This window comes from Thamnophis elegans, chromosome Z, assembly GCF_009769535.1.
Source record: "Thamnophis elegans isolate rThaEle1 chromosome Z, rThaEle1.pri, whole genome shotgun sequence".
NCBI classification, from domain to species: Eukaryota; Metazoa; Chordata; class Lepidosauria; order Squamata; family Colubridae; genus Thamnophis; species Thamnophis elegans.
The window spans coordinates 116,896,071-117,004,756 of NC_045558.1; the positions used below are offsets into that span (position 1 = coordinate 116,896,071).

Here is a 108,686-nt window from a genome sequence, read left to right on the forward strand (position 1 = left end):
CCAACCCACCCCTAGTCCAGTTAATTCACACTCCTGGACTCTTTTACTTCACAATTCCAAAATTATTTATATTATGAAAATCCACAGCACCCCAAAATACTTTAAAGAATTACAACAGAAGCCTCAGCCTTCACAAAACCCATGTTTTTTTTTAATGTATTGTTCTGCTTCTGGCCCTTCTGAAAAAAATGGAATTTGCCCAGTCTAGCTAAGCCCAACCCTTAATGGCAATTCATTCCCTCCCTAACCCAACCCCCTGAGGTAACAAAATCCCTTCCCCAATATAATTATTCAAGTACAATTAATTCATATTGACCCACTCCTGCCTCCACTGCATTCACTGCTCCTAAATCTTATCTCTCATTTCATTTCTCCAGCCGCAACGTGTAGCATCCAGCTGAACCAATGTGCTTGGATGAATAGAATTGTCATTTGCTGGCTAAATCTATAAAGGATAACTAAACGGATCTCAGATGTTAGCCTAACTTGATTGAGGTTTGAGGCTTATTGGATTTATATGCCGCCCTTCTCCCAAGGACTCAGGGCGGCGTACAACATAAAAGAAAACACATATTACAAAAATTAAAAGGGACATTAAATAAAGTATCCAAAAAAAAACCAATTGACATTTACAATAAAAATTTAAAAATTAAATTAAAATTAACAACCAAATTAATCCTATATTTTATTCTATTCAGGCCAGGCTGGCTTGCTGGAAAAGCCAACTTTATAGGGCGCGTCAGAAGGACTGGAGGTCAGAGATTATGCGAAGCTCCGGGGGCAGCTCATTCCAGAGGGAAGGCGCTCCCACAGAGAAAGCTCTCCCCCTGGGGGTCGCTAGCCGACACTATCTGGCTGACGGCACTCTGAAGAGGCCAACTCTGTGGGACCGCACTGGACGGTGGGAAGCTACTGGTGGCAATAGGTGGTCTCACGGGTACCATAATATAAACTGAACACAACAACAGACAGAAGAATGTACAACGGTATCAGGAAGCCTGACAGGGATACCCCACTTAGCGTTGGCAGGAGGACGGAGAAAAACCAGGTTAATAGAACTGGGTAACCACCTCCTTAGAAATCCTCTACCATTTGCCACAACCATTTCTTTGCCACTACGGATGCTCTGAAAGAATTCCCTGACTCCTGCTTGATGGTTGCCACCTATCAATGTCTGGCAGATTTGGCAGTCCTAGCACTATCAAATGATGGCTTATGTTGGCTTTGCTCACAAAACATGCCGAGAAGGAAGCCACAAGCGGCAGTGGGAGGGTGGAGGTGTAGTTTAAACCCCACATGCCAGCTTTTTAATTTTTTCAAACTCAGATTTTTGATGGACGGGACCGTCCGGATTCTCAATGGTTGTGCCTTAGCTTTCTTTGATCTGGAAGGCCATGATTTGAAGGTAGGCACCAGGCAACCCTATGGTGAGTGAAGAACATAGTGAGCTGTTTTTTTTAAGGGGGTGCAAATTGGGACACATGCTTCCTCACTAGCAGAGGTTACTTGCTCAGGGCATCATACAAACAGGGCTACGACTAAGCTGTGTGAAAGACCCCAATAGTCAAATGCAGAGATGGGGAATTATGGCCCCTTTATGACTTGTGCACTTCAACTCTCAGTATTCATGAGCTGAGAGCTGGCTCAGGAATTCTGGGACTTGGAAGTCCACAAGTCATAAAAGTGCCATAGTTTCCCATCCATGGTCTAACCCAATGAAGGATACCAGAGCTACATATGCCATCTTTCATTCCTGGAAGCTCAAACAAAAAGATGTTGTGACAGCAACAGGGAAAACTGATGACCAATAAGTCACTGAATAAACAAAAGAACTGGGATTGCTGAATTATTATTCTTTTTTTGCCTCTCTCACTTCACTTGATACACCACAATTTCAGTACCCAAACTCTTGCTCAAATAATTCAACAATATATTATTTGGCCCACCCCCCCTCTAGTTCAATATAGGTTGGAAAGATTCATTTGGAAGGCAAATGCTGTACAGAAGTATAAAGACACATTTTGATTATCCGTTGATCGACTGGAAGATAAAAGAAAAGTGAATGTAAATGCTTTTGGGAAAAGCTCAAAGCAGGGGTGGGAATATGTGGCCTCTTCATCAGAGATTGCTGAAGTAAAATTTCCCAGCAATGCCCATGGTGGCTGAGGCAGTTGGGATTGTTAATTCAGCAGCATCTTGAGCAGTGTTTCTCAACTGAGGCAACTTGAAGATGTGCGGACTTCAATTCCCAGAATTCTGGTTGGGGAATTCTGGAAGTTGAAGTCCACATGTCTTTTAAGTTTTGAGAAACATTGATCTGGAGTCCCACAGTTGTCCCATAGTTTGGCAAACTATGACATGGATGACTGAGAAATCTCCATAGACATTTAACCATCGATCTGGAGGGTTCACAAGTTTCTATTCCAGATCTGAGAATGATAAATATTTCCTGCACACCAATAAATATCAATGTGAAATCAATAATCCAAGATGGCTATCAATATGTGGGCATACTTTGGGGGCTTATATGCAGATGCTCCATCTTTTGCACATAGATCTGCAGTCACAATGTTTTATCATTACACACATGAAAATAAAGAAGTAATGTAGCCAAAAAGCAAATAACCCCACAATAGTCACATGCACCCAAATGTCTCAACCGTTATCACAGCTATAATGAGATACAAATTACTAGGACATGGCAGAAGAGCGTATGATTGGCTGGATTTCCTGGAGATTTCTTTTTTATTTGGCTGAGTCTAAAGACTAAAGAAACCCAAAGGGTGATTCAATTCAACAGGTTCCCTCAACTTGGCCCCCTCCAAATGGATTAAGAATGGAACTTCCAGAATTCCCAGCCAGCATATTATCTGGGAAACTTCCGGAGGTCACAAGATTGGGGAAGGCTGAGGTAAAATATAGAAACGGAGAAGAAGCGAGCAATGGGGGGAAAAAATCTTGTAGAATAAATAGATGAGAAGCCCTTTGTATTCTCTCTTCTCCATTTCATGACTCAGATCTCCAAGGCAAGTGAAAAGTCATTTTCTATGAGGACAGAATGAAGCAGTAAAGGGAAGGGAATCTTCCAGTCATTTCGTCTGAATCTTCCTATGTCTTCTTTGTTCCACCTGGAGACACGTTGCTTTTATAAAGCATTTTCTTCTCACCTTCTGTTTATTTGGACTGGGGACAGACCCATTTAGATTAGAACATGTTTCTATTTAGCGTCCCTCAGAACATTTCTACAGAAAAACAGAGATCTGGCAGAACGAAGGGATGGCTTCCAAATTCTCATTTTCCAGCACTACAGTTCCTGTGTAAAAAGCCAGCTGCAAAAGTCCTATACATATCAATAGTTGCAGAAGACTTGTAAATGTTTCCTCTACTTTGATTGTGACCAGATCAGTGATCTGTTGTTTTTGTTGTTGTTGTTTTAAAAAAAGATTTACTAGCAGAAGTGTAATTTATTCAAAGTTTAGTAAGGAGAGAACTTGGGTTTTCTCTCAGGATATTGCCAAAATTCAGTTTCTGTTCGAGGAAAGGAAAACATAAAAGTATCAAAACTTGTTTGCGCGGATCCCTTTAGAAAAAACATCTAATCTGAGGATGCTGGACAAATGCACTGCTATGGTTGCTGGCAGAAGAAATCTGGGATTAATCTTCCAAAAATCAGTATAAACATCCAGCAGTTACTCACAAGCTGCTGGCAGTGAGAACAAATCAGTGGCATCCTTCAACCTTGTCCCCCGTCATTGTTTCAAAACTATAGAATCTTAATATCTTCGGACCTCTAAGTCCAAGAGGCTGATTGATTGGAAAAAGCAAGCAAGAAGTACACACTCGTCAAAACAAAAAAGTGTGCACCTTTTTTGAAAAAAAGGCACCAAATATGAGCAACAGCATTTGTTTTAAAAATCACTGGTCTGAAAAGGAATCCTAAAACGTTTTCTTTCTTGGTTTTAGAAATGGTGGGGGGGGGGGAACCTGCCCCTCCTCCACTTGTTCTTTTAATGAAAAGGTCCTCCTTGCGGAGGAGGCTGAGGATTAAGACATCTTCCAGAAGGTCAGTGAGGCAGTCAAGACCCCCGCAGCAAAGACAGCAATGGTTTGCCAAGTAGGGGTGCCGAAAAAGGAGAGGAGGCCTTCCTGGAAGGGACAAACAACAAAGGGAGGGAGAAGACAAAGACATCTTGTGGTGAAACGAAGACACGTTACAGCAATACAGGTAATCCTCGTCTTATGACCTGCGACTTATGACGGACCCTCAAAAACGTACTGACCAACCTGGTTTTGAAGTTCTGACCGCCACAAGTCATGTGACTGCATTTCAGGCCCTCAGGCAACCGGCTCACTTTGATGGCCATTTGAAGTGTCCTACAGGTAATGTGACTGCAAGGCTGAAAATTCTCATTTATTTCCACTTTTGGAAATAACCACGGCATTCACTTAATGACTGCGCAAATTTAAAAAAGAGTGAAAATTGGGTTGGCTTCTTTAGGGTCAGGCTCCATTACATTCATAAGTTGAGGATTTCCCATGCAAGCATCAAGATAACAGTGTCATGTTTACAGTTGTCCCATGAAAGTCCACATCCCTGCATTTCTATCTTTGCAGCAATTTTGTGAAGAAGACTGGGCTGAGACAGAGCACCCCCAAAACATCCAGCAATAGGGTCTTGATCTGTCCAACACACACACAAACACACACACACACAAACACACCGGTCAGAATCAACATTTTGGGATGGAGTAAACTCAAGAAATGTTGAGGAATTGTTAAGCTGGGAGAAAACACATAAAGAGGCAGTAAGGAGCTTTAAGAACACCACACTTCACATCTTCCCTCTTTTTTTTTGTTAAATATAAAAAGGAATTTAATTACTTGACAGCCTCTGTTCCCTAGTGAACTACTAACATCAATGTGACCGGTTCTCACCACATGCTAAACCACCATGTGATTTGTCTGGCTTTGGCTTAGTCTGTAAGGTAAATGTAAACGTATGTGCTAGTCGTTTCTGACTCTAAGGGGTGGTGCTCATCTCCGTTTCAAAGCCGAAGAGCCAGTGCTGTCCGAAGACGTCTCCGTGGTCATATGGCCAGCATGACTAAATACTGAAGACGCATGGAACACTGTTACTTTCCCACCAAAGGTGGTCCCTATTTTTCTACTTGCATTTTTACATGCTTTTGAACTAGTAGGTTGGCAGAAGCTGGGACAAGTAATGGGAGCTCTCTCCGTTATGTGGCGCTAGGGATTTGAACTGCCAAACTTTCAGTGTCTTAGCCACTGAGCCACCGTGTTCCTTGGCTCAGTCTGTAGGAATTCAATAACTTTTAAATCCATAGTATATGGCTTAGTGTACTGTACATGCTCAGAACTGTCGATTACTAAAACATACAGTTAAATAAATCTGAGCTCAGTGGGCCAAGCAAAAATAATTGTCAATATATGCTTGCCCTCAGAATTAACAATACTGCACAAAACTTTAGTTTGTGGGCCCTAGAGTTTTGGTATTAAAAAAAACTGAAATCTGCTTGCCTCTTTGATAAAGGTTTTCTAATCTTAAGGAAGTCAATGTAAAGTTTCTTTAAACTCTAAGTGACTTTAAATGACATTTACACTGTAAATGAGAGCCAGCTTGGTATAGTGGTTAAAGTTCCACCTTAGGTATGAAAGTTGGCTGGGTGACTTTGGGCCAGCCACCAGGAAACTGAGTTCTAGTCCTGTTTTAGGCATGAAAGCTGACGATATGAATTTGTGCAATCACTTTCTCTCAGCCCAACCCATCTCAAAGGTTGTTGTGGGGAAAACAGGAGGAGGAAGGAGTATTATGTATATTTGCTGCCTTGAGTTACTTATAAAGTAATAAAGCTGAGATAAAAAAAATCTAATAAGTAAACTCACCCATCCTCCCTGCGCTTGGATCCAGGACAGGACATGTTCCTGGATATATTCCATAGTCCAGCTGATGACAGTCCTTAGGAGCTCTGGTAATTTACTGCACACTACCTGTTGAAAAAAGACAAAACGGAGAAAGAAAGAAAAAAATAGTTATTAAAAACAGTCAAAAGGGGGGAGAAGTCCATGAAAAATGAAGCTAAAAATCAACAGTAACTGGCAAGGGTGTCTGAAAAAGGGGAAGACTAGAAATGACATGATGGAACGTGATGGCTCAGTGGCTAAGACACTCAGCTTGTCAATCAGAATAGTCGGCAGTTCAGTGGTTCGAATCACTAGTGCCGCATAACGTAGTGAGCTCCCGTTACTTGTCCCAGCTTCTGCCAACCTAGCAGTTCAAAAGCATGTAAAAAATGCAGGTAGAAAAATAGGGACCACCTTTGGTTTGAAGGTGACAGCGTTCTGTGCGCCTTCGGCGTTTAGTCATGCTGGCCATATGACCATAGAGACTTGTTTTTGGGCAGTCTCTTGTTTTAATCCTTTTTAATGTTTTTCATTTCTGTAAGCTGCCTGGAGTCCTCCGGGATTGGGCGGCCTATAAATTCAATAAATGAAATGAGCACTGGCTCTTTGGCTTAGAAACGGAGATGAACACTGCCACAGAAGTGGGTTGCTCCTGGTTCGGCTTGGTTTGGCTGAACCGGTAGTGGTGATTCGGCCTGGGTTACAACCTGGGCTGGCCACAGCCCCGAAGTGGTTCCCTGGTCTCCTGCCGTTGCCAGGATGTTTCTGCGCATGTGCAGAACAAATTACAGTCAACTGCGCATGCATTAGCAAAGTGCGGCAGCTGCAGGGGTGAGTGAATAGCAATAGTAGCAATAGCAGTTAGACTTATATACCGCTTCATAGGGCTTTCAGCCCTCTCTAAGCGGTTTACAGAGTCAGCATATTGCCCCCACTGTCTGGGTCCTCATTTCACCCACCTCGGAAGGATGGAAGGCTGAGTCAACCTTGAGCTGGTGAGATTAGAACCACTGAACTGCATATAACAGTCAGCTGAAGTGGCCTGCAGTACTGCACCCTAACCACTGCGCCACCTCGGCTTCTAAGCAAGCAGCGTGCAAGCAAAGCACGCACGAAGCGAACTGGTACCAACTGGTACAGGAACCTAACCCTGCACCGCCCCCTAGAGTTGTGAATGACTAGCATAAATGTGCGAGGGGAACATTTACCTTTAGAAATGACATACTTACTTTTAGGACCAACTTGCATGCAAAATAAAACAATGCCACCACACGGCCCCAGTTAAAAGCACCGTCCGAGAACATCTCTGCAGCCACTCGAAAGAAAACTTCCTTGGGGGGGTACATCTGAACTTGTTCTATCATCCTGGAGGGTGCAGCAAAAAAAAACAACAACAAAAAACACCAGTCTAAATTAGTGACAGTCAACATTGGGATAAGCTCAGTGAACCTAATACAATGCAGTTTTTTTCCAAGCAGAGTTAAATTTTGGCCTCCTGTAAAGCTAAGCTCTTTGAAGTCATTTGTAAGAAATTCACTAGACCTGGAAGCAGAAAGTGAAAGAGTTGTCAAGCTGACAAGAAATAGGCAGCTTTTATTTATTTATTTATTTATTTATTTGTATCCCGCCTTCATTATTTTCACAAATAACTCAAGGCAGCGAAAATATCCAATACACCTTCCTCCTCTTATTTGCCCCACAACAACAACAACCTTGTGAAATGGGTTGGGCTGAGAGAGTGACTGGCCCAAAGTCACCCAGCTGGCTTTCATGGCTAAAGCAGAATTTGAACTCATTGTCTTATGCTTTCTAACTTGTTGCTTTAATCACTAGACCAGTAATAGCTAAGGTGACCAGACGTCCCGCTTTTGGCGGGACAGTCCCGATTTTTAATAATTTGTCATGCGTCCTGCGGCATTTTTAAAAAGTCCCGATTTTTTGAAAGAATGCACGACAAGCTAGGGAACGGCGGGAGAACGGGAAGGGTGAGGCTTCATTGCTCAGGGGAACTGAACCAGCAATTCATAGACAATCAAACCAGAGGGCTTAGCTGTTTCCCAGGTGTGCTGCTTTGGGAGGAGGGGATTACTGGTTGGAAGTCTGCGAGGTGGGATCACCGCGCAAGCGGCCGGAGGAGGAAAGAACGGAACCTTGCACCAGTAGGGGAGGGGCTTCTGCTGCTCCTCTCGCCGAAGGCGGCCCAGCGCCAAAGATCAGAGAGAGAGAGAGACAGAGAGAGAGAGGGGGCGGGGAACGTAGGAGCCGGAACAGAGGCGAGGAGGGGGGAAAGAGTGGCTTCCTGCTGATCCAATCGCGCAATCTGCTCTCCACCCCGAGAAGGCACGAGCCTCTCACCTGCTTTTGCCATTCCGCGTCCTTCGCAGGCAACTCAGTGTCGGGAAGACCTCCAGCCCTTTTCTCACTCTCATCTCTTGCGCATGTGCAAACAAAATACCCTCCTGGGCCAGGATCAAGACGGAGGACGCAACAACTCTCCTCCCACTGTCGCCACTGCGCAATGAAGGGAGTAAATGGGAACGCAGCTCAGGGGAGCCATGCTGCACAGGAGACTCCTCAGTGCCAAATTCAAGTCAGCGCGAGCCGCGGTCCCCTTCGGGTTGGCTCAGGAAGGAGGGGAATGGGGAGCAGCAGCAGCAGCTGGTTGGGTGCAGGGAGGGAAGAGCTTCGGTTCTCCTGCACTGCATAGGGCTCTCCTTGCGCAGGGCTCTGGAGCTCTTCCCTCTCTGCATCCAGAGACAGCTGCTCCAGCTCTTTTCTGAGCCAACATGAAGGGGACCGACCAGAGTCTGGCGCTGAGGAGTCTCCTGCACAGCGCAGCCAGCTACTCATTTCTCAGTGGCGGCAGCTGAAGAAGTCGCTGTTCCCGCTGTCGTGATCCCAGCCCAGGAGGGTATTTTGCTTGCAGGCGCAAGAAAGAGATGAAAGAGACAGGGGGAGAATGAAGGAGAGATAGAGAAATGAAAGAGAGCTGGAAGGAGAGAATGGGAAAGAGGGAAAATAGAGAAAAATAAATTAGAGGGATAAGGGGGAGAAGGAGAAAGAAATGAAAGAGAGCTGAAGGGAGAGAATGAGAGAGAGGGAAAAGAGAGGGAAACAAATCAGGGGGAAAGAAAGGAAGAGGAAAGAAAGAAAGCTTTTCTCAGACCTATGACGAAAGCAATGGCAAGCTAGATCTCTTGCCAAGAAAACTGCAGTTTGCCAGAAGGCACAAATTGGAAGCAAGTCTGATTTTTTTAAAGAAAATAACAGAGGGCCAAAAAATGCATCTGAAAATAAGATTATTTATAATTTTGGATAACGTATTATATTGTCAAACTCAAAAGAAATCAAAATATATATCCTATTGCTGTTAGTACTATCTTGCCAGCTTCTATCAACTTAAGAGTTCACTATGAAAAGATTACAGAGAAGCAATTTCCTACAATTAATAACTTTATTTTGGATTTGCTATCATATTCCATGAGAAAGGAAGAAAGAGGGAAAGGGAAGGAAAGAAAGATAGAAAGGAAGAAGAGAAAGGGAGAGAAAAAATAGAGAAAAACAGAAATGAGAGGGATGGGGAGAGAAGAGAGAGACCCTATTCCCACAGAAAACACCGAGCTATGAAATCTCAGTGAACTGAACCAGCAATTCGTAGACAATCAAACCAGGGGGCTTAGCTGTTTCCCAGGTGTGGGGAACGTATCAAAGACATGACTGAGGGCCTTAAAGAAATAATGAAGCCCACAGATTATTATCATGGGTGGGAGTGGGCTGCCTGGAAAGAGGAAGGGAAGGAAAAGCGAAAGCGAAAAAGTGAGGCATTTTCAGCCCTGAATCCCCAGAAGGAAAAAGAGGCATTTGAGCAAAAGGATTTTTGCTTCTTCAGAAACTTCACTTTTTCTTCTGAATCTCAAATTTGAGGTTTTGAAGGTCAGGCAAGAGGGGAGCTTCTGTTCCTTCTGGGGGAGCCCCTGAATTTGGGGAGGAGACCCCCCATAATCCCCCATTGCTCAATCGGGGCCTGGAGGGGGAGGGGAACTGAGGGATGGTATTGGGGGCTCAGAGTTGCTTCTCTGGAACTGGCTCCCCTTTGTGAAAGGGGCTGGAAACCCTCCCTTTGAAGGGATCCATGGACCATATAGACCAAATTTTTAATCAATAAACCCCCTCCCCCCCGCCGATCAAAGGTGTCCCTCTTTACCAATGTTAAAATCTGGTCACCTTAGTAATGGCAAACATTTTTCTGCTCGGGTACCAAAAGGGTGCGCTCACTCAATAATAGCATGCACAGGTGAGCCCACACCTATAATGCAATGCCCTCCCCCGTGCATGTGCACGCACACACACACACACACACCGTGCTCCCCTGCGCTCCCCCCCCCCCAGTGCATGTGCCCAGGCCTCACTGAAGCCTCCGGACTTCCGGTGGGCCTGTTCGGCCGTTTTTCGCCCTCCCCAGGCTTCAGGAAAGGCTCTGGAGCCTGTGGATGGTGAAAAACAGGCCCAACAGGCCTACCTGAAGTTTGGAAATGAACTTCTGGTTTGCCCATTGGACCATTTTTCGCCCGCCCCAGGCTTCAGGAACGCCTCCTAAAGCCTAGGAAGGGTGAAAATGGCCTCTCCCGGCCTCTGGAAGCCCAGAAAATCAGCTGTCCAGCACATACATGTGCACTGGAGCTGACACAGGGCAATGCCTCACGTGCCCTCAGATATGGCTCCGTGTGCCATTTGGGGCACATGTGCCATAGGTTCACCATCATGGCACTAGACCAAACTCCCCCCCCCCCCCCGCCAATCTCGCTTTTGCTACCCAGACACCTTCCTAAAGTGCTGGGACTGCAATTCCCTTCCGATAAAAGGTCTGTATGCGAAGAATCAGGTAATTATAAATTGCATTATCCAATTAAGTCAAATTTCCTGTAAGGAGCTCCCAGGCTTGCTTAGCATCAAACTGGCAATATGAAGTGGATGCATAGTATTCCTAGTCCTGGTACCCCTCCCTTGCAATACTCAATCCAGAGCAATTCACATGGCTTTTGTTTTGGCTTGGGTGCTGCTATCAAAAATTATTAACACAATTATTTAAAAAATTGTCCATGCGCATCTGTACTCTGTACAGGATTTGTTAGACCACAATGTTCTGTAATAATTTACATGGCATTTGAACAACTTATATAGCCAATTATATAGCTTTAATTTAATTTTTACTGTGCAATGCTCTGCAAACTGCAGTACTTAAATATAAATAAAACTAATTGATTGATTTAATCAGTTCAAGATTACACAGAGGTGACAAACGGATTAACAGCAGACAGAAAAGCAATAACTATGTGAATGCAAAGCTTACTTTTATTAGGCAGAAGACTAATAGCAGATATATATCTGGACTCTGGGGATTTTATACAACAGGTATTCCTTGACTTATGACTTAACAACTGTTCGAAGCTATACTGCCCTCCAAAAGGTACTTATGACCTGGATTTCAAAGTTCCAATGTCAGAACACCCACCCACCAATCATGTGATTATATTTTGGGTGCTTCGTAACCGTGGCACGACAAAACTGCGCTCGTCAAAATAGCGGTGATAAAATCGCGTCGGTAAAGCCGAGACATCATCACTGCGCGTCATCACCGCCGCGACAACAGCGCGGCGACAGAAGGGCGCTTTAAAACAGCACGGCGGCAGAAAGCGGATTTAAATTAAGGTAAGGGTTAGGATTAGGTTTAGGGGTTTGTTTTAGGGTTAGGTTTAGGGTTAGGTTTAGGATGCTGAGTGCAGGGAATGCGCGGATTCTCCCTCCACGATTATGTCACTGCGGTAGGGTCACGTTTTTCCTTAGCGCTTCGAACGGCGCGAATTAGTCTTCGCGCTTATGTCTCCGCGGATAAGGGCTTCGCGGATTTGTGGTGGAACCCTTCATAACTGGCCCATATTTATGACCATTTGCAGCTTCCTATGGTCTTGTGATCATGAATTACCATGTGCGCGCACGCACATGTGCATTTTGCAAGAGAGAGAGGGAGAAAGAGAGAATAACTTTATTGTCACTTTGAATGTATAGTAATCGGCATACATTAAAATGAAATGTTGTTGCATACAGCTCTCAAAGGGTCACCACCTCCAATATTTTATTTCCAGTTTCTGGCAAAATCTGCCCATTATGGACAATGTATGTAATAATAATAAAACAAAATGGAACAATTGGGCTACAACTACTACAAAATATATCATAAAATAGGGTCGACCTGAACTTATGACCGTCGTGACGTATGATGGAATTCCGGGCTCCACTGCATTGTAAGTAAAAGTCTCCCTATAGTTCTTTCCGCCCCCCCAACCAACGTTGCTTAGAAGTGTCCATGAATAATGGGACTGCAAATAACAATTTAGATCTTCTAAGGAAGAAATAATGGCTGAAGTGGTGGCACAACAAACACTGAAGCCTGATCATGTTACCTCTGCAGCTCCGTGTTTCCATCCAGCTCATCTCCAATCCGGCGCAGGCAGTCACTTAGCGATTTGGTATTGGAATTACAAGCCTGAGCCTCTGGATCTTCCAGCTCTGCCATGGTCACCTCAATGCGTTCTGAATCTCCACAGCATTGTACTCGATCCCTGATAAAGCTGAAACAGAATCCCAGTAAAATAAAATTAATCCTACGAGAATTTTCAGCCCGAAATCTCAACCAGCTTTGTCATTGCAGGTCTTGGCAGAAGAATCAACAGCTCAAAGTCTTGGCTTTATTGCTAGTCCCTCCAAGAGGGGGGATTATATGCCTCTAGAGCAGCAGTCACCAACTGGTGGTCGGTGAGAAAATTTTGGTGGTCTGCAGAAAAATTATTTGCATTTTTTATATTGCACTAAATCAGGGGTCCTCAAACTACGGGCCCTGGGAGGGATACGTGCAATGAACTTTTGTGTTGCCGCAGAGTCTCCCCCTTCAGTGTCTTTTTGTGTGGGTCGGAGGGGGAGGGCAGAAATTCCGACTTGGGTTCTGCTTCAGCCTCCTGGTGGTGGGCTTTGGGCGAATGCTGGAGAGAAGCACTACTGGTGGTGAAGAGCCAGAGGGCCTTGTTCCAATGGGACTGCATCATGGCCTGGAACTGGCTGACCACCTCAGCCACTGAGCCTCCAGGCACTGATACCTGGCCTTGCACTCCCACAGGTCTTCCCTCTGTTTGGAAAGCCTATGCTCATAGTAAGGTGCTTCTGCTGAGCCTCCTTCTTGGTCAGACCCAATTTGAACTGAGCCAGCTGTTTTGCCAAATCTTTCTCATGCTTAGCTCCAACAACTGCTTCCTGTTGAGGCTCTAAGGAGCCTGGGCGGGGAGGCGAGGAGTGGCAAGTAGAGGCTGGTGAGGCGCCCCTCGACATGAGTCACATCGAGTTGGCCACGCCCACCCAGTCACATGACCACCTAGCCACGGCCACCCATCTGGACATTAGGCAGATCACATTAATGGTCCGCAGGATTTAAAATTATGAATTTAGTGGTTCCTGAGGTCTGAAAGGTTAGTGACTCCTGCTCTAGAGTAGTACTTCTCAACCTTAGCTTTTCAACCATAGCAACTTCAACTTCCACACCTCTTTAACCTCATCAAGGTTGAGAAACCCTAGTCTAGATAATTGCTGAAGATACAGAATTCACCTTTTGAGAAGAATGGTTCCTGTCTGAAGGATTTGATCTGAACTTGTACCTGAAAGAGAGAAAAACACATGAGTTATGAGGAGAAGAAAGGCCTCTAGTATCAAAATAGTCAAGTTAATTAAGGTCTGAACTCCTACACATCATTGAACTACATGTAGTCCTAGATTTACAATTATTTTTGTTTAATGACTATTCAAAATTAGAATGGAACGGAAAAAAGTGACTCGTGACCAGTTCTTACACTTATGGCCATTGCAGCCTCCTCACAGTCACACAACCAAACTTCAGGTGCTTGGTAATCGGCGTATATATAAGATGGTTTCAGGACCCTGTGATTGTCATTTGCTAGCTTCCTAGGCAGCTTCGCAAAGTCAACGGGGGAAGTCACATTCATTTAACGACTGCACAATTCACTTAACAACTATAATAATTCATTGAACAACCACGACAAAAAGGTCATAAAATGAAACAAAACTCACTTAACAACTGCCTCACTTAATAATGGAAATTCTGGGCTCAACTGCCTGTACTGGAATCTCACTCCAAGGATATAAAGAATTTCTATTCTCTAAGGTAAAGATAAATGTTCCCCATGCACATGTGCTAGTCATTCCCGACTCTAGGGGTGATGCTCATCTGTTTCAAAGCCGAAGAGCCAGCGCTGTCTGAATATGTCTCCATAGTCATGTGGCCGACATGACTAAATGCCCGAAGGTGCACAGAACGCTGTTCCCTTCCCAACAAAGGTGGTTCCTATTTTTCAACTTGCATTTTTACATGCTTTCGAACTGCTAGGTTGGCAGAAGCTGGGATAAGTAACGGGAGCTCACTCTGTTATGTGGCACTAGGGATTCGAACCACCAAACTGCCAACTTTTCTGATCAACAAGCTCAGCGTCTTAGCCACTGAGCCACCACATCTCCTTCCATTGTCTATGACTCATCTAATCCCTATTATGCTCTGTCATCACATCTTGCTCAGTGAATGGTAGAAATCAATTGAGTGGCACAATAACACTATGGGCACGTGCCGTTATTATAACATAGTTTATATGTTTTGTTATGACAGGCCTAATAAATGGCAACAGCTAATCTTAGGGAGGGCAGTGGAAAAATACAAAAAGACTTAGGCTAGAATAGAAGGCCAGAACAAGTAGATTAAAAATAAGTACAGGTAGTTCTTGACTTACAAACACATTTGAGCCCAAAACGTATTTTGCTAACGTTGTTATGACACAGCTATGAAATGAATCAGTATGGTTCAATGGTTAAGTTAGTAACACAATTATTAAATGATTCTGGCTTCCCCATTGATTTTGCTTCTCAGGAGGTTGCAAAAGATGATCACATGATCCTGGGACACTGCAATCGTCAAAAATACGAGCCAGTTGCCAAGGATCTAAATTACGATCATATGACCACGGGGATGCTGCAATGGCCGCAAGTATGAAAAATAGTCATAAGTCACTTTTTCTCTGCCCATTGAATGGTTACTAAATGAACTGTACTAAGCCATGGTCTTCCTGTAGCGGGAAATGTTAAGACTACGGAACTGGATAAGGAAAACGAGAGAAGTATGTACAGGATAAGGTAAATCTGGTTCAGGAAGGGCATAGGTAAGAGATACTTAGATGTATTAATGAACCACAAGATCAACTTATTCCAATAGTGTAATGCAGCTGAAAAGGAGGCCAATAACCTCTTGAAAAGCATCAAGAGGTGCATAGAGTCCAGCTCACAGGAAGTAATTGTCCTTTTCTGCTCTGCCTTGGTCAGGCTTCAGAGTATTGTGCTGAGTCCTGCGCTTGATCAACAGAAATAAGCCTAGAGAACTACCAGGACGATGAAAGATCTGGAAAACAAATTAACCCTATAAGGAATGGTTAAAAGAACTAGACATGTTTAGGTTGGAGAAGAAAAGATTGGGAAGGGGCATGCTAGCCATCCTTAAATATCCGAAGGATTGTCATACCCTTCCAAAATGACCAAAGGGTTGTTGTAGAGCAGAGGTGTCACACTCGATTTCATTGAGAGCCACATCAGGATTGAGTTTGACCTTGGGGAGGCTGGGGGCGTGGCCAACTCACTCATGTTGGAGGTGCGTGTGGTGGCCCGAGCGCTCTGCCAGCAGAAACAGGAGCGTGGCCTGCCCGAGCTCCATTTTCACTGGCTGAGGCACCGCAGGCCTCTAGGGAGGCCCCATGGGCCAGATCTAAGTACCCTGTGGGCTGTATCCGGCCCACGGGCCTTGAGTTTGACAGCCTGTTGTAGAGGGTTAGGGTTAGGACGATTCTCCCTTGCTCCAGAGGGTAAAGCAAAGCTAATGGGATGAATCTTCCAAGGATGTAGATACAGATTAGACATTAGGAAGAACCTGAAAGTCAGAGTTTCTGGACAATGGAATGGGTTTTGCATTGTCTAGAGTGGTTTCTTCACCTTCTCTGGAGGTTTTCATCTACTGGAGACAGGGTGGTGAATCTCACAGTGTCCAAGGGGATGGAACGGATGACTGATGAATCGAAACTAAGAGAATGATGAACAGAAACTAAAAAGCAAACTTACAGAACAGCATGTGAACCTTTGTACATACTCTTACTCATGTCAACATGGTTGACTCATCTTTTAACCAAGAAACCCCTTTACCACTGCACGAAATTTACCCGTTGCAAATGTCAATAAAAATGATAAAGAAAATCAAGTTCTTCCTTCATCAGTTCTAGAAAATACAACCAATTTCCTTTTTCATTTCTCTGACATGCCACCCATTTCCTTTCAAGACAGTCTTATCATGACTAATTATTTACCAAGCAGCATATTTATGTAATTGCTCCAAGTATCAGTTCATTATTTTTGGACTCTCTTTAGAACTAATAAAGGGACCAAGGATCTAAAATCATCCAGGCAGAGATAATTTATCTCTAACGTCAACATTCTTCTACCTGGCTCACACAGATGTCAGAGGGACCTGAAGACGGCAAAGCTGCCTTACAGCCATAACTTAAAAATTGTTTGACTTGGAGCTTCTTAGAGCTTTATGTAGGTAGTTCTTGACTTATGACCCTAAGTTATCCTGGAATTATGGTTGCAAATCATGCTGTTTGTTGGGTCATCTGGTTACCATGTCCAATTTTACAACCTTTTTTTGCAGCAGTCATTAAGTGAATTGCCATGATTGTTAAGTGAGTCTGTCATCCCCAATGGGTGGAAAATTGAAAGTAAATGCTGGTTTCTGTCAAAAAGAATGGTATTAAATCGTAGTCATGTAACCACAGGACACTGCAAACAGATGTAGATGAGGGCCAGTTACGGAGCACTCAAAATGTGATCACATGACCATGCGTGGGAGGGGGGGGGGAGATGGCCATCGGAACTTTCAACCAGGGTTGTAAGTAGCCTTGGGGAGGTCCATCACAATTTGGAACAGTCACTAAGCGGACAATTGTAAGTTGAGGCCTACCTGTACCTATATTTGTTATTAATTTGTATGACAAAATACCTTTGGTTTACCTGATGTTAGAGCAATGTGAAAATGAAACTTGTTTTTAAAATATGCTCGGCATGGCTAAAGTAGATATATAGGTTAGCAGTGATGCCAGGTTCACAAAAAGTTCAGTACTTACTTAGCCATTTCCCCCTTAACATATGTCTGTATTCTCGAATCTTTGCACATACATGTTCCTACCTCCCATGTTTTCTATTCTGTCAACACTTCCCCATGATCAGCAAAGAATGTGATCTAGAAAGAATCTTTGCCTGACAGAGTAATACATCCTTGTCTCCCATTCACTTCCTCCAAAATGCGCCAATTAAAAATGGGTTTTACACCAGAGTAAAACTGCATTTTTCTGAAATTTCAAAACCATCTCTAGTGCCTGGACCCACATAAAACATGCTGCAGGTTATGTCTCCCTGTTTTTTTTCACATTTATACCTTGTGCCTTTTTCAACCCTCCTGATCTAAATTTAGATTGTAAGTTGCTAACAAGCAGGGACTTGTCCTTTACGTAATGATCACTAACTTGATTTTGATAAAGTAATGAGACAGATTTACAGAAGGCACTTCTAGCGATAATTATCATCCAGAGAGCCAAACAGAACTATTTCTGGAGGCAATATTTCACTGAACAATAATCTAGAAGTGTTTCTCAATTTAATCACAACTTTTAAGATGTGTGGACTTCAACTCCCAGAATTCCCTAAGCAACATCCCCTCTGGCTCCTAAATAGCTTTTAGATTTCTGTTGTGGCCAAAAAAAATATGATTCGGAAAAACTATTATTTAATCTGATTAAGCATGGTCTTTTTAAGTTTAAAGAATTAACTAGGTACTTAATACACATTAGCACCAATATCTGTAGCAGATACGAGCCAAGGTGTAGCTTAGCTTATACGAGCCAAGGTGGCGCAGTGGTTAAATGCAGCACTGCAGGCTACTGCTAGATCAGCAGGTCAGCGGTTCAAATCTCACCGGCTCAGGGTTGACTCAGCCTTCCATCCTTCCGAGGTGGGTAAAATGAGGACCCAGATTGTTGGGGGCAATATGCTGACCCTCTGTAAACCGCTTAGAGAGGCCTGAAAGGCCTATGAAGCGGTATATAAGTCTACTGCTATTGCTATTATTGTAGCAAGGACCATTCATTTATTTACATGGCTGTCCATCTCTCAACAGATTCTGGGCATCTAACACAATTAAAAGTCAAAAGAAACAAATCCATAACAAAACAAACAAAATCCAATACAGGTTATAACAAAAAATAAATAAATAACATAAAGGGCCACAGCAAGAACTATAACATGGCTAGAGAAAAACAAACCCAATTCATATATCTATTTTGATGAAGAAATGAATTTTATTGTCAAAAAATACAGTAGCAAATTATTAGATACATTTCTAAAATTTAGTACTTCAGATAAACTTCAATATTGTTAAAAAATTATTTTGCTAGTTTTGATTTCTGCCCACCAAAAGATATCTGGACCAGTGTCCCTCTTGGCTGACTGCCAACAGCAGAGAGGTGACACGAGGCTGGATCCAGGCGGTTGTTACCGCCTCTCTTCGGGAGGGACACCTCCCCACCGCGCTTAAGGCGGCAGTGGTGAGGCCCCTCCTGAAGAAACCGTCCTTGGATCCAGCAGTTCTTAATAACTATCGTCCAGTCTCCAACCTTCCCTTTGTGGGGAAGGTTGTTGAGAAGGTGGTGGCCTTACAGCTTCAGCGTACCTTGGAGGAAGCTAACTATCTTGACCCCTTCCAGTCTGGCTTCAGGCCCGGTTACAGCACTGAAACCGCTTTGGTCGCATTGACCGATGATCTCTGGAGAGCCAGAGATGGAGGCTATGCGTCCATCCTGGTTCTCCTTGACCTCTCAGCGGCTTTCAATACCATCGACCATGGTATCCTTCTGCGACGACTGCGGGAGGTGGGGGTGGGCGGCACTGTTTTACAGTGGTTCTCCTCCTACCTCTCGGACAGGTCGCAGTCGGTGTTGGTGGGGAGGGAGAGATCGTCCCCGAGGCCCCTAACCTATGGGGTGCCGCAGGGCTCGGTTCTGTCCCCCCTGCTATTTAACATATACATGAAACCGCTGGGCGAGATCATTCGGAGGCACGGGATTAAGTACCACCAATATGCGGACGATACGCAGTTGTATCTGTCCGCCCCGTGCCAACTCAATGAAGCGGTGGACGTGATGAACCGGGGCCTTGAGGCTGTTAAAGACTGGATGAGAGCTAACAAACTGGTGCTCAACCCGGAAAAGACCGAGTGGCTGTTGTGTTTTCCTCCCAAAAATTCGGCTAACATTCCATCAATCAGGCTGGGGGGGCAAAATCTATACCCCTCAGACAGGGTCCGCAACTTGGGAGTCCTCCTGGATTCACAGCTGAGTTTTGACCACCATTTGTCGGCTGTGACCAGGGGGGCATTTGCCCAGGTTCGCCTGGTGCGCCAGTTGCGGCCCTACCTGAACCGGGAGGCTCTCACAACAGTCACTCGAGCCCTTGTGATCTCTAGGCTGGAATACTGCAATGTGCTCTACATGGGGCTGCCCTTGAAGAGCATCCGGCGACTTCAGCTAGTTCAGAACGCGGCCGCGCGAGTGATCATGGGCGCACCGCGGTTCGCCCATATAACACCGATCCTCCGTGAGCTGCGCTGGCTACCTGTTGATCGTCGGGTGCACTTCAAGGTCTTACTTACCACCTATAAAGCGCTCCATGGTAGTGGATCTGGCTATTTGAGAGACCGCCTCCTGCCAATTACCTCCCTGCGTCCCATCAGATCGCACAGAGTAGGCCTCCTCCGAATTCCATCCGCCAGTCAGTGCCGACTGGCGACTACGCGGAGGAGAGCCTTCTCAGTTGCAGCTCCGACACTATGGAACAACCTCCCCGTGGAGATCTGTACCCTCACCACAGTCCAGGCCTTCCGCACAGCCCTCAAGATCTGGCTATCCCGTCAGGCCTGGGGATAGGATTATTCTCACCCCGCCCGAATGTTGAGTGAATGTTGTGTTTTTATGGTTAATTTCTTTTATTCACGTTTCTTTTTCTTTTAAGTCTTGTCTTGCACTCCCTTCCCCCCATTGTTGTAAGCCGCCCTGAGTCCCCTCAGGGAAAAGGGCGGCATATAAATGTTCAATAAAATCTAAATCTAAAAAAATCTGTTTACCTAAAAATTGTGAATATTTTTTCTCTTTGTTTTCTCAAATTTGGAAATATAGGCAGAAAAAAAGAAATATAGTTCAAGTACTAAATTATACGATCTAAATTAACAGGACAACTACCAAAGTAACAAACCATGTAAACAGGCAATCAAGATGGATAACTGTTTTTCTTTAAAAAAATGAGGATCTTAATTAAATCACATTTTAAAATGTTATTGAGATCTTATTTAATTCGAACACATCAATATCAATATTCATTTGAACTTTGAATTATATTTTATCAGCATATTGGTTAATGCCAATCAATTGATTGGCCTTGTTTGACAAGATACACTATTTTTTATCTGTCTTTGTAAAACTGAGAAGACAAAGATGGAGGGAGGAGAAATGGAAAAGACTTGGACAGGAGGAAGAAGGGGTGGTGGGCGTACAGTTTCTTAAAATAAATTTCTGAGTTCTGTTGGAGAAAATGTAGGAATTAAATCCTACTGAGACATCACACCATAGAGTCACTTGAGAATAATTTTTGAATCTCCAGATAAGACAACCAGGTGTATCAAATGCCAAAGTAATTCCATTTTTTAGAAATTGAATCAAAAAGTACCAGAGTATTAAAAAATGTATTTCTATATCAAAGTACAAGAAAGTAATGATTCTTAAACTCGTGATTTAAATCAAATCTATCATCCTTTAAATATATTAAGTCATCACTCTAAAGGATCGATGTGAAAAGCAAAACTGAATGTGAATGTTTTATAACTTATGGTTATGAGATGGACACTTTCTCTTTATTACTGGATATTTATTTTGTGTGTGTGTGTGTGTGTGTGTGTGTGAGAGAGAGAGAGAGAGAGAGAGAGGGAGAGAGGGAGGGACACAAATAACAGTTTTTAAAAAATGGATGTATTATAGTTGGAATAAATTTGGAGCACTTGCACATTTAAGAAAGGGAAAGCTTAGCCCAATAAAATAATCTAGAAACACCTGGAATATACTTCACAGCTTCACTACAATACCAATTTTTCGCTTTTCCTCATTTCATTTGTTAAGAATTCAAAAGTTTCTGTGCCGATTTGGTGACATTTTAATTAACTTCCTGAAGACACTGCCCTTATATAGATTTTCAGTTTCTACTTTGATGCTAGCATCCATCACCATCGCACGTTTCAATGTTTTGTTGTAGCTTTGATTTTTGGGAACTTATTGTGTTCCTTTGTGCACCAGCCACTTGAAATATTGTGACTACAACAATTTTAACAAGATAAGACTGTGCAGAGAACCTTTTCAAACATTTCCAACTCAGTTGCAGCACCTGAAATCTGCCCTTGCATCGCCCACCTCCACCACCCAGAGGTTTGAACACCGCCAACTCTGCTGTCTTTGAAACTGGCTTTTTCCCATTCTTGCAAATAATCTGGATTTGTTCTTGGTAATACATCTATTCCTATTCCTTCATCCTCCTCCTCCTTAGGGGTGAATGTGTGTGTATTAATGTACTGTGGTTTTGTTTTCAATTTGAACCAGAGTTACTTTCAGGTCGGGTGCCTTTAGAAATCTAAATATCGTCAACGAGATCCTCATCGGAATTGTTAATGCACTATGGTTTTGTTTTTAATCTGAATTAAGAGTTGCTCTCGAGTCGGGTGGTTTTAAGAAATCTAAATCATCAATGACCAGATCCTCATCGGAATCCCGGCTCAGCATCCTTGGAGCGCTAAATAAAACTCTCCTGCTAGGATAGGTTCCCCTATTGTCGTTTCGAAATCCTTATTCTGATTTAGTCGCCCCGAGGAAAGGCATCACTTCACCAAGAGTAAAACCTCCCATAGATGGAAAGCACCCCGAGATTCTCAAGGAGGAAGCAGGAGAAGCCCAAAGCCAGCCGAGGGTTTTTGTCTTTTTTCTTTGCCCGCCACCTGAACCTACCTGGAAGGGTTGTCGCACGGACACAAACAAAACATGCCCACGGCCCTGCCCTTCCTCAACCCGGCGAGATTGTAGCCCTCCGCCAAGCAGAGGCAATGGGGGGACTGGCTGGGTGGGGAGGGAGACTGTCGGAGCCGATCTCCTTAGGAGAGGAGCAGCATCGAGGCGCTCAGGCTAAAGGGCGAAGGGAGCCATGGAAATCTTCATGCCCGGGCATGCCCTCGTCTTCGGAGAGGCAGCTCGCGCGTGCTTTTGGCGTTCAGCCTCCGACAGGCTGGCCCGGCTGCCGCGCCCCGCCTTCCCTGCTCCCCGAGCCCCGGCACGCTCACCCTCCATGCGAGGCGGGAGCTCCCGCTCCCTCCCGGGACCCGCCGCTGCCGCCGCCATCGCTCCACTCTACTCAGCTGTGCCCGACTCAAGGCGGCAACCCGCTTTATAGAGTCACGTGATCCAGCGGCCGGCAGGGGGACAGGAGGATTAAAAAAAAAAAAAAGTGAGAGGGGGGCGGGAGGAAAAGCAACGCGGAGAAAGGGAGAGGGTCATTGCCGGTCACGTGACGATGCAGCGAACGGCACCCGAGAGAGGGAGAGGCGGGCTGAAACCGTGACATCCTCTTTTCTGGTTGCCGGCTGGAAGAGCCGAGGAGGGAAGGTAGGGAGGGGGGAGGCGAGTAAAAGCAACAGGGCAAACTTCAGTCAGCTCATGCGCAGAATGGTTTTTGTAGCAAGTACATGTAAGGGCATAATCCCCCCTCCGCAGCTTGGTGGGTCACGTGACCCCGGTGCCGTCGTTCCTCTCTAAAGGAAGGGGCGAAAGTAAAGCGATCGTGCGATGCGAGGTAAGGGATCGTGCGAGGCGGGGGAGGCCCCGCCCCGGTCGAAGAAAGACTTTAATCCTTCGGCATTGCCGATAGGGGGGCAGCACAATGAATTTCAATTCAAAAAATGTTGGATTTGCCTCTGCGTAAATACGCAAGGTTGTACAGGTCGCTAAAAGGCTAACCAGGCGGGATAGTTAGTCGTCGATTTACAACAGTTCACCTATGACCGTTCGAAGTTGCAATGGCAATAAAAAAGTGACCTATGACTATTTTTCACCCTGATGATCTGCAGCATCCCCCTTATTTAAACCATGTGACTTACATTTGTAAGTTTGACAAGTGACTCATATTTATGACGGTTTCAGTGTCTTGGGGTCATACAATCCCCTTTTGCAACCTTCAGACGAAGTCAATGAGGAATCCGGATCCACTTAACAACAGTGTAACTAATTTAACCCCCTCAGTGGTTCATTTAATAAACGTGGCAAGAAGTTGTAAAATGGTGCAAAAACGCACTTAATGAATCTCTCACTTAGCAACCTAAATTTGGGGCCCAATTGAGGTCGTATGTTGAGGACTAACTATTGTACGCCCCATAAAATAAAGTTAAGCTAATAGCTTAATCATGGTTGTGTGAAATGGGGAGTTTTAAGAATTCTTCAATGAGCTAAAATAGAAATGCAGGAAAAAACCTCTTTAGTCAAAGTGAAAAACTACATATAATTTGAAATGCAGGAATAGCAAAGATTTTTATGGCGCGTGTATTATTAAAACATAAATTTGCCTTCCTCTTATTTTCCCCACAACAACCCCGTGAGGCTGGTTGGGCTCAGAGACAGGCACTGATCCAGGGTCACCCAGCCAGCTTTCATGTCCAGGGCAAAAAAAGAACTCACAATCTCTTGGTTTCTAGGCCAGCGCCTTAATCACTATACTGACTGGCTATGCAAACCACAGAAAAATGCCCATATTGTTGCCAATGAAACTATCAGAGTTGTCAAACTTGTTTTCACTGGTAGAGTGTTCGGGCCACCACAGGCACCCCCCTGAGATGAGTGATGAGCTGGCCACACCTACTCTGGCCAAGTCCACTCTGCCCCCCCCACCAGGCCAAACACAAACCTGATGCAGCCCTCAATGAAATAGAGTTTGACACCCCGATGTTATATCATCAGGAATTGAATTCAACTAGGATATTTTTTTAACCTATAAAAACCCCTAACCCTATACTGTTTATGCTCTTGATTTTAACGTTTACTTAATTGTTGCTAATTTTAATCTTAATGCTTTAAATGTTTTTATACTTAAGCTTTTATTCTATTGTAAACGGTAAACTCAGAACAATGAAATTGGCTGCACGTGAATTTAATAATAGACAAACGGCAGCCAAATTGCTTAGAATTATCTGGTGTTTGGAAGGAAATAGATGTGCTATCAAGTTGTGCCAACATTTAGCAACCACATAAGTAACTTTTCTCCACCAGAAAGAATAGATTCTCAAGGTTTCCCCTTCCTGGATCAAATAAAGACATAGATTCTGATTTTTTAGTTTTAGATGTCCTAAAGTTGAATATTTTTTTTTACCTGTACTAGGATCTCAAGTGTATCAAAGGTATACAACCTAAAGTTTTAGGGATTTAAATGAGTCTTATTAACTTCCAGAATTCTCCAAATATTACAAATTGTGTAATTCTAAATTGATAGTAAACATTGTAAAATATGGAGGCATTTCAACTATGGGGTTCTTTGTGCTCTCTGAGCTTGGTGGTTTGTTTGCAGATGTTTTATTACTGAATTGGGTATAGCAACACCAGTGCAAATCCCACTCTCTTATAACACTGATATTACCTAGTTTGGTAATGAAATGTCTGCAAGAATACCACCAAGTTCAGTGTTTCCAGAGTTGTGCCCTGAGGTACAGATATTGTTCTATCGGTACATTTCAACTGTGTTTTAATTTCAATTACATTAAATCAAATGCAGTTTTTGTTCTTCCTCCATGCATTATGAGTTTACACAATTGGAATAGGCAGCTGGTCTTTTCAAAACCACTTTAAAAAAAATATATATCTGAAAATGCAATCCCATCAGTTCCTGTAAGGCACTGTAAACTTCAGGAAAACACTTTTTTTTCCTACTCTTGGCCAAAAACATCTTTTGATATTCAAGAATTTGCTAAAGACGACAGGATATTCTGAATACACCCACAAGTTTTAAGAAAGATACAAACTCAGCTGAAATGCAACCCATAAATTTGCCACTTTTGTTATCTAGTTGTCTAGAATTTTCTATTCAAGTCTCGCATACAATAATTATAAGAAAGATGGAAATCCAGCTGGGAAAGGGTAATGTAACCCATAAATCCAGCTGGGTTTGTACCTTTCTTAAAACTTGCAATGCACATTTTTATTGTTTGGTCACTTGCTTTCCAAAGCAGCGGGGAGGGAGGGAGAGGGATGGTTTTGTGTGTACAGTTGCGCACACGCACATCTTCATTTGTGTGAAAGTGGGGCTGCGACCGCTGGTGCCCACCACTCATGCAGCCCAGTTGTGAATAGGCCACACCCTGGTGTTGGGCTCAAACCGCAGACTCCTGTTCTAAAATGTCACATATAACAATACACTTGTCATATTGTTTCTGTACCCAATAAATACACCATACTTTAATAAATGCTTTTTGTTTTGCCTGAATTACTTGGTGATTTGTATTTTTGATTATTCATATTTTCAGGTGGGAAAAGAAGCCCCTTTGCAAAAGTAAAAGTGTTTTTCTCAAATTCAGGGATCAAGTTTTTATTAGCTCCACGTCAAACTCGGGTGCTTGAGTTTCAAGGTAACAGACACAATAGGAAAAATATTATATTTTGAACCATTTGGGGTAAACCATTTCATGAAATCTGATTTTGAATGGGGAATGCCAAAATCCCTGAAACAACCTGTTTCACATTTTGGAAGTTTTATAGCATAAAGAGTGACTGAGATGTTCAAAATCAAAATGAAATAAATTGGGACAGCTACATCTGTTTTTAAGTGCCCTGATTTGGGAAGGAAAACTTCCCTAATTTGAACAACTTATCTTTATTGCCACTGCAGTTCTTTAATGTATGATAAAGAAGTTTAAATCAACCAAGACACATTTTCCCACCCCAGGAATCTAATACAATGCAATTGTTTGTGCTAAATAGCTTTTATTGAAGAGAAAGGAGGAAACAATTACATATCTGTTTTCATCTTTAAGGCTCATTTGTTGACTTCAGGTTCTGTTCCCTCATAAGAAATTGACACCTCTCATCAGAACAGTGGAGTGTTGATTACTTGCTTTGTTCTTCTCTGCATTAGGGAAGTCCTCAAAATAAAATTTAAAACCCAACATACAGTTCATTTACTGAACTATTGAAAGAGTCCAGTAATTCCCCATAAAGAATATTATAAAACAAGCAGTCTAACTACTTCGCCAAAGCTTTTAGCTCTTTGAGCTATAATCTCTGACAAGAGTACTGAAAAAGTCCATCTTCCTTTTTATTTCCCATTGAAGTAGAATCTTACAGAAGGCAGGCTATGATTTGGTATGCAAGAAATAAACATACCACTAGCAGTAACAGAGTTCTCAAAACTGCACCACCATAACTGCTTACATCAGCCTTGTGCAGGTTAAACATAACTGGCAATGTATTTTGACAACTTCACTCTTCCATTTAAAAAATAAATAAATTTGGACAACCATCCTAAGAGGTTCCAACTCAGAGATGCTTCCAAGTCACCGGTATAACACTTAGTCTAAATTAGTTTAAAATAGTGTTTCTCCACATCAGCAACTTTAAGAGGTGTGGACTTTTAGTCCCAGAAGTCCCCAATCAGCATGACTGGCTGGAGAATTCTGGGAGCTGAAGTCCACATATCTTAATACTGTCAAGGTTGAGAAACACTGCTTTAGAACAAGAAAGGATGTGATGTCATCAGATATTATGTGGTACCTTGCTCTTGAGGAGCTTACAATCTAAAATGGATTTTGGAGAATAGGGCAAGGGTGGATTCCGGCAGTCACTACTGCGGTTATGCTCGTGGGTGTGCGCAGGTGCAGTACAATAAAAATTGCTCTGCACATGTGCAGAAGCAAAAAAACAAGATGGCACTTCTACAGAGAACCAGTTTGGGGCCGTGGCAGGCCTTGGTCGCTGCCAATTCCAGTGACCCAGGCCGCCAAACCACTACCGGTTTAGCTGAACCGGTAGGAACCCACCAATGGAATAGGGAGGAACACATACCAGTGTGAGGCATAGATGCTTTAGCATCAAATGCACCTGGACATCAGGTCTTTTCTTTCTGGATCTCACTCATTCTCTTTGCAGAACATGACATTGCTATCTGTTCAATCATCTCAATTCTCAGGAATTCCCAGCTGACTCTGCATTTTCTTGTCTTGTATGGTTTCTTTCAGTTGTTCTATGTTGTTGCTGGTGTGAACTTGGATGGTGTCTAGCCATGTTTTTTGATTGACTCATTTCCTTTTACCACTGATCACTGCGGAGCATAGTGTCTTGAAATCCAGTAACTGTAATTCTCCAGTCAGAGTTTGTCCAACAAATAAGTTTTAAAGATGCCTTCATGGGGAATGGAAAAAGGTTCTTTGACAATTGTTCAAACTGTAAGTGTAAAAGGGAAGAGAGTCTACTTAAATGTATTTTATTCACAGGTCCTTTAAGGTTCCACTTTCATTTTTACTGTCCTCCAGCACAAGTCATGCGTCTTCCAAGACGATATGGAATTGTTGTGTGTTGTTCATTCACATTTATTGAAAAAGGAAGCTCATATGCACAAACTATCCACCTGGAAGCTGGTTTGTTTTCCAGATGTCTTTTCTGTTCGTTCCCCGATCATACAAAGGGCAGCTTTTTAAAAAGAATGGAATAATAGTGCAGTCTTCCCTTCTATAGAAAGCTTTTTTTTAAAAAAATGTTTTATTGGGTTTTTGTTTTTAAACATAAAACAACATCAATACATGAACAGTGTGGCCTCTGAGTATAAATAAAAATAACAAGTCAATTATTACATTAACCAAACCTGTATAATCCTAATATTAACATATTTGATTGTTCAATGAATGATTTGTTTGATTCAATGTTTCCATGTTCCATTCTAATATCAATAATCTTCTTAAATATGCATAGTAATACCATCTTTCAATTTCTCATCTTTCCATCTAGTTATATTCAATTTATATAGATAACTGCTTCCCTCTAATTATTTCTACCTCTATTCTGACTTCTAATCTAGTCACTTTTACTAATCCTAATATTAATACACATATTTAATTAAGGCATTGCCCTTTTAAAGATGCATATTCTTATTTCTATCTCTATTTCTAGTTTTTAATCAAGCCATCATTATATGAGAAAAAAGAAAGAAAGAAAAAATTATTTTCTATCCATCATCTTTTGCCTGTTTTAATACTTCAATTTTAATTGTTTTTGGGGTTTTTTGGCTTTTCTTTCTTGGATCCTTGTTTCTATCAACATCTATATCTTCATTATTCCATTTAAGTATTTCTCCCATCTCTCTCCTCCTAGGCTGCCAGATCTCCAAAATACTCACCCCTACTCCTTTCTCCCTTTCAAAAACCTCTACCAGATTATCCAATTCCAGCCCCATTTTTATATTTTTCAAATAAATTTTCTTGTCCTGTTGGTTTATTTGGTGGTTTGTCTGTTCTATCTTTTATCCATTCTTTCCGTTGTTTCGTCTCTTTTCAATCATTGTCAGCTGTGTCATTTTTTTCTAATTTGCCACTTATGCCTTGGATTAAGTCTTTTATCTCTCTTTGGTTCTTTATCATGATATCCCCTGGATCTCTGAAGCACTAAATCACTAAAATCCTCCTGGAAAAAACATCTTATGTTAGTTTAATACATCCGCTTTTAGTCACGGCCATGAACCATATACATAGTTCCAATTTTGCTCATCAAAAAGTTCAATAGTCATAGCTCTTTACATCCCAAAATTATTGATCGATTCCATTTAGATAGTCTAGGCCAGTGATGGTGAATGTTTTTCGCCTCAGGTGCCAAAAACACCTGAGTGTGTGCACATGCACTCGAGTGCCCACCCACATAACATAATCCCCCCCTCACCTGCGTGGACCGTGCATTTTTGCGCAAGGCTTCCCTGCCACGCCCTGTTCTGGATGCTTCCCCTTGGCTAACGCCCAGCGAGGAGGGAAGTTGCTCTGCCACAAATGGGCAGAGACCGGGGGTGGGAGATCCTCAAGTGTGCTCCTGCGTCAAAAAACCTTCCCTTATCATTATTCTGTGTAAAGATTGGGCCCTTTTTACACCGGCAGGTGTGAATCCGGTTGCTAACACCTCCCACCCCCCCAATCAGAGGATCCTGGGCACTACAGTCAATAGACAAATGAGGAAGGGAGCTGCCTGCACGAGGGAAAGACAAGTGGCAAGGAAAGAAGAAAAGGGGCTTCTTTCCCTTTCGCTGGCTGCTCTGTTTCCCCCTCTCCCCCATGCTATTAAAGGTGATCCTGCCTGATCACTGGAATCTAAAGGGAATCTAAAGGGATCCTGCCTGATCACTGGAATCTAAAGTCTGCATGGGGGAAAGACAAGGAAAGAATTGGATTCCAGCAATTAGGCAGGATCTTCTTTAATAGCACCGGGGTGGGGGGTGGGGAAACAGAGCAGCCAGTGAAAGAGAAAGAAGCCCCTTTTCTTCTTTCCTTGCCACTTGTCTCATGCAGCTCTCTTATTTCCCTTTGGATTCCAGGGATCAGGCAGGATCCCCTTCAATAGCAAGGGGCGGGGGGAACAGAGCAGCCAGCGAAAGGGGAAAAGGCCCTTTTCTTCTTTCCTTGCCATTTGTGTCCCCCCACTTCCCCCGGTGCGGGCAGCTCTCTCCTCATTTCCGGTTTGCTTTGGGCTGTTTTTCGCCCTTTGGAGGCTTCAGGGAATCCTCTGGAATGCAAAAAACCGCCAAAAATCAGCTGGGGAGCGCTGGAGCTGACAGGGCAACGCCTTTGCGTGCCCTCATAAATGGCTCCGCGTGCCACCTGTTGCACGCGTGCCATAAGTTCACCATCACGGATCTAGGCAATTTTCACACAACAAAAGTCACTTTACGTAAGAGTCTTATTCTCACAATAATGAAGTAGTTAATTATAGAACAGTTAATCTCACCACAATCCTTCAAAAAAGTGTTATTTCTTCTCTCCTTTTTTCTAGATTTGTAGAAGTGTAGTATATTCCATTCACCAGTAAATAGCTGCATCAACAGGTTTTTCAGCATTGTTTCAGACGTGATAAATTAATCCAAATATATTTCAATTTGTAGAGACACTATTAAGTACTCAAGTAAGTTCAGATAAATAATTCCAGTATTTTATAATGCCTTCCCATAACAACGCCCATCCAATTTAAAAATTCAATTTTCTTTGATTAAAGGATCTTTAACTTTTCCCTCCTTTCAGCCGGTCTAGGATTTTTCTCTCTATGGTTATTCGCCGCTTTAAAGAAGGTAATTCTGAGCTTCTCTTCCTAGATTTTCTTCTTTTTTCTTTTAAGTTTAGGGACTAAATACCCAAAAAAGGGATCTTCTCACTCAGCTCCAATCACTGTTCACAAACTTCATGCCAGCACCACTCTTAGATGTTTGTCAGGTATCCCAGCTTTGTGGCAGCCATGTTTAGGCTGTCTCTTCTCCACACCATGGCTGAGAGGGAAAGAAAAGCCTTGGGTCCGGCACAAGAGATGTGACAGGGCACGCCTCTTTGCTTCGCCTCCCCTACAGGAGGCTTTGGCTCTTTTCGGATCCCACCAGTGGGGAGAATTCGGCACAGGAGCGCGGAAACTAGCCCCTTGTGTCCGATGCCACAACATCAGCTGATCTCCAGATATCCTTAACAATTGTCTTCTTTTGTATTTAAAAAAAATGTTTAAAGTTACAACTTTAAAGTTTAGTGACCTATTAATATTTTAAACACACCAATTGTGTTACCATTAACTTTTTGATTCTTTCCAACCCAATGGAATGCCACAAACAAATTATGTAAAGGGACTCGGGACTTTATCTGCCCGTTCATCAGCAGAATAAGACCAAAAAAAAAAGAATCAAATTTGAAGTAATCCAGATCAGGCCAGGATTTTTAAAAAACTGTCAGAAAAACCCCCTCGATGTGTCTCTTTGGGAGAGATAGTTGGACAGAGCTTGGAATGTTGCCAACTGATCTAAGCCCTGTTTCCTCTTAGTCACATGACCTACAGTAGGACTATCATTAAGAGCTAAAAAAAGAATTATGGAAACCCTTTCCCCATGCTTTTCTTCTTGGTTTAAAAAGAAGCACTAGCGAAATACACTGCTTAAATGAGAGCATTAAAGCAGTCTAATTTACATTTTAAATTATTTTCTCCCTCTCACTCCCACCTTAACTTTAAAAAATATGCTGTACACTGTGATCACATAGATCATATACATTCAACTTTTAGGAATGGGTAACCAGGCTTTAACCAATAAGCGCTAAGCATTAAATACTTGATTTTGCTTTTAAATGCTTTGCTTGGAATTCCCTCCCTACCAATAGCCACTCAGGTCCCATTCCACCATTATCAATGGAATAGGTATGGACAAGCATGACTCTGAGAGAGCCGGAAATTAAGAATTTTGTAGCTTCCAGTGGAAAAGCTATGATGATTTAGTTTCAGAAGCCTTGGACCTGGCGCCAGTCTCTGAAGTCACTATAATGAGTCTCTCTTTTTAGAGACCAAAAGAAATATTCTTTCTTAGTAAGGCTGTTAAAGGCTGAAAATGCAGCAGCAAATAGGTGGAGAATTGCACATTCTATACAGGTAGCTCTCGCTTAGCAACTGTCGCTTAATAGCCATTCAAAGTTACGATGCACTTCAAAATAGCTGCTTAACGATCGCTCAAAGCAACGAGGGACTTCAGAAAAGCTATTTGTGATTCGTCCTCTACGTTATGACTGCCGCACTCTACTAGAGTCACATGACTGCATTTTGGGTGCTTGGCAACTGACTTGCTTGTATAACCGGCTGCAGCAGCTTTTGGTCATGTGACTACAATCTGCCACGTTTTTTGCCATTTTCTAACAAAAAATGGCAAAAAACGCCCATTGGATATATACTGGGTTTGCTTTAAGGTCCCCGATTCACTTAATAACTGTGACTGACTCACTTTATGACTGGTTGTAAAATGGTCATAAAAATCAAGTTCGGTCATGTGGTGCCCCAACTTATGATCGCAATGACTTATGACCGAAATTCTGGGCTCCACTATGGTTGTAAGTCGAGGACTACCTGTACATCACCCATTCTATTCCTGCCCCTCTTCTGCAGGCACAAGCAAGTAACCATTGCCTGGGGAATCGAGCTCAAGATCAGCTGGACTTTCTTTTTCTTGCACCCCATCTTCTTCTTCGGTGGGAACAGGCATTTGGCCAGAGCTGTGGCTGTGTTGGGAAAACCGTTCCAGCAAGAGCTGCCTAAGAAACATGACTGGAATGGGTAGAGCAGCCACAACGATCAGGCTAATGAGAAGGCCCAAGGCCCATGGTGGGTATTCCAGCTGCTCCTCCTCTGCCTGGAAAGGGAAGGGAGAGAGGAAATTATAGATGCATTATCTCCCTTTTACATCAGGCCTCTTCTGTACATTCCCTGGTTGTGTCAGCAAGAGAATTGAGTGGAAAAAGTTATTCTCCACATGCTACTCCATAAGTAAGCCATAATATGATGCATTTGTTTGGGCTTAATAATCTGAACGCTTGTGGCTTTTAAAAAAAAATTCTAACCCCAAGGTTAAGGCAAACATATTGTGCAAACCCACCCTTTAAATCAAGAGATCCCCAACCGTGGGACAGGGCCCAGTTACAGGCTGCAGCCTGTTGGAACAGGGCTGTGGAATGGACAGGTATGTCTGTGTGCCTGCAGCTCCATTTGTACAAGCAGCAGGCGCGTATGCCCGCCGCTTATGCAAATGGAGCTGCATGCAAGCGTGCATTCACCTGCTGCTCACAAGGAACCATTCCTTCTCTTTCCCACCCACCAGCCTGTAAAGCTGGAGAGATTGGAGACGGCTAGTTTAAACAGTTCCTAGATTTCATTTCATTTTTGTTAAAATATTCATGACTGGGAAATACATGGGAACAAGGTCAGCCAATGAATAGGCATAGCAACTAAGTCAGCCAATGGGAGCTTAAACAGATCTGAGTCTGTGCAAAGAATTGAAACAGAACCTTAAGCAGTCTGCTGCTCTGAGAAGTAAACAAGCAGACTGTCTGGGCTTGTCTGCAAAAATGAAACTAACTGCTTGTGTTTGCCAGTAACTTTCCTGCCTTGTGTTTACTTGGAAGAACCACCTGTTGGTATTGTACATTCATTCATCTATTCTTATGTATATAAAAAAGTTAATGAATCCAGCTGCATCAGTTATCTTTGTGTGCTTCTGGATTTGAATTTATGCAACAATCTCTGACAATTTTTGTTTGTTTTCAAACAGAAGACAAGCAGTCCATGTGCAACACACGAAACACAAAGGTAGATAAATTTCTTACCTTTTCTCTGTTCCAGGCGGTGTAGGTGGGGCGTTTCATGACCAGGTGTACCAAACTCGCTAGCAACAGGCACAACATTGCTGCCAGACTCACAAAGCGCCACATGTAGCTGTAGATTTTCCATGGCCGCCAGCCCAGCATGTTTTCTATGTCATCCAAGAACCTGCAGAAAGAAAGACATATACAGGCGAAAGTAGAAGACGGCTGAACAAGATGGTTTGCGCAAAGGCTACATAAAAATTATGATTGCTGATTAAAACCCTACCTTTCTTTCTCCAACTTCCTATCACACAAACAGAGATGGGAGGGAAGGCAAGAGAATTACCTGTCAGCTCCATAGACCCAGGCTATGGCAAAAGCTTCGCCGGCTACAACAATAAGCAGGGGCAGAGTGGCTGAATAGTCATCAAACATAGTCACAAAATAGTTGCCTGAGCCTTGAACGAAAATTAAGCCCAGCACGAATCCAATAAGGCAGCACAGGGCTGTAGGGAGAGAGCACATCAGAACGTCAGGACCAGTACAGACAAAAGAGAGATGCTGTTGCTATTTTTATTTAACATCACCGGAATGATCTGAGAGTCATACGCAGCATAAAATACACATGGCAGCATTGGTAGTAGTCACAACTGGGTATTTACCCAGCCCTTTTGCCCGGAGACTGAGGTAAATCTTGAGGCCACACCTCCGCTCCTCCTCCTGACTTCCCCAGATTAACCAATGGTCCTGTTGCAGAGAAGCCTGGAAAGGAAGGGGACAGAGAAACACACGGACACACCCTTCCTGTCTGGTCCCTGACTGACCATAACTGAACTAATTCAGGCCCCTAGCGCAGGGTGGGAAGTGACTACTCCCGTGCCACTTCGAGACATGCAGTTCAGGTAAGACCAACTGACAGTCTCCGAAGTGGGGCGTGGGAGGAGTCACAACTGGGACATACCAAAGCTAGATGTCCGTGGGAGGGAATCACTGGGCCTGAGCCCCACAAGAGTCAAGGACTCCCCGAAGAACCCTCCTCCCGAAGGTCGTCTCCGCAGAGGCGTATGCATCCAGCCGGTAGTGCCTGATGAACGGCGAGGGTGAGGACCAGGCAGCTGCTCTGCAGATCTCCTCAATGGGAGCCTGGGTGGGCCAGGCTGCTGAGGTGGCAGCACTTCAGGTGAAGTGCACGTTGAAGCCCTCTGGAGCCTGGAGCCCTCAAGCTTCATAGGCCTTGGAGATGGCCAATCTGATCCACCTGCTGATGGTGGCCAGGGAGACCTTGGCTCCCCGGGTAAAAGGTTGGAAGGAGATGAAAAGCACCTCTGACCGCCTGAAGGTCGCCGTGCATCTTAGGTAGATGCGCAGGGCTCTTTTGATGTCTAGCTGATGCCAGGACCTTTCCCTTTCCCTGGAAGGGTTCGGGCAGAAGTCCGGAAGAACAATCTCTAGTGCCCTGTGAAAGGGTGAATTGATTTTGGGCATGAAGGCGGGGTGACCCGGTTGTCTAGGAATGAGCAGAGATCCTCCCTGCTGGAAAGAGTGTTAAGCTCGGACAACCTCCTGACTGAGGTGATCGCCACCAGGAAGACCATCTTGAGGGTCAGGAATTTTGGGGTGGCCGAACTTCTTGCAAATCTGCAGGAAGATGCTGGGGTGGAGTTGCCATTCTCCGTTGTCAACTGTCTCCCTGCTGAGCCAGTCCGCCTGCTGGTTCTCTACCCCAAAGATGTGCTCCGCTCTGATCGATCAGATGTTCCTTTCTGCGCAGTTCCCCAGCCGGAGGGCCTCGTTGCGCAGCGCCTTAGAGTGCGTGCCCCCCTGCTTGTTCACATGGGCTTGGCTGCCAGGACCAGGATGTGTTGGCCGGACACTGTTGCCTTGAAGTGTCGCAGAGCCAGATGGATTGCCCTGAGCTCCAGCCAGTTGATGTTGTTGCGCATATCCGTTGTGGTCCAGTGGCTTGGGCTAGTTGGGATTCCAGGTGTGCTCCCCAGCCGAATAGACTTGTGTCCGTCATGAGCACCTTCCTCTCTGGTTCCCTAAATAGGGACCCTCTGCCTAGAGCTGGCGACAGCCACCAATAGAACAAGAGGAGCACCTAGGGTGTCACAGGAACCTTGAAGCTCGCATCACTCGTTCCGCCTCTCTGGTGCGGGAGTAGGAACCTCTGCAGCTCTCGGGCATGGAAGTGGGCCCAGGGCACGATCCCTATGCATGAGATGAATTTCCCGAGAAGCCTGGAAAGAAGAACTACAGGGACAGAATGAGACTTATGGATCTCCTGAACCAGCTGAATAATGCGGTCCCTACGCTCCCGTGAGAGGAAGACCTCACCAGCCACCGAGTCAATGATGGTCCCTTGGTGCTGGAGCCTCATGGAGGGAACCTGATGGCTCTTCTCGAGGTTAATCAAGAACTCTAGGGACCTCAGAGTGTCGATGGTGAGACTTAGGTCCTTCTCGGTCCTGGCCGGGGATCTGGCCAGGACGAGGATGTCATCAAGGTAACAATGAAGCTAGACAGGGATGGACTGAGGGTAGCCCGCAGCTGCAGCCAATACCTTGGTGAAAGTTCTGGGAGCTGATGCCAGCCTAAAGGGAAGGGCCCTGTACTGGAAGTGGTTACCCTCGTGTGAAAACCTGAGGAACCTGCGGTGCTCAGGGGTGATCATGATGTGTAAGTAGGCCTCTGTGAGATCGATGGAGGCCAGGAAGTCTCCCTGTCAAATACCTTCTAGGATGGACTTGAGAGAGGCCATCTTGAACCTACGGTTTACTAGTCTGGAGTTGAGTAACTTGAGGTCTAAGTTGGCCCTCCATCCCCCTGAACTCTTGGGAACTAGGAACAAGTTCGAATAGAATCCTGATCCCTTCTCCCACTCTGGAACCGACTCTACTGCCCTGATGGCCAGCAGGTGCTGGATGGCCTTGTGCAGGAGAGCGCGCTTGGCCGGATTCCTCAAGGAGGTGAAGGTTCGGAACCTATTCAAAGGCTGCGAGCGAACTCCAGCTGTAGCCCAAGCTTAACAGTCTGGATGACCCACTCATCCGAGGTGATGCGTTCTCAGGAATCCGCAAATAAGGAGGTGTCCGCCAATGGGGTGATCCAGGGGCGGATCACTTGAACCTGTGGAAGCCCCCCCCCCCCCCGAAAGGGCCACTTGCCCTGCGGTTGGCTCCTGAATCTGTCCCTAGAAAACTGCCTATCTCCCTGCCTGGGGAATCTGGGTGTGGTGTTGCTGGAACTCTGACTCAGGTGGGCGATAGGATGCTCTCCTGGGGTAAGGAGCCAGTCGGTGCTCTGAACGTCTGTTCGTGGTCGGGAAGATTTTACGTTTGTTCTTGTCTTCCATGAAAATGGGATCTAGAGATGAACCAAACAGCTTGTCCCTGGTGTAATCTGCTCCTGCCAAGTGCCATTTCGCCCAGGATTCGGCCTCCCAATGGCGTAGCCACAGTAAGCGCCTGGATGCTACTGAGGATGATAAGGCTCTAGAAGAATACTTTACCACATCCAGGGTGGCATCAGCTGAGAATCGGGTGACTGCCATTAACTTGGTGATGTCCTGTAGCAGCCTCATGTCTGACGCCGGAGTCCTGTCCCGAAGTTGCTCCAGCCATAGCAGGGACCTGTTGAAAAAGGAGGAAGCGGCCGCTGCCCTAATTGCCCACGTCACTGCTTGAAATGTTTTGCGCATTACCATCTCTGCTCTCTTGTCTTCCGCTTTGAGACAGTTACAGAGGTCTCCAGTCACCACCGTAGAAGAGGAAGCCAGGTTAGCGACCGGAGTGTCCACTGGAGGAACCTGTAAGGTTTGGGCGAAGGTAGCATTAAGATCATAGAACCTGCGGTCATTGTTCCCCGGATTGGGGAAGGAACCTGGCTTAACCCACTAGGACTTAAGCACCTCTAGGAAAAGGTCTGGGGTGGGGCTCTCCTCCTTCTCCACCTGGGACCTGTGGAAGAGCCCCTTCTTGTTCCCCCCGCTCGTGCCAGGGGTGGCAGCAGCTGGGCTGGGCTCTGGATTGTTGTCCAGGTCTGCCGTGGCCTTAGCCTTACGTAACAAGAAGCTAAACAAGGGGTAGGGAAGACTGGTGATATTAGGCGCCTCAGGGGCCTGGGCGTCCTCGTCTTCTGAAAACCCAATGTCTTTAAGTTCTCCCTCCTCTAGATCCAAGCCCTCGCTGGCAGTGGAGGGAGAGGATGACCTGGCCTCTCTGGGAGCAGGTGACCCGGGCTGGTCATGATGACCTCTGGGGTTTCCCCAGGAAGCCCTTCTTCTGGAGCCCTGGGACTGATGTTTCATCCCCATGGCAATCCCCTGTGCTATGGCTCTGACTAAAACCTCCTGAAAGCTTTCAGGGAGCTCTGGGAAGGAGGGGGGAAGATCTGGAGGTTGCAACGAATCCCCTGAGCCTGGTGATTGTGGAACCAGCCGGGGATCTCCTTCCTAGCAGCCCTGGAGGTGCTTGTCTTGGCGGAGGACCTCCCTCTTGTGACAGGGGGAACCCCCCTGGAGGTCCTCTCGCCTAGTTCTGACTCCCCTGGGGAACTAGGCCCCGCCGCTCCTCGTAGCCTCAGCCATGCGGTACTCACGGTTACATTCACCACCTCCTCCTGTTATGTCGGCCTCGGCTCGACTGCGTGCCCTGTCGCTTTAAGACTCCACGCGCCTCCCGAGCTTGCCGCAGATCCGCGGCCCGAACACCGACTCACTGCCAACAGCTGTGCCCTCCCCAGATTACTGGCAGAGTTCTGGCCCATGCAACCTCCTTTTGGCTCCGGCGGTGGCTTCTGGGCACCTGTGGCGTCTGTAACCAGTCACGCCAACCACACACTCCACTCATATGCTTCAAGATGGCCGTGATCCAAGATGGCGACCGTCGAACCTGCGGTCCGAGTCTGCCGCTCCCTGGAGGGCTGTCCTCTGTCCGATTCTTGGCTTCTTGCGATCCCTCGATGGCTGGATCTCTGCAGAATTCGCAGCTAGGTAAGGGCCTCCTCCCCCCGTGACCGTCCAGCCGCTTGGTGTTTGCGCTAGCGCAGCGGCAATGCTTTTAGGGTTAGCAGCAGGTGAAGCATGAATGAGGAGGGGTGATCAGGTAAAAAAAATTGAGTGCTGAAGTCTAGGTCTTCGAAGTGAAGGGAGAGTCAGGAAAGTACTCCTTCTGGGCCGAAGACTGAGGTTAATCTGGGGAAGTCAGGAGGAGGAGCGGAGGTGTGGCCTTAAGATTTATCTCAGTCTCCGGGCAAAAGGGCTGTGTTAATACCCAGTTGTGACTCCTCCCACTTCAGAGACAGAGTGTCTTACAACAGGTCCTTGCACTTATGTTCATCCGCATAGTTGTATGATCAAATTTGGGCACTTGGCAACCAACATTTATAATGGTTGCGGTATCCACAGTTACATGACCACCATTCACAATCTTCCTACCTGTGTTCCTACAGGCAAAGTCAATAGGGAAAACTGGATTTTCTAAAGAACTGTGTGATTTGCTTAACAACTGTGGTGATTTGCTTAACAACAAAACAATCATAAAATTGGGCACAACTTACTTAATGACTGCTTTGCTTGGCAACATAAATTCTGGTGCCAATTGTAATGATAAATTGAAGATTACCTGCATTTTAACAGTGGAAAAAGCCCAAAATGATGTTCTTTCTCATGAAATATTTGAAAGGGAAAATTCCAAATGCATTGATTTAAAATGAATTGCAATTGTAGCATTTGCTCTAAAGGAATGCTTGATTTTTTGCTTCACTGTGATATAAGAAATATAGAATTTGCATATGATCTTTTGTTCCTTCCTTCCCCAGTATCCTGCAGAGTACCAGATTGATTTAAAAATGATTTCATTTTAAAATGCATTCATTGTCCTCTGGCACTCTGAAGTAGGGAAGTAGTAGCACCCAAATTCTGATCCAGGCATCTGAAGTAGCACAGCGGGGAAATCCTCTGAAGTCTGCTACTGATTCGGTGAGTCTGCTACCTAGCAGGTAAGAGGCGCAGAAGGAAGAGGTAGGAGGTTAGGAAGAATAAAGGTGAATTTCTTATTTCACAATAAGAAATCCGGAGAGTCACCAAATAGTTCCTTTTAGGCCGAAGACTGAGGTTAATCTGGGGAGTCAGAAGGAGGAGCAGAGGGAATGTCCTCAGATTTACGTCAGTCTCCAGGCAATTAGGCTGTAACAATACCCATCAGTGACTGCTCCCACGCCCCACCTCGGAGACAAGGAACATTTTGAAGCCTTCCGAATCTGCAAAGGTAAGTAGAACAAAGGGGGGTGAATCCGCTGTGCCACGCGATTTAAATTAGCTAGAAAACAGGAAATCCGACAATTCTAGCTAATATAAATCGTGCGTCACAGCTGATTTCACCCAGATAATCATTTTGTACTACCGGTTCGGTCCAAACCGGTAGCATTTCAGCCCTGAAGTAGCACCATCAACAATCAACACTATTAGCGTCCCATTTTAAATGCAACTCATTCTTCTGGAATCTGCAATCCTTTCACTTCATCTTGCAGAATATTTTAAATTCTACCACCTGCTTAGCCTCCTATATTCTGTAGAGTCCAAAGTACCGCAACCTAAAATCCAAGCCCTTGTGGTATATATAATACATCCATGAATTTTTGGCCTTGCCCCAGGTGAAGGAAGACTGCCCCTTTGCGGTACCTGTGAAGAGCGTCCGCCGACGCTGGAGACTTTGGAAGTTGTCCAATAAAGGAGTGATGATTCCTTGCATGTTCCCTAACATGGTGCTCAGCCCTAAATTGAGCAACATAAAGAAGAACAGCATAGACCAGAAGGGGGCTGTTGGAAACAGGGTCATAGCTTCTGTGAAGGTGATGAAGGCCAGGCCTGTCCCTTCCACACCCTGAGGGAGAAAGAGAAAGAAATAGGTACAATAGGAACTGTAGCAAATGTCAAATTTAAAGCAAATGGAAAACTTAATAAAGGTAAAGGTTCCCCTCGCACATATGTGCTAGTCGTTCCCGACTCTAGAAGGCGTTTCTAAGCCGAAGAGCCAGCGCTGTCCGAAGATGTCTCTGTGGTCATGTGGCTGGCATGACTAAACATCGAAGGCACATGGAATGCTGTTATCTTCCCACCAAAGGTGGTTCCTATTTTTCTACTTGCATTTTTATGTGCTTTCGAACTGCTAGGTTGGCAGAAGCTGGGACAAGTAACAGGAGCTCACTCCGTTACACGGCGCCAGGGATTCGAAGTGCTGAACAGCCAACCTTTCTGATCAACAAGTTCAGCGTCTTAGTCACTGAGCCACTGCATAGTCTTCCCCAATCTGGATCTCTTCCAGATGTGAGGATTTCAACTTTAAGATTTCTCCAGCCAGCATTCCCCTAGTTACACATCCTGAAGACATTGACGTGCTTGGGGAAATTCTGGGCGTTGAAGTCTGCAGATCTTAAAGTTGCTAAAGTTGAGAAACACTGTGCTAAACTGGAAGGTTATGTTTTGACTGGCAAGTCATAATCTATGCAGGGCCATGTCTGCTCAATAGCTTGACTTCTTTTTATCTTCTTTTTGCTTCTTAGGATGGAGTTCAGCCCAGCCAAGACTGGATCCACACACATCATTCTAATCCATAATTTTGCTATCTTGGTTTTTGGTGAACTCAGCCACTCGAATTTATCAATCCTGGTTAATGGTTTAGCAGCATGATCTCGAATGATCTATGGTTAGCCAGATTTGTGAATCCATCCCTTGTCTACCTATTCACCTTATTCATTTCATCTTCTACACGACAGTCACCAAGTTTCCACTCCTCCAACTGCTTCTTTGTATCGTTCCATTGATCCTGATACCAACTGCTGTATTGAGCAGGTGAAAAATCAGACATGTTTGCGGGAAGCACAGCCGAGAGGGAGCCATTCTTCACCAGCTCTGTCAAAAGGTCTGCATTTCTGCCAAACAAATAAACATACAGTAGTAGAAAGGTTAGAAAACACATGGACCCCCCAAACAGAACATAAAAACCCAAACTCAGTGACCTGGAAGACATTAGCCATGGTTGGGCAACCAAGGCTTGGAGGCAACATTGGAATTTCAAGAATAGGTTGGGTGACAACAGTGGAATTTGATGTCCAACACATCTGGAGGGTTCCAGATAGTGATTAAACTGTTGCAAGCTAATTGGTGGCGTAGTGGTTAGGATACAGTATTGTAAGCTAACTCTGCCCACAGCCAGGAGTTTCATCCTGACTGGCGCAAGGTTGACTCAGCCTTCCAACCTTCCGAGGTCAGTAAAATGAGGTCCCAGATTGTTGGGGGAAAATATGCTGCCATTTGTAAAGCATTCAGAAAGCACTGTAAAGGACAATGGAGTGGTATATAAGTCCAAGTACTATTGCTATATTTATGATCATATGCATATATATATATATGAATATGAGAATAAATGTGTTTCATGGACTGGTCATTAGTTCTAATAAGGTGTGTCCAATAAGGCAGGGGTGTCAAAATTGCAGCCCACAGACCAGATGCGTCACGCACATCATGCTCACCCCAGCTCCACGAAGGGGGAAAACCCCGTCACGATATGTCATGTGCAAACTCACGAAGCTCCATTTGCATGAATGGAGACTGGCAGACAAGCACACGTATCTTCCGCTCGTGTGCGAACCTCCATTCTCATAAGTGGGGCTGCACGCACCAGTTGCTCGCACAAATGGAGCTGTCTGTGCGTGCATGTGCCTACCACTCACCCCACCCCTCTCCTCCCCGACTTGCTGGGGCAAGCCACCAAGCTAGAAAGGTTGGGGACATCTCCAATAAGAAATGAAAAAGTATGGTTAGAAGCAACCATATTAATAGTCTGCAAGACTATCTCACCTCCTTTACATGGATGATCTGAAGTTGTATGGAAAAATACCATCTGAAATAGAATTGCTGTTCAGCACTGACTGTATATACTGCGAAGATATTGCAATGGAGTTTGGACTGGGCAAATATGTCACTCTTACCATCAGCAAGGAAAAAATAGAGAAAACTGAAAGAATCAAGATGCACTATGGAAATTAACATCAAGAATCTGGATGAAGAGCACTACAAATATCCTTAAAATTGACATCATCAAGCACACCCAAGTAAAAAAAAAAATGGAAGTGAATACATCAGGAGAGTGAAGAAGATCTTTAAGTCCAAACTCAGTGGAAGAAATACAATCAAGGCAATCAGCATCTGGGCAATTCCTATCATTAGATACACAGCTGTGATAATGGATTTGACTCAAGAAGAATTAAAAGTTCTGGATAGGAAGACCAGAAAAATCAACCTCAGTGTGACATTGACTACTTAGCAAGGAGCATAGATGGACATAGAATGTCCTAAGTACACCAGACAATTGAAGAAGAGAAAAGGGGAAGAGTATTTGAAGGATAGTGAAGAAGGTGTGCTGAAGCTAGTGCACTATTAATGTTTACTGAACACTAAAGATCAAACTAGCCTACAAGAAAGACCAGATGAAGAGACTTGGAAAGGCAAAGTATTACATGGCCAGTACATGTACACGTACACACACACACACACACACACACAAAACTACAGCAGGCAAAGAAGATAACAAGACCTGACAATGACTAAAAGCAGGAAAGTTGAAGAATGTGTCAAAAGGAAGCGAAGACATTATCAATAGCCATAGGCAATCCCAACACATCTGGAGCACTGCTTAAACACCATTGGAATTGAAAAAAAATCCATCAATCAATTGCAAAAAACAGCTTTACTCGAAACAGCTTATATCATGCAACAATACCTTTTAAAACCATCAAACAACCGGTATTGTTGCATGATACAGGTTTTTTTTTTGAGTAAAGCTGTTTTTTTGCAATCGATTGGTGGATTTTTTTACCCAATTCCAATGGTATTTAAGCAGTGCTCCAGATGTGTTGGGGTCGCCTATTGCTATTGGCTAATCCTAGCCCAAATCCTTGGGAAGGATTTGATAGGTGGATAAAAATGCCAATTGTGGTCTAAACATCTGGTTGACTGTGCAATGAAGCATAACAATACCCATAATAATATCTAATAATATCTCAAGCTGTGAAATGCCCTTCCTCTCTCGTAAGTAGCATAAAGGGGACAAAGTCAGTCAAGCCACTTTAACTGCAAGATAGGTAACAGCCATGGGTTCTATAAATCCAATCTGCCACAAAAAGAAGCGATGGCTGAAAGATGTCGACAACAGATTTTTCTTTTCTTTTTTTAAAAAATAATCTTTATTGGTTATACATTTTTTTAAAAAAATAAGACATACAAATACAAATACAACTTTAAACATACAAATCCCCCCCCCCCCCGCGGTGACAGTCATTCACAGCCCAACTTTTTTCTTTCTTCCCCATTGTTTAGTCTCTAACCAGCATCTTCTCATTACAAAGCTCAGGGATCTATTACAATACCCACGTTCACTTTTAGTACCCATTGTTAACAACTGCTATTTAACTTTTCCCCGTTTTAAGTCCCTGCCGTTCTCCTTGTCGCCCACATATACCATAGGTTCCAGCTAAGATAATGTTCCGTTTCTCCTTTGTCTCTCAGCCAACCCGTCATTCTGTCCATTTCTGCACATTCACAAATCTTTTTAATTATGGCACCTTCCGATGGTATGGTAGTAGATTTCCAAAATTGCGCATAGGTTATTCTTGCGGCCACAATTATATGTAGGCTCAAACGCCAGATTTTTCTGGGAGTAAATGAGACTTGTCCCACTTATTATCTGGTACACGTGGAGCCAAGTAGCCCAACCAATCTAGGACGTACCTTCTGCTATTACACCTCCCTTTCTCCCCTTCAGTACTTGTATCATATCATACAGTACTTGTATCATATCCCCACTCAATTCTTTCTTGCAGGACTTAGTATCTAATGATAACGCCTAGACTTATATACCGCTTCACAGTGCTTTACCACCCTCTCTAAGCAGTTTACAGAGTCAGCATATTGCACCCAACAGTCTGGGACCTCATTGTACCCACTTCGGAAGGATGAAAGGCTGAGTCAGAATCGAGCTCCTGGCAGTGAGCCGAGTTCACCCGCAATACTACATTCTGACCACTGCATCACCACGGCTCTTGGTTGTATTTGTCGCCCTTTAACCAACAGTTATGTGGACACTAACCTTACAACACAGCTGTGCGCCAACACATTGGCTCGGAAACCCAGCACGGCAAAAACCACCAGTGTGGCCAACACCGAGGTAAGGAAGTTGATGCCAGACACAAGCAACCCATCGATGTGGCAGTTGTTATGCTGAGGATTGTAGCTGGAGTAAGCAATGATGGTGCCGAAGCCCAGGCCCAGAGCGAAGAACACCTGGGTGGCTGCCTGACGCCAGACCTGCATATCTCCCCAAATGGACAGCTTGGGGAGTGGGGAAAGGTAAGATATTGTGAGACAAAAGGCATCTTTTCACATTTTTGCACCTCTGGCCCTTTTCTCAAGTGCTGAAAGCCATAAAAAAACTCAAGATGTTTTAGTCATCTCATGATCGGACTATGCCGTGCATTACACACAGGACTGCCCTTGAAGACTATCTGGAAGCTGTGCATAGTCCAGAATGTGGCAATATGGACAGGTCCAGGTAATACCTCTGCTTGGTGAGTTGCACTGCAGGCCAGCAGGCCTCTGAATGCAATTCAAGGTGCTGGTTTATTATCTATAAAGTCCTAGCTACATTGCCTGGGGAATTCTGGGAGTTGAAGTCCATACATCTTCAAGGTGTCCAGGTTGAGAAACACGGCTATATGGGATAAGAATTGGATTTTGAGGGATTGCCTATTTCTGCCCATTCCATGCAGCCTGACAGAGCCAGCATACTCCAAGTCCCATCAATTAAACATCTGATTGGACCCATCTCTGATATGAGATCTGCACTACAGAATACCATCCCAACCAGAGGTGGTATTCAGCTGGTTCTCTCTGGTTCAGGTGAACCAGTAGCAGTGGCTGTGGGAGGCTTCGTTCCTGCCCTCCACCCTGGCATAATGCACAAGCACTGTGCATGCACAGAAGGCAGTGCACATACGCATGCTCACATTTGCCAACCAGTAAGGAAGGCACCATATTTTTCGGAGTATAAGACGCACCTTTCCCCCCAAAAAAGAGGGTGAAAAACTGGGTGCGTCTTATAGACTGAATACAGCATTTTTGGCCTCCTGAAACCCCGCCCCCTTCGCAAAAATGGCCGTGCACAGCTTTTAGGAAGCTTTCAGAGTGCTCCTGAGGGCTGGGGAGAGCAAATACGAGTGAAAAACGGGCCCATTTTTTGCTTGTTTTTGCTGTCCCCCCCCAACCCCCAGGAACACTTTACAGGCCTCTCAAACTCTCTGCATGCCCTGTTTTTCACAAAAAATAAGGTGTGCAGAGGGTTTGGGAGGTCTGTAGAGTGCAAAAACTTTTTTTAAACTTACCTCTTCAAAATCTTGATGCATCTTATATTCCAAAAAATATGATAAGTGAATCCTACCGCTGATCCCAACCTAGGTTTATTTAAACCCCCATCACCACCTTTGCAGGATTGTTTAAATGAGCCTTTAAAACCTGACTCAGTACTCAGGTCTTAGGTTAGAATAGATGTTGGAGCTCTTGTTGGGATGTTTTCTTATTCAACTGATTTTAATTTTCTCTGGACTTCCTTTTGGATGACATAAGCCATTTTTCTGTACAGCAAAGGCACTGAAAAAAAAGTGCCTAATTTTAATGATGTGATCATGGGGATGCTGCAGCCAAGACATAAGTTTTGGCTGCAGCATCCCCATGATCACATCACTAAAATTAGGGCGCTTTGCAACCAGTATGTATTTATAGCAGTTCCAGAAGTCATGTGATCTCCATTTGCAACTTTCACAGCTGACGAGCAAAATCAATGAGGAAGCCGGTCAACTTAAGGATTGCATGATCCCCTTAAGAACTGCAATGATTTGCTTAACATCCGTGGCAATAAAATTGTAAAGTCGGAGGTGACTCACTTAATAACCGCTTTGCTAAGCAACAGCAATTCTGGTCCAAATTGTGATAATGAGGACCGCCTATCCTTCAAAATCAGGATGGCGCCCAAGGCCAGAGTCTCTTACCTTAGGGGTGAACATGATCTTGATTCCATCAGCTGCCCCTTCTAACATCAAAGCACGTACAAGGAAGCAGAAGAGAACTACATAAGGGAACAGAGAGCTGAAATACAGAACCTGGAATGGAGAGAAGATATGGTGGAAATGAGTGTAAAAATCAAGGCATGGTGAGAATCATGCTGGCAGACGTTATTGATACACAAGGGTAAAATTTTGCTTTTGTGTTTCTGTAGTTTCTTTCCCACAAATATATTAACTTATTTATTTACTAGTTGGATATCCGTAGTCCGCTCCGCACCTCTCCCTCAGGCTTGCCCCACAGAAGCCTCTCCTCTCCTCCTTCTCTCCCTCAGGCTGGCCCATTGATCCTCTCCTATCCCCTTCTCTCCCTCAGGCTTGCTCCAGAGGCCTCTCCTCTCTTATCCTCTTCTTTCATGTCAACATGCCTTGCAGGCTGGATGAGTCACGCACAGGCCATGCCCACATACAAGTGGCAGTTGGAACAGAGTTTTTTCCAGGTGAGGAGGGGGAGTAGAACATCTAAATCCTTAGCATCAGAGTATGTTAATAATAATATAAAAAGTACTAATGGTCTGATGATCAATTCGAAAAATCCTTTCTTAGCGAGCACCTAAAAGCCAAGAGGAAAATACGTGCCAAATTTCAAGTTGTAGGCTTTATGGTTCTGGAGATTTCGTGATGCTGCATGAGTGGTATTTTGCATGCATGCATGCATGTATGTATGTATGTATGTATGTATGTATATTAAATTTATACAGGCAGTCCTTGACTTACAGCTGCAATTGAGCTCAAAATTTCTGTTGTTAAAGGGAAACAGTTAAGTGAGCTTGCCTCATTTTATGACCTTTCTTGCCACCCTTGTTAAGTGAATCACTGCAGTTGTTAAATTAGTCAAATTATTGTTAAGTGAATCTGGCTCCCCCATTGATTTTGGTTGACAGAAGGTCACAAAAGGGGCTGCAACGGTCGTAAGTGTGAAAACTGGTCATAAGTCACTTTTAATCATGCCAATGTAACTTTGAACGGTTATTAAACAAACTGTTGAAAGTCAAAGACTATCGGTATAGCTGATTAAAGATTAAAGATTAAAAATCCACACTATGAGGCACACCCCGAAAAGCAAATGGCTCTGATGTTTTTAGACGCACAGAAAACATTCGACAATGGCGGGGGGGAGGCTGGGGGGAGGGGGGGGAAGTATATTAGGCTTGAGGAGGGGTGTTAGGTTTTAAAATAATAAGAAAACATTCAACAATGTGAATTGGCGTTTTATGCTGTTGCAACTGGAACCGATGGGTTTTGGCAAGAAATTTACCCAAACTATACAAACTATATTCCACAAGCAATCAGTAAAGATAATGATAAATGGAGAGCTGACAGATCCTATTGAAATAAAGCCTCCTACATTTTGTCTTAACATTAGAAATCTTAAACAGAAATCTTAAAGAGAAAAATGAAATAAAAGGAATGAAAATTAAAAAGGAAGAATATAAATTACAAGCATTTGCAGATGACTTGGTTTTCATTCTAGAGGATCCATTGGAAACTGCTCCCAAACTAATAGAAAAAATAGAGAAATATGGGAAAACAGCAGGATTGAAAATAAACGAAGATAAAACTAAGATCTTGACAAAGAATATATCAACAAGACGAAAGGAAGAATTAGCAGAAATCTTGGAGATGCAAGTCACAAACAAGGTTAAATACTTGGGGATATTTTTAACAGCAAAATGTAGTGCACTTAAAGAGAACAATTATTATAAACCTAAACGAGAGATTGCGAATGATTTGAAGAAATGAGAAAATTTACAACTATCAATGATAGGGAGAATACATACAAACAAAATGAACATTCTACCCAGAATCCTACATTTGTTCCAGACAATACCAATCAGATTAGGGAAAGAATACTTTGATGATTTAAACAAGATAGTGCTGAAGTACATTTGGCAGGGGAAAAAAGCAAGAATAAAATTAAAATCACTACAAGATGCAAAAACAATTCCAATTAAGAATTGTTACCAGGGAGCAAGTTTGATGTGGCTTAAAGAATGGATAACACTAAGGAATTCTAGACTATTGATTGTAGAAGGTCATGACTTATTGTTGGGTTGGCATGTTTTTTTATGGTATAAGGGAACTAAAACACAGAGGTATTTCAGAAGATATTACTTAAGGGAGGCATTGCTATTAAATTGGGAAAAGATAAAAAAGCAATATTATTTAAAAATTCCAGTCTGGCTATCAATTATTGAAGCCTTTTCATACCCAATAATATAGAAAAAGGAACAAATGGATATGGTGAAATGTTGAATGCAGAGGGTGAACTTAAATCTAAGCAAGAGTTGGAACAAGAAGGAATAAAAATGAATTGGTTTTCATATGTGCAAATACAATCTAGATATGATAAAGATAGTAAAGAGGAAGGTTTTTATGACAAAATGACTGAATTAGATAAAATTTTAACAGGTACTGATGAAAAAGTAATTAAAAATTATATGGACTTTTACTAGAGGTTAAGCTAGAAGAAGAACAAGTTAAAGAACCTATGATAGTGTGGGGGGAAACTTTAGGCACGGGATTGAATTAGAAAAGTGGCAGAAATTGTCGTCTCAAAATTATAAAATGACAGTGTCAATAGATATAAGGAAAATTTATATAAGATGTTTTACAGGTGGCATCTACCCCCGACGAGAATAGCAGGAATGTTCAAGAATAAATCAGTGTTGGAAATGTCACCAGACACCGGGTTCATATTACCACATGGTGGACTTACACAGAAGCTAAAAGATATTGGACTAAAATTCACAGGTGGTTGGAGAAAATGACACAAAAACATATAGACTTTAAACCAGAGACCTTTTTATTGGAATCATACCAGAAATAAATAATAGAGACTTGAAATATTTGATTGTAAATGTTTTAACAGCAGCAAGAATTGTATTTGCAAAACACTGGAAAAATGAGAAAATATCAATGCAGGAGGCAATTATTCAAAAAATTATGGAATGTGCGGAAATGAGTAAATTGACATTTGAAATTAGAGAACAAGAAGATGAACAATTCTACAAAGTTTGGGATTTGTTTTATCAATGGTTAGATAAAAAATCATGGTAATGGAAAAAGTGGGAGAATTTTTTATATTCTAAGAATAGTGGAATTATAGATGCAATACCATAAGAATTTAGCACTGTAAAACAGATTAGAATGATGTAATGGAATGATGTATATATGATTTCAATATATAGAATATTTTGTTTAAAATGTAGGAATAATAACAGCAGTCGAACTATTGATGCAAAATGATGTTGTGTGTATGGATTTAATAGCTAGAATATCTTGTTTAAAATTAAGGAACAATAATTACACTTGAAAAATTGATATATAACAATAATGCATTTATGTTTACCTAATGAACAATTTGTGATTCGATATATAACTGTAGGTAGTGACCATGGAAACCAAACAACACGCTCTATGAAATGGAAGAAAGTTGTATGTGTTTTATTTTTTTGTCTGTTTTTGTTTGTTTAAAAATAAAAAATATTTTTTTTAAAATCCACACTTAAAAATCCACAGTTCCCCTCGTTCAGTCTATAATCCAGATTATTTGGTTCCTCTTCTAATCCCAAAGTAAATGCAAATTTCCTCAGCCGTAATATCAGCTAGTGAAGATGAAAATTTTGTCCATTGTATCTAGGGGCTACTAGGTTGAAGAAGAGAAGACTATATGCAAGATAATAGTTGGAATATCAATTACAGGTACTCCTCAATTTATGCCCCATCATTTAGAGACTGTTTGAAGTTACAACAGACTTCCCCGGGGATTACATAGCCTCGGTTTCTGGTGCCCCCCACTCCCAAAATCAAGTGATCATATATTGGATGCTCAGCAAGCAATCTACATTTTCAGCAGTTTGCGGTGTCCTGAAGTCATGTCACCATGATTTGCTGTTTTTTTGCTGGAAACCAGCATTTATTTCCGGTTTGCAACAACAACAACAACAAAAACACCGATTGCGAACAATGGATTCATTTAATGACCACTGTGTTGACTCAATGAACCCTTAACTGCCTCAAATCAGATCATAAAGTGGTGTCCCGCTTGTAGACTGGCATGTTTTATGGCCATAATTGCGGGCTCAGTTACAGTAATAAGTCGAGGGCTACCCATATGAAGTCTCTTGAGAGAATATTTTTATGTAAAGACAGACAAGCAGACACAACCTACCTTGCCTGAAGATTTAATGCCTTTGATCATGGCGAGACAAACCAGCATCCAAGCAGCAAAGAGGCAGCCAACAAGGGCTGGGTCAAGACCCCCACTCTCCTCTATGGAGTTGGTAATGTGCAAGGCCTTTCGGTTCCAGAAATAGATAGTGGGAGAACTGTCCATGCATTCAGATTCTGTGACTGAAAACAGAGAGAGGGAAGGAGAGAACGAGAAAGAAAAAGAGAGTCTGTTAGGGTTAGGGGCAAATGACCAGCTTTTCTTTTTCCAATTATGCTGTAATAAAGAAAACAGGACATTTCGTTTGGAATATTGTGGAGAAAGTTCATACGTGTCTAGTACATCTAAACCAGGGGTATCAAACTCAAGGCCCAGGGGCCAGATCGCGAGGTGTGCTTAGATCTGGCTCGCGGGGCCGCCCTGGAAACAGTAAAGGACTGGCCTGCAGTGCCTCTGCCAGTGAAAATGGAGCTTGGATGATCTTTGCAAGCTCTGTTTTCACTGGCAGAGGGTTACAGGAGGCAGTCACAGCCGAAAACAGAGCTTGGGAACCTGTTTTCGCTCGGAGGGCACTTGGGTCACTATAGGTGCCCTCAATATGAATGCCGTCAACCTGGCTATGTCCCCCCCCCCCAGCCAGGCCCCCCAGCCCAAGGTCAAACACAACCCTGATGTGGCCCTCAATGAAATTGAGTTTGATACCCCTGATTTAAACATAGAGATTTCCAGAATGCCTCTCAACCAAATAGATGTTTCTTTTTCTCATTTCATGGCAGTTCCATGTTATTTTAGAACTGCAAAGATTACAAAACTGACTTTAGCAAGTACAGAAAACATGAGCAAAAGGCAGGTTTATTTGCACAGCCACTGTTCTTTCACTAACTCTAGCCAACCATATATATAAATGCAGAAGTATTTTCAGAAAAGGCAATGAGGGTTTTTTTCCATTTTGAGGCTTGCATCCTTCAGTCTTCAGTTCCTACACTAACTGTTTGCCCTTGAAATGTACTGTAATTTGATGCAGTCAAATGTATTTTCCCAGACTGCAAATATAGAATGCGTTTCAGCATGTAGAAAGTCTCAATTTCAAATTATAATCTATTTCTTGATACTTAAGCAGGGTTGGGAAAGATTCATCTCTGGAAATCTGCGAAGTCTGATTCTATTTGGGTGTAAGACACTGGATAGATGGACTAATTGCCCATTTGCCCTCAGGTAGTTTCCAATGTGTCTCAAGTTCTTGCAATTTTTTCCTAGACAATTCAAGTGCTTTGCCAACTTTCCAGGGTGAACAAATAAAATATGTTGAGCCTTTTCACGAAGGTAATAAAAGTACCATTAAAAAATTTCTCTTCCAATGTCTGCTCATTGCTACTTTTTGCAGAATAAAGAGCAATTTATCATTAAAATTCCTCAGCTTCAGTTCTGAGCTACAAGTGCCTGTAAGCGTGAAAGTTTCTACTTTTATGTATTTCAAAAGAAACAGACAATTTATTTTATTTATTTAGCATATAGATTTTGTACATTGGAAGCCAGGAGTCTACAATGTTATTATAGAATAATAGTTTGGCTACCTTAAGATGATAAGGCTTAACAATAATAAAATAGTAACAACAATAAAAGAGAAAGCCATAAACAACATTGCAGGGGATCTTTTTTTAAATATACTCGAGTATAAGCCTAGTTTTTCAGCCCACTTTTTGGGCTGAAAAAAGCCGCCTCGGCTTATACTCGAGTCAGTGAAAAATTTGCCCGAAATGGAGGAGAAAAAGGGGCGGGGCCATGCCGCTGGGTGACACTCGTGAATGGCCCAGTGCCCCTGTGAGTTTCCCCTCCCTCTGTGTCAGTTTGCCGCGCAGCGCGCACCGCACCATCCCCCCTCCTCACGTTCTAATGTAATGCAGGGCTGTCTTACAATTCCCCTTCCTCCCCCTCCTGCCGCTCTGCAACGATGTCCCACCTCCTCCTTGTTATGGCAAGCAGCCACATAGCGATGTCCCACCTCCTCTGGTACAGTGATCCAATGATAGGAATCACTGTGCCGTGTGTCATAGGAGGCGGGACATCGCTCCCGCGGCTGCACGGGACATCATCATCACAGCGGGACATCAGCATCATGAGGTGAGTGAAGTATTTCATTGAATACACCGCTAGTTTACTGTTTTTCTTTGAAATAAATATTCAAAAACATTATTGGTATCTATTTTTATTTTTGAAATTTACCGGTAGCTGCTGCATTTCCCACCCTAGGCTTATACTCGAGTCAATAACTTTTCCAGTTTTTGTGGTAAAATTAGGTTCCTCGGCTTATATTCGGGTCGGCCTATACTCGAGTATATACGGTACTCATAACAAAACACTGTAGAAAGAGTTTGGTCCATGGAACCAAATGACAAAGATGTAAATGACCACTAGATGGCAGCAATTGTTTTTGTACCAATTTTATATTCTTTAATACTTGTACTGCAGTTTTTCCAATATTGGCAAGCGTGGAATTCATTTCCCATGTTGGTAGGAATATTCCTATGTTGGTAGGAATATTCTTGGAGTTGAAATCCTTTCATTTTTAAAGTTGCCATGGTTGAGAAATACTATTTTATTGGTTGCCTAGATTTCTGCAGTCCAAGTATGACAATCCTAGTGGAAAATCACTGTTCAATTTACTTAAAGAAAGACATATAGTGTACAGACTATTTTTATTTAACTACCTTTTCTGCATCTAGGTATGACATTTCATGGCATGGGGGGTGGGGAACGTTTTAAGAGAGCAACTCAAAAGATTGCTGTGTTCCAGCTCAGCCTAGTGATTTATTTACAATCTTCTATTCCTAGATTAGCTGTATTAGCTGTATACATTACACTGTATAGTACAATGATGGCGAACCTTTTGTGGCTTGTGTGCCAAAAGCGGGGGGAGCGCAGGGGAGTCATGCACGGGTGTGTCACACCCATAATGCTATGCGCACGGTTTGCTCATAGGGTCGTTTTTTGCCCTCCGGAGCCTTTAGGGAAGCCTCCTGAAGGCTCCGGAGGGCTAAAACCGACCCTACGAGCAAACCGGAAGTATGTTCCTGAACTTCCGGTTTGCCTGTAGGGCCGTTTTTTTCACACTCCGGAAGCTTCAGGGAAGCTCCTAAAGCCTCCGGAGGGCAAAAAATGGCCTCAAAAGAATGCCAAAGTGTACATGCCACAGGTTCGCCATCAAGGGTATAGTATATGCTTAATTTATACCAGATCAGGAGTCTGTCCCATTTTTGTCCACCCTGACTAACAGCAGCTCTCTGTGATTTAAAAGTGTTTTTCTCATGCCTATCTAGAAATTTTGAATCAAAATCATATCATTTCCCTTTGAATTAAAGCATGGTGTCCAACCTTCTGGCTCCACACATTGAGTAAAGAGAAATTGTCTTGGGCTGCATGTAAAGTACGTTAACATAATTAATGTAAGTCACATAATAATGCTAAAAGTTTACAATCTTGTGGGAATGCATTACTAGCTGTCCAGGTCCACATGTGGCCAATGGACTAGACACACCTGAGTTAGAGCCAATCTATACAGGTAGTCCTCAACTTACAACAGTTTGTTTAGTGACCACTCAAAGTTACAATGGCACCGAAAAATATAGCAATAGCAGTAGACTTATATACCGCTTCATAGGGCTTTCAGCCCTCTCTAAGCGGTTTACAGAGAGTCAGCATATTGCCCCCAACAATCCGGGTCCTCATTTTACCCACCTCGGAAGGATGGAAGGCTGAGTCAACCCTGAGCCGGTGAGATTTGAACCGCTGAACTGCTGATCTAGCAGTAGCCTGCAGTGCTGTATTTAACCACTGCGCCACCTCGGCTCAAGATATGACTCAAGACATTTTTTTTTACAGTTACAACCTTTGCAGCATCCTGGTAACCATTTGATCAAGATTCAGATGTTTGGCAACTGGTTCATAGTTATGACCGTTGCTGCATCCCAAGGTCAAGTGATCAACTTTCACGACCTTCTGACAAGCAAAATCAATGGGGAAGCCAGATTCACTTAACAACCATGTTACTATCTTATCAACTGCAGTGATCCACTTAACAATTATGGTAAGAAAGGTTGTAAAATGCGGCAAAATTAAGTTAGCAAATGTCTCACTTGACAACATAAATTTTGGGCTCAATCGTAGTCGTACATTGAGGACTCGGTCAAAGCACAGTTGGGATGATCTACTCAATCAACTGCTGATATTTTGATATCAGTATTTTAAAGAGCCTTAGGAGAAGTTGGAACTTAATTACTAGGGAAAGAGCTGGTTAAACCATTGCTCCACCCCATATTTCAAGGTTGGGAACGGTATGGAGGAATCCTTGCTAAAAGCAGCATGATTCTGTGATACAGAGATGCTACAAAACCCGAAAAGCCACAAATGCTTTTGGTTTTTTAAAAAAAAGATTTTTTAGTTTTATTTTTCAAAACAGACACAACACATAAAATCCTCTTTCTTTACATACTGTAGAAAGTGTATCAGTTGGTTACAAAAAAAAATTGTGCATTTCTTTCAGTCATCTATGATTCATATTAATTCTAGTATTTTAAATCAAATATATTTGTATATATTGCCATCATCTTACCCCCATGCTCGTTTGACTATAATTGTTTAAACGTCCTTCATCATAAAACATACCAAAAGACATAACCACATACTGGCATCTCATTTGTTATTTTTAGTATCCCAATAACACTATTCCTTATGGCCTATTCTAGCTAAACATCAATAACATTTAGTAACAAAGGTTTCTAATCTTCCTTTCCAAATCAGTGTTTACAATTTACATCCAATTTCCCCATGTTGTACCCATACCTATATATACATTGTCATTATCTCTCCTTAGTTTGATTATATCCATTATCATAATTTAATTCTTTTTTATTAATCTTTATATGTAACTAAACCATTTTTCATCTTCCTTTCATAGGTACCATTCAATCTTCATATCCAATTACTACTTGTTATACCAATACATATGTATACATTATTATCATTTTCAATTGTTTATTTAACCATATCTAGATTAAACACTTTCATCTATCAGCCTGTATCTTTCCAATTAGCTAAACCCCCATAGTATTTATTAACAAAGTTTTCTAATCCTCCTTTCCAAATCACCATTTAAAGTTTACATCCAGTTTCCTTATGTTATACCCATATCTATATATGCATTGTTATTCTTATCCCTCTTTTATTTGACTATATCCTGTATCATAACATTTCCCCCCTACTAATCAGAACTTTAATTGTATCTAACTTAGTTCTTTTTTTAAAAAATTGTTATTGTTGTTGTTGTTGTTATCCTTTATGTATAATCCCAAGGGATTGCTAATCTTCCTTACATGGGTACCATTCAATATTCATATCCAATTATACTCATCGTAACACTACACATTGTATATATTAGTAACATTAGCAGTTATTTATTTAAGCCATATCTATTATCAATAAATTTCACTAGGTTTAACTAATTTTAAATTATATTCTTCCATTTATCAACCTGTATCTTTCCAATAACAAAACAATTTCATATCTTCTGCCATTTGTGGTACCAAATGCTTTTGTTTTTTGTGTTCTCACTTACCTGCGGCTGTTTCGTTTTCTGCTCCTGGGCAATCACTCCATGGAAGGGGAAACTGGAAAGAATTACCCAAGTAGAAAAGACTCCATGCCATAATGACATTATAATATAGGGCAACAAAAGAACACACCTAAAACGAAGAGCAAAATGAATCAGCATTCCACGCTATCCTTGGACATGTATACAGCTGCTTCGATGGAAGAGGGACCTTTTGCAGACAAACTGCAGATTATGTCAAAAACGTTTGAAAAGGAATGTGTTTAGAACATGTTAAACTTCTGAAATATTTCGATTTTCTAAAACAGAGATGCATTTTTTTCCAGACCTATGGACTAGCCCCATGATGGCGAACCTGTGACACGCGTAGCCATATCAGTGGGCACGTAAGCTCAGCTCCAGCTGATTTTTGGGCCTTTTGGGCCCACCAGAAGTTGGGAAACAGGCTGTTTTTGGCCTCTGGTGGGCCTCTGGGGTGTGTGTGGAAGGCCATTTTCACCCTCTCCAGGCTCCTAGAAAGGCTCTGGAGCCTGGGGAGAGCAAAAAACCGACTTTCTGGTCTGACCGGTAGTGGGCAAACAGGGCCTCCAGGGGAGTGGGAAGGCCGCTCCCCAGGCTCTTAGAAAGGGTCTAGATCCCGTAGAAGGCAAAAAACAGGTCCACCGTGCCGTCATGTGCCAGATGGGGGGAGCGGGGATTGCGCACACATGCACAGGGGAGGGTGCATAGAATTATGGGTGTGGGCACATGTGCGCATGACCCCCCGCACTCCCCCCGCTTTTGGCACGCAATAGCAAAAAAGGTTAGCCATCACTGGACTAGCCATTCTAAGCTTTTCCAGGATGAGGATTACACTCCAAGCTGTAGGGAGCAGGCCAAAATAAAACTAAATTAGGCTTGATTTCATTTATGATTTAATTAATTCAAATTAAATATTTTTAATAAAATATTTCTCCAGTCATGGGTTCTTTCCTTTCTATCACATCACAAGCAATCACAATCTGAAAACATTTGAGGATGCAACGGTTGTTAAACAAACCCATTGAAAACATTTGAGGATGCAACGGTTACTAAACAAACCCATTGTTTCCTATGACTTGTTTTTACTAAAAACTAGAAATAAACATCAGATTTCAACAACCAAAAAAAACAACCTTCAAATTGTGCTTGTGTGATCATGGGATACTGCAAACGGCTGCAAATAGAGGCTTACTGCTGAGCACCCAAAATGTGTTCAAATGACAACAGGGAGCCTTCCTGGTTATTGGAACTTCAGAACTAGGTTGGATAGGAACTATAAGTTTGAACTGTTGCAAAGCAACTGGTTGTAAGACAAGAACTACTTGTAAGTCTTTTTTTTAGACCATAAAAGTATGCTTGTTGGTAGCAAAGAGTAATCATTTCCACCCACTAGATAAGATAACCTTTATTATCACTATTTTCTATGAACACACTGGCATACATTTAAAAAATGAAATTCTGATGCCATTTAGAACACGAGTTCCCTAACGTTTCCAGCTTTGCAAACCGGCAGGGGGTGGGGTGGGAATGGTTTGCACAAGCGGCCGACAAGTGTGTGTGCAGCTCCATTTGTACAAGCAGTATGCGTGCATGCCTGCCATTCACATAAATGTAGTATGTGCGCATGTGCTCGCGAACTGCTCGCAAATGAAGAGGAAGGCATGCTTGCTGGACATTTCCATGGTCCAGTTGCAAACCCCTCAGAGCCCATTAGTGGGACTACAGCCCACAAGTTGGGGATCCCTGATTTAGAATACATAATGGAAAAAGAGTCTTGAGATTTAACAAGGTTGATACTAAATGGTATAAAGCAATTACAGAATCTAGTTTTTCTGCTTTGGATGGTGCGAAGCCTCCTAAAGAAAAACGTGCCATAGGGAATGTACCGTATTTTTCAAAGTATAAGACGCATCTCCCCCGCCCCCCCAAAAAAGAGCGTGGAAATGTTGGTACATCTTATACAATGAATATAGCCATTTTGGGCTTCCTGAAGCGACGTCCCATTTTTGCGAACCATGTGGCTGTTTTTAGCAAAAATTGGGATGTTTTTGCCTTATCCCAGCCCTGCTGAAGCGTACAGAGTGCTGCTGGGGACTGGGGGAAGGCAAAAAATTTTTTTCTGACTTACTTCTTTGAAATCTTGGTGCGTCTTATACACCAGTGTGTCTTATAGTCCAAAAATACAGTATATAGGCTGTAAGCTGCTAAGAGTCGCCTGGTGGCAAGGTAGGCAGCAAATTAATTAAGTAAGTAAAAAAATAAAAACGTTCCTTTTGATTAATGGGAAGGTTAATCAATTGTATTTTTCTCACCAGTTGGTTTACTCTGAAGGACTTTTTTTTTCTTTTCAAAACATAAATAAACGTCAGACTTAGAAGAATGGTGACATGGCACTTACCACACAGCTTGCAAAGCCAATGCCTACTAGGCGAGGGCTGATGTGCTTCCAGACGCCAATGCTGCCCTGTCGGATAATCTGCCCAGCGGCCAGTTCCAGGAAGAAGAGGGGAATTCCAATGATGAAGAGGAGCAACAGGTATAAAAGCAGAAAGGAACCTGTCCAACAAGAGGCAACATTTTACAGATTCCAGTCATTCTGGCAATTATTCCACGACACTAAACTGGTTGAAAGCAGGTTAAGCAAACCTCAAATACTGCCCTTGCTTGCTAAAGAATGGATCTTCTCCTTTAAATATGCCTTTTGCCCTTCATTTCTCTTAAGAGATTAATATAGTTTATGGATCGTATTCTGAATGTCTCTTGCATTTATGCCTCTGTTCTCTTTCTGTGCTTCCCCTTCCTTCCCCTTAAGCATTAAGCAAGACTATTTAACCAGGTATTTATATCCATATATAAAGCATGGGTCTCCAACCCCTGGGCCACTATCGGGCCATGGCCTGTTTGGAATGAGGTTGTACAAGTGACCTTTGTGCATGAAACTCCATTTTTGCGAGCAGCTGGCACTCACACTCGCTCCATTTGTGTGAACAGTGGGCAGTGCACACATGCGCCTGCTGATCACACAGAACATTTCCCCCCCCCACCCGCCACCTGGCTGCCACTGCAGCAATGTATTCAGCAGGTTCTGACCAGTTTTGGAGAATCGCTAGCGGAAATTTTGAGTGGTTCAGAAAACTGGTAAATACCACCGCTGACTGGCCCCGCCCTCTTCTATTCTCTGTCTCCCGAGTCCCAGCTGATTGGATTTGGATTTGGATTTTATTCAATTTGTAGGCCGCCCTATTCCCCGAAGGGACTCAGGGCGGCTGAACAAAGCCAAGGGAGAGGAAAATTACAAAAAGTGAGACAAAGACAAACAAACAATACAAACAGTTTAAAAGCACAACAGACACAGCAAATTCAAGTAGGGGGGAGGGAACTCAACCCCAGGCTTGCTGGCACAGCCAGGTCTTCACGGCCGTCCGGAAGGCCTAAAGAGTGGAGAGGGTCCGAATCTCCACGGGGAGCTCGTTCCAAAGGGCCGGGGCAGCCATAGAGAAGGCCCTCCTCCGAGTAGTCGCCAGCCGACATTGGCTGGCAGATGAAATACGGAGGAGGCCTAATCTGTGGGATCGAATGGGTCTGTGGGAGGTAATCGGCAGAAGGCGGTCTCTCAAGTACCCAAGTCCAATACCATGTAGGGCTTTATAAGTAATAACTAGCACCCTGAAGCGTATCCGGAGACCAATAGGCAGCCAGTGCAGCTCGCGGAGGATAGGTGTAACGTGGGTGTACCGGGGTGCACCCACAATCGCTTGCGCTGCTGCATTCTGGACCAACTGGAGTCTCCGAACACTCTTCAAGGGCTGCCCCATGTAGAGCGCATTGCAGTAGTCCAGTCTTGAGGTCATGAGGGCATGAGTGACTGTTGTAAGATCCTCCCGGTTCAGGTAGGGACGCAATTGGTGCACCAGGCGGACCTGGGCAAACGCCCCCCTGGTCACAGCCGACAAGTGGTGATCTAAAGTCAGCTGTGGGTCCAGGAGGACTCCCAAATTGCGAACCCTGTCTGAGGGGCATATAATTTCACCCCACAGCCTGAGAGATGGAATACTAAGCCAATTTGTGGGAGGAAAAAACACAAGCCACTTGGTCTTGTCAGGATTGAGAGCCAGTCTGTTCACCCCCATCCAAACCCTCATATCCTCCAGGCACTGGCACATCACGTCAACCACTTCACTGAGTTGGCACGGGGTGGACAGATACAATTGAGTATCGTCCGCGTATTGGTGGTATCCTATCCCGTGCAGTCGGATGATCTCTCCCAGCGGCTTCATATAAATGTTGAACAGGAGGGGGACAGGACCGACCCCTGCAGGACCCATAATTAAGGGGCCTAGGGGTCGACCTCTGTCCTCCAACCAACACCGACTGCGACCTGCCCGAGAGGTAGGAGGAGAACCACCGAAAAACGGTGCCTCCCACCCCCACCTCTCGCAACCGCCGCAGCAGGATACCATGGTCGATGGTATTGAAGGCCGCTGAGAGGTCCAGGAGCACCAGAATGGAGGCACGGCCCCTGTCTCTGGCTCTCCAGAGATCATCGGTCAGTGCGACCAAAGCAGTTTCCGTGCTGTAGCCAGGCCTGAAACCAGATTGGAAGGCGTCTAGATAATCGGTTTCCTCCAAGGACCGACGGAGCTGAAAGGCCACCAGGAGGAAATGGGAGGAAATCAGGAGGAAATGGAGATTTTGCAGTAACCTTCCCCTGGAGTGGGGAGGGAATGGAGATTTTACAGTAGCCTTCCTCTGCTACACCCACAAAGCCACGCCCACCAAGCCACACCCACAAAACTGGTAGTAAAAAAAATTAAATCCCATCACTGGACCCCTGCCTTGAAATGTTGAACCATTTTAAAGCTGATGAAATGGATCACATGTATGATTTGTTGTTACAGTTAAAAGAAAATTGTTTAAACATACTGTTTCCAAATATTTAGAATTTTCTTTATTGTGAAAGCATTCATTTCAGACAACACTGTTTAGAAATTGAGTGTGTGGTGATCTTTGTAAGTTTGTCCTGGGCAACTAGATAACTAAAATTGTGAAAATCTAGAGCAGTGTTTCTCAACCTTGGCAACTTGAAGATGTCTGGACTTCAACTCCCAGAATTCCCCAGCCAGCGAATGCATTCGCTGGCTGGGGAATTCTGGGAGTTGAAGTCCAGACATCTTCAAGTTGCCAAGGTTGAGAAACACTGCTCTAGAGTCTCCAATTCTCACACCATGAAAATAAGTATTTAAATTGGTAGATAATGTATTCTGTAACAGATCTACCATTTCAGTTATCTGCCTGCTTTTGACCAAACTGCTAACGTGGCCTAGTTGCTATTTGTACTTTAACTCAGAAAATCATTCCTTTTCCATTTACAGGGAAACCTAGTATCTAAATTTTAGATATTACATACATATAGAATAGTAAAAAGATGAAGATACTGAAATTATAACAGAGCTTTATAAGCTGCTATTTCAGAGTCATTTCTGAGAAATCATAATTTCTTAGAAATAAGGGAGAGAATCTTGCAATAGAAGTCCCAAGTCCCAAATTTGGCAAACTGCTTACCTCCACCATTTTGATGACACAAGTAGGGGAAACGCCAGACATTGCCGAGTCCAACAGAAAAGCCAACCTGGGCGAGGATATATTGAGCCTTTGATCCCCAGGTAGGGCGGGCATCTGGTTCATCAGACAAAAGATCCTGATGGGATTCACCTTCAGGGTCTCCAGCTACTTCTAGATCTACCTTGGATTTCTCCATCAAGGGAGAGAGTATGTAACCCAAACACACCAATGTATATGTGGATACACACTGATGCAGAACTTATGTTCCTAAATATTAGTCTCTGCTTAATTAGAAGTTACACAGCAGATTTCCCTCTTCCCTGATCTAGAACTCTTTTCAAGTGTAGTACTAGAAAAAGGTTAACTACACTCTTCTAAGTGTATGGAATCTTTGCACATTGACAATAGATCCCTTATTGGCTAGGAAATGTATGCTCACCCGTCAGGTATTTAGTATTTGAAAACAGCTTTATGCCCTCACACTGTCATGCAATTTCAGAGGCACTAACATGTCCTAAGTATATCTAAAAAAATAAAATGTGTGTATGTGTTATGTGCGTGTGTATAGTATTAGCACAATACAATACGTTTTTGATTATAGGTTTAGAACGTATTTCAATGAACTTATCTGTCTTCAGTCATAACCTATCAAATTTGTTTTGGGTCACTGTATGCATGAATAGCAGAGTTTTAAATGAGAAAAAAAATACTTTATTTGGCTTAATGAACTGTGCATGTAATATGATTTATTTATAGACACATGCTGGAGGAAGTTCTTCAAGAAGCAAATCTAGAAAAGAAACAGTGACAAAGAGGTTGAATGAATGGACAATCCACCCAAAACAATTAGTTGAAATGTTAAGATTAATTCGGGAGCCACAATCCTGGCTGTTAAACACCAGCTTGGAAAAAACAGAAACACCCCTTAAATTCAGAGAATTGCCAGATGATTCCTTCTGTTGTATTAATGTTTCTCAACCATGGCAACTTATAAGATATATGGATTTTATCTCCCAAAATTCCAAGCCAGCATGGAATTCTGGGAGTTGAAGTCCATGTATCTTAAAGTTGCTAAATTTGAGAAACACTGCTCTCTCCCTCTCCTATCATCCATCCATCCATCCATCCATCCATCCTCTACACACACTAGTGTTACTCTAATAGATCAATGTTTCGTATGTATGTATGTATGTATGTATGTATGTATGTATGTATGTATGTATGTATGTATGTATGTATGTTCGTTCGTTCCTTTTTCTTGCTTGGATAAACAAAAGGTTCCTCTAAACCAGAAACTGAAATTTAATTCAAAATGTAGGTTCAGCCAGGTTAGAAGTTTAGGGATAATTTCCTCAGCTCAGTTTGGATGTAGCTTGCAGGATGAAGAATGAAAATTGGGACTCCTTCTTCCCAGTAAATTGGTACAGCAAATATAAAAAACCAACCTAGAGGCTGGCCACAAAGGGAGCCTGCTTTCAGAATCCAAGAGTAAAACTTTCTGTTCCAAGGGAAAAGTACCACTGATATACTACTGGAGAAAGGACTAAAAGGCACCAATTGCCTCAACAACTACGTCTGAAGAGGAAAATCTTTTAAAAAAATTCAGCCTGGCCTCATTGGGATAGAATGTTCTGTGAAGAACTTACCCATTTGTTTTGGCAATATGAAAACTGATCTCCCTCCCCTTTCTTTTGTGCATGTAAATGTTTGGCTGATAACCTTGAGGATAGGGCCCATGCCCAATTTTAACTGACATACCAAAGTAAATTCTGTGGCGCACTGCATTTCTGAATTCTGATGTGAATGTGTGTGAGAGGTGGGGGGGGGCGGGAGGAGGAGCAGGAGGAGGAGAAAGAGAGGAAGAAGAAGGAGAGGAAGGAGGAGGAGGAGGAAGAAGAAATAGTAGTAGTACACATTTTTTTGCCTGAAAATGAAGAGAAAATAACAGAAGGGGAGATAAATCAAGTCATTGCCTGTTCTGGAACTGTTTTTGGTTCCATGTTCAGAAACTTAATAAGTATTTATTGATGGCCATCAAGTGAAAAGAAAAAGCCAAACATTCCCCAGAACAACATGCTTTTCAACTCTTTTTTTTGGACATGTCTATATTTTGGTCAGGGAGATTCAAACTGCCTCAAAGTGTTCATTCTTCTTGTCCTAATGGTGGCTTCTATAATTATTCAAATTGACATAAGCACATATAATTTAGATGCTTTACAAAACGTCCTGGTAAATTTGAAACTTTCTTTTTCTCTCTCTCTAAACAAACAGAATGGCTGTTTGTGGCTGAGAAAGAAAAGCTAGCTCTCATGAAATAGCCAGAGATGGAAAAGAAAAATGTGAGCAAATTCTCCATTTGTCGGGGTAGCAGATTTATCTTGAGGAAAAACCTGGATTTACCATGTTTAATAAAGATATTCATTAATTTTTTTCTACAGACTGATAACTGTCAGAAACTCTTGTTATTTCTTTTAGTTATAAGAACTAAAAACATTAACAAAAATAAATTATCCAAACCTATTTCCGCTTAAGTCTTTTATAATGCACTGGAAAATACGAAATAAAAAAGCAGTAGCTATGCGAATCTCATTAAGGGAGATCAAACTTGCCAAACTGATGAGATTTACATAGCTACTTCTTGCTTCTTTCTTGTTCTCCTTTATAATCCTAGACCAAACTTTCCCACTTCTTTTCACTTCTTCATATTGTGAGTTAAATTCTTAAAACATTTCCACCTAATTCTAAAATATAGCTTACCACCTTCCAATTCAACTCCTGGGAACTCCCTTTTGTGTTCTTCTTAACTCTTTTCTGCTGAAAAAGAGATTTCTACCAGCACCGATACGTCCGTCATCGTGCAATTACAGTAAGATTTAAAGGAATTTGAAGATAAAATCATCCTCATTGTATTCTCAAATTATGTATCATAATTTAGTTGAAGCTATTGTGTTTATGGATACACCAAGAGCCGCAGGTTCCTGAACAAGAGAGCGCCAAACATAGATTGGCCCACCCAAGTGATGCCTTTCATAGTTTGGTTTCAGAGCCACTAAAACAGTTTGGTTGCTATGAGTAATGATCCTCAGAAAGGGCTCCTATGCAGATTCGTGTGGATGTTTTTAACATTACTGATCATGGAGTTATCAGTGGAGTAGCTCTATGAGTGAGGAGCTGGAATTTTTAAGTTACAGTGGTAGGGGAAAGTTATTGCATCTTCATAGCGGTTGCACTATGGGATCCTCTAGTTCAGGGGTGTCAAACTCACGGCCTGCGGGCCAGATGCATCACGCGCTCCCCCCCCCAATTTTAGCGAAGGGGAAAAAAGTTGTCATACATCATGTGATGATGACATATCATTGCGAGTTTGACATCCCTGCTTTAGTTCCAATTTGTTCCTCTGCAATAACCAACCAGGGATGGTCATCAAGATATGTGAAGTATGATGTCATCCATGTGCAGATGGTAATTAACTTCCTCCACATACTTTCCCCTCAAACAGGAACAGCTAACCTGGTGTTTGACAATTGCCTGAAGTGAATGAAGGCTAATAGAATTGTCCTGATCTAGGATTTCCAAGTGCATGAAGCAAGCTTCTTGTCCTGACAAAAAAACCTTTTATTAATGTACTGTGAATTCTGCTCATTCACATCTAGCAAAGTGGATTTACAAACACAGACCTTATCTGGCTTGGAAAGCTGACAGGCCGATATCTGTAAAAGTTGGCAAAAAGTCTCGGAGACTTACGAACCAATTAACCAAACTAATTGTCTCCTGCAAACTCCACTCCCCCTTTGCTTCTCTTTTATTTCCTCTGGGAGGGCCCATTCATTGTCCATCTGTGGCCTTACTCCCAAGTCGACCCCTGTTCTTTAGCTGTTCCCTTCATCTGGCAACTCTGTGCATGCACACACTGGGAACAGGCTCCAGACTCAGAAGGCAGCTGTAAGTGGCTTTTGCCTCTGGCCCCTTCCCTGCCTCTGACGCAGAACCCTCATCAGAGCCTTCCCCAGACTCCAGGACTGGCCTATGTTCCTCCCCAAACTCGTCACTGTCCGAATCTGCTGCCAGTTCCGCTAGTGGGCCATAAAAAAAATAAAGCTGAATCTTAGTACAGACTGTCTCTAATTTCAGAACAAGTTCCATCCCTAAATCTTTTTTGAATTTGTATGTAAGTGGTATTTATGAATGCACTGTTACTAGAAACGATGGAAAGCGTTTTCCCCCCTTGAGCTGACAAGCTGTATATTAAAAATGCATGTCTACGATACTTCATGAAAACACTGCACAGCTTCAATGGTTTATCATCTTGAGGAAGGAGAACACCTTCCACCTTTTTAGTAATAGGCAGTCCATTCATTAAGTACCAAGTATATTTATCCTGTGTTTGTTACTTTATAAATAATTGCTTTAAATAAATAATGACTGTGTTTATTAGTAAAGGTAAAGGTTCCCCTCGCACATATGTGCTAGTCATTCCTGACTCTAGGGGCTGGTGCTCATCTCCATTTCAAAGCCAAAGAATCAGCCCTGTCCGAAGACATCTCTGGGGGTCAAGTGGCTGGCATCACTAAATGCCGAAGGCGCACGAAACGCTGTTCCCTTCCCACCAAAGGTGGTTCCTATTTTTCTACTTGCATTTTTACATGTTTTCGAACTGCTATTTTGGCAAAAGCTGGGACAAGTAACGGGAGCTCACTCCGTTACATGGCGCTAGGGATTCGAACCACCGAACTGCTGGCCTTTCTGATTGACAAGCTCAGTGTCTTAGCCACTTAGCAAGGCAGTGAACATACATAGTACTACTTCCTCCCACTATTTTGTCTGCAAGTTGGACGTTCTTAACTGGGTACTTTCTACCTGAAACACATGGGTCTCTGGACAGATGATTCTTCAGCTTGAGAATAAGGAAAGTAGCTTGATCTGAATGAAATGTCATTTCTGCTGAAGCAAGAGTCTCCAAACTTGGCAACTTTAAGACTTCCAGAATTCCTCAGCCAGCCATGCACAAGTCTTAAAATTGTCAAGTTTGGAAATCTCTATGCTAAAAGAACATGCACATAGCCTGGGCCTAATCATCTCACAACTGGGTTGTTGTCACGTGGTCTACAGGAATGTTCTTTTTAGGACAGAGAAATTCCATATTGTGCAGCATGCAACTACTCCTTTGGTAAATGGGATATCTAGATAGGACCATACAGAAAACCAATACTGAAAGTGCTTTCTGGAGGCTAAGTGATGATGCTGACGTTAGTCTGTAAAGCCCTAAAAATCAGGATTATTTAACTAAGCATTATTTAGGTATTTAGGTATTTATTAATATTTGTATGCCACCCTTTTCCCTGGGGGGACTCAGGGTGGCTCACAATTCAAAAGGAGGGGGAGACAAACCAAGTTACATATAGGACAGTGCTTCGTTAAAAAACACAACATTCATACAATTCGGGTACGGTGAGGTCTTTAGCCCCAGGCCTGTCGGGACAGCCAGGTTTTAAGGGCTATGCGGAAGGTCTGGAGGGTGGTGAGGGTACGAATCTCCACGGGGAGTTCGTTCCATAGGGTCGGAGCTGCCACAGAGAAGGCTCTCCTCTGCGTGGTTGCCAGTCGACATTGACTGGCTGATGGAACTCGGAGGAGGCCTAATCTGTGGGATCTAATTGGTCGATTATTAGTCGACCAATTATCAGTCAATCCTGAAGGAAATCAACCCTGATCGTTCTTTGGAAGGACAGATACTGAAGCTGAAGCTCAAATACTTTGGCCACCTAATGAGAAGAAAGGACTCATTGGAAAAGAACCTGGTTTTGGATAAGATTGAAGGCAAAAGGAGAAGGAGACGGCAGAGAATGAGATAGATAGATAGATAGATAGATAGATAGATAGATAGATAGATAGATAGATAGATAGATAGATAGAGTCATTGATGAAATGAACATGAATTTTGGAAAAACTCCAGAAATAAAGGAGGAAGAAGGCCTGGTGTCCATAGGGTCAGACATGACTTAGTGACTGAACAACAAAATTATGTGTGTGTTCGTATGTGTATGTGTGTGAGAGAGAGAGAGAGCAATCTTCACTAGGAAAGTTAATTCCAACAATAAGCCTGGCTTTGTGCCAGTGGTGATCCTTTGTTTTGTGCTCTTTTTTCCCAGTTCTTCCATCTATGCAAAAAAATATTTCTCACAATGAGAAACTGAGGTTGATCTAATCTTCATGGAACAAGGGAAGGTCAGATAGGAAAGGCAGCAATGGGTGCCAGCCACCAAGAGAGAGAGAGAATTGAAAAAAGGGGGCAGCCCTGGAACAAGATTATAAATGCCAGTTGTCCTCTGCAAATACCTCATGGCTTTGTTTGCTAACCTTAATCTCCCACAAATTGGGAGAGACTTTTCTATCTTTAGCTCTGCAAATTACACATAAACGACTTTTGGTTCTTCAAGGCAGTTATCTTAAATCAAATTGTGAAGCAAGACCAGTGTGTTGTGGGTACGTAATTACAAAAGAACTTTCACATGATATGACAGTTGGCCCCCTAAGCAAAAATGTCCAGGGTACATTTAACTGCCTCTTTGATAGATAAGGCTAGGGACAGACAATAGTACGAAAAGACTTGAATTTATTATAATTTGCAGATCACTCCAGGTTCTAACCTGTCTTCAGAACTTTATCAGAATAGAGAAAATATCTGGAATGAGACGAAACTGTAGATGAATGTTGGGTGGTGTATTAGTCCAAGTTCTTTCATCTGTATTTTATTTTTAACTAGCTGAATACCTGTGCTTCGCGACGAAACTATGTGATTGGGCAATGTAGGAGAAATCCGGTTCACTCCGGTTCAATTCATTGGCTTAGTGGTGATCTGTGATTAAAACACATATGGAAATATCGATCCCGCCACCTTGAGTCCGAAAGCAGTTGCATAGGTGGAAGTCATAGACATTTTGGTGAAGTTTAATACTGTAAACCGCTCCTGAGTGAAAGAGTGGAATGTCTGCCAGTTTTAACTGAGATAACAGAATGTGAGGCAACTGGCAGTTGGAACAGAGTTTTTTTCAGGTGGGGAAGGGGAGTAGAATGTCTAAACTCCTTAGCATCAGAGCGTGTTAATATAAGGCAATGCAGTTGGAACAGAGTTCTTTTAAAGTGGGGAGGGGAAATAGAACTCCTTAGCATCAGACCGTGTTAATTACTGTATAAGAAATAGTAATGATCTGATTATCATTTTGAAAAATCCTTTCTTAGTGAGCACCTAGAAGTGAAGAGGAACATATGTGCCAAATTTCAAGTTTGTAGACTTTACGGTTCTAGAGATTTCATGATGAGTGAGTGATATTTGGCTTTAATCTATGTATATAGATAAAAGTAGACCAATCTATGAATGGGCACAAAGGGGTTTCTGATTAGCTTCTATATTTGATTCCTGATATCAAAAACATCAAGAATTGAATCTGGAACTTTTGTGTGCAATGTAGATACTCTAACACAGCTTTATAATCTTGTATTTTGCAATGGCTTAGTTCTGAATGTTTTGTACTTCAAACAAGTTTTATTAAAAGGACTATGGAAATAATTACCTTTGCCTAAAATAGTCCCTAGCAGTTAGAACAAACAACTCTGAGTTTGCTTAATTAATCATTTGATTCCATTTCGCTTATGATAAAAGGTGACAAAGATAATCGTGGTTCCAATTAAATCACATTTACTCAAAAGGATACAGGGTTTGTGAACTTACCTATGAAGTAGGCTTTTCAAGTGATCACACAAGTATGCAGTGGGTATATGTGTTTCAGGGCAATGATCCCACCTTCCTCTATTTTTGCAGCTTCTGGATTTTTGTGGTTCACAAACTGAATTTCTGTGGTGCAGCAGTCTCTGAAACAGAATAACAGCCTTAAATTAATAGCATTCATTCAGAAATTCATTTATTTGTATACTTGCTATTAAAACCCCTAAAACCTTATGAGACATAAAATTATACAATTTCTCCAATTTCAATGAAACAACCATTTTAAAATGATACAATCTGACCAAGGGTTGTATAAGTATGTTTGATCTGATGCCAATAAAACAAAATATAGCTATAAGGGATTATTAGGTAGCATGCTAAAAATATGGGATGAATAAAAATGAAAAATCCAGATTTTACCACTACTTGTTTTTATATTAAATATTTAAATTTGTGAAAAATGAACAGACATTTGAACAATGGAGAGAGAATTTATAAAGTCTTCAAGAATTATTAATACAACAAAGATGAAGTCTTTTGAGATTCTGTCTCAGAATGGTAACAGACAACACACGGGCTTTAACATGTAATATAATCCCAAAGGAATTCCAAAATAAGATTTGACCAATTCGAAAAACAAATAACATGAAAACATACGTATAATATGAAATCTATCACAGAAAACCAGGGGTGAAATGCTATCAGTTCGGGTGAACTGGTAGTCAGATGTGTGACAGTCAGCAATGATTTATATTAGATAGAAATCACACTGCACAGCTGACTATTGCTCAGCTGATTGCCGGAACTTTTTAAAGCATTTTTTTACTACTGGTTTGGGCAAAGCTCACATTGCTACCAAATCGATAGCAAAGTTAAGTGGATTTCACCCCTGCCCCAACCCCTTAAAGCAGCTGCATCTTTGCCCAACATTGTGTGGCCAATCCTTTAAAGCAATATTTCCCAACCTTAGCCATTTTAAGATATATGAATTTCAACTCCCAGAATACCCCAGGTAGCAATGCTGCCTAGAGTATTCTGGGAGATGATCTATAGATCTACTTTAAAGAAAGTACCTCTACTTTAAAGAGAGGTAGACAGGTATTACCCATGGGCCCCTGGTTGCTCCAAATAACCATCTTTCTACCAAATCGCAACCCTATTGCTCAATGTTCTGGGTTCGAATGATAGTGAACAACAGTGTGATCAGCTTGTGGCTTTTTCACACAAATCCTGTCATGTACAGAAAGATGACACAATCGATGATGCACTGCTGGCTGCTGTAGTCCTCTCAGCGCCTTGGCCCTTATTTCCTTGTTTGCTTTCTCCAAAGAAAACATATAGATGAATAAGCAATGGAGTTGTTGCCTCAAAATTATCCTCTGGGACTGCAATGGAAACTGATCAAGTTGGGCACATCATGTCTGGACTGCAAAACTCCAGATGGCCTGTAGAGGCAGCAAATGTAACCCTTTACTGCCTTCTAATGATCATCTGGATTTTTGCAGCCCAGATATGGAGTGCTGAGAATTGGCAGGAGAGAAATTGAGAGGAGACAAAAAGTCGAAGGGGACTCTCACAGCACAGTATATTCAAGGACACATGAGGTGGTCCTCAGGGAGTGTTTTGGTCATACTGAGCAGATGAGTTTGCTAGTCTCTGATCATATCAATTCAATACATTTTGAAATCCTGTTGTTAAATTTTATTATCAAAATAATGGTATAATGAGGAAGAGAAATGAAAAGAGAGAAAAGTGTAAGACAGAGGGGGAGAAGAAAAAAAAAAGCATTGACTTCTGACTCCTTCTGGTGCAATAGAAAAAAGATAATAAAAGGACACCCCAACTTTTTACTTTTATATAATAATATGTACTAGCCATTTCCATAACAACAAATCTAATCAGCAAAACCTAGAATCAACGTTTCATATTTTTTTTCCATTTCAAGCAGTCCAAAAGTGGTTTTCAAGTAAAAACAAAATTATGTTAATATATCTTAACAGGAAAAGATACTTATCAGTCTCTTGTCTTTATTCCCAAATGTTTCCCAGAAAAAGGAACCAACACATAATTATTATTATTTTTCTTTTCTTTTTTTTTAAAAAAGAGAGCATTCCATCTGTTTATGGCCTCAAGCAGTCAGGTTCCTCTTAAACAGGTTTTCAGTGATCTGAAGTCGGTTACAGAAATGCTAAGGGCATGCTGGTATTAAGTTCATTTTATTTTGCAATATATCTGACCTCTTAGCAAGAGGCAGCCTGTTATGGTGGTTAGAACAGGTCTGAGAGAGGTTTGGTGCACATATCACACTAAGTTGTAGCTTGAAGCCACAATAGATGTACTCACAGAACACACTAATTTAACAAGAAGCAAATGTGATGTATTCGATGGATGGGGAAACAAGCCCCTCTTTCAGCCTACACTAGCTCTCCCAGGATTGAGTTTCCCATAATAATAACATAATATTTAAATATTTAAATACAGATTCCCATCTTTGCACATGTTCTTCTAACCTCAAATCCCCTATTCACTTCATGCTTTAGCGACACTTAAATTGAACATGCCTGCATCTGGCTGCGGTTATGTCCTCACAAGATGGAAAAAGATTTGCCAGAGTATTGAAATTGGCAACAGTTAATATCATCCAAGGCCAGGTTCCTCTTGTCACGTGTGATATCCATACATTTTGGTCACTTGGAAAAAGCATGCTCAAAATTTCATAGGAGGCTTTAATTAACATAGTACAAGTATCCTTAACTTACAACTACAACTGGGACCAAAACATCCATTGCTAAATGAAGCAGTTGTTAAGTGAATCACCTCCAATTTTATGACCTCTTTTACTGCAGTCATTAAGCAAATCATGCTGTCATTAAGCAAACCTGACTTCTCCCACTGATTTTGACAATCATGTGACCTCCGGATGCCTCTACCGTCCATACATGCCACTGCCAAGTGCCCAAATTTTGATTATGCAACCACAGGGACTGTGATGGTCATAACTACGAGGACCAATCCTAAGTCATTTTTTTTCCAGCACTGGTTTAATTTCAAATGTTTGTTGAACTAATGGTTGTAAGTTGAGGACTACCTGTAATACATTTGCAGTGAAGGATTGGTCCTCTCCATTCATATTGACTGAGCACAGAGAGAATGGCTGGGTTCTCAGAACCCCTACAAATAGGTTTGCGTATTCAGATGTAATGCTCAAACAAAACAACCATGTAAAAATGCAAAGATAGCAGGTGAGTTGCCATAACTTATTGAAGTACCAGTTAATGCCTTGGCAGCCTATTACAAAGTGCTGCATGCAGCCAGCCCCAATTTTGGAATTCGATCTACTGAAGCCCATATATTTCTGCAAGAAACTATGCCCACAATTCTCTAATCCAAAATGGCACAAAGTCCTAGTCCCAGAGCCAGTTCAAAAATCTCTGTACCACCCACCTTCTTGTGCCCAGTTTAGTATCATGTTACAATGTGACCTACAAGCCTTGGCATCAAAGCCCTCAATCACTTTAGAAGCACTCATTAAAAAAGTGACACAAGCCATCGACTTGCCACTTAACCTCCTCTCTTAGATTAGGAGACTATTACAAATTAAGATTGCTCCCCCTTGCTCCTATTACCCTTCTAAACATATTTATTCATCATATTTATATAGCTGCATAGTCAAATGACTCTGGGTGGCATACAGCTAAGTTAAAAACCAAAGATATAAATTCATTTTATTATTGTTAATATTAAAAACATGAACATTATAAAAGGCACAAAACAAGTATTTTAAATTTAACTACTTTTAATTTAGATTGGCCTTTCTCATAATCAATTTTGTTTTCCTCCTGGTTTCATAAATGTGGTCACTCATTTTGCGATTTCGACTTCTCCCACTGACTTTGCTTGTCAGAGGCCATCTGGGAAGATCACAGGTGATCACATAACCCTGGGATGTTGTAACCGTTGGAAAAATATGACGGTCGCCAAGCACCTGAATTTTGATCACATGACCGGGAGATGTTGCAACAGTTGCAAATGTGAGGACTAGTCATAAATCACATTTTTCAGCGCAGCTATAACTTTGAATAGTCACTAAATAAATGGTTGTAAGTTGAGGACTATCTGATGTTTATTTCCTTTACCAGCTAATTGTAAACTCAGCTTAACTTTACAGGCAATTATCTTCAGGTTCGTTACCGTCTGAGTATTTTTGACAAGATCTCTTGGTCTATACCACAGTAGAAGGTATTGGATATAAGCCTGGAAAAACTAAGGAGAATTTAACTAGACCAGAACATGGTTGAAATGCTATCCAGAATTCTCAGTTTTAGGGAACAAAAAAGAAAAGTTATGAAGTACCTTGGAAATCATTTCCATATTATGGAATCATAAACACATGAGTGAGGACACATTAGCAAATTAGTCTCTTTTGAGAGGGTATGCTTAGTCACATGTAACTAAACAACAATCTATTGAATTATCACAGAACACAGGGCTGCATATTGCCAATATATTGCCAACATTGAAAAAAACATATTGCCAACATTGGGGGAAAAAAAACAGTTTTGGGATGCATTTGTATGGTATATAGTATTTTGCCAGGGTTAACTGAAATATAGTTTACTCAACTTATTTTTATAGTTTACTCAATGCCCCATATATAGAACTAACCTCACAAGCAGGGTTCCCACAACACACATCTAAAATATGTCTATTAATCCCTTTGTGGTCCAGTGTAGGCAATAATGAATAAATTAGTGATACGTGTAAAAAAGGACACAGTATATAAAATTCCACCAATGTTTCAAAAAAATGCAATTATTTGGCAAAGGGGAAAATGTACACCTAAAAACTTTGGCTTTGTTTAGTCAATTCATAATAATTGGGTTATGTTGATCTTTTTTCGGATATTTTGTCAAATAAAGTGATTTGAATTTGAATCACTTTATGCCAACCATTTTTTAAACCTAACCTAACTCTGTGTTGTTTTATAGTGATCGTATTTCCACCCAAGTGTATTTACTTAAGATTAGAGACATAACATGGTCACTCTTCTGAAATAAGTGAGTAAACCAGCCTTCCTCAGTTATGTGGAAATACCTGAGGAAGTAGCACTATGTGCTTGTACATATTTCCTTTAGAAAAGGCAGTATTGAATATATTTAATCAGCAGGCTGTTGAGCGAACCAACAAATGTGCTTGGTTCATATTTTAATGTGAAATTAAATTATGTTATGCAAAGGCAGTCAATGAGAGCTCACCTCCAGGGTCTAACATCACCAGAAAAGACAGGTGTTCATCATGAATAAGAATGTCGTAAGAGTATAACCATAATAGTTAATGCTGTTGAAACAGATGCTCCAAGGGAATTCCTGATTGGGCTTGAATTTTATTACTGCATACACAGCTTCTGGAATGTCAGGGCCTTCAATGGAAGTGTCTCCAAACCAGTACCCTTTTTCACTATGAGAAAAAAAAAATCCTCCTAAACTCTTATCACCATCATGGGCACATCTGTTTACTCCTTTGGAATAAAAACTACTCCACCCTCAACCCCAAGCCACACACCACAATTGCTTGTGTCTAAATACTGTTGAGTCCATGGGAAATATATCTTTGCTTTTATCCTCATGCATTTATTTCCCATATTTTTCCTCCTCGCACAAGCACACATACCAACCTTTTAATTTAGGCTGTATTTGCACAACACATGTCCCTATAATTAACTGAAACAATTTCTTAATTAACTCATTTTTCTAAGGTTAAAGCTGACTAAGAATCTGCCTAAATCCATAATCAATTATTCCAAATCCCCCCCTCCCAATTTCAACAGCATATTTTAGGTAGGAAGTATATTTGACAGCTGTTAGTGTTAAACAATTGGTTAATAATAGTTTTGTGACAGGGAAAATTTGTACAGGAAATGAATTCCTTTACCATCAAAGGAACAATCCAAACTTAAACACACAAAACAGTTTTATTTCATCGATTAATGTACTTCTAGCATAACCTATTGATAATTTTTCAAATTCCGTATGTTTGGTTCAGCCTATTCCTCAATCTCTGTGACATATGATTGAAAACTGCAAGGTGGTAAACATGGCATTGCTACTGCCTTTATAAGGGCTGACTGATTCTCCTACCCAAACACCAAAGTTTACACCCAATTCCAAATATAGCTCCACTGCAACATATAGGTGTTATAATAATGTATAGGGTATGTGTACAGGACCACATATTAACGTATGCAATACAAAATAACAGAATCAGAAGGAACCATGGGGGTCTTCTAGTCCGAACAGGTGACCTTATACCATTCCTGAGAAATGTCTATCCAATCTCTTCTTAAAAGTTTTAAAGGAACACCCACAACTTCTGAAAGCTAATTGCTCCACTGATTGTTCTGTCAGGAAATTTTTCCTTAATTCTAGACTGGCTCTCTCCTTGGTAAGTTTCCACCCAATATTTCTTCTCCTGCCCTCAGGTGCTTTGCAGAATGGATTGCCCCCCTCTTCTTTGTGACAGCCTCTCAAATACTGGAGGACTGCTATCATGTTATCCCTAGTCCTTCTCTTCGTTAGACTAAACATGCTCCGTTCCTGCAGCTGTTCATTGTATGTTTCAACCTGCAGCCCCACAAACATCTTTGTTGCTCTTTTCTGTACTCTTTCTGTAGTCTCAACAACTTTTTTGTGTGTCATGTTTTATTTAAAACATTTAGATAGATGAAGACAGGTGTTTTCAAACCATGGGTTCATCTTCGTGAACAAAATTAATGATTTCCCTAAAGTTACAGCCAAGAAATATACGTCTTAATTTTAATACTTTTTAACCTATATATCAGTTATGAACCTTCGCAGTACAATTGCCAATTGAGCAACTCAAAGGAGGTTTTTTTTCCCCTTCAAAAGGCAACTGGACTGTTTTTTCTTTGAGGAAGAAGAAAACATTTCGCTTCACATCCAAAAAGCTTTATCAGTCCTGAAGAAGGTCATACGTTCTTCTTCCTAAACTAATAATAAGCTTCTTGGATGAGAAGCAAAATGTTTTCTTCTACCTCAAGGGAAAAAAACAGCCCAGTCGCCATTTGAAGAAGAAGAAAAAAGCACCTTTGAGACAACTCTTGACCTGGATGATGGAGAATCTCCAAATACATTTTGCCAACTGAGAAATTGCATTTCTTCTTGATCCTGGATGCACTATGTACAGTATACTAACTTTTTTTACCAGCAATTTTTACCAACACACATTTCAGTCCTGGTGAGAGAACCATACCTCAACTTCAGATGCATACAGGTAATCCTCAACTTCCGACCATTCATTTAGTGACTAAAGTTACAACAGCACTGAAAATGTGTGTTATGGACTGTTTTTCACACAACTATTGTATGATCAAACTTTGGATATTTAGCAAGTGGTTCAAATTTATAATGGTTGCAGTGTCCCTGGGACAAGTGGATCACCTTTTGACAAGCAATGTCAACAGGGAAGCCAGATTGACTTCACAACTATGTTACTGACTTAACTGCAGTGATTCACTCAATAACTGAGCAAGAAAGGTCATAAAACGGTGCAAAACACATTTAACTGCCTTGCTTAGCAAAGTTGTTTTTGGCTGAATTGTGGTCCTATGTCGAATAATAACTATATTTGTGAACAGAGAGCACTTCCCTACCACATCCTCACCATCTACTACCTAAGGCTAGCTTTACTTTAGCCAAAACTATTTAACAGATCAAAATCTTATTCTGTATGTATTCAGAAGGGGAGAAAACATTTGCATCTTATTGACTGGCAAATTTTGCAGCCAGCAAAATTCCAAACAATGTTGTAATAAACCTGCAAGTATTAAACAGGTACAGCAAAGGCTATTCTTTTCTTAAGTATTCATTCAGAAAGCATAGCATCCTGGGTCACCTCTGCATCAAATCAGATGGATGCTGTGGTTTTAATTATTACATCAAGAATTCTACAGGTGAATTTCGGTACCTGTGTTAAGGTGTTCCAGAGGCAGAAAGCTAGACTTGAAACTGGATAAGTAAAACATGCTTTAACTCTGAATCTCATAAAAAGCCTATGCAGTACACACCTTTTAATAAATTCATATTGCAATCCCTCTCCTGCCTCACATTTTACGCCATAAGAGCCCCTCCCCTCCGCCTCTTTTCCTAAATTGGGAGCTATTCAGAGCTCCTTTGCTTGGACACCCAAAGGTCGTTATTCGTTTTATTCTATTTATGGCTCTCATCAGCAATTTTGGACAGGTAGCAGAACGAACTCCCAACAGGGGAAGCAATCCGCAATAGGGGTATCGTGCACAGACGGGCTGGAAAAGAGAAAGGAGCTTTATCTTTGCAAGCCTTCGCTTTCTAATCCTGCAGCTGCCCCAGCAATGTGATCCCGCGGGCAAGGAAACTTGTCCTCCCGGCGTTTCTTCTCCCTCGTTCATAGCCTCCTGCCCGGAAGAGTTTCTGCCCACCTTGCCCCGGTTTTGCCCTCCTTACCCGTTCCTGTGAATCCCGACGTATCGGCTTCACCGTGGCACGAGGAGCCCAAATACAGACTCTGGGGCTATTTGCAAGCGTGGCCACGTTGCATCAGCCAACCCTCAGGGCGGGAAGGGGCGAGGCGGAACCAGACCCAATCCCCGCTCCTGCCTCGCGTACAGGGAGGCGCGTCCTTTCCACTCATATCAATGTTGCTCCTGTTTTTTTAAATCGGAGGGGGAGGCGATACGGGTCCTACATTTGAAGTTTGCTACGGGTCAGGATGTAGAAAGAGCTCCTGCCACTATTAGAATACAGTAACCAAGTTGGAAGGGACTTTGGAGGACTTCTAGTCCAACCTCTGTGGAAAGTCATCACCCAGCAGGGCATTTCTTTCAACACCTCCTCAGAAAGGAAATCCTAATACCATTTCAGATAAACGGCTGCCAAACTCTTCTTAAAAACCTCCAGTGTTGGAGCACCCACAACTTTGTTGGAGGCAATTCATTCCATTGATTAATTGTTGTCAGGAAAGCTCTCCTTAGTTCTAGGTTGCTTCTCTCCTTGATTAGTTTCCATCCATTGCTTCTTGTTCTGCCTGCAGGTGCTTTGGAGAATAGCTTGACTTCTTTGTGGAGACCCCTGAGACATTGGAACACTGCTATCACATCCCTCCTAGTCCTTCTTTTCATTAAACTAGACATATCCAATTCCAGCAACTGTTCTTTATATGTTTTAGCATCCAGTCCTCTAATCATCTTTGTTGCTCTTCTCTGCACTTTTTCTAGAGTCTCCACATCTTTTTTACATTGTGGTGATGAAAATGATGCAGTATTCCAAGTGAAGTTGTGAATGCCCCAACACTGGAAGTCTTTAAGAAGATGTTGGATAGCCATTTGTCTGAAATGGTATAGAGTTTCCTGCCTAGGCAGGGTGTTGGACTAGAAGACCTCCAGGGTCCCTTCCAACTCTGCTATTGTATTGCACTGTATTGTATTGTATTAACCGTCATTGTATGTACTGAGATACTATATTAAGGAAAATTATTTTATTTATGTATTTTGTTAATATAACATTAGGAAGCCTGAAAGAAAATCATTTTTCTCCCAAATCTCCTTTTAAGGAGAATTAAGTTTACAAGGCAAATTTCTTGGTAATAGAACCACATTTATAAAATTAACTGAGCTAGCTAGATATGCACAACACAACGGAGCCATAGTTCTCTATGTATAGTAGAACAGGCTCAGCCACAGGGAGGGGTCAAATGCATCATTAGTTTGGCGACCCTACAATCCCACAAGATGTTTATGTCCAGCCTTCCTTGATTCCATTGACTCTTTATCTACTGGAAATTTGCTCTGATTTTTTGTACCTGACACGATATTTAGGTTAATGTGTTGTAAAAACCTGATAATTAAAAAAAAATATAAGGTATAAAGTGTATCATAGCAAAATAATGCATACAGTATAGCAAATTGTAGCTAAGTGAAAAATCATGATTTAAAAGTGGGTGGCCCAGTTCCTGAGCTGTTGCACTTAAGAATCAAAGATAAAAAAGAATGTTTCTAATTTGTAAGATACTAACGTTAGCATCCATTTGCCACTAATAAATCAAATAAAAAAAATTAAACTTGTAAACTTGCCACCTGATTCTTAACAGTTCTGGGCAGCTCACAACAATAAAAAAAACAAAAAACACCCCAATAAAATCACTGATGATGCACTGATTATGTTACCTAGTTTGGTGAGGAAATGTCTGCAATAAACCCACCAAGTTTAGAGTGCACCAATAAATACAATAAAATCAGTAAAACGTTTTATGTTTAGGTTGTAAATGTTACAGTGCATTGTAAACCAAACAAATCCCCTTATGATTCAGGACAGGTTTAAGCAATCTTTTTTTGAGTAGTGAGCTGTACTTCCCCTTTCTGTCTTGCTTAGAGGTCAAATGAGGCATGACTTTGTGACCCTGGAATGTGGAATTGTGGAAAACTACAATTTTTAAAATCCCTTTTTAGCATGGGGAACAATTTGAGGGGACAACTTTATGTACAACAAATGGTCTCTATTCTGCACCCAGCCTTATGAGTAGGCCAGTGATGGGATTCAAATTTATTTACTACCAATTCTGTGGCCATGGCTTTGTGGGTGTGGCATGGCTTTGTGGGCGTGGCAGGGGAAGGTTACTGCAAAATCCCCATTCCCTCCCCACCCCACTAACTTGCTTTCCAGCTCCATTCTCCTGTTCAGGGCAACAAAAGAAGATCAGCTGGGAGGCAGCTGGGGCAGGGCCAGCCTATTTGATAGTTCTCTGAACTACTCAAGATTTCTTCTACCGGTTTGCCAGAACCTGTCAGAACTGGCTAAATACCACCTCTGGAGTAGGCCATGTTGAGTCCAAAGTTACCCCAATGATTGAGGATGGACTGAAAACCCAGGTCTTGCCATTCCGAATCCAGTGACTACTCTTACTCATCAGGGGTGGGTTCTGACAGAGACTACTGCCAATTTGCTCAGGGGTGCGCCCCGCACATGCGCAATACAACTAAAATTGCATGTGCTGAAGCAAAAAACAAGATGGAACTCGTTTGGGGGCGTGGCAGGCCGCCAAGCTACTACCAGTTCGACCGAACCGGTCCAAACAGGTAGGAACCCACTACTCATTTTGTTACTCATTGTTACTCAGTTTGCCTGTTACTTTATTCTGTATGTAGCAAATTATGCTTCTGTCAGCCAAGAGAGAAGCAATCAAACATGACACAGGTGGTCCTCAAGTTACAACCATTCATTTAATGGCCATTCTAAGTTATAAAGGCACTGAAAAAAATTGTGTATGACTGTTTTTCACACTTAGATGACCCTTGCAGTATTCCAGTGGCCATGTGATCAAAGTTTGGTCACTTGACAACTGGCATGTATTTATGATGATTGTGGTATCCCAAATCTCTTTGGTGACCTTCTGACAAGAAAAATCAATGGAGAAGTCAGATTCACTTAACAACCATGTTACTAACTAAAACATTGCCATGATTCGCTTAACTTAATTTACTTAAGAATGGTCGTAAAGTGGGGCACAACTCACTTAATTACTGTCTTGCTTAGCAACAGAAATGTTGGGCTCAATTGTCATAAATCAAGGATTACCAACAACTGGCAAGAAAGATAAGACTGTTTTGCTACTGGAAAGATATAGGTTGATAATGAAAGTTGACGATAAAAAGTTAGCCAATTCTTGGTGATTAATAAGTAGGGATTTCAGTATTTTGTAGACTGTTTTAGACTATCATTGCATGTTTATTCATTAACACATCATTAACTACAACAATAATAATGAAATGATAACCTTAATTAGCATAAGTAACCTGGCCATAAATTGTTATTTGGGATTTGGTAAAAAGACCTATAAATTTTATTAATAAATTTTTGTTTAGATCTTGTTATGAAGGTATAAATAATTTGGGTCTGAAGAGAGGCGATGTGATATAAATAATAAATAAAATTTTTTTTGTTAACCACAATAATAATAAAGAAATGTTAATTGATACTTTTGGTGATTAATAAGTAGGAATGTTAGCATTTTGTAGATTGTTTTAGATTCTTATTAAATGTTCATTTTGTTAACATATAATTAACTATGATAATAATAATGAAATTACAACCTTAATTAGTAAAAATAACTTGGATATAAATTGTAATTTGGGACTTGGGGGTAAAGACCTACAAATTCTATTAATAAATTCTTGTTTAGAGCTTGCCATAAAGGTATAATCTCTTTTGGGCCTGATGAGAAGAAAGGTGATATAAATAGTAAATAATTTTTAGTTAACTACAATAACAACAAGGAAATGTTAATGGATAATGTTTAATGATATATACATGTGTGTTGTATCAGTAAAAGCAAATTGGACATAAACTTTAATTTGTGAGTTGTGGGGGGGAAAGGGGAGGGAATGCTTAGATATCCTACTAACTGACTTTATTTTAGAATATGTTATAAAGGGGTAAAGTCATTAGAGGTTTATTGAGATTGCGAATGTATGCCAGTAGAGCATACATTAAATACAAATGTGTATTTAAATACAAATAATTTTAGATAAAAGCACGTTTAAATAATTGTAACCAAATGAGAATTGTTGTACAGTGAGAGTAAAATACATACATTTTAAAATGTATAATTCAATTTGAATGAAGTATATGTAAAGATTGTGGAAGAAACGCACGAAATGTTTTTGTAACCAATTGACATGCTTTCTGCAAGATGTAACGAAAGATGATTCTTCTTTTTGTGTTTTTGTTTAATGAAAATAAAACTTTTCAAAAAAATGAATCAAGGATTACCTATAATTATAATTAGACACATAATTCTTTTAGTTCAGTGTCTGTGATCTTAAAAACCCATGCTTGTTTGCATTTTTAACAATCCTGCTCTTAATGCCATAGTAGGTGAAAAACAGAATAAGATCTAGTTTTCATACTGCTGCTCCGTTTTCTCTGAAGGTACAAAGTTATACTATAAATTATTATTGTAATCTATATTATATATTATAGATATAAATTAAATAATTTTGAATACACACAAATGGATTATTGCTTAGTAGAGCCATAAATTACTGACTGTGTCTTCACAATATGAATTCACCATAGTTTACTTATACAACATAAAATATGATTTAGTCATAGTTGTCAGTTAGCCTCGTATTTAATTATATTTGATTATCCTAATGGTACTCAAGATGAAATGCAGATTTGTTCTTGCATGTAAAACTAGAAGAAAAAAATGGTTGTTGTTGTGGGGAAATAGGACGAAGGTGTGTTATATAGTTATTTGTGGGGAAAAAAGTGGATACAAATAAATACAAATAAATAAATAAAACCTGTTTGGGATTAAATATACTTAATATACATGTGTTTATGGACCGTAAACACATGTCTACCATCTGACAAAAATTAAAAATAAGCACACATAAAAATAATTAAATAAAAATAATTAAATAAAAATAATAAACCAATAAATAAATAAAATGCAAATCTAATCATTAGAAATAAATAAATACATTACAAAGAAAATAAAAGGGCAGCCTCGATAGATCACTGGGTCTTTTTCAGCCCTGAGTTTTCATTTTTTAAATAAATCAATTAAATTAAATTAAATCCTAGGGTTGTAGGCTTGGCTGAAAAGTCAGAAAATCAATTTGAAAGAAGAGGGCAGATGGCCTTTGGCTTGGCGAAGAGAACTATCTAGCATTCCACTAAATTAGCCAGGAATTGTAAATATTTACTAAATTAATTCAGTTTCCTGGATTTCTACAGCACAGAACCCTAACTATAGCATGGTTGCACAGCTGCATATATAAAATTAACTTGTCACAAAACCCCCATCCCATTTTAACAGAGAGCATTGCACAAACCCAGACAGTTAACATTCTTGCCTCTATATGTCTTGCAGACCATTTCCTTCACACGTGATACGTGGTTTTACTGTTTTCAGAACATCCTCCTTCCTGCCTGATGAACTTTTATGATTTGAAATTTGTCCTAGGGGGTGGGTGGGTGGAAAAATGGCTGCATTCAGGCAACATATTAAACTAAAATAGGGTTTACTTATTTGGAATTTAGTACATTGCCTAACTCCATATGTAAGAAGAAACAAGATGGAAGAAAGTGAATTCTATATTGATTGTAGTGTTTCCTGCCAGTATTTGTGTATTATGTAAGCTATGCTTTCATGTAAGATATTACAGGAAGAAGTAAATATGAAAGAAGCAAGTAAGTTTGAAGTCGATCTGTAATGAGGGATTGTAATTTAGAGAAAACAGACAATGCTAGATAACATACAGGTAGTCTTCGATTTACGAACATAACTCAGCCCAAAATTTCTGTTGCTGAATGAAACACTTGTTAAGTGTTTTACGACCTTACTTGCCCCAGTTGTTAAGTGAATCACTGCAATTGTTAAGTTAGTAACACGGTTGTTAAGTGAATCTGGCTTCCCCATTGACTTTGCTTCTCAGAGGGTCTCAAAAGGGGATCACAAGAATCCAGGACACTGCAAACATCATATATGAGTCAGTTATTAAGCTCCAAATTTTGATTGTGTGACCAATTGTGGGAATGCTGCAATGATCGTTAAGTGTGGGAAATGGTTGTAAGTCATTTTTTCAGTGCCGTTCTCATTTTGAATAGTCACTAAATAAATTATTGTAAGTCAGGGACTGCCGGTGATTTGTTATTTCTCATCCTCAGCCATTTTTAAAATCTGTGGACTTTAATTCCCAGAATTCCCAAGCCAATGTTAAAAAAAAAACCTCTCCTAGAAAAATGAAATATCCTGGGAAATATTGAAAAGACAGAATATTATATTTTTCTGGATCAGAAATGGAGAAATATGTTTTTAGGCAGGAAACAGACTCACTCTTAATAGCCCTCACTTTTGTCAATGGGCCATTAAAATCCCTGAACCAGCCTATTCTACATAACAAAGATCTCCCCCTTCAACTCCAGGGTGATTGGATTAAGGCATGATAGTATTAGCCTTTACCCATCAGGGCACCTGGGAAGAAGCAATGCTCAACCAAACCTGGACTCAATATACAGCCTAGAGAGTTACCGCTGCATGGCCCCATGGTAGTCTGACAACCAATCAGAATACAAGCTCAAGATCAAAGCCCAGAGAGGGCATAAAACCAGGAACTTTCAGCACCTCTGCCCTTTTTCTTTTTCACCCAACATCTGGAAGCATGTGATCCCCCTTTTCTGTTCAGGATTGAAGCCATGTGATCCTGTCCACCATTAAACCATCTTTCCAAGCAGCCTCCATGTCTCCAGTGTCTTTTCCCCCACTTGGAATGAATACAGAAGGACATTTCTTCCAACACCATCATGAGAAACAGTGCAATTAATCCCCAGATTACTATTTATACCTAAAGGCCAAACAACAACAACAACAACCACCAACCCCAGGCCTCACAGCTCTGGAAATAAGAACAGGCAGTCCTCAATTTACAACAGCTCAGTTAGTAACCATTCAAAGTTAAGTGACTGGGAAAAAAGCGATTCATGACTGTTTTTCACACTTGACTGTTGCATGGTCCCCATGGTCATGTGATCAAATCACAGTTGGAAACTGACTCATTTATAACCGTTGCAGCGTCCCAGGGTCATGTGACTCCCTTTTGCGACCTTGTGACAAGCAAAGTCAATGGGGAAGCTAGATTCACTTAAGAACCGTGTAACTCACTTAACAACCGCAGTGATTCACTTTAACAACTCTGGCAAGAAAGGTCATAAAATGGCGCAAAGCTCAGTTAACAAATGTCTCGCTTAGCAACACAAATTTGCGGCTCAATTGTGGTCGTAACTCGAGGACTACCTGTACTGCATTATCAATCCTGCTGGCAAAATTTTGATTCCTGCTGAAACAAAACCTAGTCAAGTTAACAAAGAAAAAGTGAAACTTGCCAGTTCTTTTGGATGGCTTTACCTGGGTCCAACACAAGTTATAATATAGATTACACTGCATAAAGTAATCTAACCAAATTACTGTGTGTGGGGGGGGGGGGGAGAGAAGAGTTTGCTGTGATCTAACCAACAAGTTGACAAAGCTAGCAGTTTCCATGGAGAAGTGTAGTCAACAGAATGTTCTCAGTGACGCGTATATTTACATCAGTTTCACCCAGAAGGAAAATTCTACAGAATCCATTGGTATCTAATTTCTATTGCTTTACTGAAAGCATACAACTCATTAGGAGACGGCCGTGTACAGTATTACATTGTTTTGGAGTTTTTTTAAACACAGGTGTGGAAGGCGCAGGAAATCAACGTCATGAAACCATCCCAGCCCCCTCCACCCCCAATTCAACAACGTTGTTTCCCTAATGAATGGAAAACCCTTAACAATTAAGCAGGAAAAAAAAATCCGGGGGCGGAGAAAGCCGCCTGGAAATTACAAAGCTGCGGGCGGAACTTTGGAGTCTATTAATTATTCATGTTCCAGCCACGCCTCCCTGCTTTTACAACCAATGAAAAACGAGAGAAGCCAACGGAGGCGGGGTCTCCCTGGGGGGAGGGAGGCAAGGATGGATGAAGTTTGAAACTAGCTCATCAGAAGACAAAAAGAAAAAGACGATCTGTACTGTGATAGTACAAGTAGTGGCAGAAGCGGGAGGCGAAGCCTGTTTGGCCGATAAGGTAAGTTCAAATGAGCAAGGGGGTTGTAGGGAAGGAGAAAGCTGCTATGATCTAGGTTAGATGAGAAAGACCTAACCTAGATCTGGTCTAGGAAGTGCTGATTTTCCCCCTCCCATGTCTCTGTTGATTACAAAGGAGTGAATCACCTTATGAGCCATGCATATCCATGGTCTGAGTTTGGATGGATATGCAATGTATATGTGTGTGTGAGGAGTTTAGTAGGCAGGCCAGTGTTGAAACAGGGGCCTTGGGCGGTTGAGTTTAAGGACTGGAGAGTTAGTGAGATCTTTGAGGCCAGGATATAGATTCATGGTGGTTTAATGCTAGCTAAATAAAACGAATCTGCCTTTCCCAGCCTGAGACTTTTCAGTTGGTTCAACTACAGTCTGTTTGGCATCATGGAGGGGAAGTTTTTGTAGAGGGTTACATGAAGCTGGAGGTGAGTGGTGGGCAGATGAATGCCGTGGTTGAGTGGTTTAAAGGTGGTTGTGTGAATTCTTTTTAGAATGAGTAAGATGGGAACAAGAAAAACAGTGCTCCACTGATTGAGAACATGAGACCACCCAAAATGGGAAAAAAGGAATTTTAGCTATGTTAGTGTACTTGCGCATTTGGACAGCCCAGAGAAAAATGTTCTTCAATAGTACCGAGTAAGATGGCTTGCAAGAAAGTGAAACTAATGTGTGAAAGTCCAAATGTGGCTTCTAAGCATGTAGGACAGCAAGCAGGCACACACAATCTCTGGTGCTCCTTAACGTAACCATGTGGAGTTATGTAAGTGGCACCAACTGCAGAGACACCAGTGACACCACTGCATGATGAATACCATCGTCTCATCTGAAATGTTTTATGTGAATTAGGGTGTGAATGAGTGGGGCAAAAGACACCTTGAAGTCAAAAGAATCCGTGAATCTAAGTATGGGCTGTCTTAAATTTTACATTAGAAAATGAAGGGTATAAGTACAGTACAGAAATAATTGTGGTGAACACTTGCAAAGAAAGAAACATGGATCTGCAGCAGAACTGAATAAATACATGGTACATCTATTCCATATCTTTTGGGAGAAATGTGCGGGAAAAAGGGAAATAACAATTTAATAGTGTAATTGGATATCTTAAAATGGGGATAGTCTGCGAAATGCTCAACTTGCACGAGAATAAATATATGTTATTTAGCTCATATGACAGATGCGTATCAGCCAGGAAGCTAAAATGGCACCTCATCAATTTGTGTGAAGGAGGGGGGTAGAATCACTTACATCAGTACCCCAGGAAGTGAGTCTTATCTTTCTGAGAATCTGTGACACACACTAACTCTGAAACATAGCGTTTCCTCTTCTGCTTTGTTCTGAAACGTCTTATGAAAGTTTTTCAGTAGTAGAGAAATAGAATCTATCAGGAAATTACGATGAAAGTTCCCCTAGTTTTCTGAAATACCATATCTTGTCTACATCTGGTTTTTATCTAGCTGTTTCTAAAGCTTAAATTCTGGGCATGAGATTAATAGCGTTCTCCTGATGTTACTTCAGCAACTCCCATCCAGTTTTTCCTACCTCCTCATCTCCCCCATATTGCGGACTCTCAATATGTTTAGTTCTCATTGGTTTGGTTTGCATTTATTTCTCCCAATTTTTTTAAAAAAATGAAGTAAGCTTAGTTTCTTTTTTGGTTTGGTATTTGAATAGACTGTGGAGTTCTGCAAGCTTCTGATATTTTCCCCTCCTTATGCTTATGCACATCCATATGAAACATATTAAGAGTTTGTTGTTATTGTATAGAATCCTCTTGATGAACACAGGAAGATCTGTACCATATAGTTGCAAGAAAATTTCTAGGCTAGCTCTCATCACTTGGATACCATACTAATATGTCAGAAGGGCAAAACCGAAGAAGGAAGTAAAATCAGCCTTGAAGAAAAAGTGGATTAAGTTTTATTAATAAATTAATACAAGTAATCCTTGATTTAAAACAGTTCCTTTAGTGACTATTCAAAGTTACAACGACACTGAAAAATGTGTCTTATGAACATTTTTCACACTTATGACTGTTGCAGCATCCCCATGGTCATGTGATCAAAATTCAAATGCTTGGCAATTGGTTCATATTTATGACAGTTGCAATATTCCAGGGTCACATGATTCCCTTTTGCAAACCTTTGGATCAATTGCTATTATCTTCTTGGCTGGTATTGACCAACTCTGTAGATGCTCCTGACCATCTAGATACTGGAATGATCGGAAGAAGGAAAAACGATATATGCTCTTCAGTAGCAACTAGATATACCACAGTATTTCTTAAATTTGGCAATTTTAAGATTTTGTATCGTTGAGGAATTTTGGGAGTTAAAGTCCAGACAGGTTGAGGTTGCCAAATTTGAAAAACATTCATGTACAGCCATGTTCTGTCATTGCTGAACCTTAAGCTGTATTCAGAGATACAGCTGCCATGTCTCCTTAAAAAAACTTCAAAAATTTAACTTAAGGGTGGGGCCTGTTAATCATTTGGAAACAGTTGGCAACTGTCATTGTTATTATCAACAAACTGTGTCATCCTTGTCAGTGAATAATGTTTTCTTACCTTTTTCAAATGATTTCTGGAATAGTTTCTAGTTTTCTGGAACCAAGTGGGCCATTGCTGTGACCTCACCCTGCAAATTTTGAGGTCACAATATAGGTAGTCCTTTACTTATAACAGTTCATTTAGTGACCATTCAAAGTTACAATGGCACTGAAAAAAGTGACTTCTGACTGTTTTTCACACTTACGACTCTTGCAGCATCTTCATGGTGATATGATCAAAATTGCCAAAATTTGGCAACTGACTCCTATTTATGATGGTTGCAGTGTCCTAAGGTTATCACCTCTTGTGACTTACCATATTTTCCCAACAATAAGACAGGCTTTAATTTTCTTTTGACCCCTGAAATAAGCACTTTCGGGAAGTCTTATTATTTTTGATGTGGAGGAGGCAGCGAGCGTGTCACCTCATGACTGCTGCTTTGTTGCAATATTTTCAGGGAGGGCTTATTTTTTGGGGAGGGCTTATTTTAGCACATGTGCTCAAAAGTCCAATTGGGCTTATTATCCAGGGAGGTCTTATTTTCAGGGAAACGGTACTGACAAGCAAACACAAGATTCACCTAACAAATTGCAGTGATTCACTTAAATATGACAAGAAAGATCGTAAAATAAGGCAAAATTCATTTAAAGTTTCATCTAGCAACATACGTTTTAGGCTCAATTGTGGTCATAAGTCAAGGACTATCTGTAAATCATGAGGCTCCCATTTTTAGAATCGTTCCTTTTTCTTTAAAAAAGTCCCTCAGGGGACGGTCTGGATATCACCTATATTGATGTAGATGGGGCCTAGAAAGGGAATGGCAGAAGTAGAATTTTAAAAAAACCATGGTTTTTTCCCTTCCAACAGGAAGAAGATAATGTCTCACAAAGGATGCCTCAGTGTTACAAAATACTTCCTCTTCCTCTTCAACGTTTTCTTTTTTGTGAGTACCGTGGCTGAGAGCCAGTTGGATAGCCGGTTAGAGAATTATTATTTGCAGCTAGTTATGAAGCTGTGCTTATGCAGGATGGGAAAAGAGGAAAAAAATGGCTAGTACAGAGATATATACTTTAAAAATAAAAATGAAATCAAAAATCTATTTTCCTTTTCTTCAGATTCTTGGAAGTCTGGTCTTCAGCTTTGGCTTATGGATACTTTTTGATCAAAATAATTTTGCTTCTACACTTGGTAAGTTGCAGAGGCTCATTCCCACTTTACATAATTGAATTTGAACCTTGTGCTAAGCCAGTGTTTCTAAACCTTTTTGCACTTAGGGCATCTATCCATTTTTAAAAATTATGCAAACCGCAACAGCCTAATTTTCACATAATAGGAACTATGTAAGCATGATTTAAAAACTACGTATAATGGCTACATTCATGCATAGGGGTAAACCAAAATTAAATAAAATAAACATGGTTTTGCATAATGTATCACCCAGCAAGAGGGGACGTGATGGCTCAGTGGTTAAGACACTGAGTTTGTCAACCAGAAAGGTCAGCAGTTTGGCAGTTCGAATCCATAGTGCCGTGTAACAGAGTGAGTTCCTGTTACTTGTCCCAGCTTCTGCCAATCTAGCAGTTCAAAAGCATGTAAAAATGCAAGTAGAAAAATAGTGACCACTTTAGAGGGAAGGTAACAGCACTCCGTGCGTTTTGTCATACCGGCCACATGACCATGGAGACATCTTCAGATAGCGCTTGCTCTTTGGCTTTGAGATGGAGATGAGCACTGCCCCCTAGAGTTGGGAACAACTAGCACATATGTGCGAGGGGAACCTTTACCTTATCACCCAGCAAATCTGTTCTTCCACTTAGTACTGTACTAAGTACAGTATCCAGACTCTACGAGAGCCTTGAACTAAGGGGAAGTTGAAAACAGGTTTTTATAAAGGCCACACCTTTGCTTCCCAAATAACATTGCATTGTGAATTCCTTCATCTTTATTTACTTATTTATATTTCATATTTCTTAGCTGTCCATCTCTCTCAGAGAAGGGCTTCCTTTTCTAAATACTGTAGAGAACTTAGGATCATAATTGGGACTAGAAAAATTCATTGTTAAGTGGTATGGTCATGTGACCACACCTTTACAACCTTTTTTGCCATCATCATTAAGCAAACTATCATCCTTGTTTCTTTGTATTAGTTTATAATACAAAATACAAAAACTCAAAGGAAAATGTTCGGAAAATAGGGGAGGGAGAAGGAAAGGGAAAAGAGATGGGAAAGGGGGAAGAAGAAAGAAAAGGTGTTGATTTCTAACTCCCTTTGGTGCAGTAAAATAAGTTAATAGCGTCAAACCTCAACTTTTTACTTTTACATATGATAATAGTATAAGCCAATCATTTCTATAACAACAAATCTATCTAATTGGTAAAATCCAAAATCAGAATTTTATTTCCCCCCACCTCAAGCTCAAAGTCCAGAAGCAGTTTCCAACTAGAAACAAAAGTAATTGTGATTTTTTTTCTTTAATGAAAGCAGTCAATTTAGCCATCCCTGTTAACTCCCATCGATTTTTCATCCGTTGTGGGGATCAAAGTGCCCTTCTATTTCTGTGCCTAAAGTAGTCTTGCTGTCATCAACATACAGTATATCAACATCAAAGTTCCAACAAATTTTTCCAAGTCTTTTTCCATTAACTATCATGTTTGTTAAGTGAGATTTGACCGTCCCGGCCAGCTTCCCAATTGACTTTGCTTGTCATAAGTGGCAGGATGGTGCAACAGTTGTAAATACATGCCGGTTGCCCAGCACCTGAATTACAATCACATGGCCATTGCGACACTGCAGCAGTTGTAAGTACAAGGATCAGTTTTAAATCATATTTTCAATGCCACTTAGAGGTTGAATGGTTACTAAATGAATGGTTGTAATTAGCTCTCTTTCAAAAGGCTGATACTTCTTTGTACATAGGCCAGTGAAGCAGGCTTGGTTCTTCCAAACATTTCTGTCAATTGAGGAATAAGAAAAGAATAACGGTAAAACTTCCCCTCACACATATATGTGCCAGTCGTTCCCGACTCTAAGGGACGGTGCTCATCTCCGTTTCTAAGACAAAGAGCCAGCGCTGTCCGAAGACGTCTCCATGATCATGTGGCCAGCATGATTAAATGCTGAAGGCGCACAGAACAGTGGTACCTTCCCACCTAAGGTGGTTCCTATTTTTCTACTTGCATTTTTACATGCTTTCAAACTGCTAGGTTGGCAGAAACTGGGACAAGTAACGGGAGCTCATTCTGTTACGCGGCGCTAGGGATTCGAATCGCCGAACTGCCAACCTTTCAGCATCTTAGCCACTGAGCCACCGCATCTCTAAGAAAAGAAGAGAGGCTGCTTATTATTATTACAGATTTTTTTTCTATCATTTGTATAATTTCAGTTCTTGGTTGTTCTGATCTGTTTCTTCCTTTCTTCACAGGGTCCTCATATTATGCTCTCAAGATATGGTCGTATGTTTTCTCTGGTGTGGGCATCCTAACAATGTTTTTGGGATTTCTTGGATGCTTGGGCTCTCTCAAGGAAGTCAAGTGTATGCTAGGACTTGTAAGTAGCCATGTATAAGCAGTGGGCCTCGATTCTGGTACTCTCTGAGAAAGGGAAATAACATTTATTGGGTTCAATCAGGTGGGAACATCATGTTGCTCTTGTATCCCAAATGATGCTCCCCTTAAATTAAACTTTAAAAAATGCATTATAAACACTTTACCAAATGGAACAGATTTTGAAAGACTTTGTTGATCTTTTCAGGAAGACAAAAACCTTCTGAAGTTTTGGGATGATGGAAACTGCATCCAAAGACTAAGACAGTGTAGCAGTATGAAAGTGAAGAATTCTATGCAATTGAACGATTGCGAAGAATCATTACTGAGGGGTCCTTAGTGCTCTCTAAGCATGGTTGTTTTCTTACAAATATTTCATTGGCAAAATAAGTAACTTCAGCAATGATTAATATTGATGATGTTACCTAGTTTGGTATTGAAAGGTCTGCAAGAAAACTGCCAAGATCAGAGAGCAACAAGGACCTTACTTTCAATCCTGAGCTACAAAAATTCTATTCTGTTGGAAACATTATTGTATAAAACAACTGAAAAGGCTGAAATACTTTTTTGGGGGGGTAGGTATAATTGTGATGAGATTTATATGTCATTCAATTACTGGGAGAATTCATGAATACTGTATATGGATATTTCATATTTAATATAGCACTGATATATTATACTGATAAAATGATGGCACAGCATTCTAGTTAATTAATGGCTCAGGTGATCCCTCAAGACAGAGGTAGAAATCCGGTTGTGTACTTTTTAATAACACAACAGAAAAAAGGAAGGAGAAACCTGTATAGTGCATGATGTGGTAATTTCCCAAGAGGCCTTTGTAGTGGGAAATACAGAAAGGTAATTACGCTCTGTCATATTTTTCCTTTGTAGTTATATATTTGGTATTGTGTGATTTAGCGCAGGTGCCTTTGCAAAGTTTATGGCAGTGGCTCTCAGTTTTTAATGATGACCGGTAGATTTTTTAAATATTGATTACTTGGAGGTCTGGTATAGCATGTGACTGTATTTTAATAATATTTATTGAGTATAGGCAAGAATGCAGATTAAAAATAAATTTAGCATGCTTGTTTGTAAGAATCTTGAAGAAATGTTTATATGATTGGCTAATAGTATGATATAATGAATGGCTAATAATGAATGAATGAATGAATGAATGAATGAATGAATGAATAATTGATGCCATGGTGATGTTGACTGATTTTGCTGGCCTTTTCTGTCTCCATCAATAGTACTTTGCCTTCCTACTGCTCCTGTTTGTTAGTCAAGTCATCATTGCAATCTTGATACAAACACACAGCAACACGGTAAGCAGTGTAATAAATCAGAGGATTTCTCATAACATGATCACCATAATCCTATTTCAACAATGCCTCTTTCTACCTGGATAACTTTCCCCCCTGCTTCTCATTCCTTTTTTTTTTTAATGTTATTGCTAGTCTTTGATCTGGTTTACATATTGGATAACAGCCTTCCCCAGGATCATGCCTCTTGATTTCTAAATGGTTCTTGGCATAAACAATGGTCCACATGTGCAAGGGAATCTAATGTCCTCTAGATCAGGAGTCCCCAATACCCAGTCCACGGCCTAATCAAAACTGGGCCGTGCAAGCAGTGAGTGTGTGTGCAGAACCATCCTCTCTTCCTTCACGCCCAACTGCAATCACTGGTCCGTAAACCCATAAAGGTTGGGGACTGTTGCTCTAGATCAGTGTTTCTCAACCTTGGCAACTTGAAGATGTCTGGACTTCAAGTCCCAGAATTCCCCAGCCAGCGAATGTGAATGCTGGCTGGGGAATTCTGGGACTTGAAGTCCAGACATCTTCAAGTTGCCAAGGTTGAGAAACACTGCTCTAGATGTTAAGTCACAAACAAACAAACGGTTTGCTGGGCAGAAGAGATTTGTAAAAAAAAGCATCTGGAGAGAAAGGCATTTCTAGACTAGCTCCCTACTTACATATCCTTGTTTTCCATGAATTTCTATGGGGGGGAAAATGATGTAGTCCTGCAATGTGATGTGAAACAGAATATTGTGTTCCAACATCTTGCACCATCTAGACCAGGGGTGTCAAACTCGCAGTCTGCGAGCCGAATGGGTCATGTGCAGGCCACGGCCACCCCAATTCTGCAAGGGGGGGGGGGAATGTGAAACATCATGTGACAGCAACATAACGCCACGAGTTTGACACCAGTGATCTAGACCAAACCCTTTCTCTTTTTTATTTTTCCCTTTCTCTCTTCCTCTTCCCAGAACCAACCCCCCCCCAAAAAAAACCCCATGGTAGGGGAGAAATGACTAGGGCCTGGGAAAGAGAAGAGTCAATTTGAGACCCATAATTTCTGTGTCTTTAATGCTTGCGACCCACAGATGGGGGTGGGGGGCATAAGAGAAGACTTACGGCAGGGCATATAAAAGAATGAGAGAAAAGATATGTAGACCTTGTCCAGGAGTAAGTGTGATGTTTGTAAATTATGAATGCTTTTTTTTTTTTTGCCAAATCACAAAAAGTTCTTTCTTCCAGTTTATGCTGTAATCTAGCCAAAGTTAGCAGCATCCCTCTCCCATTCTATTTGCAGGCTTTGGGTTCTTTAAACTCCTTTCACAAGCATGCATACTGTATGTTGATGCCTTTAATAATTGGTTTGCTGCCTTAACAAAAGTAATTAAGGCTTGGGCTTAAAGTCTTGTATGATGCAACGAGTAAGAGAACTAGCTCGCTTTCTGGAAGAGCCGGGTGATCAGCAACTCTGTTTGGCCTGTTGAGAAGATGGGAAATATTTGGCTTTTCAGTTGCTGTCATCACTGTTCCTCACTGCTGGATTCTCTGGAAAAAGAAAATAAACCTTGCATCCTGTTTGAACTTTTGTCCACTGAGAATAGAGTTTGGGCAGAATCTCCCGTTCTACTCCAAATATAGGTAGTCCTCAACTTACTGCAGTTCATTTATTCAAAGTTACTCAAAGTTACAACGGCAACTCAAAATTACAATGGTACTGAACAAAGCAACCTATGACTGTTTTTCACACAACCATTGCAGTATCCCCATAGTTAAGGGTAAAAGTTCCCCTCAAACATATGTGCCAGTCATTCCCGACTCTAGGGGGCGGTGCTCATCTCTGTTTCAAAGCCAAAGAGCCAGCATTGTCCGAAGACATCTCCGTGGCCATGTGGCCGGAATGATTAAACACCCCAAAAGCGCACAGAATACTGTTATCTTCCCATCAAAGGTGGTCCCTATTTTTCTACTTGCATTTTTTATTTGCTTTCGAATTGCTAGGTTGGCAGAAGGTGGGACAAGTAATGGGAGCTCACTCCATTACACGGTGCTAGGGATTCGAACCGCCGACCTAAGCTCAGCATCTTAGCCACTGACTCACCGTGTCCCCATGGTTATATGATCAAAATTCAGACACTTGGCAATTGACACTTGTTTTTGATGGTTATAGGGTCCTGGGGGTCTCGTGATTCCCTTTTGCAACCTTCTAAGAAACAAAGTCAATGGGGAAACTACATTCACTACTTAAGATTGCTGTTCCTCCCACATGCAGATCACTTCAACTGTAGCTGGACGTGTAAAAACCATCATTGCAGGCTATGGAACAAATACATCCCTTTCAGATGGTGACAGCTGGGATTTTGTGCAGGAGCAGGTAAGGACTCTCTAGCAGTAATGTTAGTTTTACATCCTTTAGTTCCATTGATGTGATTCCAATGGGGACATATTTGGCCATTCACAGAGAGGCTCATATAATGTGCTAAGCCATAAGGTGGTTTGTTTAGATTTGGCCTAGTGCAGTGATGGCGAAACCTTTTGCCGCTGAATGCCAAAAAGGGAGCGTGTGTGCGCACTCACTTGATCTGCAACCTGGAAGAGGAGCTGCCCAGGGGTCATGCGCGCACCAGGAAATGAACTTCCAGTTTTTGGCGTACACATGTGCAACAGTCAGCTATCTTCTGGTTACTGGTGTGCATGGGCATGCGGCAATCAGCTGGCAGGCGCACATGCTCACACCGGAAAATGGAAGACCATCTCTTTCAGTTTCCAGCACTGCCGCATGCACAAAGACCAGCTGATCATCATGTGCACATGCACGCCAGAAACCTGGAAGAAGAACGGGCAATGTGTGTGCCAGGTGACATGGCTCCATGTGCCACTTCGGGCACGATTGCCATAGGTTCACCATCATAGCCTAGTTTATTGGGTTGGGCCCAGCCTTATGGCTTGAAAGTCATAATATATGAATTCTAAAAAGTCTGGTTGATTGATGCAATCAAAGTCATGTTGGATGAGTAGAGCCATAGAGTTGACCTAACAATGAACTTGGTTCTTCCATCAGATATATGCGATGCCATGGTGGCACAATGGTTAAAATGTAGTATTGCTGGCTAATTCAGCTCACTTGCCAGGAGTTCATTCGTCACCAATTGAAGGTTGAGTCAGCTTACAGATTTCTGAGGTCGTTAAACCAAGGACTCAAGACTGTTGGGGCCAATATGCTGACTCTGTACACTGCTTAGAAAGAGCTGTGGAGCACTGTGAAGTGATAGATAAGTCTAAGTGCTATTGATAAACATCCTGCTTTTCCTCCATATTGGAACTCAAGTTGCCATAGATGAGAGCAGTTTTTCTCAAACTTGGCAGCTTGAAGATCTGTGGACTTCAATTCCCAGAATGGCCAGTGAGCGACATCATTTAAGAGTTCTGGGAGTTTGAACTCGATACAACTTCAAGTTGTCAAGGTTGGGAAACATTGGATAAGAGAGTTTATGGAGTCTCCCGTTTAGGCATGGTCCATGCTCATATCTGCTTAGTTTCAGCAAAGTTGGGCCAGCCTTGTGCTGGATCTTTTTCCTCTAGTAGTATTTTTTCTGTTGCAATGACTGCTTCTCTTTCTCACTGTCTTCAATCCCCTCCCTTGTCCTTAGTTCCAATGCTGCGGCTGGAAAGGCTGGGCGGACTGGATGGAAAACAGCAGAGTCAGAAATGCCTCAAATAAAGAGTACCCCTGCTCCTGTCAAAACACCTCTGCTCTGCACTCAGCCAACAACGGAACAACTGACAAGCCGGCCCTCTTTTGCCGAGCAGAGGCACCGTTGCAAATCAACAATAGAGTGAGTAGCCCACACATTGTTCTTGAGTTGGGGGTGTGCACAGTGCAGTCCAGCTCCTTTGGGTACTTGTGGTGATAGTTGTATTTCTCTCTTGTCATAAAGCAATTTTTAAAAACTTGACCCAAATCCTGTAGGGAAAAATGTTATGAAATGTCAGCATTCTCTATGCCCATCAATATTTGTATCCAAAATGTTTAGGCAATTGTTTAAAAGAGGGCAGGGAGGTATACAAGTGATTGTATGACAGTGTTATGACCTACTAGTGGCCAGCAGAGCTGGCAATAGATTCAGACAGTGAAGAGGTTGGAGAGGAATATGGGCCAGTCCTGGAATCTGGGGAAGGCTCTGATGAGGGCTCTGTGTCGGAGGCAGAAAGAGGATCAGGGCCGTATGCCAGTTATCAGCTGCCTTCAGAGGCAGACATCAGTGAGGCAGACGAACAGCTGGAGCCTATTCCCAGTGTGCGCATGTGCAGCGTTGCCAGACAAAGGGATCAGCTAAAGAACAGGGGTCGACTTGGGGTAAGACCACAAGTGGACGATGAATGGCCCCTCCCAGAGAAAATACAAGAGCAGCGAAAGGGGAGTGGAGTTTGCAGGAGACAATTAGTTCGTGCTCCAAGCCAGATTAAAGTCTGGAACTGAAAATTCTCCCTTGAAGGACTTTGCTGGGTGTGAATGAGCAGAATCCACATTAAATTAATAAAAGGAGTTTTGTCAGGACAAGGAGTTTGCTTCATGCTCTTCGGAACCCTAAGTCAGAACACACAGTCTCTGAAAAGATTGTCAGTTCCTGCTCATCGGGAATAGGGAGAATTTGTGCACAAATATTAAGCTTGCCATGTTCATTCTCTGGTTTAATTTCTGAAAGAGGTGACTTAAGACAGGGGTCCCCAACCCCTCGTCCATGGACCAGCACTGGGTCATAGCATGCCAGAAACCTGGCGATGCAAACAAGCGAAGCTCCATCCATGGGATTTAGGTAGCATGCGAAACTACGCTCTGTCAGGTACACGGACAAAAACTCTCCCTGGTGCCCAAAAGGTTGGGGCCACTGACTTAAGAGACAATTGGGTAAATCTATGTAAAGAAATACATAGGAAGGAAATATATGGAACAACTTATTCCAATACATTTAGAAGATGCCAATTGGAGGGAAATTTTAATAGATCTTGTAGGGCCCTCAACCAAAAAAGCGGGGTGCATATTGATTGGTTGATCCCAATTTTGAGATTGCCAAACTCCTTGTCAACTGACTTGTTTACAAATAAACCTTGAAAACATGGCCAGCAAGAAGAACAAAACTAAGCTAAATTAAAAGATGCTTCCAACCGTCCTCTCCCAAGGCCCTGGTGAACATCCAGGTTTTTAGTAATTTCTGGAACATCATAACAGCTTTTGCCCAATTTGGCACTTTCTAGGCAGGTGATTGATTTGATTGTAGCAGAAAATGGGAACGTTCAGAAGGAAAAGAAGATTCCACCCACCCCACCCTTGTCTTATCCACTTTTTTTCATGCATTGATTTTCACATCACTGTACCGTTGCGCCTAGTCTTACTTTTTCCAACCATTAACCTATTTGAAAAGAGCAGTTGTACGGAAGAGGATTACACACTATTTTGGGGGCCACAATTGGTGCATCCTTTTGATGGAAGTATTTATTTCTGAGTAGCATGCTTGTTTACAAAAATGGTATAATAAAATGGGAGGCAGTTGCATGTGATTATAATGTTATTTGAAAAGAAACAAGACTACTGAGGACAAAGTACCTAGACACAGACCAGAATAGGGAGCCGGGTGATCTACTTTATAATGACAGCCAAGTCTTACAGCTCCCCTAACCCATAACAGGGTGGGGCTAATCAGATCTCCGGGTTAGGTTATTCCAAAGACGAATGGCTGCAACAGAGAGCAGTCTGCATCTTGGGCTTTGTAAACAACCTCCTTAAGGGAAAGGGCTTGGAGTGAATCTCCCTTCAATCTGTTTGCATGGACACAAGCTACTCGGGCAAGTTGGTCTTGTAAATATGTAGGCCCTTAGCCATAGAAGTATTGATTTCAGCCTCTTTCTGCTGAGTCCTTTAAAGGAGCCACCAGTCGGTATGAGAGTGATGAAAGGAAATAGGTATTCATGCATTGCAAAAGTAATTTGTGGGACTCCCTGATATGGAGAAGGACGGTGCCATGGGTGTTTCCGAACATTAGTAAGCCAGGTTCTTAAAAGGAAAGGACTAGAAAAGACAAGGTTAAGGCCAGAGTGCAGAAAACAAAAGTGGAAGGTTCTTTTCTGATTTTTTTGGGGGGGTTGTTTTTTGGCTGTATCTGATGGGCTTGCAATATGGGAGCGAGTGAGATGTGCCTCGTAGTTGATCTGACAAGGGTTGTCCTTGGAATTCCATCTGATGCTCCTTTTTAATCTACCTTTGTCCATTTTCAGGGCTGCAGGGAGAGTGTCCAAACCTGGCTGAACAATAACATCATCAGCATTGTAGGGATCTGCCTTGGGATTGCTCTCCTAGAGGTAAGCGCTCCTGAATGACAACTGGGTTACAGCTACATTTCTACCAATAGTGCTGAAATAATACAGGGAGGGGCAAATATTGAGACATTCCCCAAATCATTACAAAATCATTCAGTTTATATTCAGTTTAGACACTTTGTGTGGTGTTTATTTTCAGGACTGTCCAAAGACATTTTGTAATAATCACAATATTTTTTTCCCCATCAACCCCAATTTATATCTAGGCATGTAGCACTGAAGTACAATTGGGTCTTGTAGGCAGAAACTCACTTACAGTTTCTCACATACAGCCACTTCATCCTCTGGAATATTAAGCTAAATATTTTAAATATTTAATGCTGTTTCATGGCATTCAGTTTTGAGTATTTGAGATCTAATTTTTTTTAAAGAGTCCAATGGTCATAGCTCCTTGGGTAGTTAGCTGTTTGATGATGGAATGACCCCAAACCTGGTTTTCTTCTGCCCAGTTAAAATGCCATTATATTTCTGCTGTCAGTGCCATTATTCAAATCATGTATTTCCTAGTGTTGTCCCTACCAGTCTACTCATTTGGAGCAGTAGGCATTGCTGGCAGACACCAGAAATGTTTATATGTGCTTGATTGTGAGTGCATTACGTGATAAAGAATCAAGGTCTTTATTTCTCCACCCTGGATCTTTCTTGTAGTTACTGCAGCTGCTGTGCATGTTGCTGGTCACTGCATTAGAACACAAGGACCTGCATAGTGGTGGCTCCCAGGAGATCCATAACAGGTGGCTAAAGGGAGTGCATAGATGTTTCCAGCTTTCTGCCATGCCTTGTTATTTGTGTCTTCCTGTGTTGGGAAGGATGTGTTATTTCTTTCTCTGTGCATGTCCTGTGACCTGTGTAATTCATGAGTGCAGTGCAGGGAATACTGATTTTTCTTGGGTGGAAGCTGCTGTCATCCCCAAATGGCATGGTGCCATGCTTGTGTATTTGCAAGGAAGCTGAGCAAGACTTGGGCTATGAGAAATCCCATATGAATCCTTGTGAATTCACCTAGGCCAGGGGTGTCACACTCAAGATCCGGCCAGTGAAGTGCTTAAAACTGGCCCGCGGGGCCAGAATGGAAATAGCAAAGGACCAGCCCACGGTGCCTCTAGCAGCCAAAACAATGTGTGTCTGTGTGCGGGGGGTTTCTGCACACCCACCCAACCATGTTTTGACTGGTAGGGTGCTGCAGGAGGCATCCGCCCCGTCTTCCCCCACATCCAACCCAGCCGACCCACAGAAGAGAACCGCAATGCTGAGCCGGCCCTCAAAGAAATCCAGTTTGACACCCCTGATCTAGGCAGTTTCTTCCATCTGGCGTTCTTCACATTTGCTGGATTATAATGCAGAATAGTGTAGTAATTTTAGAAGTATGATTTATGCCAGAAAGACATGGGAGCCGTGGTGGCGCAGTGGTTAGCATGTAGTATTGCAGGCTCATTCTGCTGACTGCCAGGGTTCAATCCTGACTTGCTCAAGGTTGACTCAGCCTTCCATGCTTCCGAGGTCGGTAAAATGAGGTCCCACATTGTGGGGGGAATATGCGGACTCTGTTAAATAGCTGAGAGAGGCCTGTAAAGCACCGTGAAACAGTATATAAGTGCTATTGCTATTAAGTTTATTCTAACTGTGTAGTTTATTGACTAATGTTGGGACATTCACTCTTTCAGCCCAAACTTAGAGAATGGTTATTCATTAACATAAAAGGAGACCATGTGCGGAGTTGCCTTGAACTCTCGCACAAACAAGAGATAACAATTCCCATCACTCCAAGCCAGTACAGTGAATGGTTGCTGAAGATGATAGCCAATGTAGTCCAACACAACTAGAGGAGGCAACAAATAGCTTTCTCTGTGAGCATGTGTGGCAATTATCTTTCTGGGAATCTGTTGTTTCTCTGGTATTCCCCAATGAGAATTACATTGATTTGAAGAACCCATGAATTTAATCTACTTTCTGATGCGGATCTAAATTTAGAAATCAGATGCTTATAGTTCTTTTTCAATGTCCCCATAACGAATTCGGCTTCTTTCATTATTCTTCCTGTCTGCACATTGAATGCCATTCAAGAACAGCTTGTAATCTTTGGGCCTTTTGGGCTAAGCCCTGCCTGTGGTTGCAGCCAAAACACCTAAAACTTTCCCAGTGTGCTTTTGATATGCTGACTGCTGGGTATATGCGTATGCCAGCTGTGTTTCTCAACATCTACAGCACCCTATTATTGGCATAGGTCTGGGCATGTCTGAAGAGGTGAAGTGTTGATTTGCTTCCCAAAGTGATGCATGATGCATGGGTTATGTTTGTACTATTCCTTAATTCTCCCTCGTTTCTGAAACCTTTTTCCATGAGAGTGGAAGTTCGTTCTCCGAGCTTGTGGGTTGGTTTCTGAATGTTTCATTACCAGACTAGGTAACATCAGCAAAGTTTAGGAGATGTCATTGTCAGTGTTCTTCTGTTTATAAGAGCTTTCTGCGGTCTTGTAATGGGTCAGGTATGGGTGTGTCAAGTGAGGGTCTTGTGTGGGTCAGGTTTGAGTCATCAGTGGGAGACTTTTGACGTGCCTTGTGATGGGGAGGTTACCTCAGGTCAATGTCATTGGGAGGTGAACTGGTGGGGAGGCTTGCATGGGTTGGTTGAGGGTCGATGCTGTCTCTGGTTGGCTGTGCGGTTGATTTGGATTTCGTAGGCTGGTTATAGGTTCATGTGTCTATTGATGAAATTGCTTGTGGAGTGTCAGGCTTCGAAGAACTCATAAGCGTGGTAGGTAGTAGCATGGCCGATTTTTGTGTTGGTCCAATTGAACTGATGCTGTTTGGTGTCAGTGTGGGTAGAGCTTAAGATTGTTCTCCCACAAGTTTGGAGAACGAACCTTCACCCTCATCCTACCCCTGAACTCCAGATATTCGCCACTATTGCAAACCTCTTTTCATTTTTATAATCACTTAAATTGTTTCACATGCCTGCTGCACAGGGACAGCTACCTGGAGTTTTGGCAAGGTAATTCATTCCAGGGCATTGTCAGGCCTGAACGTTCCTTTAGTAGAAATGTGTCAATGTCCACAATGCTTCGTTTTCCCCACCTCTTTCCTCCTTTGCAGGTTAATGTCTTGCTTGCATCTTGTGCTGTTGCAAAAAGAGCTTTGCTGGCTCCCCTGGAGCCAAAATATCATGTCAGGGGCCCAAGAACTGCAAGGGCTGCATGAGCACCAATAAGGAGAATTGGAGAGGGCAAATGTAGCAGAGAACAAAAGCAAACAAACCCGTAAGATGCTACAGGGCAAAGGCCCCTTTTTAAGCAGTGATAGACATCTTCCTTCCTTTCAGCAGGATATATTCTATGAGCCATTCTGATTGTAGCTTCTTTCCATCTTGTGTATTTACTTTCCCTGTGATGGATTATATTTCAAGAATTCCACATTGATCATTGCTTATGGAGCAATGGTGTCTGGAGAGCACCTAGATAAGGGAAAGGGCTTCAAGGATAATGGGGATTGTAGTTCAGCACACATGAAAGACACCTGGTTGGGTTCAATAAGTATTCAGAGATAGCTACTATACTCATGAGTTGTAATTTCAGGGCTTAAGTGTAGACGAGGAATGGGGAAACTATGGCTTCTTTACAACCTGTGGGCTTCAGCTTCTGGCTGGCTCAAGAATTCTGGGAATTGAAGTCCACAAGTCGTGAAAGGGCCATCCCAGTATCCAAACTTCCCAGTGCACTGGATTCCCAACAGCCAGGAATCCCAAGCAGAGATACTGGAGGTTGAAGGTTAACACATTTAAAGGACATGGGATCAAATAAAAAATCTTAATAATCTTACTTTTAAGTTGCTTTACAAACTATCCCAAACATGGAGTTCAGCTTTTGTTATGATAGATCTGATTGCTGTTTCTTTTACTAAAACCTCTTTTTCCCCCACAGCTCTTCCTCATGATGGTATCGATGTTTCTGTGTAGAACCATTGGCCCCAACTATGACAAGCTTGCTCGTTATTCCTAGGCAAAGAAACTTTTTGGGGAAACGGCATTGAAGAACGGTATTGTGTCTTATTTAGACATTAAACCAGGGTTTTAAAACAGTATAGTGTAGGGCTGTGGTTGTGATCAGCAAGTTTACTACCTAACTTTCTTGTCCTAAGTAATCCAGTCTTGGAAACTGAGATGAAACTTTCAAGAATCAGAGCAACCAATAAGAAAACAGAATACTATGAAACAGGTTTTTACCTTCGCTTAGCTAAAGATGTCCTCCAAAAATTATAGCCGTATCGGCTTTTGGCTTTACAGTAAATCCCTACAATAAGATATGAGTTCTTTTTATATTGCATTGTCCTGGAATGCACAGATTTTAACAGCCAAGCCCTGATGTATTTTTGCATGAGAAGAACTATTTAACCATAAATCAATTATTGCAATTCAACCTGAGAAAAAGTATTTTTTAAAAGCATATACATATTATACATTCAACACTCCCCCAAATCCTTTGATATAGCTATTTTAGACAAAGCTAAAAAAGTTACTTTTTTTAAAAAAGTGAAATTTGCAGCATCTTATTTAGTCAACAATTCAGGCTGTGAATTAACAGTGGTGTTGACCCACCTGATTGGACCAAGAGGTTTTTTTTGTTAATCATTCCTGCTACCATTGAGGTATGATCTATTCATCCAGACTTCAAGCATTCTCAACCATATGTAGGATATAACCAAACCTCAAAGTTGTATGTTCTATGCTACTCTTGGCATGTACTTTAGTAGTCTTTTATACCACAATCTTGTCTTGATTTGGTTGAATTAATCTATGTTGAAAACAGCTCAGTTAAGAAGGCTGCATTTCTCCCTTATGTTTGGACTAAACTCTTCCATCACCAGCCTTTTTCTCTTGTTGGATAAATGGCATGAAGAACCTGAAATCCATCTGATATTTTTTGCTGGTGGCTCCTAATTGTCCCAGCCTTTACAGATAATGGTAAGGAATGTTGAATGACAGGTTCCACAGCACTGAATCTACAAACCTTTGGAGCTTATGACTCCATTAGCTAGTTAAGAGGCAGGATATACCTGGTATGGAATGAAGAGGTCCTTTTGCATTGGGAATGCATTGACATAGCCATTAACACTTCTGTGGATTTTTGGATAGTGCCTCTTTACTGCCCCAGCAGGTGTAAACAAAGAGGACACCCTATCTTTGAACCTCAAAAATTTGACATGGTTTTCTGTTGCGCCTTGCACACTTATAACTCTGTTCAGGGCGGATGAGAAAACCCTCCCCCTCTCTTTTTTATTTGCTTTTTTGTGGTATTTATATATTCAGCTTGGATGTTTAAAACAAATGTAAAAGGGGAAATATTTTGAGGAAGGGGATGCAGGTGGAATGAGGTACCTATACAATTTCACCCTCTTTCTCAGCTTACTGTGGTTTGTTCTTTGCAGAGTTAGTCCTTTAAAAATTTCTATTTTGTAAATAAAAATTATCCATAAATGGTTGTGTTTGATTCTTTGAACTTGGATGTAAAATAGCTTTTAGCTAAATACAGGTAGTTCTCGACTTCAGTTCATGTAGTGACTGTTCAAAATTAAAATGACACTGAAAAAAATTAATTGACCATTTTTCACACTTGCAATCGTTGCATTGATCACATGATTTACATTCAGATGCTTGACAACTGACTCACCTTTATGATGGTTGCAGCATCCCAGGTCATGTGATCATCATCTTCTAACAAGCAAAATCAGCGGGGAAGCCAGATTCACTTAGCGACCATGTTACTAATTTAACAACTGCAGTGATTCACTTAACACATGTGGCAGGAAAAGTCGTAAACTGGGGAAAACTCAATGTTTCACTTAACAGCATAAATTTTGGGCTCAATTGTGGACATAAGTTGAGGAATACCTGTATTTGCGATGGTGACGAATATCTGTAGCGAGGGTGAAGGTTCGTTCTCCGAGCTTTGTGGGATGGTTTCCAAATATTTCATTGCCAGGCTAGGTAACATCTTCAGTGGAATTTGGGAAGGTTTTTTTTAGCTATTTCTCCAAAAGAATAGATGTACTATTGATAAGAGAAACACAGTGGCTCAATGGCTAAGACACTGAGCTTGTCGATCAGAAAGGTCGGCAGTTTGGTGGTTCAAATCCCTAGTGCCGCATAACGTAGTGAGCTCCCGTTACTTGTCCCAGCTTCTGCCAACCTAGCAGTTCAAAAGCATCTAAAAATGCAAGTAGAAAAATAGGAACCACCTTTGGTGGGAAGGTAACAGTGTTCTGTGCACCTTTGGCGTTTAGTCATGCTGGCCACATGATCTCGGAGACGTCTTCAGACAGCGTTGGCTCTTCGGCTTTGAAATGGAGATGAGCACCACTCCTTAAAGTCAGGAACGACTAGCACTTGTGTGAGAGGGGAGCCTTTACTCTTACCTTACTATTGATAGGATCCCTTATACAACAGCCAAGAGCGAGTAAGCAGAATAAAAGGCTTGGCTCATGGTCAATTCTAAGCTACGTCCCTTATTCCAGTTGATCACTCAATGTCAATTGGCTGGTTTTGAGTAATGAAGGAGCCTCCTGAGATGTAACAGACCTCTTAAATGAATCTGGCTTCCCCACTTGGCTTGACAGAATGTTGCAAAAGGTGATTGCATGACCCCAGGACATTGTCATCAATATGAACCAATTGTCCAGCACCCAAATTTGGATCACATGACCATGGCAATGCTACAACGGTCGTGTGAAAAATGGTCATAATTCACTTTTTTCAGTGCTGTTGTAACTTCAACTAGTCACTAAATAAAATTGTTGAGAATTACCTGTATATGGTCCCCCTTTCCTACCAAAGAGGAAGAAGCACCTATGAATGCCAAAAAGATGATAATCACGAACGTACATTTAGCCAGATAAGGCTTCAGATTGAACATATAACAAAGCTCAGTTTACTTTTATATTTTTGTTTCATTTAAGAGTGGGATTATGTGTGGAATAGAACAAGGTGGTAATTCTGATTTCATTCATTCTCCAAAATTTGGACGGCTATTTTTTTTTTTTAAAAAAATGCTTCCTTAGATATAAAACTAAGGTAGCAGAAGACAAGAGAAAGAGGGTTTAGAAGACCACTTTTATCTGTTTCCAATTGTTAATGCTCTTGCTGATCTTTAATTACTCATATGAGTAATATTAAAATGCCTCCCACCTGTACTTCAAAGATACAGAGCTGACTAAATGATCTCATGCTCACTGTGTAAATGAACCCTGAGTTTTGCAAGGTAATACCTTCCTACAGTGTGAATTGTTTACTACTTTTGAAACGTGAGTCTTAAAACTCCTAGGCAGCAAAGGAGAAATTAGACAATGGAGTCAAAAATTTTGCTAAGCAAGATGGTTGTTAAATGAGTGACATCCAATCATACATACATACATACATACATACATACATACATTGGCCATGGCTGTTAAGTGAATTGTCATTTAAGTGAATCTGTCTTCCCCTATTGATTTTGCTTGTTGGAAACCAGCTAGGAAGATCGCAAATGGCAATCACATGACTCCCAAATGTTAAAACCCTCATAATTATATGCTGGTTGCCAAACACCCAAATTTTGATCGCATGATCATGTGGGAGCTGTGATATCGTAAGTGCAAGGAATGGTGGTAAGTCACTTTTGAGTGCTATTGGAGTAGTTTTAAGTTGACTACTCCGCAGAGGAGATTAATTCAATACAGGACAAGAATTCAAATTTGACTTAAAACTTGTATTAAACAATATCATTACTGCCACTGAATAATAACGGTCTTCACATTAAACCCTACTGTTTGTGATGGACTCTTAAAAGGATCCAGGGAGACCTGTGAATTAGGAGCATCAGGTTACGCATTCCTGATATAAACCTTTCCCTAGAGTCTGACGTGATAGTGTAGGAATGGGTTCACTCTTCAGCAGTTTGTGAGAACTAAGTAATAATGTACACCAAAGCCTGACAGTCATACAAAACAGGAGTCCTAAGAAATATCGTTTCTTCTTACAACGGAGTGTTAAGTCCCAAGAAGCAATGACATGAGACAGTGTTCTCCCAGGAGATTTAGAAGGATACACATGGAGTTGAGATTTAACTATTGTCCTCAACATGCCCGAGATGATTTGACCAAAAGAGTATTCTTCCAGAAGGACCATCCCACCTTTAAGATGGTCTACTGAGCAATGGATTCAAGCCTTTTAAAGGTTTAAGCTTAAAGCTTGGTTTTGTGGTCATCAAAGAGAGAAAAGTTATCTGTTAATAAACTTAAAAGTTGACATGAATGGGGTCAGCAGTTTTTCAGCCATCGGTTCTGCCATCTAGTATGATGTGATAAGAGGAAGATGGCCTAATTGGCTGTGGGATTGATTTGTTGAGCATGGTGAACTATTTCTCAGTCCCGGCCCAGCCGGTAGATATGATGCTGTGCTCCCAGTTCGCTTGCAGACACTTCAAACACA

At 41.8% G+C, this 108,686-nt stretch overlaps 4 protein-coding genes and 1 long non-coding RNA gene across 11 annotated transcripts in view; 2 read left to right on the forward strand and 3 right to left on the reverse strand.

Annotated features, from left to right (window-relative positions):
- Positions 1–2,996: 2,996 nt before the first annotated feature.
- On the reverse strand, positions 2,997–22,638 carry LOC116523000 (apoptosis regulator BAX-like). The gene is made up of 6 exons (XM_032238141.1): positions 22,496–22,638; positions 13,577–13,625; positions 12,384–12,551; positions 7,152–7,287; positions 5,905–6,009; positions 2,997–4,146 (listed from the first exon to the last, which is right to left on the reverse strand). The coding sequence occupies exons 1-6, from the start codon at positions 22,551–22,553 to the stop codon at positions 4,045–4,047; spliced, it is 618 nt and encodes a 205-aa protein (XP_032094032.1). The 5' UTR covers positions 22,554–22,638; the 3' UTR covers positions 2,997–4,044.
- Positions 22,639–22,935: 297 nt separating this feature from the next.
- On the forward strand, positions 22,936–26,695 carry LOC116520360. Its single transcript, XR_004256772.1, has 2 exons — positions 22,936–23,004; positions 25,718–26,695. It is a non-coding gene; the product is annotated as an uncharacterized LOC116520360 (long non-coding RNA).
- Positions 26,696–27,953: 1,258 nt separating this feature from the next.
- Positions 27,954–78,383, reverse strand: SLC6A16 (solute carrier family 6 member 16). Of its 2 annotated transcripts, XM_032234522.1 has the most exons (14): positions 78,289–78,381; positions 75,046–75,247; positions 69,797–69,936; positions 62,068–62,857; positions 58,904–59,061; positions 56,491–56,617; positions 50,880–51,061; positions 46,634–46,744; positions 44,680–44,921; positions 41,281–41,464; positions 40,215–40,416; positions 33,879–34,038; positions 33,554–33,716; positions 27,954–32,583 (listed from the first exon to the last, which is right to left on the reverse strand). In XM_032234522.1, the coding sequence occupies exons 4-14, from the start codon at positions 62,261–62,263 to the stop codon at positions 32,317–32,319; spliced, it is 1,992 nt and encodes a 663-aa protein (XP_032090413.1). In that variant the 5' UTR covers positions 62,264–62,857; positions 69,797–69,936; positions 75,046–75,247; positions 78,289–78,381; the 3' UTR covers positions 27,954–32,316. The 2 variants fall into 2 exon arrangements, with proteins under 2 accessions (XP_032090413.1, XP_032090412.1); XM_032234521.1 differs by lacking the exon at positions 75,046–75,247 and having other exon boundaries at positions 78,289–78,383.
- A 7,965-nt stretch (positions 78,384–86,348) lies between these two features.
- CD37 (CD37 molecule) lies at positions 86,349–105,698 on the forward strand. Its single transcript, XM_032236653.1, has 9 exons — positions 86,349–86,457; positions 89,884–89,959; positions 90,132–90,204; positions 92,439–92,563; positions 93,810–93,884; positions 96,127–96,228; positions 97,505–97,690; positions 100,128–100,211; positions 104,146–105,698. Exons 2-9 carry the CDS (start codon positions 89,894–89,896, stop codon positions 104,221–104,223), a joined length of 789 nt encoding a protein of 262 aa, XP_032092544.1. The 5' UTR covers positions 86,349–86,457; positions 89,884–89,893; the 3' UTR covers positions 104,224–105,698.
- Positions 105,699–107,943: 2,245 nt separating this feature from the next.
- The window catches only part of TEAD2 (TEA domain transcription factor 2), a 27,663-nt gene continuing 26,920 nt past the window's right edge, over positions 107,944–108,686 (reverse strand). For all 6 annotated transcript variants that reach the window (XM_032235371.1, XM_032235370.1, XM_032235369.1 and 3 more), the window contains one exon: positions 107,944–108,686. This exon is cut by the window's right edge and continues 47 nt beyond it. In XM_032235371.1, the coding sequence (XP_032091262.1) occupies positions 108,620–108,686 (67 nt within the window). In that variant the 3' untranslated portion in view covers positions 107,944–108,619.

Bases quoted from the DNA above. Each gene is read 5' to 3' on its own strand.
- LOC116523000 (XM_032238141.1), bottom strand. From the start codon at position 22,553: ATGGCGGCGGCAGCGGCGGGTCCCGGGAGGGAGCGGGAGCTCCCGCCT. The intron at 12,552-13,576 runs GTGAATTCTGTA...ATTCTGTTTCAG, and splicing joins GGAACCATTCTTCTCAAAAG to CTTTATCAGGGATCGAGTAC. The intron at 4,147-5,904 runs GTGAGTTTACTT...TGTCCCTTCCAG, and splicing joins TCCAAGCGCAGGGAGGATGG to GAAGGCCTCCTCTCCTTTTT.
- SLC6A16 (XM_032234521.1), bottom strand. From the start codon at position 62,263: ATGGAGAAATCCAAGGTAGATCTAGAAGTAGCTGGAGACCCTGAAGGT. The intron at 59,062-62,067 runs GTAAGCAGTTTG...CTTGTTGGACAG, and splicing joins GTGTCATCAAAATGGTGGAG to GTTCCTTTCTGCTTTTATAC. The intron at 41,465-44,679 runs GTTAGTGTCCAC...TTTGTTTGGCAG, and splicing joins GCGCACAGCTGTGTTGTAAG to AAATGCAGACCTTTTGACAG.
- CD37 (XM_032236653.1), top strand. From the start codon at position 89,894: ATGTCTCACAAAGGATGCCTCAGTGTTACAAAATACTTCCTCTTCCTC. The intron at 90,205-92,438 runs GTAAGTTGCAGA...CTTTCTTCACAG, and splicing joins TAATTTTGCTTCTACACTTG to GGTCCTCATATTATGCTCTC. The intron at 100,212-104,145 runs GTAAGCGCTCCT...TTTCCCCCACAG, and splicing joins TTGGGATTGCTCTCCTAGAG to CTCTTCCTCATGATGGTATC.